Source organism: Haliotis rubra, unplaced genomic scaffold (assembly GCF_003918875.1).
Source record: "Haliotis rubra isolate DU_JTF1 unplaced genomic scaffold, ASM391887v1 Scf123, whole genome shotgun sequence".
Lineage (NCBI taxonomy): Eukaryota > Metazoa > Mollusca > Gastropoda > Lepetellida > Haliotidae > Haliotis > Haliotis rubra.
The window spans coordinates 457,137-572,383 of NW_025765148.1; the positions used below are offsets into that span (position 1 = coordinate 457,137).

The 115,247-nt window shown below is 42.6% G+C and overlaps 5 protein-coding genes across 5 annotated transcripts; all 5 read right to left on the reverse strand.

Annotated features, from left to right (window-relative positions):
• Nucleotides 1–8,123: 8,123 nt before the first annotated feature.
• LOC124266089 (venom protein 164-like) lies at nucleotides 8,124–15,114 on the reverse strand. Its single transcript, XM_046700907.1, has 4 exons — nucleotides 14,958–15,114; nucleotides 13,953–14,091; nucleotides 11,995–12,120; nucleotides 8,124–8,201 (listed from the first exon to the last, which is right to left on the reverse strand). Exons 1-4 carry the CDS (start codon nucleotides 15,000–15,002, stop codon nucleotides 8,185–8,187), a joined length of 327 nt encoding a protein of 108 aa, XP_046556863.1. The 5' UTR covers nucleotides 15,003–15,114; the 3' UTR covers nucleotides 8,124–8,184.
• Nucleotides 15,115–16,659: 1,545 nt separating this feature from the next.
• On the reverse strand, nucleotides 16,660–22,803 carry LOC124266090. The gene is made up of 4 exons (XM_046700908.1): nucleotides 22,737–22,803; nucleotides 19,518–19,746; nucleotides 17,320–17,439; nucleotides 16,660–16,810 (listed from the first exon to the last, which is right to left on the reverse strand). Exons 1-4 carry the CDS (start codon nucleotides 22,773–22,775, stop codon nucleotides 16,794–16,796), a joined length of 405 nt encoding a protein of 134 aa, XP_046556864.1. The 5' UTR covers nucleotides 22,776–22,803; the 3' UTR covers nucleotides 16,660–16,793.
• A 2,763-nt stretch (nucleotides 22,804–25,566) lies between these two features.
• On the reverse strand, nucleotides 25,567–30,309 carry LOC124266070. The gene is made up of 7 exons (XM_046700886.1): nucleotides 30,153–30,309; nucleotides 29,924–30,033; nucleotides 28,487–28,700; nucleotides 28,104–28,229; nucleotides 27,045–27,211; nucleotides 26,528–26,684; nucleotides 25,567–25,772 (listed from the first exon to the last, which is right to left on the reverse strand). The coding sequence occupies exons 1-7, from the start codon at nucleotides 30,196–30,198 to the stop codon at nucleotides 25,687–25,689; spliced, it is 906 nt and encodes a 301-aa protein (XP_046556842.1). The 5' UTR covers nucleotides 30,199–30,309; the 3' UTR covers nucleotides 25,567–25,686.
• Nucleotides 30,310–31,997: 1,688 nt separating this feature from the next.
• LOC124266069 (NACHT and WD repeat domain-containing protein 2-like) lies at nucleotides 31,998–64,534 on the reverse strand. Its single transcript, XM_046700885.1, has 19 exons — nucleotides 64,302–64,534; nucleotides 62,726–62,820; nucleotides 61,680–61,882; nucleotides 60,665–60,780; nucleotides 58,019–58,230; nucleotides 57,374–57,502; nucleotides 45,758–45,886; nucleotides 43,766–43,977; nucleotides 41,727–41,869; nucleotides 40,260–40,365; nucleotides 39,312–39,524; nucleotides 38,262–38,592; nucleotides 37,097–37,399; nucleotides 36,349–36,565; nucleotides 35,722–35,878; nucleotides 34,938–35,106; nucleotides 34,021–34,383; nucleotides 32,947–33,193; nucleotides 31,998–32,085 (listed from the first exon to the last, which is right to left on the reverse strand). Exons 1-18 carry the CDS (start codon nucleotides 64,394–64,396, stop codon nucleotides 32,967–32,969), a joined length of 3,420 nt encoding a protein of 1,139 aa, XP_046556841.1. The 5' UTR covers nucleotides 64,397–64,534; the 3' UTR covers nucleotides 31,998–32,085; nucleotides 32,947–32,966.
• A 3,018-nt stretch (nucleotides 64,535–67,552) lies between these two features.
• Nucleotides 67,553–100,219, reverse strand: LOC124266071 (ABC transporter G family member 22-like). Its single transcript, XM_046700887.1, has 15 exons — nucleotides 99,901–100,219; nucleotides 98,487–98,633; nucleotides 92,366–92,535; nucleotides 91,201–91,306; nucleotides 86,624–86,724; nucleotides 86,058–86,219; nucleotides 84,531–84,624; nucleotides 84,002–84,071; nucleotides 81,890–81,945; nucleotides 81,368–81,660; nucleotides 80,470–80,527; nucleotides 75,771–75,988; nucleotides 72,067–72,157; nucleotides 69,696–69,813; nucleotides 67,553–68,596 (listed from the first exon to the last, which is right to left on the reverse strand). The coding sequence occupies exons 2-15, from the start codon at nucleotides 98,614–98,616 to the stop codon at nucleotides 68,398–68,400; spliced, it is 1,866 nt and encodes a 621-aa protein (XP_046556843.1). The 5' UTR covers nucleotides 98,617–98,633; nucleotides 99,901–100,219; the 3' UTR covers nucleotides 67,553–68,397.
• Nucleotides 100,220–115,247: the final 15,028 nt, after the last annotated feature.

Sequence of the window (115,247 nt, forward strand, 5' to 3'; positions counted from 1 at the left end):
CCGCTTGAGTTTAATCTGGTGACCGCGGGTTCTCGCTGGTGGACAAGTTCGGAGTGACCAGATACACAGCATGACAACCTGTCTCTGGTTTTCGTCGCAATCGTACTCCCTTCAAAATGTCTTGCCCACCTCTATCAAATTATAGCAAGAGCGTCAATGTCAACCCGGAGAGGTTACATGTACAGGGCTAGATGTCAATGTCAACTCGGAGAAGTTACATGTACAGGGCTAGATGTCAATGTCAACCCGGAGAAGTTACCTGTACAGGGCTAGGCGTCAATGTCAACCCGGAGAGGTTACATGTACAGGGCTAGGCGTCAGTATCAACCCGGAGAGGTTACCTGTACAGGGCTAGGCGTCAATGTCAACCCGGAGAGGTTACATGTACAGGGCTAGGCGTCAGTATCAACCCGGAGAGGTTACCTGTACAGGGCTAGGCGTCAATGTCAACCCGGAGAGGTTACATGTACAGGGCTAGGCGTCAATGTAAACCCGGAGAGGTTACCTGTACAGGGCTAGGCGTCAATGTCAACCCGGAGAGGTTACATGTACAGGGCTAGATGTCAATGTAAACTCGAAGAGGTTACATGTACAGGGCTAGGCGTCACTGTCAACCCGGAGAGGTTACATGTAAAGGGCTAGGCGTCAATGCAAACCCGGAGAGGTTACCTGTACAGGGCTAGATGTCAATGTAAACCCGGAGAGGTTACATGTACAGGGCTAGGCGTCAATGTAAACCCGGAGAGGTTACCTGTACAGGGCTAGGCGTCAATGTCAACCCGGAGAGGTTACATGTACAGGGCTAGGCGTCAATGTCAACTCGGAGAGGTTACATGTACAGGGCTAGATGTCAATGTAAACTCGGAGAGGTTACATGTACAGGGCTAGATGTCAATGTCAACCCGGAGAGGTTACATGTACAGGGCTAGGCGTCAATGTAAACCCGGAGAGGTTACATGTACAGGGCTAGATGTCAATGTCAACTCGGAGAGGTTATATGTACAGGGCTAGGCGTCAATGTCAACTCGGAGAGGTTACATGTACAGGGCTAGATGTCAATGTAAACCCGGAGAGGTTACCTGTACAGGGCTAGATGTCAATGTAAACTCGGAGAGGTTACATGTACAGGGCTAGATGTCAATGTCAACTCGGAGAAGTTACATGTACAGGGCTAGATGTCAATGTCAACTCGGAGAGGTTACATGTACAGGGCTAGATGTCAATGTAAACACGGAGAGGTTACATGTACAGGGCTAGATGTCAATGTCAACTCGGAGAGGTTACATGTACAGGGATAGGCGTCAATGTCAACTTGGAGAGGTAACATGTACAGGGCTAGGCGTCAATGTAAACCCGAAGAGGGTACATGTACAGGGCTAGGCGTCAATGTAAACTCGGAGAGGTTACATGTACAGGGTTAGGCGTCAATGTCAACCCGGAGAGGTTACATGTACAGGGCTAGGCGTCAATGTCAACTCGGAGAGGTTACATGTACAGGGCTAGGCGTCAATGTCAACTCGGAGAGGTTACATGTACAGGGCTAGATGTCAATGTAAACCCGGAGAGGTTACCTGTACAGGGCTAGGCGTCAATGTCAACCCGGAGAGGTAACCTGTACAGGGCTAGGCGTCAATGTCAACCCGGAGAGGTTACATGTACAGGGCTAGGCGTCAATGTCAACTCGGAGAGGTTACATGTACAGGGCTAGATGTCAATGTAAACTCGGAGAGGTTACATGTACAGGGCTAGATGTCAATGTCAACCCGGAGAGGTTACATGTACAGGGCTAGGCGTCAATGTAAACCCGGAGAGGTTACATGTACAGGGCTAGATGTCAATGTCAACTCGGAGAGGTTACATGTACAGGGCTAGGCGTCAATGTCAACTCGGAGAGGTTACATGTACAGGGCTAGATGTCAATGTAAACCCGGAGAGGTTACCTGTACAGGGCTAGATGTCAATGTAAACTCGGAGAGGTTACATGTACAGGGCTAGATGTCAATGTCAACTCGGAGAGGTTACATGTACAGGGCTAGGCGTCAATGTCAACTCGGAGATGTTACATGTACAGGGCTAGATGTCAATGTCAACCCGGAGAGGTTACCTGTACAGGGCTAGGCGTCAATGTAAACCCGGAGAGGTTACATGTACAGGGCTAGATGTCAATATCAACCCGGAGAGGTTACATGTACAGGGCTAGATGTCAATGTAAACCCGGAGATGTTACCTGTACAGGGCTAGGCGTCAGTATCAACCCGGAGAGGTTACATGTACAGGGCTAGATGTCAATGTCAACCCGGAGAGGTTACATGTACAGGGCTAGATGTCAATGTCAACTCGGAGAGGTTACATGTACAGGGCTAGATGTCAATGTCAACCCGGAGATGTTACATGTACAGGGCTAGGCGTCAATATCAACCCGGAGAGGTTACCTGTACAGGGCTAGGCGTCAATATCAACCCGGAGAGGTTACATGTACAGGGTTAGGCGTCAATGTCAACCCGGATAGGTTACATGTGCAGGGCTAGGCGTCAATATCAACCCGGAGAGGTTACATGTACAGGGCTAGGCGTCACTGTCAACCCGAAGAGGTTACCTGTACTGGGCTAGATGTCAATGTAAACCCGGAGAGGTTACCTGTACAGGGCTAGATGTCAATGTAAACTCGGAGAGGTTACATGTACAGGGCTAGATGTCAATGTCAACTCGGAGAGGTTACATGTACAGGGCTAGGCGTCAATGTCAACTCGGAGAGGTTACATGTACAGGGCTAGATGTCAATCTAAACCCGGAGAGGTTACATGTACAGTGCTAGGCGTCAATGTCAACCCGGAGAGGTTACATGTACAGGGCTAGGCGTCAATGTCAACCCGGAGAGGTTACATGTACAGGGCTAGATGTCAATATCAACCCGGAGAGGTTACATGTACAGGGCTAGGCGTCAATGTCAACCCGAAGAGGTTACATGTACAGGGCTAGGCGTCACTGTCAACCCGAAGAGGTTACCTGTACAGGGCTAGATGTCAATGTCAACCCGGAGAGGTTACATGTACAGGGCTAGATGTCAATGTCAACCCGAAGAGGTTACATGTACAGGGCTAGATGTCAATGTCAACCGGAGAGGTTACATGTACAGGGCTAGGCGTCAATATCAACCCGGAGAGGTTACATGTACAGGGTTAGGCGTCACTGTCAACCTGGAGAGGGTACATGTACAGGGCTAGGCGTCAATGTCAACCCGAAGAGGTTACATGTACAGGGCTAGGCGTCACTGTCAACCCGAAGAGGTTACCTGTACAGGGCTAGATGTCAATGTCAACCCGGAGAGGTTACATGTACAGGGCTAGATGTCAATGTCAACCCGGAGAGGTTACATGTACAGGGCTAGATGTCAATGTCAACCCGGAGAGGTTACCTGTACAGGGCTAGGCGTCAATGTAAACCCGGAGAGGTTACATGTACAGGGCTAGATGTCAATGTCAACTCGGAGAGGTTATATGTACAGGGCTAGGCGTCAATGTCAACTCGGAGAGGTTACATGTACAGGGCTAGATGTCAATGTAAACCCGGAGAGGTTACCTGTACAGGGCTAGATGTCAATGTCAACTCGGAGAAGTTACATGTACAGGGCTAGATGTCAATGTCAACTCGGAGAGGTTACATGTACAGGGCTAGATGTCAATGTAAACACGGAGAGGTTACATGTACAGGGCTAGATGTCAATGTCAACTCGGAGAGGTTACATGTACAGGGATAGGCGTCAATGTCAACTTGGAGAGGTAACATGTACAGGGCTAGGCGTCAATGTAAACCCGAAGAGGGTACATGTACAGGGCTAGGCGTCAATGTAAACTCGGAGAGGTTACATGTACAGGGTTAGGCGTCAATGTCAACCCGGAGAGGTTACATGTACAGGGCTAGGCGTCAATGTCAACTCGGAGAGGTTACATGTACAGGGCTAGGCGTCAATGTCAACTCGGAGAGGTTACATGTACAGGGCTAGATGTCAATGTAAACCCGGAGAGGTTACCTGTACACGGCTAGGCGTCAATGTCAACCCGGAGAGGTTACCTGTACAGGGCTAGGCGTCAATGTCAACCCGGAGAGGTTACATGTACAGGGCTAGGCGTCAATGTCAACTCGGAGAGGTTACATGTACAGGGCTAGATGTCAATGTAAACTCGGAGAGGTTACATGTACAGGGCTAGATGTCAATGTCAACCCGGAGAGGTTACATGTACAGGGCTAGGCGTCAATGTAAACCCGGAGAGGTTACATGTACAGGGCTAGATGTCAATGTCAACTCGGAGAGGTTACATGTACAGGGCTAGGCGTCAATGTCAACTCGGAGAGGTTACATGTACAGGGCTAGATGTCAATGTAAACCCGGAGAGGTTACCTGTACAGGGCTAGATGTCAATGTAAACTCGGAGAGGTTACATGTACAGGGCTAGATGTCAATGTCAACTCGGAGAGGTTACATGTACAGGGCTAGGCGTCAATGTCAACTCGGAGATGTTACATGTACAGGGCTAGATGTCAATGTCAACCCGGAGAGGTTACCTGTACAGGGCTAGGCGTCAATGTAAACCCGGAGAGGTTACATGTACAGGGCTAGATGTCAATATCAACCCGGAGAGGTTACATGTACAGGGCTAGATGTCAATGTAAACCCGGAGAGGTTACATGTACAGGGCTAGGCGTCCGTGTCAACCCGGAGATGTTACCTGTACAGGGCTAGGCGTCAGTATCAACCCGGAGAGGTTACATGTACAGGGCTAGATGTCAATGTCAACCCGGAGAGGTTACATGTACAGGGCTAGATGTCAATGTCAACTCGGAGAGGTTACATGTACAGGGCTAGATGTCAATGTCAACCCGGAGATGTTACATGTACAGGGCTAGGCGTCAATATCAACCCGGAGAGGTTACCTGTACAGGGCTAGGCGTCAATATCAACCCGGAGAGGTTACATGTACAGGGTTAGGCGTCAATGTCAACCCGGATAGGTTACATGTGCAGGGCTAGGCGTCAATATCAACCCGGAGAGGTTACATGTACAGGGCTAGGCGTCACTGTCAACCCGAAGAGGTTACCTGTACTGGGCTAGATGTCAATGTAAACCCGGAGAGGTTACCTGTACAGGGCTAGATGTCAATGTAAACTCGGAGAGGTTACATGTACAGGGCTAGATGTCAATGTCAACTCGGAGAGGTTACATGTACAGGGCTAGGCGTCAATGTCAACTCGGAGAGGTTACATGTACAGGGCTAGATGTCAATGTAAACCCGGAGAGGTTACATGTACAGTGCTAGGCGTCAATGTCAACCCGGAGAGGTTACATGTACAGGGCTAGGCGTCAATGTCAACCCGGAGAGGTTACATGTACAGGGCTAGATGTCAATATCAACCCGGAGAGGTTACATGTACAGGGCTAGGCGTCAATGTCAACCCGAAGAGGTTACATGTACAGGGCTAGGCGTCACTGTCAACCCGGAGAGGTTACCTGTACAGGGCTAGATGTCAATGTCAACCCGGAGAGGTTACATGTACAGGGCTAGATGTCAATGTCAACCCGGAGAGGTTACATGTACAGGGCTAGATGTCAATGTCAACCGGAGAGGTTACATGTACAGGGCTAGGCGTCAATATCAACCCGGAGACGTTACATGTACAGGGCTAGGCGTCACTGTCAACCTGGAGAGGGTACATGTACAGGGCTAGGCGTCAATGTCAACCCGAAGAGGTTACATGTACAGGGCTAGGCGTCACTGTCAACCCGAAGAGGTTACCTGTACAGGGCTAGATGTCAATGTCAACCCGGAGAGGTTACATGTACAGGGCTAGATGTCAATGTAAACCCGGAGAGGTTACCTGTACAGGGCTAGGCGTCAATGTCAACCCGGAGAGGTTACATGTACAGGGCTAGGCGTCAATGTCAACCCGAAGAGGTTACATGTACAGGACTAGGCGTCACTGTCAACCTGGAGAGGGTACATGTACAGGGCTAGGCGTCAATGTCAACCCGAAGAGTTTACATGTACAGGGCTAGGCGTCACTGTCAACCCGAAGAGGTTACCTGTACAGGGCTAGATGTCAATGTCAACCCGGAGAGGTTACATGTACAGGGCTAGATGTCAATGTCAACCCGAAGAGGTTACATGTACAGGGTTAGGCGTCAATGTCAACCCGGAGAGGTTACATGTACAGGGCTAGGCGTTAATATCAACCCGGAGAGGTTACATGTACAGGGCTAGGCGTCAATGTCAACCCGGAGAGGTTACATGTACAGGGCTAGGCGTCAATGTCAACCCGGAGAGGTTACATGTACAGGACTAGGCGTCAATGTCAACCCGGAGAGGTTACATGTACAGGGCTATGTCCATCATAAGACATTCCCTATATCAGGTTTTATCCACTTTGAATACACAAGCTCGCACTAACTTCCCCATTGGACATGTTCAGTGTCTTCGGCCGATATGTTGTTCAACGGAAACAGACGTTTTATTGTATACTTGTTTGAATGTACTCGTAACCCAATAGTGCAATTCTTCCCCTTGAGCGTCATTTGCAGTTGAATATTTTATCTTATCAGATACTATGGCAGACTATGCACCTGTCATTTCAGTAGGTGCAGTAAGAGGTGCAGTGGCGCACCAAACCCCTACACAGAGAAACACAAGCACGCACACACATACACACGCATAAATGCATGCACACACACCTTTTGCAACAGAGCAAGCATCAGTCTCGAAGGCAACGCGGTTTGACGAACGCGCCATCTACGGATGAACCCGAATCCCGAAGACCGAGGGGAACTTGAACAAACATGGAGGTTACTTCAACCCTTGGCAACCGACGGACCAGTAGACCACTGATTTAAAAATCTTATCGCTCACCTAACTATATAATTGCTGATTTGTCTCATGTGTGCATGCAGTTGTCAGAGTCGATATGAGTACCACAGTTAGGCAGTTGTAAACAAACACGATGTTCCTCCGAAATGATGTATATCATTCGGAAATCCAGAGAATGGAGTCATACATCACTTATGAGATATACAAAGCTGCGACTGGAAGTTGCAAATGGAAGTTCCACTGGTCGCAATTCGTCGGAGAATGTAAGAAATGCACGTAAACCTTAATAACCCCCGGTACACTTGAGCAGGTATAAGCCGGAATGCTGTGGGAATGAAAATTTCTGGAGATTCCTAGAAATTCGAACTGCATCCTAAAACTTCTTACTGCATTCCGAATGCATTCCAACTATTTGGGTCAATTCTTGTAACATGCCCGAATGTTTTGAAACATGTTCAAAACTTTGGAGGTACATTCGGAGTGGAAAAATATAGAACGGTATTTGAAGTGGATTGTAACTACATTCTAAGCACTCTTACTGCATTTTGACTGCATTGTAACTGCATTCTAAATATTCTGTACGTATTCGAGGGAGAATGGTAAAGGCAAAATTCCTATCAGAATGTTCCGAATGCGCCTCGAATGTATCTCGGTTGCAGCTGGAATTCTGGTGGAATATTCTTTAAATGTATCGGAATATTTCGATTGCAGTTGGAATACAGCTCGAATGTACCCCGAATACACCCCGAATACAGTCAGAGCGTCACGAATGCTCTTCAACTGAGCCCTGACTTCATCAGAACACCGCCAAATCGCATAATAGCGTGGTCACCTGTCACTGACACGTCAGATAACATTTGGGAGCCGCCAGTAAAACGGCATTCTTACAAAGCTTGAAAAAAAAAAATTTGTCTCCCGAATGCGGCCCGAATTTTAGTAAAAAAAATTCTTGCTGATTCTCTTTGATTCCTGTCAATTCGCAAAAGTGCACAGGGGCCTTTTTAGCAGCGTACTTTGAACGGTTATAGATTTTGCGTAATGTAAGAATATTTGAATGTTTCACAGGTGCTCAGGGAAATTACCAATGCAAATGGTATTCCATGGGGGTCGGGTATACGAATAGTATAGCCGATATGAGCATTGCACTGTAACAGCCAGCTCACTGGGGCTGTCTTCAGACTATTGATGAAACGTCCTTTGCAACACCAAAACACCACAATGTTTCCTAAATAACTGTATCCTCGCTTCCGAAAATAGAAAACAGAGAACGTTCTATGATCTTTATTTAACAATCGTCCCACGTGGTACCGGTTATGACAAGCGACCTTCACATCGCGCAGTTACCTGCAAGTATAACGTAGTTATCAAAGCTGAGAAAGTACATTATGTGCGGTTTTTCACTGTTTGTCGCACAGTTCCGACTGCAAATACGACTGCTGCTACTACTGCTCCTCCTCCTCCTCCTCCTCCTCCTCCTCCTACTACTACTACTACTACTACTACTACTACTACTACTACTACTGCTAGTAGTGTAATGTGAGATGAGATGCAATATATAGATACCCTTATGCATTATGTACACAATAATAAAATTCTAGAACATTCTACAGTGCTCCCCAGATGGTTCTGGAATCAGCTGCTTGTAGAAGTTTTCAGATCATTCAGTCTAAATCAAGCACATGTCTAAATATAGCATACCACTGCCACTTACTGAATCTACAGGACAATGTACAGTAGATGAAACATTGCTGCATGACGTATAACATAGGATCATGCTACTACAACTGGTACTACTGCTGCTTCTGCCACTACTACTACCAGGGCTACTGATACTGCTGCCTCTACCACCACTACTGCTGCCTCTGCCACTACTACTACCAGGGCTTCTGATACTCCTGCCACTACCACCACTACTGCTGCCTCTGCCACTACTACAACCAGGGCTACTGATACTCCTGCCACTACCACCACTACTGCTGCCTCTGCCACTACTACTACCAGGGCTACTGATACTGCTACCACTACCACCACTACTGCTGCCTCTGCCACTACTACTACCAGGGCTACTGATACTGCTGCCACTACCACCACTACTGCTGCCTCTGCCACTACTACTACCAGGGCTTCTGATCCTGCCACTACCACCACTACTGCTGCCCCTGCCACTACTCACCACCAGGGCTACTGATACTGCCACCACCACCACCACTACTGCTGCCCTGCCACTACTACTACCAGGGCTTCTGATACCCTGCCACTACCACCACTACTGCTGCCTCCGCCACTCACTACCACCAGGGCTTCTGATACCGCCACCACCACCACCACCACCGCTGCTTCGCCCCACCTCCACCACTGCCGCCCCTGCCACTACCACTACCAGGGCCACTGATACTGCCACCACCACCACCACCACTGCTGCCCCTGCCACTACCACCACCAGGGCTTCTGATACCCCCGCCACCACCACCACCACCGCCGCCCTGCCACCACTACCACCAGGGCTCTGATACTGCCACCACCACCACCACCACCGCCGCCCTACCACCACCACTGCTGCCCTGCCACTACTCACCACCAGGGCCACTGATACCTGCTACCACCACCACCACCACTGCTGCCCCTGCCACCACTACCACCAGGGCTTCTGATACCTGCTACCACCACCACCACCACTGCCGCCTCCGCCACCACCACTACCAGGGCTTCTGATACCGCCACCACCACCACCACCACCGCTGCCCTGCCAGTACCACCACCAAGGCCACTGATACCGCCACCACCACCACCACCACTGCTGCCCTGCCACCACTTCACCACCAGGGCCACTGATACCTGCTGCCCCCACCACCACTTCCCCTGCCGCCCCTGCCACCACTTCACTTCACCAGGGCCACCGATACCGCCACCACCACCACCACCACTGCTGCCCTGCCACCACCACCACCAGGGCTACTGGATACCGCCGCCACCACCACCACCTCTGCTGCCCCTGCCACTCACCACTACCAGGGCTCTGATACCCCGCCACCACCACCACCACTGCCGCCCTGCCACCACTACTCACCAGGGCTTCTGATACCGCCACCACCACCACCACCACTGCTGCCCCCACCACCACCACCGCCGCCTCTGCCACCACTCACCACCAGGGCCACCGATACCGCCACCACCACCACCACCACTACCGCTGCCCCTGCCACCACTACTACCAGGGCTTCTGATACCCCGCCACCACCACCACTACTGCCCCGCCACCACCACTACCAGGGCTTCTGATACCGCTACCACCACCACCACCACTGCCGCCCCGCCACCACCACTCACCAGGGCTTCTGATACCGCTACCACTACCACCACTACTGCTGCCCTGCCACTCACTACTACCAGGGCTACTGATACCGCTGCCACTACCACCACCTCTGCTGCCTCTGCCACTACTACTACCAGGGCTTCTGATACTCCCTGCCACCACCACCACTACTGCTGCCCCTGCCACCACTACTACCAGGGCTACTGATACTGCTACCACCACCACCACTACTGCCGCCTCTGCCAGTACTACTACCACATACTGATACCGCTACCACCACCACCACTACTGCCGCCTCTGCCACTACCACTACCAGGGCTACTGATACCGCTGCCCTACCACCACCACTCTGCTGCCTCTGCCACTACTACTACCAGGGCTACTGATACTGCTACCACTTCACCACCACTACTGCTGCCTCTGCCACTACTACTACCAGGGCTACTGATACTGCTACCACTACCACCACTACTGCTGCTTCTACTACCATTTCTACAGAACTTCACTAGAACTATTCATCCAACTGCTACTCACCACTACTACTGCTGCTACTACTACCGCTACTACTACCACTACTATTACTACTACTGCGTCTCTTGCCCTCCTCCTCCCATCATTACCACTGCTACTACTACCATTACTACTCACTACTACCATTACCACTACTATTACTACTTCCACCATTACTACTACCACTACTACTCACTACCATTACTCACTACCACTACCACTACCTACCGCTGCTGCTGCTACTGCTGCCAAGCACGCCACCAGCACCACCACCAGGGCCACTGATACCGCTGCCCCACCACCACCTCTGCCGCCCTGCCACTACCACCACCAGGGCTTCTGATACCGCCACCACCACCACCACCACTGCTGCCCCTGCCAGCACTCACTCACCAGGGCTACTGATACCGCTGCCACCACCACCACTCTGCCGCCTCTGCCACTACCACCACCAGGGCTTCTTGATACCCCTGCCACCACCACCACTACCGCTGCCTCTGCCACTACTACTACCAGGGCCACTGATACTGCTACCACTACCACCACTACTGCTGCCTCTGCCAGTACTACTACCAAGGCTACTGATACTGCTACCACTACCACCACTACTGCTGCCTCTGCCACTACTACTACCAGGGCTACTGATACTGCTACCACTACCACCACTACTGCTGCCTCTGCCACTACTACTACCAGGGCTACTGATACTGCTACCACTACCACCACTACTGCTGCCTCTGCCACTACTACTACCAGGGCTACTGATACTGCTACCACTCACCACCACTACTGCTGCCTCTGCCACTACTACTACCAGGGCTACTGATACTGCTACCACTACCACCACTACTGCTGCTTCTACTACCATTTCTACTAGAACTTCACTAGAACTATTCATCCAACTGCTACTACCACTACTACTGCTGCTACTACTACTGCTACTACTACCACTACTATTACTACTACTGCGTCTCTTGCTCCTCCTCCTCCTATCATTACCACTGCTACTACTACTATTACTACTACTACTACTACTACTACTACTATTACTACTACTATTACTACTTCTACTATTACTACTACTACTACTACTATTACTATTACTACTACTACTACTACTTCTACTGCTGCTGCTGCTACTGCTGCTGCTAATGCTACTAGTACTACTACTGCTACTACTTCAACAACTACTGTTGGTGTTGTTACGTCTACTGCTACTACACCCATTGGTTGTGGTATAAACTACTTTGAGTCCCAAGCGTTCCAGAAGATGGTTTACACGTGAATGAGTGAGTTGTTTGGGTGATGTTTTACCTGCTTCTCCCTGTGGTTGGACGAAGGCCCCCATTCCGACACACCTGAGTCCCGCCTCACACGGGCACATGTCGATCATCTGCATCGGCCGTGTGCCGTCAAGGCCCCTGTTCTTCACCCAGCAGCCTGCAGATAACGTCACAATAGGTCAGTGATGCAACGTTCACGGAGTTCAAGATACACTTCATGAGAGTGTAAGTTTAGTTTTACGCCGCTTTTAGCAATATTCCTGCAATATCAAGGCGGGGGACGCCAGGAATGGGCTTCATGCATTGTACCCATGTTGGAAATCGAGCCCGGATCTTCGGCGTGACGAGAGAACGCTTTAACCACGAGGTTACCACCGCCCTTTTCTTAATGAGGAGAGACGATAGTGTAGGCTTATTGCCTCCCCGACCCAACATTCCACCTACATGTACTTTGTCCCTGTGTTCTCATGGGCCGGCGCTCCCCGAGGGCCCTCATGCCACCCCGACCCAACATTCCACCTACTTTGTCCCTGTGTTCTCAAGGGCCGGCACTCCCCGAGGGCCCTCTTGCCACCCCGACCCAACATTCCACCTACTTTGTCCCTGTGTTCTCATGGGCCGGCACTCCTCAAGGGCCCTCTTGCCACCCCGACCCAACATTCCACCTACTTTGTCCCAGTGTTCTCATGGGCCGGCCCTCCCTGGGGGCCCTCTTGCCACCCTGACCCAACATTCCACCTACTTTGTCCCTGTGTTCTCATGGGCCGGGCACTCCCTGGGGCCCTCTTGCCACCCTGACCCAACATTCAACCTACTTTGTCCCTGTGTTCTCATGGGCCGGCACTCCCCGAGGGCCCTCTTGCCACCCCGACCCAACATTCCACCTACTTTGTCCCTGTGTTCTCTAGGGCCGGCACTCCCCGAGGGCCCTCTTGCCACCCCGACCCAACATTCCACCTACTTTGTCCCTGTGTTCTCATGGGCCGGCACTCCCTGGGGGCCCTCTTGCCACCCTGACCCAACATCCCACCTACTTTGTCCCTGTGTTCTCTAGGGCCGACCGTCCCCGAGGGCCCTCTTGCCACCCCGACCCAACATTCCACCTACTTTGTCCCTGTGTTCTCAAGGGCCGGCACTCCCCGAGGGCCCTCTTGCCACCCCGACCTAACATTCCACCTACTTTGTCCCTGTGTTCTCATGGGCCGGCACTCCCCGAGGGCCCTCTTGCCACCCCCGACCCAACATTCCACCTACTTTGTCCCTGTGTTCTCATGGGGCCGGCACTCCCCGAGGGCCCTCTTGCCACCCCGGACCCAACATTCAACCTACTTTGTCCCTGTGTTCTCATGGGCCGGCACTCCCCGAGGGCCCTCTTGCCACCCCGACCTAACATTCCACCTACTTTGTCCCTGTGTTCTCATGGGCCGGCACTCCCTGGGGCCCTCTTGCCACCCCGACCTAACATTCCACCTACTTTGTCCCAGTGTTCTCATGGGCCGGCACTCCCCGAGGGCCCTCTTGCCACCCCGACCCAACATTCCACCTACTTTGTCCCAGTGTTCTCATGGGCCGGCACTCCCCGAGGGCCCCTCTTGCCACCCCCCGACCCAACATTCCACCTACTTTGTCCCTGTGTTCTCATGGGCCGGCACTCCCCGAGGGCCCTCTTGCCACCCCGACCCAACATTCCACCTACTTTGTCCCTGTGTTCTCATGGGCCGGCACTCCCCGAGGGCCCTCTTGCCACCCTGACCCAACATTCCACCTACTTTGTCCCTGTGTTCTCATGGGCCGGCACTCCCCGAGGGCCCTCTTGCCACCCCGACCCAACATTCCACCTACTTTGTCCCTGTGTTCTCATGGGCCGGCACTCCCCGAGGGCCCTCTTGCCGACCCCGACCCAACATTCCACCTACTTTGTCCCTGTGTTCTCATGGGCCGGCACTCCCCGAGGGCCCTCTTGCCACCCCGACCCAACATTCCACCTACTTTGTCCCTGTGTTCTCATGGGCCGGCACTCCCCGAGGGCCCTCTTTCCAACCTGGGGCCATGTTTTGACTTGCTGGCAGCACTTGAAGGACGGACACTCGGAGGCCACACTGCAGGACGTGGTGTTCTGGCCATACACCTGGAAACAATAAACTGGATTCGAATTTGAACTAGCAACAATTTAAGAGCTGGCCAAAGCCATTTCGTAGAACTGTATCCACGCATCATAAAGGCACCTTTTGCGATATTCTTTTAAGCGGAATTGCTTTTAGCGGAAACCATTTTGAAAGTTTTTCTGTAGCCCCTTAGTGCAAGCTAATACGGACACAATTGTGGATTGTGTACTTCTACACAAACGAAACTCGGGTGTCTTTTTGAAAACAAATAGAGAGAATACTGAAGTTGGACAGGCAGCCTCCAAACTGAAGTTAGAAGCAAGTGGGTGGCAGTGTAAGCAACGTTTCACTATGCTCCTCAATATTCAGTTTACCATGTTTGAATCCCACTCGATGTCTACACGTGGAAACCTGCGCTTAGCACAACTACACTGGTTTAGTACAACCAGGTGTTTCTTATTTAATGCCGTACCTATCGAAAATCATGTCATATGCTGACGGTTGGTATACAACAGAATTTTGACCAGACCACCCGCTTATTGTCATCACGAGCATAAATCTACGTATTTGGAAATTGTTGAGGACCAGCTGGTGGCCGGATCCTAATTGTACTACCCATCTGGTCGCAACAGGAATGAGAATTACACAGTCATTTAACGCCTCAGAGGATCAAATTAAGAAGGGGCGGTGGGGTAGCCTAGTGGTTAAAGCGTTGGCTCGTCACGCCGAAGACCCGGGTTCGATTCCCCACATGGGCACAATGTGTTAAGCCCATTTCTGGTGTCCCCCGCCGTGATATTGCTGGAATATTGCTAAAAGCGGCGTAAAACCAAGTCAGTCAGTCAGTCAAATTAAGAAAAATGCTTATGAAACATACAACAAAACTTACCAGGGCAAGACAGGCGGCAGCTATGAGAAGGAGAAAGGACTTCATGCTGGTGTCGTTCTGTGTCGCCTATCTAGTTGTGCAGCCGCGGAACGTTGTCTGAATGTCCTGATAAGGTTGGGCGAAAATTGTGCAGGCCACAGTAGTCGACTTCTCTGTAGACACCGGTTGACCTTACTTGTGACCTCGGTAGAACGTCTGCTGCCGCCGCGGTATGGCCATTCAATATTCAGGGTCCCGATTCACAAATGGTTCGTAACGTTACGACCTGTTGTAACTCTAAGGTTTATCATAGGCTTATGGATGTCGTAGAGCTACGAACGCTTTGAGGATCGGGGCCCAGCTTCTCGGAGCTTTTGTACACCATTACATGTAGATGTTCAGATTATTGGAGCCCTTGTGCAATGTTAAACGTAAATGCTCAGCCTCTATGAGAAAGTGTTCAGCCATCCTTGGAGCTAGGTTACAATATTAGGCGTAAATGTTCAACCTATTGGCGCTACTGTGCAGTATTAAACAGTAATGTTCAGCCTCTAGTAGATGTGTACAGTATAAGATGCCAATATTCAATATCGTGGAGCTCGTTAACAGCATTCTTGAAACACATGTGCAGTGTTGGGGAGTCCACTAATGGTACCGTGTGCAATTACTAGAAAAGAATATGTTTCGTCTGGGCGCAAAAGGTATCACAGAGGAGAATACTTTTTTAAACAGACCACTAAAACCCAGTGACGATACCAAGTGTTGGTAATGGGTAAGCATGTCCCGCCCCAGAGGTAACACCCACCACTCACAGTTTCAATAAAAGAGTAAGTGTAAGCTACCACTGTCAAGGTAGTAAGCTCGATTTTGACCAAAAGAGCCCGTTTTTATGCATACCATAATCCACTTAGTAAATGAAAGTTATACCAGTTTATGGCAAAAAGGTTGGGTATCCTGTCCCATATGTGATCCTTATCACAAACAATGCAAGGGCACGTGCACGTCAGTAGCTGACATGAGCAAAGGAACACATGCTGCAAGTAAAAATATGGTATTGCATCATACGCCATTTTTGTCAATGAGGATAAATTTGGAAATGTGTTCCACATGTTTACCATAAAACCTTAAAAGCTTTATTCGGGTCTTCAATGTACTAACCTTGATCAACAAACTTTATTGCAAGAATCTTATGAGGCATTTGTTTTTGTGTGCGTGAAAAAATAGACTGGAGCTGCTGCAATATGCTCGGCATAAAGGAAACGTTTTTTGAAAGTCGTAACAGATTCACATGAACACGCACATGTACAGGCCTAAAATATAAAACTCTAACCTCATGAGCACATGAAGCTTTAAAGCATAGATATGAAGAATGGTTTCGAGCATACTGTATATAGCTATCAGTGGGCGTAAGTGTAGCGCACCTCTTAGAATAAGTACGAACGAAAGGTACTGAAGTTCACCTGAAGTACATTGCTCATGCTGCTATTCAGATCCAATGTCAGGGTTAAGCAGATAAGCCAAACTTCCTGAAAAGCCACTCCCAGAGTGCAGTGCGTCATATGTGTAGTTTCACGATGATGTTCGTGCAGCGAATTCGATTTGCGACACTCGTTTCACAAGAGGGACCGACTAGTTGGTATTCTGGGAAAGCCTCTTGATGCATTTTGCAAATATTTAAAAAGCAAGGTTTTGACTTGACTGACTGACTGACTGAAACGTTCCGTCCTAGACCACGACTATTTTATACAATGAACAGGCAATATTATTCCTATTGGACATACATGATACATATGTTTAGGTACTGTGACATAAGGCACTATGTACGGTGTTGCTTGTTTCTGTGCTGTAATTCTTCTTCTAAACGCTGCATACACCTGTAGGAAGGAAACAGAAATGTTCAGATTATAGACTAACAGGCTGTCTGTTATCATAGTTCAGTCAACATAGCTATAAAGGTGGACATTAACACACAACAATCCTCTACTACACAGGTTCCGGTTTACAGCAGCCGTTATTCAGCATAGCACATTGTGCCCTGGCAGTATAGATACTCTGAAGGGCTGAGAATGTATTTTACGAGGAATCTACAATTTTAGCTGCATATGTATTGAAGTAATTTTCTATTTAAAGTGACGTGATCCACATGACCAAAGGAGCCATTACATTTACTACTGATGGCAAGCCATACCGGATATTAGTTTTCATTTGTCTAGACTCTCTGTACGTCAGGTTTGTCATCCGGCGTTTATTCCACGGTAGAACATATATTTCTACCACCTGATCGCCGTACTAACCTATTGGAGTGAGGATCGGTTACAATGTATGAAAAGTCGTTTATATGATACCACATCCGTTCATTCATCCTCCCTATGAAGGTACGTACCCGCTTCTCCCCCTGGAAGGAAGACGCCGTTGGCCACACAGTACAGCCCCCTTTGGCACGGGCAGTCGTCGGTCATGTCGTGTGGGGGAAAGTAGGCAACGTCTGTCTTTGTCCAGCAGACTTGGGAGTGAAGTACAATAGTGTCAATAAAACGGAGGTCACGGGATTGTGTGAATGGATTAGTGATTGTATAGTACAGTATTTCATAGTGTGTCAGCTTGTTGGGTGAGGAAAGGTCGAAGAGATGCAGGTCTCAGTTTACCAGTTTCTTTAGAACTCACGGACACGGAGCTCACAAAACTAGAAACAGGCGAACCGGAAGTCGGTTTCTGTCACACCCAAGGGACGCAACTCTGCACACCAATTGCGGCCCCCTCAGGAAACCTAAGGCCACCAGAATGGTAAGATGATGCTAGTCTGTGCTACACTGATGACTGTGGCTGGTTGTAATTTGAAGCGCTTTGAGCATGCGTGTGGGATGGACTATAGCGCTATATAAATACTCATATTATAATTTAATGTTAAGACCGTTATGAGACGCCCCCTATAATCAGCCTACAACAGGTGTTGGCACCCACGTCACTATCAGGAAATTAGCTCCATTCCTCGATCTTACGCAAACTAGGTCCAATGTTTTCACATTGCTAAATTTTAATACCATTTGTTATTTCTTGAGAAAATAGCCGGCTTACTTAAGCCTGACGCTCTGGGGGCTCGGTAACACGTCGGCAACCATTAAAGAACCATTACACGTCAACTACAGTAACACTTTCACCCTTATACACACCCAGGCACCTACTCTCCGCAACCAACATTGTTCAACTTTGCCTGATCTGTGACCTGTGTGCAGTACTCGGACAACTTGCCACCACCTGGACTTGTAGGACTCGCCCATCCGTCACCCCGTGGTAAATACTGGCTTACAACTCAGACGTATTAGATAATAAATTGCATTAAAACTGGCATCAGGTCAGCATACTAAGTGGCTGAATGTGGCTGATTTGTTCATCTTCAAAATGAACGTTAACGGGCAGTTCTAAATGGAATATAAAATTACATCCTTGTGTCTTGTGTTTTGGCTATTTTGTTTGTCATCTTCGTTAAAATAAGTATCATTTAATATGATCAATCCTAAATCTTATTTTTTCCCCCTTTAACTGGTCAAGCATAAACGGAATGTAAAGTGACCAGCAGGAGCAAACCGAAACATGAGTCTCATTAACCTATTCAGGCAATGACCTACCTTCCAGCCGAAAGTGAAAATAGACATCGCAAACAACTATGGTTACACTGAATTCCAATTTCCTGTTCCATAAGAAAATAGTATTTACAACTGAATTTTTATTTTAAATTTTATTAACATCGTATTTCTATATTTTATGGCGAGGTGTAGGCAGCATGACCTTAACTAAGACGTCACAGACTGCCCCAGTTTGATGAGGTCGTAAAATGATTCACAATGCATCTGGCTCACTGATTACACCTGTTATGTGCTTTTTGAGCTTATTCAGTGTAGTTGTGTAACAGAGTTTTTATCAAATTTGAGAAAACGCATGACAGAATAAACTGAAATCAATACTAAACTCAAAAACCTTAAGTTGTTTCTTTTTATTTAAAAATGCAGTTGAGCAGCTGTTTCAAATTGTCAAACTCAGTTTGAAATTTGAGATTTTGTTTCGAGAAATCAGGGCCGACTTTTTCCAGAGCCTCGTTTTGGATTTCCACGATTTCCAGGTTTCCGTTTGTCAGTGCTCGCTGTACGACAGAGCACGCCACATGTTTGCAAGGATTATAAGGAGCGTAGCGTTGCAATATACAAGTGCTTAGATGTATCAAATAATACCAATTAATATTTATGTATCCAGTTAAAAGAGTTGCTCTCAAAGATTCTGGACTGGTTCTTGTACTAAGTTGCGCAATAGGACGGAACCCAGTCAACAGGAAACGAGACTGTTGTGTAATCAATGTTTTGACTTGAGCACTTCCGGTCACTTTAACTGATATGGAGTGAGTGAGTGAGTTTAGGCTTACGCCGCTTTTAGCAATATTCCAGCAATATCACAACGAGGGGACACCAGAAATGGGAATCTGTGAATCGAACCCGGGTTTTCAGTGTGACGAGTGAACGCTATATTCACTAAGCTACCCCACGCCCCTAACTGATATAGGGAGGGAGGATGTAGTTTAGTCAAACTCACGCTGTCCTTGCGCCTTCATGCTCTGACAAGTACCCCTTACTGCACTCCTACTGCCGTCAACGAGGTCGTTGTTGACGTCATCGACACCACGTCCACCTATCACAACACCAGAGCTGAGCTGCTGTTGGCGGAACTGGTTGTCAACGGAATTCCCCATGGGCTTCACACAACAATATAGGAACGGACAGTCATCAGCGGTCAGACATGCCGCAGCCAGGTTCACAGAGCACTGAAGGTGAAGCAACAGTTATTGAGTCTTTGAATGACATGTAGAGGTGATACACGTCCAGGTGGAAATGTATAGATGCCATCTTACGTTATATGAGCAACACGACATTTAAGAGCATGTTCTTACTCCTTCATCAGGTGAATGAAAAATAGGACCCGTCGTGTTCTTCATATTACAGACGTTGGCATCCATGAATTGTCACTTTGAACAGACTCGATTATTCGAATATAAGACTCGGCACGACACCCCTCAACGCTAGCTTCAATCAATATTACAAGTAATTCACATCTCACAACCTTGCGGTCGTAGTGAACATTATATACAAAATAAGAATACCTTCCGCTTGATTTTGTCGTATGATCAAAGCTAGTCTCTATTTCTGATAATTTCACAAAGTAATATGTTTAAAACTTACCGTTATGGTAACATATGGAGGGACCTTCTATATCCCTGACATAGTCCAAGAGATAAGGTCCATTTATTTACCCCGAGGGGTCCAAAAGGTTTGAACATTGGTTCCTGTAGGAAAATGTCTGCATTTTCAGAATATGTAAGTCTTACGAGTCAAAACTTGACCAAGTTTTCGCTAGAGGGCGCTGAAGTCATGACTCAGCATTTTTTTCACCCACTACTGGAAACGTATGAAATACAAAGAAAGGGTGATATATTATATATCATATGAGAGCCAACACATTTGGCTTTAATAAAATCATAACATTAAGTACATCTTTGAACTCACTACTGTGTCAGTTCACAGAAAAGACAAAAATTACATAAAAAATGGTAAAACGCACATCTTTCGTTTTTCACTATATATACAAATAAACCCTTGAAGAGTATTTGTGTTCTCATTTTGGATTGACAAATATATAGTCAATCATTTGAAACAACAATTATAACTTTCTATCAATTTTTAATGGATCTACACCATGTTTTGTGAGGTAGGCATCAAATTTGAATTTCGGAAAAAGGGAGATAACTCTTGTTTCTCCCATTCTGAGATCCCACTGTTTTTTGTCCTCAACACATAGCTACGGCAACAGTTTGAGTCAACTGTACTTCTACTACTTCTACCACTTAAAGTAATAGTTGACAAACAACATTTAACACTAATAAAAACATGTACATCGTAGGCAACCCATAATGTTGGATCAGATGTTCCAGTTAAGTAAACATTTGTTGTTTTTTGTCTTTCCAGTAAACAAAAGATTTAATACTTTCTAAATTGTTTCCTTGAAGAAATCCTTTAGTTAGTTTAGGTTCAACACATCCTGATCATAAAGAGTGAAATACCTGTAAATATTTGTCTGGTACATATCATATTGGCGGCCATTTTTACTATTGAAACATGTGACAGGCTGATGTTGTGCTGTGATTTTGAAGCTTCTCATAGATGTTTCTGTGGTTATTATGTAAGTATTCCTTTCCTATTTACATTACTAGATGTTCTGGAATGAAATAATGTATAAATGACAGGTAAAAAATGTAAATAAACGGATATGCTCCTGAATCAAACCTACAATTCAAACACTGACCTTGCAAAACTTTTGGCAGCAGATACTATTTTCCTAACGAGTAATCTTATTTCTGTATTTTCTATATGTGTCTGCTGGTCAAATGCTTTGGATTTTAATGTTGGTCTTATTCTTTCAAGTTGGTGATAAATTCTTTGCATAAATGATTTATGCTTTTTTACAACAGATCCAGTGAATGATAATGACCTCAAAATAATATGATGGAATCCTGGATGGATTGCAGTTGGCTCTGTACAGCTGAAGGGAGGCCCGACATATGGACCACATAAGGTTTGTAAATGCCATGTAAATCTGTCAGAAAATTAATAATCTGGATGTACCTAATGTTATGAATTTATTAAAGCCAAATGTGTTGGATCTCATATGATTTTGCAATATGTCACCCTTTCTTTGTATTTCATACGCCAAACATCAACGTGTCCAGTAGTGGGGTAGTGGGTGAAAAAAAAGCTGAGTCATGACTTCAGCGCCCTCTAGCGAAAAATCGGTCAAGTTTTGACTCGTAAGACTTACATATTCTGAAAATGCAGACATTTTCCCATACGTACAAATGTTCAAACCTTTTGGACCTCTGAGGTAATTAAATCAGGCCTTATCTCTTGGACTAACATATGTAGGCACTGAGCCTGTCGGACTGGACCCGAGTGAGGAAAGTGTCAGAATATGTGTATTGTTTTTTAAGGGGGGACCATATACCGTAGGCAGTCAATCAATACATTTGTTATTAAATTGGTGTGTTCACATTAGCCATCCTATAAGTCCTTGACCAGTCAGCTTGGTCCTTGACAGTGTAGCCTTTAGCAGATTTGACTAACCGAGGACCTGAACCGGCCCAATATGAAACCTTCCCTAATGTAAGATAAGAGAATTACTCGTCCTACATTTACAGAATTTGACATTTAATCCAGCCAACGGCGTACAAACAAGGTCAACGTTTGTCTGAAGACTTTCGTCGTCGCAGACACTAGTGATTTCGTTCGTTGACAGTGCTTCCTTGTTGTTAAGTTCAGCAATCATCCATTACACGACGGCGAGGCTGAACCAGGCAATAAATGGAGGGATCATGAGGCCCGATATACACAAGTAGGATACGATGACGTGCAACAAACAAGATAACGAGCCTGACCATCGATCCTTTTATAAAGGAGGCCGCCCTTCTGGTGGAAACATACATGCATCTCGCTATAATCTCACTACTTTCAAAATGTATAGGCGGATGAGATATAAAGCCACGTTAAGTCGGTGCGCCTAGTGGCTGAAAGAGTTGTATGAGATCCCCATGGAGCTGAGGAGCTGAGATTGATAATACGATGTGCCGTTTGAGTTTGACATCCAATGGTCGAGGGAAAAATTTAAGCGCCTTTGTGGAGCTGATCTGTATATTGGCGCTATACAAATGTTAGTATAATAAGTAGTAATAGATATACAATCACAATGTCTCTGTATGCTACTTACTACAAGCCCCACGAGTGCTACACGCGACACTGTCTTCATGCTGGTTGTAGACCTCGAGTGATCAGTATACCGGCTACAAGTAGGTCAGTATGACCTTCTCCACGTGGGTTCATATCCAGCTGAAATATTTACTGTTGGGTATGTCTCAGACCAGTACAATGTGCCATTTAGGTTTTATCTGTTGTCAATGTCCCAGTGCCGTGGCCGAATTGTGGTAGTACCAGTGTTCATTTGATAATTCAAACCATTATGTGTGATTTGGGTTATTGTGTTCATTTAACAGGCTGTATGAGAATTAAAAGCGTTATGTGATGACTGAAGATGTTGTTTAAGGAAACAAAATTTAGAACGACGTTACCGGTCACATTGTCAGTACTTCCGATAGTAGTGACATCTATCTTCAGTGAACCAATGAATGAAGCCCCTCATTACTTAAGGAAGGTCAAAAGAACCCGTCTACTCTGTGCATGCAAATACTTCCTCGACCTCTCATTAAAGTGTGTAAATCTCGGAACTTCCAGAACTAAGCTGGCTCTCGGCTCCCGTTACGCGCGCCAACTTGCGATATGCGAGACGGGATCCAGATTACTTCCGGTGCAAGATTTCCGGTGCCAAGCCAACCAGTTCTGGTTCGAAATTGCGCGACCGCCAAATACTACTTGACTAGACTAGGATGTTGTGTCACAGCTGTTGACAGTCGTAGTTGGCTAATTTGGGGATGGTTAGGTCGGAAATGTGTTATTCCAACAAGGATAATCGGTTCTTTACTGTCAGCTGACAACCATGAACCACTCGAATAGGTATGAAACGTTGTTTGTCACCGGAAATACTAAGGTCTCGCGAAGTGCCGTGACCTGCCTACGGGACCCATGTGCAGAGAAGACAGTCATGAGACAATCTGATCGACCAGACCTTAAAAAAAGCCAGGCAATTATTTTGTTTGTTTGTTTGTTCTTTGACACAGAAACATTCTAGCCATATGGCTGCAGGCAATTAAAATTATTTTCGAAAGACGTGTTTGACATGACACAGAATAATTTCTTTGTTCGAGTACAGCTTGAAAAGTTAAACTTTTTCGCCATCTTCGTAAAAAATATACAAATACTCATTTCTCTATCCACATGGGTACAATGTGTGAAGCCCATTTCTGGTGTCCCCCGCTGTGATATTGCTGGAACAACGCTAAAAGCGGCGTAAAACCATACTCACTCACTCATTTCTCAATCTGGAAAAAGGAATAAGGTCGGGGGTAGATATAAAAACAAGAAGTAATACGTTGTTGTCATACACCAGCGACTTTCTATGAGTGAGTGAGTTTAGTTTTACGCCACACTCAGCAATATTCCAGCTGTATGGTGGCGGTCTGTAAATAATCGAGTCCAAAAAAAGAAACATACAACTTTATTGATGACAACTTCTTCTTAATTGCATAAAACGAGGTTTCGATGTAGATTGTTACACCGTCATGAAGCTAAACGGGGTCGACTAAAACCATTAACGGTTGTAAGAATGATAACAGTATAAGAATCTACATCGAAACGTTGCTCTAGGCAATAAAGAAGCTGTCATCAATAAAGTTGCATGTTTCCTTTTTGACTCAACAACTTCAAGAATGCCGATCAAATAAAGAGTCTGGACCAGACAATCCAGTCACCAATAGCATGAGCATCGATCTACGCAACTGGGATACGATGATAAGCCAAGTCAGCGAGCGTGACCACCCGATCATGTAAGTCGCCTCTTACGACAAGCATGGGTTACTGAAGATCAGTTCTTCACGGGTCGACTTTCTATGAATGTAACATGCAGATTTTGACACAAAGGCATCATATTGGTGTAAACGTTCGGATTTTATTGGATTGAACAAGTACAAAAACACGATTTACAAACAATGTATATATAAACAGAATGTTGCGAATATCACAGGATCACTTTTTTCATTAATATCAGATCTGTGCTGGCCCATGCGAGGTAAGATTCCTAAAGGAACATGTTGGCCTTCAACATCCAATTCCCCACGACTGCAGGTCCCACAAGTGTTACGATAAACGCAGGTAGCTGTTTCGCCATCCGCAATTCTAGGTGTCCGTTGTACAGAGGTAAAGATTGACGCACGACAATACGCACGGTAGTAAACTGGTAAATTACGGCGGAGAACAAGACGGTGACGTTGGTGTACTCGTCACCGCGTCACGTCCCACGAGCACACCTCTGGGTGTCCATGTCTTCAGTGAATGAGTGAGTGAGTATGGTTTTACGCTGCTTTTAGCAATATTCCAGCAATATCACGACGGGGGACACCAGAAATGGGCTTCACACATTGTACCCATGTGGGGAATCGAACCCGGGGCTTTGGCGTGAGGAGCGAACGTTTATGTGTTCGCTAAGCAGTAGACAGTAGAGTCGGGTACCAAAGTAGACCTTGGATGACTGGGCCTAGATCTTCGAAGCTCTCTTAGCGCTAAGATAGTCGTAAGTCCCATACGTTAACATTAACTTACGACTATCTTAGCGCTAAGAGAGCTTCGAAAATCTAGGCCCTGGTCTACAAAAGGTTGTCGGGTGTAAAGTGACGCAGATATCTATATATAGTGTATGGGGGAAGTAAAATATGTTTAAAAAATATATATTTTCTGTAGACATAATTGATGTGCCACCCCACCACCCAATCCGCGAGTCGGTAATAGATAACACATGTCTGTCTGCTACTGGATGAAATGAACCAATGGGAATCGCACTGAGATAACTGTGTTACCTATCACCAATTTCTGAAGAAGGGAGTGAGTTATTAAGAACCACTCTATGTCTTCAACTAAATGTCTTCGACATCTGAGGATTGTAGAGTTTTGATATCACTATGACGATTCATTCTCTTGACGACAGCTTTTGTACATGGAATTGCTTGAGGTATATCCATATTTGGCACAAATGTAAATAGCATCAAGATAGATCACGTGACCACATCTTCATCACTGTCTGGGTCTTCCGGGTCATCTGTCACGTGTTCCCGAGGGCTGCTGAGGTCTGCTTCCATATCTATTTAAAAATAACAAGAGAATTCCTCCAAACCATCGAATAAAGAACATTGGAACACATAATAGTTATAAATCATTACTACGATCTCCAGACGTTCCCTTGGCGTTAGCAGGAGGTTTCGACTACACGGGGGCGGTAGGGATTGCTCGTCACACCGAAGACCTGGGTTCGATTCCCCACATGGATACAAGGTGTGAAGTCCATTTCCGCCGTGCTATTGGTGGCATATTGCTAAAACCGGCGTAAAACTAAATTCACTCATTCGACTACACAGTAACAACAGCAAATCTGAAAACATTACCTTCAAATACAAAATGCCCCTCTTTTAATTTCGCTCGTTACACTTTTACATGTATTGTCTGAAGCTTATCCAGTTACTTCTAATAGATTTCACAAAAATAGAGTGAGTGAGTTTAGTTTTAAGCCGCACACAGCAATAATCAAGCTATGGCGGCGGTCTGTAAATAATCGAGTCTGGAGCAGACAATCCAGTGATGAACAGCATGAGCATTCATCTACACAACTGGGATACGATGACATGTGTCAACCAAGTCAGCGAACATGACCACCCGATCCCGTTAGTCGCCTCTTACGACAAGCATGGGCTACTGAAGATCAATATTCTAACCAGGATCTTCACGGGTCTAAAGGGTAAGCAAAAGCAATGCGTGACAACTGTATCATTCGGGTGGTACGTACCTACGTATACCAACACAACAGGGCAACATTTATTTTTTTAAGGACAATATGCTTACACTCATTTCCATATGGGTTGGGTAGTTGTCCCGTGCCATCTGCCTCACCCCCAGCCGGGATATCCGTACCGTGCAGCGTCCACAACACGGGGTGCGGGGTCGTGTTAAAGTAACCAAGGAGGGTACGGCCGTCACGTGACAAAAATATCTCTCGAGGCTGAAAAAACATATCATGATCATATATACTTGCACAGTTCATTTATAAGGAATCGGATACAGTGTCAGCCATAAGGTACTTCCATGTGTCCACTTGGGAGTGATGACGAGACACTCACTTAGGTTTTCATTAAGAAAACTATCAAGCCACGGGTAGCTTGGTGTGTCCGCAAACCAGATCGAGGAGAATACAGATGCAATTGCATAACAATGTCACATGTATTTTGAAAACATCGTTCCGTTCACATTTCGAGCATGTTATTTAGCGTAGTATGGTTGAAATCAGATTTATACATCCTTGTCTTAGATGAGGTTATTTTATCAATTTGGGCGTCTACGCCAGTATAGAACCACCACCTACCCGTATATCCGGGGTAAATGAAGCCATACATTTTACTGGTGATGTCTGCCAAAGTTTCACAGTATTGTCGTCGATGTCGTTGTTGAAGGTGGTGAAGTAGGGACTGTCGTAGCGGCAACAGATACGTGACGTGCCTTGTCGACTGTGTACAGAGTCTAACTGGTCTCCTGACAATACATAATCAAGTGTCGTGGATCGGCGTTCCTCTTTACTGTAGTGAGTGAGTATGGTTTTACGTCGCTTTTAGCAATATTCCAGCAATATCACGGCGGGGGACACCAGAAATGGGCTTCACACATTGTACCCATGTGGGGAATCGAAGCCTGGTGTTCGACGTGACGTGCGAACGCTTTAACCATTAGGCTACCCCACCGCCTCCTTTACTGTACATTATATTGTAGGCTTTACCATAATCCCTACACGTGCATGCCTTCAGGATCTGAGGTGTGTGATACCGATGTATTAAAGGCACTATTTCATACCACACTTCTCAACAAAAACAAAAATGCTTTCGCTCTATAATACTATCTATCAGCCCCAGGGAAGCTGCCATATAATTTATTCCATTTAAAAAAAAAATACGTAATTAGAATACAATAGTAAATTAAAATGTTCGAATGAATTAATGTAACGTTGCATTAAATCGACTCTCGCGCGCTCTACCGGCCGAAATTTATTGTCCCTTGCAGCGCTCTTTACGAATATCCTACAAGGCAACTTGTGATTGAAACCAGTTCGGCAAACACCGACAACACCGCGTGCGACAGTTTTCGATGTACAGAGCAAATGTTTACATTCCATGTATGGAAAGTGTTCTCTGTTTGGAAGCTGTTCGCCTGAAAGTTTCAATTATCGATTTCAGGCATATGGATAGTAAGCCTAAGTGCCCCAATATATATATAATACAGGCCAAAATATTGCCTTTAAAAGTAGGTGGTATGACCGACTATGTCAACGTCCCTGACAAGCGTCCCTTTCTGTCATCTGCCCACATTACACAGAAGCAACTGACATTCATGTTAAAATGGTGAAAATCCCATGTATGGGCATATGACTTACCTGTAGAAATGCTGAACACGTGTAGGTACGCGTCGGTGACAACGACAGCAGTGTCATCGGCCACAACATCGAATCTCCGCACCGGACCTTCACTCTGTTGAGTGCGCAGACGACAGTGCTCAGTCTCTGAAATATAACCACAGTTCAGTTAAAGGTAACACCGTTTTCTCTTATCTTATTACACATTTTAAACAGTGTGAGCGAATTAGTTTTACGCCGCTTTTAGCAACATTCTAGCAATGTCACGGGACGCCAGAAATAGGCTTCACATATTATCATGCACGTTTATGCAAACAGTATAGCTGATGACAAATTAACACTTGCGTTTCAGACAACACACACACTAAAATATGTCATAATGAGTAAATATCTGGAAAACGTACTTTTTGTCATGTTCCACACAACGACAGAGTGTTTATCTTCTACATCCGGTCTGAACAGCATGAAGTTATCTGACGTCATTCTGGCATCAACCACGTTCTTCAGAGACACAGCGGTTGTGTTGACAGAATACAGGTAACAACACGTCTTTGTGTTGAACACAAGTATCGGGCCTTTAGTTGTGCTGGCAAGTAACGTTTCCTCGTCAGTACTGAGCTGTAACAATCAACACCAAAACCTGACAAAATATCTCTTGGGACAAAATACATAGAGAATTTCACCTGATTTTCTTTTGATATCAAATTTATCATCCAAAACTGTCTTCCACAGGAGATATTGCTTGTGTGAGATCAAATGATATCTCCTAGTAGATATCGCTTTGACAGTAGATTTTGTACAATACCCTGACAATGCTATGACGTCATGTACTTGATGACGCCACAATGCTATGACATCGCTTCACTGCAAGCCTAATGGCAGTACTGTGTTCGGAGATGTTCAGTTTTCATTGAAAACTAATGAAGGGTGATTTTGGATGATAAATAGAATCTCACCCTCGTGTCTTCTGATATCAATGATATCAACACGAGTTGATAAAGTTACAAATATCCGAGGCTTGCCGATATATCCCCACGACTAAATAAAAGTGGGAAAACTCCGAGCACGAGTTGATGAAAGTGGGTTTTTTTATATCAAAAGACACGAGGGTGAGATTCTATTTATCATCCAATATCATACTTAATTTGTCGTTCAAGAGAAATTGAAAACGAAACGTCACTTGTAACAAGTCCATTTGAAGGCGTGCATATGAATGAGTGAGTGAGTTTAGTTTTACGCCGCTTTTAGCAATATTCCAGCAATATCACGGCGGGGGACACCAGAAATGGGCTTCACACATTGTACCCATTTGGGAAAATCGAACCCGGGTCTTCGGCGTAACGAGCGAACGCTTTAACCACTAGGCTACCCCACCACCCAGACGTGCATATGAATACATCCAAGTAAACAAGAGTGAATGGAAAAGGGAACGAGTTACGCCATTGCATCATAAGAAAACAAGCACATAAAAAGTAGTGCTAATATTTACTGCTTTAAATTCTGCAATGCATACATTTCACCATTTCTTGGTGGCATTGTAAGTAAACCTTTATGTCGTTAGAACAAATCATGAACAAAAATAACTGTCAAAAATGAGTTGATTGCGGTGGTCATCTTTGTTTACAGCTAAGAAGATGAAAGTAGTCCAAAAATATTGACCAATCAGCAATTAGCTCAAAACGTACTAAAACGACATATCCGGGGAGATATCTCTTGATCTTCTACAAGCGACATCTACTCTGGAAACCTGTGTTGGATGATAAAGTTCTTTGTATACATTTCTCGAGGGTGTCAGTGTCGCAATTTGGTAAATTGGGCAATGGTCATTTTGGTCACCGTACCTGCAGCCCCGATATTCGCTCTGACTGACCCGCCTTCATCACTGACGTCACACGACCCGTCGCCAAGGAATAAACTTTGATGTTCCGCCGTGCTTTTGTTGGTGTCACAGCTGAAACACAGTCAGTGAGTCCTTCATTTTTGCTTTCATTCCTGCCCTCCTGAAGAAAACTGATTCCTTCTTTAGTTCGTATGACAAGATGTTATGGGTTAACTGGTACTTTCACAAACCTTTGTCATATCCAATCACTCGGATGTCGTTCGGCGAGGTAGCCATTTTTTGGTAAAAAACCTTGTAACTGTTTGGTGAAGGTCAATGTCACAAGGTCAAGGATATTCGTAGTTCTGTCCCATGAGCCAACAAGTATTGTGCGATCGCCGTACGGAACGATCAGCTGATCTGACTTTTGCTGAGGAGAGAAAAAATAAAACATAATGGTTCTTGATTACTTTTTCTGAACTGACAAACGTGTTAAGAATTATAATCTAGCCAGTAAAAATAATTTCAAACCATTATCACCATCACTGTGGACACAGAAAATGGGCGCCACACATTGTAATCGTTTTAGGGATCGATCCCGGGCCTTCGTGGTGACAAGCAAACGCTTTAATCACCAGTCTACTCAAGAACCAATGGTCGTAACACACGTCTGGGTTTTTTTCCACATCCGGTTATAGGTACGCATGCGCAGCGACTTTAATTACAAGGATGGTAACATGGCAATATCCCGGAAGTGTGTCTTTGGTGACACAAATATTCAGACAAAATCGCAAATGAGGCAGCTACTTGATTCCATTTGATACAGAAGACCATGATGATATGTTAAGTGTTGTCCACTAACAGCCTCAAGTCGTTTCTATAGACAGAAGACCAGTCAAAAAAAGTATGCCTACCAGTTTGACCTGTCGAAGAATGGTCGCCGTTGTGACGTCATACACCCGGATGTACTCCTTGGACACGCCCCTTTGTTGGAATGACCCATGAAGCAGGAGGAACCGAGGGCTGTCCATGGTGTACATGGATCTGAAACAAGGGAGATAATACGTCCTATAGTGGCCGTGGTGGTTTAGTGTCGCCATTAACACTTTTTCACTTACATGATGCTGGAAGACAACCAGTGATGTCCGTCTCAGACATTTGCCAGTTTGAGGACCCCAATGAGCACGGGATATCACTGGAATAATTCTGGAACGACCTAAAACCTTACTCATTCACTCATTCTATGATACTTCCCTTAGGGAGGGATCAGTATCAACAATATAATAATGATGCCTTATTCGTGTACGTTCAGAACTTGCCTTTTCAGCTCGTTTGCTAAATAGCACGTGACATATTGAATGAAATTCACAATGCCATGGGACTCAACCCCAAAAAGTACTAGAATCTGTACTTTACAAAGAAAGTGTAATCCCAAATATAACATATGCTACATATTGAATTGGTTCCTAACTTATAAATACCTCAATGGTGTTTGGCTGATTAGAATGTTCCCCTGGCGCTTTTCATGTAAGTGTCCTCAGAAAAGGATCCATTCTTCAGGAATATATTGTAGATCGAAGGCCCAAATTTCCAACAAAACACAGACCACTTAGGTGCTTCGAATACGGTCGGTAGATTCTTTTTTTAAATGAACATTCATAATCTGAATCTAGTAGTGTCGTGTGATTTACGTTTACGCTTCTTTTAGCAATATTCCAGGAACAGAGCAGGGAAGATTAGCCAGAAGTCCCCACGTGGGGAATCGAACCCGTGATTTCGGCGTGACGAGCGAATGCTTTAACCATTAGGTTACTCCACCGCCCTCTGATCGTCGTACCCTACGGAGCGTAAAGACTTACTTCAGGACAAAGTACTCTGATGATGGGGCGCCACTTGTGGCGTCAGTTTTCATGGGCTGTTGTTCTGCTAGCAGAGCTCCCAGGCCCTCAGAGTCCTCTCGGGTCAGGTCCCAGATCCTCAGCATCAGGTCAGTGGTGGCCGTGACGAAGATGCGCATGTCCACCGTCAACGCGTTGACGACTGACCTATGGATATGCTGCAGAACGATATGGCGTTCTGACTTTTGAAGGTCCCAAATGACCACGTTGTTCCAGTTGGAGGAGATTAGGTAGTTGCCGTCGGGGGTGGCGTGGAGGAACGGAGACATACGGTCGTGCTTCACTCCTAAAGGGTCGGGACAATATGTGATGATTACACTTCACGTTCTGACTGCGGACATCTCGTCACATCTCGCGTGTGACAACGAGATTAAGCAAGACATGAGCGTGAATTGAAATATACAAGCTTATGACAGATTTCTTCTTACAGGCACAATTTCAAACCACACGTCTCAAAAAAATAATAATAATATTTTATGCATTTCGCACAATCATACTAACTATCAGCCCTCAGGGAAGCTACCAATTAATTTATTCAGCCAAAAATTACATATTTAGATTACAATATTATATTAAAAAGTTCGAATGAATTAATTCAAAGTTGCATTAAAACGACTCTCGAGCCCTCTACCGGCCGAACATGATTTCAAGCAAACCCCATAGAGTTATGTCCCTTGGAGCGCTCTCTACGAATATCCCGTAACTTCTTTGGAGACAGAACTCAGTCTAGTGAATTCAGCCGCTGAAGCAACACCGGCACTCACCTACACGTGTTCAGCATTTACACAATTAGGTCAGATGCCTATACACTGGATTTCACCAAATGTGGCACCGCTCGTTAATTTCAACATGAATGGCGGACGGGAGAAGCTGACGCTGGTCAGGGACATTGACTTCGCCAGTGAAATTGGTTGACACATGACATCGTATCTCCATTGCGTAAATTGCTGCTCATGATCTTATCTCAGGAATGTCCAGACTCGATTATCTACAGACTGTCGTCATATTGCTGAGTGCGGCGTTAAGCACAACAAAAACTCAAAAACTATAAACTATCAACTTCACCGAATACATTTATGGTTGATGGACGAACAACGTGTATTAATAGAAATTGTTTTAAAACAAAAGAGACGGTGGGTTGACTCACCGGGCAGAGTACGAACTAAATCACCATTGTGGATACCAAAGAACATATGATGACGAGACAGTCCCCCCACCGATAATCACGTGTTTCCGGTCCGCTGAGAACGCTGCACAACTGATAATGTCCTGCATATTCCCCATGGATACTGGTAACGCTATCACTGTTGACAGGAAGGATGAATCCTTGACGTTGAAGATGAACATCTTGTTTCCATGGTTACCTTCAGATACTGCCACAAACTCCTCGCTTCCTGGGAAAATATCAGCGTTTATGTGTCAATCTAAAGTATCTGAATTATACATACTGGATTGCTAAAAATCTGTCACGATATGCAGAAATTCTGTCACCTTCAGGAAAAGTCGGAATTTGACATTCAGAAATTACAGGTTGAAATACATAATGCAAGTTGGCATGTATTTTTTGTCAATTGTCTGTTGTCTTGAATTGTTGTTTTATATACAATTTACACATATCAACAGACTGCATAATTTATTTATTTACACTGTTTCTCTGAGTTGTTCTAACGATGCACATAGTGAAGTCTCATATGACAGCATCAGGAACATCGAGGGCATCCATGGAACTCCACTCAAATTGTTTCATTGCTAAGAAACTTATATATTTGAATGTTAGGTGGTGAATTCACTGATTATCCCATTCCGATGCCTCTGTTATGCGGCAGATGCCCTATTATTCTCAAAGTTTAAGATGATGTTTGGTAATTTATCTATTTCCCGGTATTCTGTAGAATGTTTGCAAATATTTTCTTCAACCTTTAGTCTTGCTCATTAAGCGCTTAATCCCTGTACTAAAATATACCTTCTCTATGCCCCGCTCCTAAAATAGCCTCCGTCAAAGGATCGATGTGCACTCAAAGTATATTCTCAGCTCCCTGGGGTGTACACAACGTAACCTTCTCGTTTGTCGCCCAAAGCTATGCCAAATGCATTTGCATAAAAAGTCCACACTACCCAAGACAAAGGCAAACATAATGGTACACTGAGAAGTGTACATTTGGACACTTATTGTATGCATGATTCAGAAAGACGATAACAGTTGGACTCTTTTGTTACAAACCTGCCACAACAGATGAACTTCCCATGCTCTCATCGTCCTGTACATGCGCATTAGACGATGTTCCCAGAAACGCCCCATCAGCAGCTGAATATGTCTGAACGTTCTTCCCGAGAAACACAAACATGGCGGTCCTGTCCTTTCCAGCAAGACAGAACCCCGAGTTGGCCATGTAGTTGGAGAGAGTGTAAGCTTCCACTCCCGACTGGAGGTCGAATGCCCGGATGTTGTTGCTGGTGACAACGACGACGAGAGTATCCGCACAGGCTGTGAAGACCCTGCTAGACCCAGGGCCTATGTCGTCTATGGAGCGGAGCAGTTTGCCGGTCCTGACATCCCACGTTTTCACGGAGTTGTCCATTCCACCTGTGAGGACAGCGAACAATGGCGCTTTACGGCTTCCCGAGACAAGGGAGATAACTGGTTGTAAAATTCCAAGTTCCATCCGGCGCAAATAGTCCTTTTCAGACCCACAGTCGCCCTAAAACCTACCTACCAGTTCCCCCACTTGCAGCACTAGGTAGGAATTTGGAATTTGGCAGGGACCAACGAGCTGTATACGTGTGAAAATCGCTGACGAGACAAAGATCCGGCTCATAAACATGGCAGCTGACCTTGGGACTCTAGTAGATTCAAGAATTGCAGAGCACGTGTACCATTAACTGAGCGTCTACAGATATTCGTAATATTTTTTCATGTTTTATAAAGATTCTCAAATGACTTGATACACTTCGCGAACTAGGAACCGTTTCATTACTATAAAGATCATCAGATTGTCTTGACTATTCGACACCATCTCATTTGAAGCATGTGCAAGTTATATGAAAGGAGGAATCTGATTGGTCTCTGGAAAAGACATAAAAAGGGACATAACTCATCTCATCCATACACACAAAGCGTTTCAACAAAGCTGCACTTACATGTGACTGCCACTGTACCGTCACTGGTGAGGTCAAGACCGGTGATCTCCTGGGTGTGTTCCGCTGGGGAGTGGAGAAGAGCCCCACCAGTCTGGGTCACTATACGCTTGGATGGGAGCAGGAAGGGTGAGGGTGAGGCGTAGCACTGAGCGACGAAATCCTCCAGACCCTGATAACAATAGAAACGGAGCCTCAGAGCTTGGCGTTATATCGCCATTTCACCAATGTTAAATATGATCCTATAACTCTATCACAAAGAAATACATCTAGTCTAGGAAAGTGCAAGATTGAAAGTATCTCCTGACGTATTTCTTGTCTTCTACCTTCCTATGTAGCCTTTCTGAACAGGCATCATGTATTTTAATGTATTTTCTTCAGAAATGTTCAAGGATCCGGTCACGTGTGTCCCATGCGATAACCGTCCTTAAACCAATGACGATATGTATATTTGCTCATATACTGAGTGGTTGAGTGAGTTTAGTTTTACGCCGCTTTTATCAATATTCCAAAATATCCCAGCTGGGGACAGCAGAAAAGTTGGCTTCACACATTGTGCACACCTTGGGAATCGAACCCAGGTCTTCGGCGTGACGAGCAAATAGGCTACCCTATCGCCCTTGTCCATATACACATGCTGTTTTTGGATGCGTGAATACTTATTTAATCTCTCTCACCAACTCTTACGTCGATCAATGTGTTGGCTCCTGGTTGCATATACAGACACTAACGTTGTATAGTTAGCTGATGTAAAAGTAGGAGTCTCGAATAAAGGAACGCTACTGACGTTTCTGTCCTTGATCCTGCTAATGAGCTGAGCCGGAAGTTCGTCAGGACTGGTGACCAGTGCACTCTGAGACAGGTGTATTGCTTCTGACAGCGTCTTGAGCGGTTGAATATCTGGAAAGCGGGAGGTGGCATCGAGGTAGTCGTCGGTCACTTGCCTGTAACGAACCAAAGAGATCAAACGCTATCAACTAAATCAGTCTGTGGTATTCTACTACAATACAGCCCATATTGAGTCTTTTTGGAAAGTCGTAACGCATTGAAAATCGGCTCTCTGCAGAGTTGTTTCCCATTTTTTGCTGTGAGGATGGTTTTACACAGCGTTTAGCAACATTTTCGCAATATCGAGGCGAAATCAGCTTCCGCAATAGGCTTGTCACTCTGTACCCGTGAGGGGTATCGAACCCGTTTCTCGACGTGACGAGGGAACGCTATAACCAGTATGCTACCCCATCGCCAAATTAAAACAATATATCTATATTTTCAAACATTCAACATTCCAAGACGGACAAAAGAAATGTTGACCAAACAGTCTCCACGCCCCAAAATATAGAAGAATATGAAAAGGAGTTGGACATGCTTACTGACTTGTGTTAAATCGACAAGGCAAAGCAGGAACCGTACTCACCTCAGGCCCTCGGACTTCAACTTGGCCGACACAAACTCCAGATTACACAAACATTCCTCCATGAGTAGCTCGCCCTGACCCGCCCTCTGGTGATGATACGTTAGGTTGTTTAACTTCCGGCGATTAAAATTCGTACCATACTTGACTGGCTGTGAGGTCACATGACGGTCAGCTTTTCCGGACTGACCTTTTGAATCTGTGTATGGTTTAGCGTTTCCTTGAGAAAAAAAACAAAATAATAATGTCTTTCAGGGTACGTAGGTCGTTAACTATTATAGTATTTGTTGTAAAAATATGTCAATTCTTGATTTAACATTAAAACAAACTGCATTTTATGATTGTGAAGCTGAAATTATTGAGTATGGTTTTACGCCGCTTTTAGCAATAGTCCAGTAACTTCCATGCGGTGGACACCAGAAATGGGCTTCACACATTGTTTCCATGTGGGGAATCGAACCTGGGTCTTCAGCGTGGCGAACAGATGCTTTATTAGGCTACCCTACCGCCCCGTGATGTTGAATGCATTACCGGTAAAACAAGACATGCACAAGAAACATCCGTCATCAGCCTGTCTTTAACCAACCGCTCTTCAGCAAATTTCTTCCTTGTAAATATAAAATAAAGGTGCAATAAAGGTGGATTCAAACGGTGCAGCCAGTGCAACCGGTCGTATGTTTATGATCATTTAAAAACTTACTTATACTGTTTGAAGTAAGTTTGGTGCAAAATTATCGCTTATTTGCAGTACCATTTGACCAAATTCCCGAGAAGAACTCTCCCAGAGCGCGATGCCTTTGAGCAACATCTTTAGCGTCTGAGCAATATCTGTCTAATGCCGCCTCGATGAACTGTCTGTGGTACCAGTAGAACACCCTCACGCTATCAGCTCCTCGGTCCACCAAGTACGGCCCAAGTTCGGCCTTGACCCTCACTAGGAGCAGAGGCGGAAGTCGTCTGATTGGCGGAGTCCAGTACATGTACACGTCATTCAGGACATCATCGTCACATGACAGGATGTCCTCCAACTCTGTCTCTGATAGGCCAGATCTGCCTAGGGAGAGGACGGACGTGTGTATAGAAACCGTAATGTATAGATTTATAACGTAATAACACAACAGCAATCAACATGACATACCATCACTATCCATATACGTAGATGACGACTGAAGTAATTCATAATGCCCGCTTGAGCCTATCGTATTCGTGAATAAGTGAGTTTAGTTTTACTCCGCACTCAGCAATATTCCAGCTATAAGGAGGCGGTCTGTAAATAATTGAGTCTAGCCCAGGCAATCCATCAGCATCGATCTACGCAATTGGGATACGATGACATGTGTCAACCAAGTCAGCGAGCCTGACCACCCGATCCCGTTAGTCGCCTTTTACGTCAAGCATGGGTTACTGAAGATCAATTGCCAGTGTACAGTAGGTATTTCACCATATAACTTGCCTACACATTACTACGAAAGTCAACTGATATTTCTTTTGTATAACTCAGCAATATTCCGGCCTTGTGACGGCGACATGTAAATTATCAAGTCTATGACAGATAATCCAGTGACTGATATTATGAGCACCGATCTACACCGGTGGGTTACAAAGATACACTAATGATGCAAATCCCCGAACCAGACACCAATACCACGTCTCGTCCTTACGACCAGCATAGGTTGGTAGGAACCTATTAGTCTCTGAATATATATAATGCTGATAGGGAGATTCAAAACCAGAACCAGGAAATCTAGACTTGCTTCATTTAGGACTTTAGCATTGCAGAAAGGGTTGGGCAGATCGAAAAATGTTGCGTTTCAGGGACTGTGAGACAGACTAGGAATCGTAAATTCTTGGTACAACTTGAACAAGAGACAGTTCTTGCAGTCTTATGAAATAAGGCAAGTCCCTCGTCTACTCACTTAGCGTAAGGTAGCCAAGTGCCCGCTCCACGAGGATCTTCCCATGCAGTTCTTCAATCCTCTGGAACAGAGTGTTGATGCATCCCCTGACGGTGTCCTGCAGGACGGTAGTGTCACTAGGGGAGTAGGACCGCCACTTAAGCGTCTGGTCAAAAGACAGTTTCAGAAACAGCGGCAGCGGGCACCTGTTGAAGGCCTCCTGTACCGTTTGTCTCTGACCAGGGGTCAACCTTCGTCCTGCTTGGTCAAGCCACGTGTCCACTATGCTGGTCACTTCAGGCAGCGCCAGTGTGGGGACTTCAGCATAGTTAGAGCTACTGGGGAACAGGGCCTGAAATATTTCAATAGGATTGTATATAGTTTGAACAATGATATTGACAGCAATCATCACCGAAAACTTTCGTAAATCCAGCATCTCGAAAACTTGTACCACTAAATCCAAAACAACACATAAATTAATGTATGTCTATAACACGCCATATACGGCCAAAAGAATGGTCAATGCGCAAAATTTTATTCATATCAATGGCTTTGTGGGCAGTTGAATGATATTCTCAGCTTCCTTCCGAACAGCTTCGTTAGCCACTAAAAGCAGGAGATGCAATGTTTTGGTTTGCCATAACGATATCGTGGGTAACCGAACCAATTTTAACAAACTGAACGGTGGTAAAACTAAAACAGAATCGGCCAATCAGAGAACAGCTCTGCAACACACACCCATTCGGTGCGGGTCTGATGTCGGCCATTTGTGCAAAGATGATTTCAAAGTGGCGCTATCGGTCAATATTATCAAACAGTGATAAACATTTCATATATATCATTTATTGGAATAGATTGTAAAATCACCCCAGAATAGTTAGATTTGCTAAATATAGAAAAAGCGATGCACGGCGAGTGGAGCTGTACCACGAAGCGTTTGGCTCTGTGTAAAGATATATAGGACAGTGCACTTCTGACACTCGTGAGGTTTTGAGATTTGAAAATCTTTAAGCAATGACACAAACCAGGTTGTATTGTACTCAATAAAAGCATCAAACCCTGTTTACTCACCTTTAATCGTGGTAGAATTTCATATTTTTCATCCGGGAGAGTTGATAAAACAATCTTAACATTAAGCGGAAGTTCTCGTGGTAACCATAGCAACTGCCTGGCATCACCGGAAGGGTCAAGCTGGTCCAGAGAATCCAAGAAGAGGACGAGCGGCGTCTCCGCTGTTTTTCTGGACAAGGCTGCCTTGAAGAACTCTCGCAGCTCCTTAATTGTCTGGTATACAGAGAATGACTGTGTTAGATTCAGACATACACGTGTTACACAGTAGGATGACAGACAATAATATTGTGGTGTACTTAAACTGTAAAAGGGCCCGATTGGGTGGCCTAAAGGTAATAGCATTAGTCGCCACGCTGAAGACCCACGTTCGATTCCTTAATTAGATGTGTGCAGCCAATTTCTGGTGCCACCTGTTTAGTTATTGCTATAGCTGCGCTTACCTCACTCACTGTAATGCAAAATGGATATTAACTAATTTGCTGATTGTTTTCAAGTTATTGGTGGGACACACAATGTCTTCGGATGGACAGAGTTTATAGCTCTAATTATATATTTTAGGTCAGTGGTATAAAAATGAATATTATTTACCTATAGCATCTATAATAATTATTATAATAATCGGAAATTGCATTATTTGTGTCACACATTCGACTTTTAAATATATATTCACCTGTTTCGAATTTGTGGTATCTACAAATGATATTACTGATATGAAACCATAGATTTATGATGTCAAGAGAATTAATATGATGTGTGACAACTAAATATATATTTTATTGATATCGGAATATCGATTTACATATACTAATAGAAGCTTAATCTAAATTCGAATTGCAAAACCAATACATAAAGACATGACTTCATGAATAGTGATTAAAATTATTCCAGAAGTGTAACCCATGCAGAGTCATGTCAAAAGGGACAGGATAGGCTGCTAGCTGTAGTTACCGGAGGCAGATCGGACGTATCGAATGTGTACAATTCCCCGAGCTGTGAGATGAGGCTGATGAGGAGGCTGCCGATGTTGGAGCTGTCCGGGGTCGTGCCGATGAACCTGCAGAAAATTAACTACAACTGCTGCATCCAAGACACATCATTATGCACATGATGTGGTATCTACATGTACAATGTGACCTTGCAGTTCATACCAACCCGTAGCAGCCGAGCTACGTAATCTAGGGATACAGCGTCTTGCCGAAGATCGGTGTCCGATCCCCAGCCACGTCATAGAGAAGCTGTCTGTTGTTTCTCTGCCTTCCGCACGGCATTAAGACGATCCAACAAGGACTTGTTGGCTGTGAGAGGTATATTTGTGATAAACAGAGCATGGTACCCCAGTGATAAGCCACTACTATTACAAGCAGACACACACAAACCGGGCGTATGCACGTACACATTTCGAATAAATTCAAACGCGACGTGAAACCCCATTTCATCGTACACATATAAAACACTGACATACCCCTGTCTGGTCTGTTACAGTGATCGCTTTCTCTTTGTATGACCAAGTAACAACCCTCCTTTTGAAGTCGTATCAGGTGACACATGAAAAACCCATAAGGCAATCGGATCCCGGTTAGATTTGATCTTCAGTAGCTCATGCTTGTCGTAAGAGGCGACTAACGGGATCGGGTGGTCAGGATCGCTCGATCCCAGTTGCGTAGATCGATGCTTATGCTGTTATTTGGTCCAGACTTGACTATTTACGGACCGCTGCTATACAGCAGGAATGTTACTCATTGCGGTTATACAGCCGGAATATTGCTGATTGCGGCTATACAGCAGGAATATTGCTGATTGCGGATGTACAGCAGGAATATTGCTGATTGCGGATGTACAGCAGGAATATTGCTGATTGCGGATGTACAGCAGGAATATTGCTGATTGCGGCTACACAGCAGGAATATTGTTGATTGCGGCTACACAGCAGGAATAATGCTGATTGCGGCTATACAGCAGGAATACTGCTGATTGCGGCTGTAAAGCAGGAATACTGCTGATTGCGGCTGCACAGCAGGAATACTGCTGATTGCGGCTGCACAGCAGGAATACTGCTGATTGCGGCTGTACAGCAGGAATACTGCTGATTGCGGCTGCACAGCAGGAATACTGCTGATTGCGGCTGCACAGCAGGAATACTGATGATTGCGGCTACACAACAGGAATACTGCTGATTGCGGCAACACAGCAGGAATACTGCTGATTGCGGCTACACAGCAGGAATACTGCTGATTGCGGCTGTACAGCAGGAATACTGCTGATTGCGGCTATACAACAAACAAACTAAGTAATGATATGTCACTCTTGGAAATAACTTGGTTTTATTTCCCAACAGCCTCAATTCCGGATATTTCGATGATAATATTTGGTACTATTAATGCACATTTAGACTTCCAGTCTCTTGCCGTGTATTACCTGGTAATAATTGCAGCTTTAGATTTCAGTGTTTCCCATGCACTGGTAGCTGCTGTTGCGATGATGGAGGTTTTGCCGCTACCGGAGGGGCCGTGGAGGATGAAGGGTTGACAACTTGAACCAATCAGATAGCTTCGGATTTCCTAAAATAGCAAAACCTCGTTTAATCGAAATCAACGGAACCCTCCAAAACATGTCCATCTGGTTCGAGTCAGTCTCTGTGCTGATAAAAGTGCCGCAAGTTCGCGGACTATGTCTTCATATTTCACCTGCAGTGATTTCTATCTTGACATGAGAAGGACTGTCTCCCAAGCTGACTCACCTTCATAGTTTAGTGTTCTCTACAGTCACACGCTGTCTCCCAAGCTGACTCACCTTCAGAGTTTAGTGTGCTCTACAGTCATACACTGTCTCCCAAGCTGACTCACCTGTAGAGTTTAGTGTGCTCTACAGTCACACACTGTTACCCTAGCTGACTCACCTTCAGAGTTAAGTGGGCTCTACAGTCACACACTGTTACCCTAGCTGACTCACCTTAAGAGTTTAGTGGGCTCTACAGTCACATACTGTCTCCCAAGCTGACTCACCTGTAGAGTTTAGTGTGCTCTACAGTCACACACTGCTACCCTAGATGACTCACCTTCAGAGTTTAGTGTGCTCTACAGTCACACACTGTCTCCCTAGCTGACTCACCTTCATAGTTTAGTGTGCTCTACAGTCACACACTGTCTCCCTAGCTGACTCACCTTCAGAGTTTAGTGTGCTCTACAGTCACACGCTGTTACCCAAGCTGACTCACCTTCAGAGTTTAGTGTGCTCTACAGTCACACGCTGTTACCCAAGCTGACTCACCTTCAGAGTTTAGTGGGCTCTACAGTCACACACTGTTACCCTAGCTCACTCACCTTCAGAATTTAGTGTGCTCTACAGTCACACACTGTTACCCTTGCTGACTCCCCTTCAGAGTTTAGTGTGCTCTACAGTCACACGCTGTTACCCTAGCTGACTCACCTTCAGAATTTAGTGTGCTCTACAGTCACACACTGTTACCCTAGCTGACTCACCTTCAGAGTTTAGTGTGCTCTACAGTCACACACTGTTACCCTAGCTGACTCACCTTCAGAGTTTAGTGTGTTCTACAGTCACACGCTGTTACCCTAGCTCACTCACCTTCAGAGTTTAGTTTGTTCTACAGTCACACGCTGTTACCCTAGCTCACTCACCTTCAGAGTTTAGTGTGCTCTACAGTCACACACTGTTACCCTAGCTCACTCACCTTCAGAGTTTAGTGTGCTCTACAGTCACACGCTGTTACCCTAGCTGACTCACCTTCAGAGTATATTGTGCTCTACAGTCACACGCTGTTACCCTAGCTGATTCACCTTCAGAGTATATTGTGCTCTACAGTCACACGCTGTTACCCTAGCTCACTCACCCGTAGAGTTTAGTGTGCTCTAAATGTGTGAGCATGTTTTGTGTTACAGTGGTATATTTTATCTTAGTTGGTACTGCTAGTTGAAGATGTATCTGTCTTCATGTACATAATACACATCTGTAAATATTGGTTATTTTAGCATACTTAGATGTGGTTGCCCTCACTAACAATACAACTGAAGCATGCGCCAGCAAAGCATATCAATCAATGTAAACCCAACCTTACAATAGCCAAAGCCCTGACCTGCCTCAGTCTTTTGTCTAGCTTATGTAATTATCACACAGTTTAAACTCAGTGGTTGACCTGCTAATTAAGTCCGTCTTAAGCACTCGAACAGTAAGCAGCCCCACACTACAGTGTAAAGGTTTTTAAAGGTATCTGGATATCAGGTCACCTCTGTATATTTCCAAGGACTGTACAGTACGAGAGACTGTTGGATCTTGCACACTTAGGTCCACACACCTGGGTTTTATGCATAAAAATGACGTTGGTGGAGTCGTCCCAACGTAATAAAGATGCCGTCAACTCTCTTTCTGGGTTTCATTACGGAAGAACCCCAAATTCCATTCTACTACATAAAGCAGTCAGACACTGTAACCCTCACCTGTAGAGTTTCTGCCCTGCCCTGGAACGCCCTACACTTCTCTTGGCAGAACAGCGTGTGCTGCACGACCTCCTCGAACACCGGGTTGCTGAGGTAGGTGTCCTGCCGAGCCTGTATGGCCTGGGTGATCATGCTGGACACCTTGAACTGGAAGTCTTCACACAGGCGGTCGATGTACTCCTCATGCTCCTTGACCACGCCGGGGTCAACACCTGTCCGGGCACAATGCAAACAAACACAATGCTACATCCCAGCCATCCTTGATAATCTCCAGGGTATACGTTACGATCACTCTCCACTATACCCTAGATGCATCCACGGAGCGATGATTTTATTACCTCCCTTTTCTGGCTTTTTATCCAGTCAGGTGCCTACGCTGGGAAGTTGAGCGTACCAATCACTACTCACTTTCGCGTCTTAAATTATCTAACCATTTAAACTTGGCAACACAATTGATGCAGAGGTACTCTGAAAGAAGTAGGAGTTCAAAATATTCTTTTTTTCAAGTTTCAGATCTGTGAATTTGTCTTTATTATTTCCCAAAAAATCTGACTGGCACTGTGAACAAACCTTTGCAACTGCGACCGCAATCTTTGTTGACACTGGCAAGCTCGGTTGTGACGGCGGCTTAGCTGATTGGCTACTGTGAGAATGCGGAGCCAGCCAGGGGAGGTAACAAAATCATCGCCCCAAGCCGTGGATGCATCCAGGGTATAGTGGAGAGTGATCGTAACGTATACCCTGGAGATTATCGAGGATGCATCCTAGCCGGATTGCGAGAACCATGCACGTCACACTGAGCACATCGTTAATAACGCATACACTGCACTACAAATGCGCACTGCGAGGAATAAGGATACTGTATGATGCTACTGTCTTACGAGTGACAATAACACCCCTTCCTGTACATCCGGGAGGACTGAACATTGATACTTTACTTTTGTATTACCCTGATAGCAAGTAATTCAGGTTTACATTCTTATACACCAAAACAGACAGAAAATTGAGTCATTTCATTCCTGTCACCCGGTTGTGAGGAACTGTCACTGTACATTTTAGAATTCCGGAGGGAGGGAATGTCATGTTTTACAACCCTACACAGCAGAATAGTTGACACGCTTTGGGTGTATGAAATTGGGGTCAAAATATTTTAAACGTCAAGACTGCAAGACATGAGCACATTTCGCTCTTATAAACGCCGAAAGATTATTAATATGTGTGTAAAATACAATAGCTGACAGTATATGAAGAAACGCTCATGCGAAAGCAACTGGTGACAGTAATTGTTTAGGAGAGGAGCATGGCTAACAGTATTTGTTTCTACGAGAACATGAGCAAGTTGGCGCAATATAAATGGACTAATTTTTAATTATTAATAATCATGTTTATGTGAGAAAAATGGATTACAGTATATGTTAATTTGAGAAGAGTTGATGACGTGTATGTGGAGAAAATGCGTATACCAAACAATTAGTGACAGTTAATGTTTGTGGAGACATACGTACACTTCAGAGGATGGACATTCCGATTAACGTTTACAGCAAAGGCAAATGTACTTAGGGACCGTTCATAATTTATGGCTTGGGTTGCTTGGGTGGGGTGGGGAGGGGTGTTGAAGATGATTTTTATGGAGAAGCATGTACTATGTGAATGAAGCCCCCTAAGATTTATGTACTAAATAAGTGACTCCCCCTGCATGGCATGTACAAAATCAATGACCCCCCCATCATTTCTAAGCATAAATTTAACATATTTTATTGTACAAATTGCCCCCTCCCCCTTCCCCAAATACGTGTGTACAAAATTACTGACCATCCCTAGCTCCCCAGAACAAAATAGGTGACCCCCCTTAAAATCATCATCACCCCTCTAGCCATAAATTATGAACGGTCCCTTATTGTACAGTTACATGTGACACCTTGTCGCATAGTGCACTTAACGTGGACGTGGACGGCGTCGTATTCAGTGTCGCAATATGACGAGGTAGTTTACCGTTAGGATGCCACGTGATGTTGTAGGAGAGGATGTTCTGGGCCGGCAGTTGTTTGGCTAGAGTTATGTCCCTTAGCTCGGAGAGCCGTTGTCTGGATTCGCGGTCACGTTCCTCGGGGCCAAGGCATTCTGAAACACAAGGGGGAATGGTTCAACGAAGCTGTCAGAGCTATCTACCATGCCCTCATCGTCGTGGACGTTTCGGTAAAACTCACTGGTACGGTATGATGCTTACATTATAGGACGAAAAATCGTATGATATGTACGGAGCTTCCAACCCCAAGAGAGAGAGTGAGTGAGTGTGTTTAGCTTTACGCCGCAATATCAGAGCAATACCACGGCGGGGGACACCAGAAATGGGCTTCACACATTGTACCCATGTGGAGAATCGAACCCGGGTCTTTGGCGTGACGAGCGGACGCTTTACCCTCTAGGCTACCCCACCGCCCCCCAACCCCAAGTGAGAAAGAACTTTAAACCAAAGCATTATTGCAAATTCCCCTCTCAGAAAAGTCACTGAAAAAGATGTACATGTATTCAGACTTATTAGCTTGATTTCAAATGTTAAAAATGTGCATGCTAAAGTTTGGCGTGAGATTTATCAGTTTTGTCGTGAGAGCGTGACATGAGTATTGAAAACGTCTCACGCCTAAGTTGTGGGAGTTGGCATCTTTGTATGTAATTTTATGTAATTATTAATCTGTATCTCCCCACAGAAAGATATAGTCTATTGTTAAATAATTCCCCAATATACACGAATATACCGTATGATCATTGTTCTCACAGCAATAATATTTATGAAATATGAGCTTTTATCTGGCAACATCTCTGGCAATGACTGGTATGTATCAGGGATATTGATATTCTGGGACAACCAGCATGATACGCTGCCCGTTTCACCTATACACTTGACATGAAGGGTATGTATCAGGGATATTGATATTCTGGGACAACCAACATGATACGCTGCACGTTTCGCCTATACAATTGACATGAAGGGTATGTATCAGGGATATTTATATTCTGGGACAACCAGCATGATACGCTGCACGTTTCGCCTACACACTTGACATGCAGGGTATGTATCAGGGATATTTATATTCTGGGACAACCAACATGATACGCTGCACGTTTCGCCTATACAATTGACCTGAAGGGTATGTATCAGGGATATTTATATTCTGGGACAACCAGCATGATACGCTGCCCGTTTCACCTATACACTTGACATGAAGGGTATGTATCAGGGATATTTATATTCTGGGACAACCAGCATGATACGCTGCCCGTTTCACTTATACACTTGACATGAAGGGTATGTATCAGGGATATTTATATTCTGGGACAACCAGCATGATACGCTGCACGTCTCGCCTACACACTTGACATGAAGGGTATGTATCAGGGATATTTATATTCTGGGACAACCAACATGATACGCTGCACGTTTCGCCTATACAATTGACATGAAGGGTATGTATCAGGGATATTTATATTCTGGGACAACCAGCATGATACGCTGTACGTTTCGCCTACACAATTGACATGAAGGGTATGTATCAGGGATATTTATATTCTGGGACAACCAGCATGATACGCTGCACGTTTCGCCTACACACTTGACATGAAGGGTATGTATCAGGGATATTTATATTCTGGGACAACCAGCATGATACGATGCCCGTTTCACCTATACACTTGACATGAAGGGTATGTATCAGGGATATTTATATTCTGGGACAACCAGCATGATACGCTGCACGTTTCGCCTACACACTTGACATGCAGGGTATGTATCAGGGATATTTATATTCTGGGACAACCAACATGATACGCAGCACGTTTCGCCTATACAATTGACATGAAGGGTATGTATCAGGGATATTGATATTCTGGGACAACCAACATGATACGCTGCACGTTTCGCCTACACACTTGACATGAAGGGTATGTATCAGGGATATTGATATTCTGGGACAACCAACATGATACGCTGTTTTCGCCTACACACTTGACATGAAGGGTATGTATCAGGGATATTTATATTCTGGGACAACCAGCATGATACGCTGCACGTTTCGCCTATACACTTGACATGAAGGGTATGTATCAGGGATATTTATATTCTGGGACAACCAACATGATACGCTGCACGTTCGCCTACACACTTGACATGAAGGGTATGTATCAGGGATATTGATATTCTGGGACAACCAGCATGATACGCTGCACGTTTCGCCTATACACTTGACATGAAGGGTATGTATCAGGGATATTTATATTCTGGGACAACCAGCATGATACGCTGCACGTTTCGCCTACACACTTGACATGAAGGGTATGTATCAGGGATATTGATATTCTGGGACAACCAGCATGATACGCTGCACGTTTCGCCTATACACTTGACATGAAGGGTATGTATCAGGGATATTTATATTCTGGGACAACCAGCATGATACGCTGCACGTTTCGCCTATACACTTGACATGCAGGGTATGTATCAGGGATATTTATATTCTGGGACAACCAGCATGATACGCTGCACGTTTCGCCTATACAATTGACATGAAGGGTATGTATCAGGGATATTTATATTCTGGGACAACCAGCATGATACGCTGCCCGTTTCGCCTATACAACTTGACATGAAGGGTATGTATCAGGGATATTTATATTCTGGGACAACCAGCATGATACGCTGCACGTTTCGCCTATACACTTGACATGAAGGGTATGTATCAGGGATATTGATATTCTGGGACAACCAGCATGATACGCTGCACGTTTCGCCTATACACTTGACATGAAGGGTATGTATCAGGGATATTTATATTCTGGGACAACCAACATGATACGCTGCACGTTTCGCCTATACAATTGACATGAAGGGTATGTATCAGGGATATTTATATTCTGGGACAACCAGCATGATACGCTGCACGTTTCGCCTACACACTTGACATGAAGGGTATGTATCAGGGATATTTATATTCTGGGACAACCAACATGATACGCTGCACGTTTCGCCTATACACTTGACATGAAGGGTATGTATCAGGATATTTATATTCTGGGACAACCAGCATGATACGCTGCCCGTTTCACCTATACACTTGACATGAAGGGTATGTATCAGGGATATTTATATTCTGGGACAACCAGCATGATACGCTGCACGTTTCGCCTATACACTTGACATGAAGGGTATGTATCAGGGATATTTATATTCTGGGACAACCAGCATGATACGCTGCACGTTTCGCCTACACACTTGACATGAAGGGTATGTATCAGGGATATTTATATTCTGGGACAACCAACATGATACGCTGCACGTTTCGCCTATACAATTGACCTGAAGGGTATGTATCAGGGATATTTATATTCTGGGACAACCAGCATGATACGCTGCCCGTTTCACCTATACACTTGACATGAAGGGTATGTATCAGGGATATTTATATTCTGGGACAACCAGCATGATACGCTGCCCGTTTCACTTATACACTTGACATGAAGGGGTATGTATCAGGGATATTTATATTCTGGGACAACCAGCATGATACGCTGCACGTCTCGCCTACACACTTGACATGAAGGGTATGTATCAGGGATATTTATATTCTGGGACAACCAGCATGATACGCTGCACGTTTCGCCTATACACTTGACATGAAGGGTATGTATCAGGGATATTTATATTCTGGGACAACCAACATGATACGCAGCACGTTTCGCCTATACAATTGACATGAAGGGTATGTATCAGGGATATTTATATTCTGGGACAACCAACATGATACGCTGCACGTTTCGCCTACACAATTGACATGAAGGGTATGTATCAGGGATATTGATATTCTGGGACAACCAACATGATACGCTGCACGTTTCGCCTACACACTTGACATGAAGGGTATGTATCAGGGATATTTATATTCTGGGACAACCAACATGATACGCTGCACGTTTCGCCTATACAATTGACATGAAGGGTATGTATCAGGGATATTTATATTCTGGGACAACCAGCATGATACGCTGCACGTTTCGCCTACACAATTGACATGAAGGGTATGTATCAGGGATATTGATATTTTGGGACAACCAGCATGATACGCTGCACGTTTCGCCTATACACTTGACATGAAGGGTATGTATCAGGGATATTGATATTCTGGGACAACCAGCATGATACGCTGCACGTTTCGCCTACACACACTTGACATGAAGGGTATGTATCAGGGATATTTATATTCTGGGACAACCAGCATGATACGCTGCACGTTTCGCCTACACACTTGACATGAAGGGTATGTATCAGGGATATTTATATTCTGGGACAACCAACATGATACGCTGCACGTTTCGCCTATACACTTGACATGAAGGGTATGTATCAGGGATATTTATATTCTGGGACAACCAGCATGATACGCTGCACGTTTCGCCTACACACTTGACATGAAGGGTATGTATCAGGGATATTGATATTCTGGGACAACCAGCATGATACGCTGCACGTTTCGCCTATACACTTGACATGAAGGGTATGTATCAGGGATATTGATATTCTGGGACAACCAGCATGATACGCTGCACGTTTCGCCTATACACTTGACATGCAGGGTATGTATCAGGGATATTGATATTCTGGGACAACCAACATGATACGCTGCACGTTTCGCCTATACACTTGACATGAAGGGTATGTATCAGGGATATTTATATTCTGGGACAACCAACATGATACGCTGCACGTTTCGCCTATACAATTGACATGAAGGGTATGTATCAGGGATATTTATATTCTGGGACAACCAACATGATACGCTGCACGTTTCGCCTACACAATTGACATGAAGGGTATGTATCAGGGATATTGATATTCTGGGACAACCAACATGATACGCTGCACGTTTCGCCTACACACTTGACATGAAGGGTATGTATCAGGGATATTTATATTCTGGGACAACCAACATGATACGCTGCACGTTTCGCCTATACAATTGACATGAAGGGTATGTATCAGGGATATTGATATTCTGGGACAACCAACATGATACGCTGCACGTTTCGCCTACACACTTGACATGAAGGGTATGTATCAGGGATATTTATATTCTGGGACAACCAGCATGATACGCTGCACGTTTCGCCTACACACCTTGACATGAAGGGTATGTATCAGGGATATTTATATTCTGGGACAACCAACATGATACGCTGCACGTTTCGCCTATACAATTGACATGAAGGATATGTATCAGGGATATTTATATTCTGGGACAACCAGCATGATACGCTGTACGTTTCGCCTACACACTTGACATGAAGGGTATGTATCAGGGATATTTATATTCTGGGACAACCAGCATGATACGCTGCACGTTTCGCCTACACACTTGACATGCAGGGTATGTATCAGGGATATTTATATTCTGGGACAACCAGCATGATACGCTGCCCGTTTCGCCTATACACTTGACATGAAGGGTATGTATCAGGGATATTGATATTCTGGGACAACCAGCATGATACGCTGCACGTTTCGCCTACACACTTGACATGAAGGGTATGTATCAGGGATATTTATATTCTGGGACAACCAACATGATACGCAGCACGTTTCGCCTATACAATTGACATGAAGGGTATGTATCAGGGATATTTATATTCTGGGACAACCAACATGATACGCTGCACGTTTCGCCTACACAATTGACATGAAGGGTATGTATCAGGGATATTGATATTCTGGGACAACCAACATGATACGCTGCACGTTTCGCCTACACACTTGACATGAAGGGTATGTATCAGGGATATTTATATTCTGGGACAACCAGCATGATACGCTGCACGTTTCGCCTACACACTTGACATGAAGGGTATGTATCAGGGATATTTATATTCTGGGACAACCAGCATGATACGCTGCACGTTTCGCCTACACACTTGACATGAAGGGTATGTATCAGGGATATTTATATTCTGGGACAACCAGCATGATACGCTGCACGTTCTCGCCTACACACTTGACATGAAGGGTATGTATCAGGATATTTATATTCTGGGACAACCAGCATGATACGCTGCACGTTTCGCCTATACACTTGACATGAAGGGTATGTATCAGGGATATTTATATTCTGGGACAACCAGCATGATACGCTGCACGTTTCGCCTACACACTTGACATGAAGGGTATGTATCAGGGATATTTATATTCTGGGACAACCAGCATGATACGCTGCACGTTTCGCCTACACACTTGACATGAAGGGTATGTATCAGGGATATTTATATTCTGGGACAACCAGCATGATACGCTGCACGTTTCACCTATACACTTGACATGAAGGGTATGTATCAGGGATATTTATATTCTGGGACAACCAGCATGATACGCTGCACGTTTCGCCTATACACTTGACATGAAGGGTATGTATCAGGGATATTTATATTCTGGGACAACCAGCATGATACGCACGCACGTTTCGCCTATACAATTGATGATGCATGAATGAAGGGTATGTATCAGGGATATTTATATTCTGGGACAACCAACATGATACGCTGCACGTTTCGCCTACACAATTGACATGAAGGGTATGTATCAGGGATATTGATATTCTGGGACAACCAACATGATACGCTGCACGTTTCGCCTACACACTTGACATGAAGGGTATGTATCAGGGATATTTATATTCTGGGACAACCAACATGATACGCTGCACGTTTCGCGTATACAATTGACATGAAGGGTATGTATCAGGGATATTGATATTCTGGGACAACCAGCATGATACGCTGCACGTTTCGCCTACACAATTGACATGAAGGGTATGTATCAGGGATATTGATATTTTGGGACAACCAGCATGATACGCTGCACGTTTCGCCTATACAATTGACATGAAGGGTATGTATCAGGGATATTTATATTCTGGGACAACCAACATGATACGCTGCACGTTTCGCCTACACAATTGACATGAAGGGTATGTATCAGGGATATTGATATTCTGGGACAACCAACATGATACGCTGCACGTTTCGCCTACACACTTGACATGCAGGGTATGTATCAGGGATATTTATATTCTGGGACAACCAACATGATACGCTGCACGTTTCGCCTATACACTTGACATGAAGGGTATGTATCAGGGATATTGATATTCTGGGACAACCAACATGATACGCTGCACGTTTCGCCTACACACTTGACATGAAGGGTATGTATCAGGGATATTTATATTCTGGGACAACCAGCATGATACGCTGCACGTTTCGCCTACACACTTGACATGAAGGGTATGTATCAGGGATATTTATATTCTGGGACAACCAACATGATACGCTGCACGTTTCGCCTATACAATTAACATGAAGGATATGTATCAGGGATATTTATATTCTGGGACAACCAGCATGATACGCTGTACGTTCGCCGCCTACACACTTGACATGAAGGGTATGTATCAGGGATATTTATATTCTGGGACAACCAGCATGATACGCTGCACGTTTCGCCTACACACTTGACATGAAGGGTATGTATCAGGGATATTTATATTCTGGGACAACCAGCATGATACGCTGCCCGTTTCACCTATACACTTGACATGAAGGGTATGTATCAGGGATATTGATATTCTGGGACAACCAGCATGATACGCTGCACGTTTCGCCTACACACTTGACATGAAGGGTATGTATCAGGGATATTTATATTCTGGGACAACCAACATGATACGCAGCACGTTTCGCCTATACAATTGACATGAAGGGTATGTATCAGGGATATTTATATTCTGGGACAACCAACATGATACGCTGCACGTTTCGCCTACACAATTGACATGAAGGGTATGTATCAGGGATATTGATATTCTGGGACAACCAACATGATACGCTGCACGTTTCGCCTACACACTTGACATGAAGGGTATGTATCAGGGATATTTATATTCTGGGACAACCAGCATGATACGCTGCACGTTTCGCCTATACACTTGACATGAAGGGTATGTATCAGGATATTGATATTCTGGGACAACCAGCATGATACGCTGCACGTTTCGCCTACACACTTGACATGAAGGGTATGTATCAGGGATATTTATATTCTGGGACAACCAGCATGATACGCTGCACGTTTCGCCTACACACTTGACATGAAGGGTATGTATCAGGGATATTTATATTCTGGGACAACCAGCATGATACGCTGCACGTTTCGCCTACACAATTGACATGAAGGGTATGTATCAGGGATATTTATATTCTGGGACAACCAACATGATACGCTGCACGTTTCGCCTACACACTTGACATGAAGGGTATGTATCAGGGATATTTATATTCTGGGACAACCAACATGATACGCTGCACGTTTCGCCTATACAATTGACATGAAGGGTATGTATCAGGGATATTTATATTCTGGGACAACCAGCATGATACGCTGCACGTTTCGCCTACACACTTGACATGAAGGGTATGTATCAGGGATATTTATATTCTGGGACAACCAGCATGATACGCTGCACGTTTCGCCTATACACTTGACATGAAGGGTATGTATCAGGGATATTTATATTCTGGGACAACCAGCATGATACGCTGCACGTTTCGCCTACATGCCACACACTTGACATGAAGGGTATGTATCAGGGATATTTATATTCTGGGACAACCAGCATGATACGCTGCACGTTTCGCCTATACACTTGACATGAAGGGTATGTATCAGGGATATTTATATTCTGGGACAACCAACATGATACGCTGCACGTTTCGCCTATACAATTGACATGAAGGGTATGTATCAGGGATATTGATATTCTGGGACAACCAGCATGATACGCTGCACGTTTCGCCTACACACTTGACATGAAGGGTATGTATCAGGGATATTTATATTCTGGGACAACCAGCATGATACGCTGCACGTTTCGCCTATACAATTGACATGAAGGGTATGTATCAGGGATATTGATATTCTGGGACAACCAGCATGATACGCTGCACGTTTCGCCTATACACTTGACATGAAGGGTATGTATCAGGGATATTTATATTCTGGGACAACCAGCATGATACGCTGCACGTTTCGCCTATACACTTGACATGAAGGGTATGTATCAGGATATTTATATTCTGGGACAACCAGCATGATACGCTGCACGTTTCGCCTACACACTTGACATGAAGGGTATGTATCAGGGATATTTATATTCTGGGACAACCAGCATGATACGCTGCACGTTTCGCCTACACACTTGACATGAAGGGTATGTATCAGGGATATTTATATTCTGGGACAACCAACATGATACGCTGCACGTTTCGCCTATACACTTGACATGAAGGGTATGTATCAGGGATATTTATATTCTGGGACAACCAGCATGATACGCTGCACGTTTCGCCTACAACTTGACATGAAGGGTATGTATCAGGGATATTTATATTCTGGGACAACCAACATGATACGCTGCACGTTTCGCCTACACAATTGACATGAAGGGTATGTATCAGGGATATTGATATTCTGGGACAACCAAGCATGATACGCTGCACGTTTCGCCTACACACTTGACATGAAGGGTATGTATCAGGGATATTTATATTCTGGGACAACCAGCATGATACGCTGCACGTTTCGCCTACACAATTGACATGAAGGGTATGTATCAGGGATATTGATATTCTGGGACAACCAGCATGATACGCTGCACGTTTCGCCTACACACTTGACATGAAGGGTATGTATCAGGGATATTTATATTCTGGGACAACCAGCATGATACGCTGCACGTTTCGCCTACACACTTGACATGAAGGGTATGTATCAGGGATATTTATATTCTGGGACAACCAGCATGATACGCTGCACGTTTCGCCTACACAATTGACATGAAGGGTATGTATCAGGGATATTTATATTCTGGGACAACCAACATGATACGCTGCACGTTTCGCCTACACACTTGACATGAAGGGTATGTATCAGGGATATTTATATTCTTGGGACAACCAGCATGATACGCTGCACGTTTCGCCTATACACTTGACATGAAGGGTATGTATCAGGATATTTATATTCTGGGACAACCAGCATGATACGCTGCACGTTTCGCCTACACACTTGACATGAAGGGTATGTATCAGGATATTTATATTCTGGGACAACCAGCATGATACGCTGCACGTTTCGCCTACACACTTGACATGAAGGGTATGTATCAGGATATTTATATTCTGGGACAACCAGCATGATACGCTGCACGTTTCGCCTACACACTTGACATGAAGGGTATGTATCAGGGATATTTATATTCTGGGACAACCAGCATGATACGCTGCACGTTTCGCCTATACACTTGACATGCAGGGTATGTATCAGGGATATTTATATTCTGGGACAACCAACATGATACGCTGCACGTTTCGCCTATACACTTGACATGAAGGGTATGTATCAGGGATATTTATATTCTGGGACAACCAACATGATACGCTGCACGTTTCACCTATACACTTGACATGCAGGGTATGTATCAGGGATATTTATATTCTGGGACAACCAGCATGATACGCTGCACGTTTCGCCTACACACTTGACATGAAGGGTATGTATCAGGGATATTGATATTCTGGGACAACCAGCATGATACGCTGCACGTTTCGCCTATACACTTGACATGCAGGGTATGTATCAGGGATATTTATATTCTGGGACAACCAACATGATACGCTGCACGTTTCGCCTATACACTTGACATGCAGGGTATGTATCAGGGATATTTATATTCTGGGACAACCAACATGATACGCTGCACGTTTCGCCTACACAATTGACATGAAGGGTATGTATCAGGGATACGCTGGGACAACCAACATGATACGCTGCACGTCGCCGCCTACACTTGACATGCAGGGTATGTATCAGGGATATTTATATTCTGGGACAACCAACATGATACGCTGCACGTTTCGCCTATACAATTGACATGAAGGGTATGTATCAGGGATATTTATATTCTGGGACAACCAACATGATACGCTGCACGTTTCGCCTATACACTTGACATGAAGGGTATGTATCAGGGATATTTATATTCTGGGACAACCAACATGATACGCTGCACGTTTCGCCTACACACTTGACATGAAGGGTATGTATCAGGGATATTTATATTCTGGGACAACCAACATGATACGCTGCACGTTTCGCCTATACAATTGACATGAAGGGTATGTATCAGGGATATTTATATTCTGGGACAACCAGCATGATACGCTGCACGTTTCGCCTACACAATTGACATGAAGGGTATGTATCAGGGATATTTATATTCTGGGACAACCAGCATGATACGCTGCACGTTTCGCCTATACAATTGACATGAAGGGTATGTATCAGGGATATTGATATTCTGGGACAACCAGCATGATACGCTGCACGTTTCGCCTATACAATTGACATGAAGGGTATGTATCAGGGATATTGATATTCTGGGACAACCAGCATGATACGCTGCACGTTTCACCTATACACTTGACATGATGGGTAAGAGCGCTGCATCAGCCTACCTTTGTATCTGCTAAGCAGGTAGCTGGTCTCCTGGCTGTCTATGTCTTGTATTTTCCTGTCAAACCAAATGCACTGTTTGGACACATCCTTGTTGGAATCCATTGCTCGACAGATCTCTGACTCTGTCACTGGTGAAGAAAAGCGAACAACCTGTACACAACCTTTACACAGAGGTGGACTTTTAGCATTACATTTAGTTGGTTTCAGTAGTGCATACTGAGTTTAGGTTTAGATGAGAGTTACCTCTCTTGATCGGGTACTTGCATCCTTGACTTAGGGCTCGCGTCCATCTAAACCTGACCTTTGCTCGAGTAGTCGAGTATCTTACTAATCAGTGGTTATGCCTAAAGCATCTTTTGGGCTTAATGCAGCAGCTTATGGTAGGTCAATGTTCCTGCCGGAGAAGCGTTGTCTTTCGGTGTTACTCAGGTCTATTGGACCAGGGTCCCGATCCACAAAGCGTTCGTAGCGCAACGATATTCGTTAGCCTATAATCTATAGAGTTACGACAGGTCGTAATATAAGAACGCTTTGCGGGTCGGGACCTAAAACTTTGTAAACGAGTAAACGTTTTATGCACATATGGAATGGGAACATCTAGAGGGAGAAGAAAGTTGAAACAAGCTGGTGTTCTGAAGCTGTACCTGACTCCGCGTAAAGATGCGCTCTGTCGGCGTCCACGGCCTGTCTCGCTGCATCGGCTAGAGCTGACTGCATCACCGTGCTCTGTTGAGACCATTCAGACCTGGCGCTGTTCTTACGGCTCTGATCATTGGCTCGGAAGTCTGGGAGCATGGAGCTAATTGGCTGTAGGACATAGATGGGCGGGACCTTATTCTCATCCTTCTGGAACCATCTGTGGGGTAAAATATTATATTTTTACTTTGTTATTCGGTTTATATATCACATAACGAATCAGTGATTAATCTTTTAGGACTTGCTTAATTTTAATTATTCCAGTTTCTGTTCGCATACGTATGGGTACTTTGTTCATAGTAATTTGTTTCTCTATGCAGGCGAATCGGAATTGGTAAATGGCCACGACGGACCTGGAAGAAAAAGCACTAGATACTGCACCCTTCAAACCTACATGTTGGTATCGCAAAGTGGATGATACCTTCGTCATCCTCCAACCTCAGCAAGATCCCACTCAGCTTCTCACCCATCTCAACAACCAACATCCCCGCATCAAGTTTACCATGGAAACCGAGCAAAACCAGCAACTACCTTTCCTTGACGTCCTTGTGTCCCGCACTTCCTGCAACCAACTCCAGACCACTGTATATAGAAAACCTACCCATACGGATCAGTACATCCACTACAACTCCAATCATCCACCTAAAGTTAAGGCCGGCACCATCTCCACATTAACAAGAAGGGCCAAGAACATCTGTTCAACTAAACTACAAGATGAAATTGAACACCTCAAGAAAGTCTTCGTAGAACGTAACCACTTTCCATCCCAAATAGTCAACAAAACCATTGATGCAACCCTGTCACCTCCTTCCAAAAGACCCAAACCAGATTCAGCCCCCATCAAGATATCCATCCCCTACATTGGCAAACCGTCACATCAAATCAGCCGTCTCCTAAAACAACAAGCTGGCACAGATACCACCTTCTCCGCGTCCTCCAGCCTTAACAACATTCTCCATGCCAATGGAAGAAAACCCACCACCATAAAGAACAACAACCCAAAATGTGTCATCTACAAAATAAACTGTGATTGTGGGCAGAGCTACATAGGCGAAAGCCCAACCCATCAACACCCGAGTGAAAGAACATCAGACCTCTGTTACCGATTCCGACAGCAAATCAGCCATTTCCGACCACATCAAAGCAAGCCCCAATCATCAAATAGAGTGGTCTGACATCACCATTCTCTCTAACAAACAAACAGACTTCACTAAACGCAAGCTCACCGAAGCCATCCACATCAAACGCCAAAAGCCCACCATCAACCGAGACCAAGGATACTTCATTCCATCCGCTTATGATGCACTCATCCACCAAGCCCAATCTACTGTATAAACTCTGCTGTATAAACATCTCATTATTATTTGTACATCATTGGCTTCCACGCCTGTCCTTTGTCTACTCTCTGGCTTCATCAGCTTTCTGCCTAGCCAATTATGTTAATAATGTTGTTTTCTTGTTACATTGTTACATCCAGTATATATATACTCCCCCTTCTTCATGTCCCATTATGCTTGACAACGGTACAAGAATCTGTATCGAAGTTGTTATCCATAAAGTTTGTTCTATGTTGAGCTAAAGCCTAGGTATATCGATGTGCCCACTGATTCGCCCATTTGAACCAGAAATAAAGACCTATAAACAGGATATGAAACTCCCAAAAATTTCAGCCAGACCACAGGGCTGGTTAGATGTAAAATTTGCCAGCCCTGACCAAAACTTACCTGCCCGCAAAAAAATTAGGTTTCACAAGCGACGTAGTTTATCATCCAATTATATCCTGAAATATGATGAATATCTTCATGCGCATGTCTAAATTTTAACCCTACCGTCGGGCAGGTGAAGTTGAGAATCTGGCAGTCTGTGTTGAAAATAACCCGTCCCCAGCGGTCGGGCAGGCAGGTATTTCGAACGCTGCTATAAATCATAGTTAGATCTGTGCATGAAGATGCAGAGTAACTTAACACCTTCAGAAGATTGGAGGACAAGAGCGGTGACTTCAGCCTTCCAAAGGTCAACCTTTCTCGTATCTAAAGCAGTATTCCAACAGATCCGGCCGTTGGTGTCTACAGTACACAACTTGAGGTGCAATCGATCTGGCTCAAGCCACCAAACGTCATGCGATACTTTCTCAATAGTGGTTTGATCAGGCTTTCAACAATCAAAACATCAGTATGTCTTCTAAAATCATTTATTGAAGCCGTTTGGAGGACGCGACGTCCAGTGAATTGTTTAAAGGTTTTAACGTGTGTATTTTAAAAAAAATCACAAATATCCGGATTGATGAGTCACAGCTGTCTATAAATCTGAAAATCAAGGGGGAATACAAGGGCCACAGATCGTGACAGATTGGCATCAGCATGACAGTTTCAACAAATTGCTGGTGTCTAGTGAAGGCATGAGTGTGTTTACAGAGCACCTGGTGTCAATAGTATGACCAGTGTTTAATTTTCTGATCTATCCTCGTTACTCGAAGAGCATATGTATCAGGTATGCATGACATGTATGTATGGTTGATGAACAATGAATCCAGAAGTATTTGCAGTGTATCCAAGTGAGACGTCATCACTGTGTTAGGAGTATTGAGTCCTCACCTCTTCAGTAAGGACACCGCCTCGTCAGTGGGAACTTTCGCCAGGAGCTTCTCGAATTCAGTAGCTTCAATCTCCCTAGGGATTTTGCGGTAGCCATATTTGTGGGATAAGAATGTCTGTAAAAGATAAACATATAATGTGAATACCTAGCGTCAGCTAAGCTCCATGTATAAGGTGTCTGCTAGATAAGGTATACCTAGCGTCAGCTAAGCTCCATGTATAAGGTGTCTGCTAGAAGTGGTAACAAGCTGCTTCTGATGCGTCTTATCCTACCTGGTACCCAGCCACAGCTTGGTGAAACAAAACAAAGTGGCTTGCCTCAGGTGTTCTTTGTGCTTCAACCTCGGGAGTTTAGCTGCCGATTACGGCCCAATGTCAAGGGACTCTAGGTGATAGATTTGTGTAACTTTATTAATCTTAACTTTTAACTACAACGAATTCATCCAATGAACAAGCAACATTTGTGATGATAGTTACAATTTCCTTTCTGAGTTTGTGGAACAAAATAACACACTTCCCAAATATGGTCATTCGGCCTTTATAAATTCCTTATTTCTTTTCAAAAGTTGCTTTCATGGAGTACTAAACGCTGAACAGCAAATTGTCTACACATATGCATTTATAATTCAGGACAATGACGAACTTACAAGTATTTTGTTTGTTTGTTATTCAACGCTGCACTCATCACTGTTGGGATACGATGACATGTGTCAACCAAGTGTCCTCTAAGTCGACTCTTACGACAAGCATGGGTTGCTAAAGATCAATTCTAACCCGGATCTTCACGGGTAAGCTTACAAAGTGTGTAATGGTGATGTAAGGTTTAACGTTAACATGGCCTTCGATGTCACTGCACACATGCAGGGAAACACAAGCACCATGTTTTGACGTGTTCTGATGTGATCGGTGTGACAAACCGACAAGAAACAGTTCAATATTTGAATTGTCTGACCCAGCTGCGATATAGCTGGAATATTGCTGTATGCGACGTTCACCAACAAACAAACAAACTTACCACAAAACACGGCCCAGTAGACAGCTTCCGGCACAGGTCCACCTCCTTCAGACAGAGCTCTGGTCCCATATGGTCGTCCGTGGCCTCCTCCCTGACTCCCCATCTCATGTCTACCACCTGGAACTCGTACCCCTGCTGTTGACACATCTCCTTCAGCACCGGGTACACCCTCTCCATCAGGGCGTTCCGCTCGTGACGGGTGTCTAGGGGATGGATCAATGTAGATAGTCAGTGAGTAGGTGAGTGTGGTTTTACGCCGCTTTTAGCAATATTCCAGCAATATCACGGCGGGGGACACCAGAAATGGGCTTCACACATTGTACCCATGTGGAGAATCGAACCTTGGTCTTTGGCGTGACGAGCGGACACTTTAACCACTAGCCTACCCTACTGTCCACAAAGCAGATATACACATGGTCACGGCATGGCGTACAGATGTTCATAGATGACCTCAGAAACATCTATCCCATATTTGATTTCAATACCATTATATTATCATTCTATAATGACACATACTCTGGACCCATTGTCCAGCATAGCTTCTTTGTGTCGGAAGTGACGTCACGGGTGACGTCAGACTTTCTCTGTGATATCATCATAGTATGGACATTAAACACACTGCAAACTCGATACTTGTGTTCAATTTATATGCCATAAAGACATACTTTACGAAACGGAAGTGCTGCTGGTCTAACACGCTAACAAGTTGTTTGGGCGGACCTCCCTGTAAGGTCTTAAGGCCTACCTGTATCGTGTTGGTGTGGACCTCCCTGTAAGGTCTTAAGGCCTACCTGTATCGTGTTGGTGTGGACCTACCTGTAAGGTCTTAAGGCCTACCTGTATCGTGTTGGTGTGGACCTACCTGTAAGGTCTTAAGGCCTACCTGTATCGTGTTGGTGTGGATCTACCTGTAAGGTCTTAAGGCCTACCTGTATCGTGTTGGTGTGGACCTACCTGTAAGGTCTTAAGGCCTACCTGTATCGTCTTGGTGTGGACCTACCTGTAAGGTGTTAAGGCCTACCTGTATCGTCTTGGTGTGGACCTACCTGTAAATGTGCTGCTGGTGAATATGCGGACGATCTTGGCAGTGGAGGGACATTCCAGTGACATGTTCCCCCTCAGCAGCTCTGCCTGGTGCCGCCTGTACAGGGACAGACAGATGGAACAGTTTAGTGTGACTTAATTACACTCACTAAAACACTGACCGCCTCCGTGGTGTAGTGGTTAGAGCGTCCGCCCGGAGTGCGGAAGGTCGCGGATTCGATCCCCGACTGCGTCATACCAAAAGACGTTCAAATAATGGTACTTGTTGGTCCCTGCCTGGCGCTCGGCATTAATGGGTACAATAAGGACTGGTCGGCTCGGAGTCAGTACAATGTGTCTGAGTGGGGTATTCATGCTTCACTGCGGCATGGTATCACAGTGGGCTAGCACTATAAAGCCAGCTTCAGTCTGGGCTAGTACAAGCAGCCGCACATACACATACACACGCATGCACGTCGTTATATGAGCGAAATATTCTCAAGCACGACGTTAAACCCAATTCCACCACCACCACCACTAAAACACTATCTCACCTGTAAGACGGCAGGGGCGGCATGAGCTCATCAAATTGTACCCAATTGATTCAAGCTTTGCCTCTGTCAGGCTGTCTGTGTCTTTGTCTGGCAGTGCCAAAATCAGGGCACAGTTGCATCAGATTTATAAAGTCAAATAATAACTTTAATAAAACCAAATAATCGAATAGGGAAATAGTGTTGTCAATTGTGACATTACAAGAGTTTCTAAAATCGTGGGTAAGTATGGTGTAACTTTGAGTAAACAATGACATTACATTGTGTTGAATTCTATTTTAAGACTTCCACTGCTCAACTGATTGATTGCTTGAATCATTCATTCATTGATTGAATCTTGGATTGGGAGATTTTTCTCATCCAGAATCCCCGCTGAGACACGAAGTCTCTGTTTATATATATATATGCATTTAAGGTTTTCATTCATTCAAAGTAAAAGTTTCACGGTGTCACGTTAGGCGAGAAACAAAAACAGGTTTCCTCGTCACAAACACACACAAAGGCACATCAAATGTTCGTGTACAGATATGAATAACGGCCTGAGCAGGTCACAGTTCATCCCTGCGTGTATTTGTGCCTGTGATCAGAACATTAGTCGGTCTCATATTCCCTGAACCACAGAATGTGATAATTGATAATAACCCCAGCACGCGTACCTAGTGCAGATGTTATTTTATTAGTCTCTCTTCTATCTGATTGAGGCTCCTTTTCGATGTGAATGTATTTACCTGTTTTTATTATTTCCCCGAAAGCCTTGCAGACAAGCTATAGCTCTACACGAAGCAAGTCTAGATTTTCCACAGGTTTATGGGGTGGGGTGGGGTGGGGTGGGGTGGGGTGGGGTGGGGTGGGGTTAGATACATGTATGCATGTCACTTTATCTGATTGTTGTAGGGCGTGAGTTTTTATTTATAATAACTCCATCACGTGTAGCCCCAGTGATGATGTTATTAGACTCTCTCCCATCTCATTGAGACTGCTTTTTGACGTTTTCCTTATTTTTTAAATTTATTCGATGTAAATCTGTAAAGATAATTTAAGTACTTACTGCTTGTGTAGCTGTTTATCAGTACCCCCACGTGTAGGTACTGACCCCCCGGGATTCCTCCGCGAGGGGGGCAGTTGACTGTTGGCACACCCCATGCTGTCACGACCTGTATGTATGAATGTTGTATATCATGTTACCACAATACACATTTCGTCTACAATGTCCGTCCTGAATCAGACCTCAGTTGCCACAAATATTCTGACCGTTTCGCATATATGTCTGTCATAGGTATGGCGGACGCCATGTTTATTATGTTTACACCGCCAACATTCTACCGTAAATGCTTTTGTAAGGGATCGGTAGGCACGCACAAACATAATGTGTTTTCTGAAAGAAAGCAGCTATGATGGTGTCCAGATAAAACTTTACTATTATTTCGTCGAAGATGCACAATGCTCTGTTCATATTTCAGATATATCAGACCGATTACTTTTGTATTCTGCGTGGTATTTCCGTTCAGCTGTGTCACATACGAGTGCACTACGGTAGCTATACCCGTGGCTCCGTTCGATCGATGATCCGATGTCGCCTAGCAACAAGGTAACAACAACGCTTGCTCGTCGCTCGTGAGTGGTTGTTCACTAGTCGTGTAAATAAGGTCAAAGGTCAGTACGGCGTACTCGTTGAGCAGGAGTATGAATGTTGGTAGTCTCAAACAAACCCCTATGAAATAGCAGGGGCGTAGGAACAGGGGGGTGTCCTCCCATTTGTGAGAACCCCCCAGTTGTGGGACACATTAATTAATGGTTCAGTGCACACAGGTGGTGCTTCCCCATCCCTACGATGAAAGTGGGAACAGCCCTGTTGCTGAAGAGTACCCGCAGGAGGTATAGTTCATTGATGAGTTAATCAACACAGAAGACATTGTTCGTTGAAGAGCATTTATTGTTTTCAATAGATACTGAAATACTGAAAAAGATTATCGTGAACTGGTGATATATTCTACTTGTTGAAGGTCTGCCATAATGGTGATCGGAAAGAGCATTCAAAGGTTAATAAATACATTTGGATTAATTATAGTGACAACAGTTATTGCTGGATTTTTCAAACACGTAAATCTGAGTAGGTAAATTAATTTCTCTTTCAAATGATCACGAAATTACCTACACAAAGTGTTTATTTTTTAAAGCCATTTATCTGTGTAGGTTAATTACTTTATCTTTTAGAGTTTTATTACGTTACCTCCACAAGATTCAGTTAAATAGCTAATCCATAATTAGCTGGGGTTAATCCATTCTATCAGATAGGGGAGTAAGGTGTGTTTTATTTGCTAAGTACCTACTCCACTGTCTCACAACTGGGAATTCTCACAAATGGGAGTAGACCAACAGGGGGGACTTTTTTCAAGACGAAACCATCTACCTTACCATAACTACAATTTCATTTTGATTTTCAATACTTTTCATAAATTAGCCCCCCCGCTCTGAAAACCGTTCCTACGCCCCTGAAAAGTAATATAATGCTCATTCAGATCGTGACATCATATTAATCTTTGATGCGAATTTTTAACATTTATCCATCTGAGATTCTCTATTCCCGAACAGTAAAAAACCGCTGTAAAATACACCTAAATTCAGGTGATTTGATTCATCAAAACTTCAAAACAAAATTAATAATTTCAGATCAGTTTGTGGAATATATATATAGAATCAAATCACTTATCAGATAGTCAATCATGGCTGATTCTGGGCTTCACGTAAACTTTTCCATAACTTTACAAAGAACTTTTATTTTATGCAGTTTTATGTTATGCACAGTTACCTTTTTTCCGTTGGTATAGTACACACTGGAGTGAAAGAAACCATTCGGTCTTTTTAAAATGAGGTCCTTTATGTTACAGCCGGTAGTTTAAAATCACAGAGATCTTGGTATTTCTTGTTTCTAATACATGTGTAAGATACACCCTCCTGTGTATTAATCAGAGTACAGATTCATTTAACACGTGTGGATCCGGATTAGAATTTGTCTTCAGTAACCCATGCTTGACGTAGGAGGCGACTAACGGGATCGGGTGGTCAGGCTCGCTGACTGGGTTCGCATGTCATCGTAGCCCGATTGCGTATATCGATGCTCATGCTCTTGATCACTGGATTGTTGGGTCCAGACTCGATTATTTACAGACCGCCACTATACAGCTGGATTATTGCTGAGTGCGGCGTAAAACTATACTCCACTTTTCATGGGTTTGAAGGCAAATGCCGCTTCAGTTATGATCCACGGCCTGTCAACACAAAGGTCTAAAATAAATGATTTTCATAAGATGACACTTGTGTCACTTGACACACAGACATTTGAAACATGTACTGGAGAACGGGGAGGAATACTCGAGTGACTCCGAAACAAGATCTAGCATAAGGACGTACAACATTGTAAATATTGGTAAAACACTAAAATATGTTTGTTAAGATGTTTTGTGATTAACATGTTTACATGTTTACGTTTTAAAATACCTGGAGTTCAGCATGGTAACCACAAAGTCACATACAGGTGACCCACGTGTAGGTCAGTATTTACAACCATATTGTGAACACGTGGTATGGTCCAGACCAGAAAAGCTAACATCTGATTGGCTCATGACCTTATGCCTCCTGCATCCTGTTTGGGGATGCAAATGCCAAGACGTTTTAGTGTCATCAGAGATTTATTGCCTCCCGTCTGATGATGAAAACATGTCGCCTGATGATTTCATCGATGCCGATGCCAACGAAGAAACTTGTGATTCGCTGACTTCAGAGAACATCATAGAGATGGTGACAGCTGCAGATGATCAGATTGAAAGTGAAGAAGAAGCAGAAGACACTGTCACCCTTCCGTCTTTAACAGACATGAGACTGTACCTCGGTAACATCATTACGTACTACGAGTGGCAGGGTGACATTGAAAATGCAGATAAAGCAATGGACATGCTCAATTCTTTAAAACAACCTTTGCAGCAGCCCACCATTAAAGACTACTTTTGTAAGTAAAATGTGTGAGTGAAACAATGTGTAATAAATCCAGTGATTGTCTTTGATTTCTTCACGTATCGATAGTAAGGAAAGATATCAAGGGGAAGTAACTCGGTGCATATACTGTGGTTTCAGCAGTACGAACGTTTCACTATCCGAAGTTTTTTTTAAAAAAACCAAAGTGTTCGTATTAACGAGGTTTGACTGTATTCAGTTGTTTGGTGTGGTTACACGTTCATACCATCAGACCTCACTTACCCCACAACCATGTCACAACCCTCGAACAACAACACATATCCGTGCATCTGTAAATTATTTATTTCATAAAATATAATTTATAATGATCATTGGAATCTATATCACATATGGATATTGCACTATATTCTTATAAATTCAATACTACATTCGTTGTGTAAAGCTAATCACTTAGCATATGGAAACCATTCTAACATAATTAGTGATATTTTGGAGGACTGAACAAACACTTCAAAAGAATAATTGATAAAATAAAACACCGTATACTCTTGGGTACAAAATACATTTTCCACTGAAAAACAGTGAGTGAGTGAGTGAGTTATCTGATTTTAACACTACTTTGAACAGTACTATTGTATGAATAAACAATGAGTCTGGGTTTGAATCCCAGATGCAACTCGACTTAATTAAAGTACTAGATTCTGTACATTCCTGAGAAAGTGTAATCCCAAATATAACATATGTTGTAATATAGCAGTTACATCAGGTGTGTAAGCTTGACCTGGGGTGAAGCCTACATTCATGCAGGACTCAAATGTTCACCAGTTTGGTGAAAACAATGAGCGCAGGTCTAATGGTGACTAACTCACAAACGACTGAGGGATTTGATCACATGAACACATGTTCCTGGTATGTCTAAAGGAGGCAACTCTACACAGTGAATAATGGCACTTAAGACGATTTGGGCCACTTGTGGCCCTCCTGTACAACAATGTATGAATCCACTGGTGGTGTCCCCTGCTGTTACAGAGACCCTCGAAACACCATACTCATTTTTAACTCACTCACATTCTGATGGCATGACTTGTCACACTGGTTTAAGATAAGCTATTCATTAATCACTGGAATGTATGGAAGTACAATAACTCAACAATACAAGGATGGAAGGCATCTCATGATTTTGGTTTTCCACGAACTCTAAAAATTGCATATCCGACAGAAAAATAAACTATGAGAGTTACAGTGTTTGCTATAATGTACATGTACATTGGTAGAACAGTTCCGACCCGTTCCAGAACCACATCTGCTGTGACAAAGTCTGTACCATTACGTCCACACTGGGGATACGAGTCCAGGGTCACGTTCGAACATCTGTAACAGAAAATACAAACTGTTGGTATCAAGGGAGAGACTGATACTGTGAGAAACTAGCCACGCAGTCAGGGTATGATGATAAGCTTCAACCTAGTCAGAACCAAGATTGTTCTGGGCCTTTCTAGTCTTCCCATGAAGATAACCTTCAGTAACCCATGTCCTTAGCTCTCTTCCCAGTCAGGGTCCCATGATGATAAGCTTCAACCCATGTCAGCTGTCTTCCCATGAAGAACCACCAGATTGTTCCCATGAAGGCCTTTCTTCATAACCTGGGTCCTTAGCTGTCTTCCCATGAAGATAACTGGTCTTCAGTAACCCCATGCTTATCATAAGAGATGACTATCTAGCTCTTTTCCCATGAAGATAACTGGTCTTCGTAACCCATGTCCTTAGCTGTCTTCCCATGCAGAAACCTGGTCTTCAGTAACCCATGCTTATCATAAGAGATGACTAGCGTGATCAGGTGGTCAGACTCACTGACTTGGTTGACACATGTCATCATATCCCAACTGTGTAGATCGATGCTCATGCTGTTGGTCACTGGATTGTCCGGTCCAGACTCGCCGCCATATAGCTGGAATATTGCTGAGTGCAGCGCTAAGCAACAAACCAACCAAACTCTCAGGTTTCTGGGGCCTGATCTTGAATTCCCATTAGCTCGAGTGGTAAAAAGGTGACAAATTGTTCAAATGGTTTTAGAGGGTGATGGGGTAGCCTAGTGGTCAAAGCGTTCGCTCGCCACGCTGAAGACCCATGTTTGATTCCCTACATGGGTACAATGTGTGAATATTGCTAAAAGTGGCGTAAAATGGTGATACAACAGAAGTTGTGCCTATACATGCAGATGACTTAAATATTCAAGATGGCCACCATTATTTCTATATGACCACCATTGATAACATTATTTTGTATTTACCTCCTATAACAGATACACTTATCCAATTAAGATCTAAGGTTTGGTGGGGGCTTGGTCATATCAAAGAAAATGGAAGATCTGTATAAAGGAACATTAGCCTATAAATGAATTCTTTTACTTGAAGTCAGCAACAAACACTGACAGTTCCTGGCTGCAAATGCCTACACTGAGCATACTCACGGAATGGGGGTCAGGTCAGCAAACTCCAGGATCAACACGGCACTGAGGGTGTGGCCAAACACCGACAGGTACCGAGACCAGAACAGCCATGGCGGCATCAGAGTGTTGTAAAACCCACCTGGGAAACAGACTGGGTTAGAAACTGGCACAGGTTGTATTTACTACACCTAATTCAACAAACGTAAACCATAGGACTATCCTAGACAATTACACATTATCGAAAGGAATGCCATGAGTTACATATCTATCACCCTCCATTATCCAAAACATGCTTCCATGATGGTTATAGTGCTATGCAACATCTCGTATCTCCTGGAATATGTCTACAATGAACTGCATCACCATGCTTAGAAGACCATCTTTTTCAGGTGATGTCATCAGTTGCCATAACAAACACAATTAGATGACATCACATATCTCCAGGCCAGTAGAGACACAGATCAGTAGAGACACAGGTCAGTAGAGACACAGGTCAGTAGAGACGCAGGCCAGTAGACACAGGTCAGTAGAGACGGAGGTCAGTAGAGACACAGGCCAGTAGAGACACAAGCCAGTAGAGACGCAGGTCAGTAGAGACGAAGGCCAGTAGAGATGCAGGCCAGTAGAGACACAGATCAGTAGAGACACAGGTCAGTAGAGACGCAGGCCAGTAGAGACACAGGGCAGTAGAGACACAGGTCAGTAGAGAAACAGGCCAGACGAGACGCAGGCCAGTAGAGACACAGGCCAGTAGAGACACAAGCCAGTAGAGACGCAGGTCAGTAGAGATGCAGGCCAGTTGAGACACAGATCAGTAGAGACACAGGTCAGTAGAGACACAGGTCAGTAGAGACGCAGGCCAGTAGACACAGGTCAGTAGAGACGGAGGTCAGTAGAGACACAGGCCAGTAGAGACACAAGCCAGTAGAGACGCAGGTCAGTAGAGACGAAGGCCAGTAGAGATGCAGGCCAGTAGAGACACAGATCAGTAGAGACACAGGTCAGTAGAGACGCAGGCCAGTAGAGACGCAGGGCAGTAGAGACACAGGCCAGTAGAGAAACAGGCCAGACGAGACGCAGGCCAGTAGAGACACAGGCCAGTAGAGACACAAGCCAGTAGAGACGCAGGTCAGTAGAGATGCAGGCCAGTAGAGACACAGATCAGTAGAGACACAGGTCAGTAGAGACGCAGGCCAGTAGAGACGCAGGGCAGTAGACACACAGGTCAGTAGAGACACAGGCCAGTAGAGAAACAGGCCAGACGAGACGCAGGCCAGTAGAGACACAGGCCAGTAGAGACACGCAGTAGACACAGGGCCGTAGAGATGCAGGTCAGTAGAGACGCAGGCCAGTAGACACAGGCCAGTAGAGACACAGGTCAGTAGAGACACAGGGCAGTAGACGCAGGTCAGTAGAGACACAGGGCAGTAGATGCAGGTCAGTAGAGAAACAGGCCAGTAGAGACACAGGCCAGTAGAGATGCAGGCCAGTAGAGCCGCAGATACGTAGAGACACACGTCAGTAGAGACGCAGGCCAGTAGAGACACAGGGCAGTAGAGACGCAGGCCAGTAGAGACGCAGGCCAGTAGAGACACAGGTCAGTAGAGACACAGGCCTGTAGAGACACAGGTCAGTAGAGACACAGGCCAGTAGAGACACAGGCCAGTAGAGACACAGGTCAGTAGAGACGCAGGCCAGTAGAGACGCAGGCCAGTAGAGACACAGGTCAGTAGAGACGCAGGCCAGTAGAGACGCAGGCCAGTAGAGACACAGGTCAGTAGAGACGCAGGCCAGTGGAGACGCAGGCCAGTAGAGACGCAGGCCAATAGAGACACAGGTCAGTAGAGACACAGGCCAGTAGAGACACAGGCCAGTAGACACAGGTTACAGTCCGTTTGAGTCAGAAACGGACCGATGAATTGCAAAATTGATCATTGTACAAAATTGCCACAGAAATATAAATAGTACACATGTTTATCATTTACTAATACCCAACAGCTTTCTTATATTTGAAAATTTTCCGGACTCCACCAAAAAAGTTGTTTAAGAAACTATCATCATTGAAAACGCGAAAGTTGTTAGCTGTAACGGAACAGCTTAGGTGAAACCGCTGAAACGGAACAGCCACTATCTCGTCGTGCACGGGATACACATGCCTGATGAAAAATGAAGTTGAATGCTGAAGTGAAACAGTTGATGATTAAAGTGTACGATTTTTTCCGTGCTGAAGCCGAAAGGGGCAAACCATTTTATGCCATTAATAAATTCCATAAGCGGGCAGCAAAAGCTTTAGGAGTATCAGCAAGGGCACTGACAAATGTTCTGGAACACAAACACTTTGTAGTAGAGACACAGGTCAGTATGTATGCACTGATGTAAAACTCATACTCACCAAGCATGAGGAGGGACACCATGGTAGAGCTGGTGACGGTGATGGCCAGCTGAAGTTTCCAGATTCCTGGACCGATCATGAAGCCAATACCCTGCATAACAGTCAATACATATGAAATCATGCAGATAAAGATCAAGACGTTACACCCAAGAGCATATTATCTACATATAGGGGTATAGTACCTACATCTAGGCGTATATTACCTTCATACAGGAGTATATTACCTTCAGTATACTACTTCATACAGGTGTATATTACCTACATCCAGGAGTACATTACCTTCATACAGGAGTATATTACCTTCAGTATACTACTTCATACAGGTGTATATTAACTACATCCAGGAGTACATTACCTACATCCAGCAGGACATTACCTACATCCAGGAGTATATTACCTTCAGTATACTACTTCATACAGGTGTATATTACCTACATCCAGGAGTACATTACCTTCATCCAGGAGTATATTACCTTCATACAGGAGTATATTACCTACATCCAGGAGTACATTACCTTCATACAGGAGTATATTACCTTCAGTATACTACGTCATACAGGTGTATATTACCTACATCCAGGAGTACATTACCTACATCCAGGAGTATATTACCTACATCCAGGAGTATATTACCTACATCCAGGAGTATATTACCTACATCCAGGAGTATATTACCTTCATCCAGGAGTATATTACCTACATCCAGGAGTATATTACCTACATCCAGGAGTATATTACCTTCATCCAGGAGTATATTACCTACATCCAGGAGTATATTACCTACATCCAGGTGTATATTACCTACATCCAGGAGTATATTACCTTCATCCAGGAGTATATTACCTTCATCCAGGTGTATATTACCTACATCCAGGAGTATATTACCTACATCCAGGAGTATATTACCTACATCCAGGAGTATATTACCTTCAGTATACTACTTCATACAGGTGTATATTACCTACATCCAGGAGTACATTACCTTCATCCAGGAGTATATTACCTACATCCAGGAGTATATTACCTTCATCCAGGAGTATATTACCTACATCCAGGAGTATATTACCTTCATCCAGGAGTACATTACCTACATCCAGGTGTATATTACCTACATCCAGGAGTATATTACCTACATCCAGGAGTATATTACCTTCATCCAGGTGTATACCTACCTACCTCATCCAGGTGTACATTACCTACATCCAGGAGTATATTACCTACATCCAGGAGTATATTACCTACATCCAGGAGTATATTACCTACATCCAGGTGTATATTACCTTCAGTATACTACTTCATACAGGTGTATATTACCTACATCCAGGAGTATATTACCTACATCCAGGAGTATATTACCTACATCCAGGTGTATATTACATCCAGAGTATATTCATCCAGGAGTATATTACCTACATCCAGGAGTATATTACCTACATCCAGGAGTATATTACCTTCATCCAGAAGTATACTACCTTCATCCAGGTGTACATTACCTACATCCAGGAGTATATTACCTTCAGTATACTACTTCATACAGGTGTATATTACCTACATCCAGGAGTACATTACCTACATCCAGGAGTATATTACCTACATCCAGGGAGTATATTACCTTATATTACCTTCATCCAGGAGTATATTACCTACATCCAGGAGTATATTACCTTCATCCAGGAGTATATTACCTACATCCAGGAGTATATTACCTACATCCAGGAGTATATTACCTACATCCAGGAGTATATTACCTACATCCAGGAGTATATTACCTACATCCAGGAGTATATTACCTACATCCAGGAGTATATTACCTACATCCATGAGTACATTACCTACATCCAGGTGTATATTACCTTCAGTATACTACTTCATACAGGTGTATATTACCTACATCCAGGAGTACATTACCTACATCCAGGAGTATATTACCTACATCCAGGAGTATATTACCTACATCCAGGTGTATATTACCTACATCCAGGAGTATATTACCTACATCCAGGAGTATATTACCTTCATCCAGGAGTATATTACCTACATCCAGGAGTATATTACCTTCAGTATACTACTTCATACAGGAGTATATTACCTACATCCAGGAGTACATTACCTTCATCCAGGAGTATATTACCTACATCCAGGTGTATATTACCTTCATCCAGGAGTATATTACCTACATCCAGGTGTATATTACCTACATCCAGGAGTATATTACCTTCATCCAGAAGTATACTACCTTCATCCAGGAGTACATTACCTACATCCAGGAGTACATTACCTACATCCAGGAGTATATTACCTACATCCAGGAGTATATTACCTACATCCAGGAGTATATTACCTACATCCAGGAGTATATTACCTACATCCAGGAGTATATTACCTACATCCAGGAGTATATTACCTTCATCCAGGAGTATTACCTACATCCACATTACCTACATCCAGGAGTATATTACCTACATCCAGGTGTATATTACAGTAGGAGTACTACTTCATCCAGGAGTATATTACCTACATCCAGGAGTACATTACCTTCATCCAGGAGTATATTACCTACATCCAGGAGTATATTACCTTCATCCAGGAGTATATTACCTACATCCAGGTGTATATTACCTACATCCAGGAGTATATTACCTTCATCCAGGAGTATATTACCTACATCCTACATTACCCATCCAGGGGTACATTACCTACATCCAGGAGTATATTACCTACATCCAGGAGTATATTACCTACATCCAGGAGTATATTACCTACATCCAGGAGTATATTACCTACATCCAGGAGTATATTACCTTCATCCAGGAGTATATTACCTACATCCAGGAGTATATTACCTACATCCAGGAGTATATTACCTACATCCAGGAGTATATTACCTACATCCAGGAGTATATTACCTACATCCAGGAGTATATTACCTACATCCAGGAGTATATTACCTACATCCATCCAGGGAGTATATTACCTACATCCAGGAGTATATTACCTACATCCAGGAGTATATTACCTACATCCAGGAGTATATTACCTACATCCAGGAGTACATTACCTTCATCCAGGAGTATATTACCTACATCCAGGTGTATATTACCTACATCCAGGTATATTACCTACAGTATATTACCTTCATCCAGGAGTATATTACCTTCATCCAGGTGTATATTACCTACATCCAGGAGTATATTACCTTCATCCAGGAGTATATTACCTACATCCAGGAGTATATTACCTACATCCAGGAGTATATTACCTACATCCAGGAGTATATTACCTACATCCAGGAGTATATTACCTACATCCAGGAGTACATTACCTTCATCCAGGAGTATATTACCTACATCCAGGAGTATATTACCTACATCCAGGAGTATATTACCTTCATCCAGGAGTACATTACCTACATCCAGGAGTATATTACCTACATCCAGAAGTATATTACCTATATCCAAGAGTATATTACCTACATCCAGGAGTATATTACCTTCATCCAGGAGTATATTACCTTCATCCAGGAGTATATTACCTTAATTCAGGTGTATATTACCTACATCCAGGAGTATATTACCTACATCCAGAAGTATATTACCTACATCCAGGAGTATATTACCTTAATTCAGGTGTATATTACCTACATCCAGGAGTATATTACCTTAATTCAGGTGTATATTACCTACATCCAGGAGTATATTACCCACCTTACAGTTGAGGATATGGAGAAACATGACAGCCATCGAGGCGAAGAACACGTCGGCCAAGGGTCTCAGTCCTGCCATCCAGTAGGTTATTGCGAAGTAACACACGGGCAAGAGAAAGGTCAATGGCAGTTCACTTGTAATTTTGGCCAGATATAACGAGGACAGTCGGTACATTCCTGCTCCTCTCTCCTTCAACTGAACTGGGCGTTCTTCAGAGACTGCAATCAGGAGCATTTGGTATTTGCCTCCCCTTGAAGTGCAGTGGCTTAGGGTGAATTATAATAGGGTGGATTATAGCAGAAACCCTTTCACAGCGCTAGGGAACATCATGATAAAACATATTTTTGGGGTGTGCCCAGTTTTATGGGCCCATTTTCCGAAAATTCCAAGATGGCGCCAAGATGAACAACAGAAATCAAAGATTTCCAATTCTGACACTATTGTGACTTTTCCCCGCTGGATTAAAGCAGAAATCCTTGCACAGTGCTAGGGAACATCATGATGTACAGCATATTTTTGGGGTGTGCCCGAATGTTTGGGTCTATTTTCCCAAAAATCCAAGACGGATGCCAAAAATCAAAGAGTGCTGAACTCCACCCAGAATGGTCGCCGACTATAAGAATAATCTTCATTTGTTGCAATATGTGAGATATATTCGCCGTTCAAAGGGCTATTTCTAATACTTTCAAGAAATATAACAAACAGGATTAATGTTTAGTAGCAAAACATATAATTCATTATCCAATTAATGAATACATTACTGTTTTGATCAGTTACGTGACATCATTTTGTCAAACATCGATCTCCGTGATTCTGAGGTCTCCTTTAACAGTTCCCATTGAAGTTACAGAGCGATGTGCATAGAAGCTGAGAAGATTTACAAATACATTTCTTTGAGCATAGAGGTTGAGACTTGCAGTCACATTTGATAATGTTGTTAATAATGGTACCAGCGGGAACCTATTTCAATAGACACTATTTAAAGCACTTCCAAACCTACACTTCCAGACAGTTACTGTATATTTCATGCAGTAGCCTGCATTGTGGAGAGAGTTAATGTGCCTATAACTCATCATCAAGTCGAGGACAAGATCACCAAAGCTAAAGAAGAATCTTGGATCACAGCATTGGCCTTCTTGCTGAAGAACATTTGGAAAAGCATGAGTTGCCTGGTGCATTTCATGCTTCTCGTCAAACCCAGGAACAGGTTGCAGCAGGAATAAGTTCTCTCCTTCCTCTTCTGTAAGGACAAAGCCGCAAGTCTTGCCATGGTTAGGCATGGTATGTCTTTTATCAAGACAGTTACAGAACATTGCAATCCAGGACAACTCCCAGTCATGGCTATAGCCAAACCACATTTTGTGCTAGCAAAATATGTTCAGTGGAGATGGCCTAATGTGTTTGGTGGAAACGTGTGCACTATCATGCTTGGAGGTCTACACACTGAAATAGCCTTATGGAAAATGGTTGGAGGCTTGTTGGAAGATTCTGGGTGGAGGTGTGAGGTCCCATCGCGAAAGAAACATGTCTCTGTACATCCAGGTAATGGAACAACTTGTCACTTGGTTCTTCACATCAGAGATATGAAAGCCTTTCCTGTTGACAGAAGAGAGTCCATTCATAGATGTTTGGTTTTCCCAAAAACATCAAACATATTTGCTGCCATGCTTTTGGATCAAGCTCATGAGCAAAACAGCAAAGTTGTAAAACACTCAGGTGGTGCAGTTGGATTAACAGAAAATGTTGCTTTTACTAGATGAATTCTGCAAGAGTTTCAGAAGCAAGATGACAAGGTGGATACTAGAAGCAATGAACAAGATTTTGCTACACAGCAGACATTTAAGACTCAAGTCAACAACTTATGTGGCACAGTTGCTTCGATGGGAAATCCCTTCCTGGAGTCTCAAGAACTGATGAACCTTGATGATCATCGTAGCTGATCGTGCTGTCGTAGCATCTATGAAATCAGTGGAGAAAACAGGAAAAGACAAATATGAGAAGTTTGTAAAGGACAGAGTCAATTCACAGCCCCATCAAGAAAAATCACCTTTCCCGGGCAACCACAAACAAACCCTCAGTCTAAATCAAGCAACAAACAAATGACATGAAAAATGACTACAGTCTCTTCAGTCAGATGTTCATTGATTGTCAGGTACTGAATCTGCCTTCATGTCAGAGATGCTTTGCAAAAAGGTGCAACAAACATCATGGTTTAGCACTGTCGACACAAATGTTGTTGTCCAAACTGGTCGAACTAAAGTCTGCTGATCAGCTGTGGGTGTCATTAGGAAACAGGAAATTATCACATCACATCAACAGAATATTCCAAGATCTTGGCTGTCGAAGATGAGTGGTGCTTCACTTTTCCACGCATTCACTAGGTCTGACACAACATGACAGTTCAGTGGCAAAGGTAAAAAGGCAACTGCTTTGAAGACTTGGATATCCTATGAGGATGTGACTGAGAGAATTCCTTTCCCTGCACAGCATCCATACCAACCTGTGGACTCAGAAGTGTTTTCATAAGTTGAGCGATTCACATGCATCATGTCTGACAGCACTACATCAGTGAACATAGTCAACGAACTGTGACAAGCAATGTTCTGCCAAGGCCACAAGATCAAGTTTGATCCAGAACCTTCCTCCCACTCAGGATGCTCTGCTACAGCACACAAACAGGACCTTGTACCAGGCCAGCATATGGCTTACTTGTTTACTTCACAGACAGAAACCACCAGAGCCAGATTTGTTTGGTTGGACTGGGACAACAAGGCATGGCTACCGGTGTGGATGACACTGCCAGAAGCTTCACGAAGTTGTTGAAAATTTATCAAATGTGACTACAAGTCTCAACCTCTATGTTCAAAGAAATTAAATCTTCTCAACTTCTATGCACATCGCTCTGTAACTTCAATGGGACTCTTCAGAATCACAGAGATCGGAGTTTGACAAAATGATGTCACGTGACTGATCAAAACAGTAACGTATTCATTAATTGGATAATGAATTATATCTTTTACTACTAAACATAAATCCTGTTTGTTATATTTTTTTGAAAGTATTAGAAATAACCCTTTGAACAGCAAATATATCTCACATATTGCAGCAAATGTAGATTTTTTTATAGTCGGCGACCACTTTTGGTGGACTTCAGCACTCTTTGATTGTTGGTGGCCATCTCAGATTTTGGGGTATATAGGCCTAAATATTTGGGCACACGCCCAAAACATACTGTATCATGATGTTCCCTAGCACTGTGCAAGGGTTTCTGCTTTAATCCAGCGGGGAAAAGTCACAATAGTGTCAGAATTGGAAATCCTTGTTTTTAAGCGGCCCTCTTGGACGCCATCTTGGATATATCGGAAAATGGGCCAAAAAACTCGGGCACACTAAAAAACTATGTTTTAACATGATGTTCCCAAGCTCTTTGCAAGGTTTTCTGCTATAATCCAGCGGGGAAACATCAGATTGTGTTAAAATGGGAAATCCTTGATTTTTGGTGTCCATCTTGGAAGCCATCTTGAATTTTTCAAAAAGGGGGCCCCAAAAATTGGGCACCCCCCAAAAATATGTTTTATCATGACATTCCCCAGCACTATGCAAAGTTTCATGCTTTATTCCGGCATGTAACAATCAACCTCAAAATCGGACCTAAGCCACTGCACTATTGCTTGTAAAGGCCTGAGCTAGCACGAGTGCACGTGTTCTTATTTTTGGATACACAAAGTCAGAAACAGTGTGAAAAATAGTCTCCAAATTTTGCTAGCCAGGCGGGCTAGGTATGCTGGAAAGTTACTAACCCACAAAATAATTCACTAAAGGTAAATCAGATAAAGTGAAATTAAGATTGCAAATCCTCATAACTTTACCTTGCAAATTGAACATTCAAATCTCAGAATTTTATTCATCTTAGGATAAAAGTTGCTTAACAAACGACCATAGTTTCAAATCGCTATTGTTGGTTTGTATTACAAGGGGGTATGCACTTGAAATGAAAAATTGAGAACAAGTAGTGTTGGTTTAAGTTAACGCTCATCACATTCCCCATGTGCTTTTGTTTCACTGTTCCATCTACTGCGCTCACCCCCTTGTAATACAAACCAATAATAGCGATTTGAAATTATGATCGTTTGTTCAACAACTTTTATCCTAAATTTAAATGTTCATTTGGCAAGGTCAAATTATGAGGATTCACAATCTTAATTTCACTTACCTTGATTTACTTTTTTGTTTAAAGTGAAATTAATCGGTACGTTTTCACTGCAAACAGACTATAGCCTGAAATTTGAGTGTAGAAACTAAGCAAAAGATTACAAAAATAGATAAGAATAAGATATTGCCAGCATGACACTGGTTTCATCATTAAACTGCTGATATGATGAACATTTTTATCAGGCCATAATCGTGCAGGATTTAAAAGTGTAATATAACTAAACAAGTCGGAGAGAGTGATATATTTAGAAAATGACCCCATGAAAATTTATTGGCCAGTCGGGCCAGTGACTGTGGAGATTTACTGGCCCGCCTGGACTTTTATTAGCCACAGGCTAGCAGGCCATTGGCTATTTCGCACACTGATGAGAAAGCATTGTCAACCAGCAGTGTGTTATAATGTTTGAAAACAACCATTTGACATCTTTAAAACATAAGTTTACGTTGATTTCTGTTCTTTTTCTCTGGTTACCATGGTTACACTTACAAGAGAGAAGACCATCAAAGATGGTGATGAAGCCCATGTGACCAATACCAAAATACAACTGCAAGTGAAAACAAACATTTGCTGAGTGAAATAATATTTCAGTAAGTAGCAGAGTTTGTAAATCAAAGTGTTAATTGGGTGAGTGAGTGAAACAGAAAATAGTTTTTGCAGCTTTTAGCAATATTTATGCCAAGTAACTGTTGGAGACAGCAGGAATGTGCATGTGGAACCCATGTAGGGAATCAAACTCAGGATTAAAGCATGAGAAGATAGCAGTATAACCACTAGGCTACCCTACTGCTCCTAAATGAGTAAAAGGTGTCGGATTTTGTCAAACATAAAGAGAGTCAAGAGTGGGATAAACAGAGATAGGCAGTGTTGGGGCATTTAATTGAAACATTTGTGTGATTTTCATATAACATGAAATCAGGGTTAAAGAATAAGAAATTGTTAGCTTTGCAGGCAAAGTGGGAAGAAAGTAGTATTTTGTCTTTTATTTTGAGTGAGTGGGTTTGAGTGAGTGAGTGAGTGAGGAACAATATAAAAGATTTGTGGTATGCATGTTGGGGCAGAGGCGGATGCAGCTTTTTGAGAAAGGGGGAGTGGGGGGGCACAGTTCAGAAAGGGGTGGAGTGGGGTGCACAGTTCATTTTCATCCGTTTTCACAAGAGTTCCAATGATCATTTAATAAACTTTCAGGACAAAAGTGGGGGTGCGCACCCCTGCATCCCCTCTCTGGATCCACTCATGTTGGGGGGTTACAAGCTGAGCAAGAGTACAATCATAGTTTGCTCACAAGCCTATGGAGGCAATTCTGTAACCTGACACAAACAGGCCACCCTACGTCACATAAAAAGTATTTTCTGTTGCCAGAACAGCCAGTGTATGTACAACTCACCAACCCCATCCTGTCTCTGACAGTGTCAGCTGTCCTAGGTATTTGAAACCAGATGATTCCGACGATGACAGCTAGCGCCAGTGAGCCAATGACGGAGTGCAAGGACAGGATCCGACCACGTGACTGCTTATATGTCCGCCACATGTGCATCTTGTACTGCATCCAGAAACTGGTAGGATAGCGTCTTCCGTGATGGAGGTCAGGGTAAAGGTCAGGGTCAAGGTCAGGAGTAAATACAAACTTGGCTTCCTGGCCTGTCTTTATGGATACAGGCAGTTTGGGATGAACTTGGTCTGAAAGGTGTTTGAAGCAAGTATCAGAGTGTAATTTAAGCATCATAAATTTATACTTCCACAGATCAATTGATAACAATAAAGTTGAATCTTAATATTGCAGATTCCATTTATCCAATATCAGTGATTGGTCAGTTTCAAGGATTCTACAAGACAGTGACAGGTCCGTGAGATAGCGAGATTCTTAAATTAGTAAAGAAAACAATCTGAGATGACCATCTCATCCTACCTGCTGAAGATACATCTGTTTTTCCAAAAAGACCTGATTTTATGACTTCTGCATTTCTGGGAGGAAAATCAAACCAATATAAAACATTTCAATCAGCACACAAAACATATATTTCTATGCAGCTTTATATATGCATACTGTCGATGGTAGGACTGCGCAATATTCAAATTTAGATATGATTTTGAGGGACTGTATTTTCTTTCTATAAAATGTATTGTTTGTCAATTAATTACAATGGAAAACGTAAGTGTGAATCAAAGTCTGTGTAGATTTGAACTTGAACCATAAAGATAATCACAAAACTTCATATATATTTCATTACGCAATATATCGGTTCTGAGAAAAAGCACTGCAACACGTATCGTTAATTATACCAGTAAATTTCTGTTATCACAACCATTAAGTTTATTTTTGTGGCTTTAGTATGTACAATATTAGCTCTGCATGTATAATCTATGTCACTCACTGTCAAACACTTAATTAGGCTTCAAAATATCGCAATGCGTATGGGAATACGGGTACCAGCCCTAGTTGATGGGTATTTATGCCAGATTGTTTGCCTGGGAACAAGAAGCACTGTTTTGTGTACTGGTATGCTGCAGTGCTTGTAGACACTGTAGAGCTGTGTTATATTTGTATTACATTGTCTCTGTTAACATTCAGTACAAGGATGTTACTATATTCAGACTAAAAGAGACAAGACTGACGGGGAAGTGTCAAGGCCTCCTGGAAAATTCCTGAGTAATCTGAACTTGCGAGTTCTTGAAACTTTTGCTGATATAGAAAGGGGTGTACTCTTGCCTCAGCTATCTCACATTATATAAGATGATAAAAGAAGACCAGCTGTTGTGTTAAGATCTCTTTTCACTGGATACTCAAGCACAACCAACAGCCTCCGTGGTGTAGTGGTTAGAGCGTCCGCCCGGAGAGCGGAAGGTCGCGGGTTCGATCCCCGACCGCGTCATACCAAAAGACGTTAAAATATGGTACTTGTTGGTCCCTGCCTGGCGTTCGGCATTAATGGGTACAACAAGGACTGGTCGGCTCGGAGTCAGTATAATGTGTCTGAGTGGGGTATTCATGCTTCACTGTGACATGGTATCTCAGTGGGCTAGCACTATAAAACCAGCTTCAGTCTGGGGTAGTACAAGCAGCCGCACATACACATACACCCGCATGCACGTCGTCATATGAGCGAAATATTCTCAAGTACAACGTTAAACCCAATTTCACCTCACCTCACCTCAAGCACAAGCCTACGATGGAAGCTTGACCACTCTTGCAGCAAGGTGGAAATGATCATTATTTATTGCTACAACCACTGCTTTTATATCACACTGCCATGTATTTGTACAATTGGTTCTGTACTGCCACTGTAATCACTTTGTAGTGAACCATATTCAACTCGTGAATGAAATGTTTGTTCACCGAAGCCATTTGCAATCATCACCCATTCGTGCGCACACAAAAGGTGACGTCACCTTGTTTCGTGGATAACATAGCCGGTTACAATATATCACTATGTACAACAGCCCATTGAAGTAAGTATTGACACCTAGGAAGCGGACAACAAAATGTGAGAAGGTTGGTGCTAACAGTATCTTTTTTTTCCTTGACATTTTGTAAAAATAAAATTTGGTATTAGCGATATTAGTGATTTTGGGCTATTATTATTATTATTATTAATAAGTGTTTTTGCGTGTAATGCAGAGATTCGGAACATTTTTGTCAGTGAGGTATGGCATTGTGTGTACATCAAAAGTACTGCTTCATACGAAGAAAGACCAAGAAAGTATGAGACTTAATTTATGAGATAGCATGATAATTACCGCGATCCACAAATCAAGGTTATCCACGAATTTAGGTTACGCGTATACATCTTGTGAAAGATTACCAAAAGCAATGCAGATCTCAGACATTTACCATGTTGTTGAGCACAGGTATATTACTGAAACACATAATGAATGTTCACCTCAGATTACAGGATTCTGACACTTCTAAGGGAGGCAACTCTGTACAAGAAAATAAAATACTATTCCCTAGACAACTGGATACCCTACCTTGACCAGTCATTTGCATCAAAGCCCAAACAAGGGGTTGTTTAAAGGGTACCTGGAAGTATTCTCTTGTGTTCGACTAAACAGTCTCTCCACAGCATCACTGTCCTGCTTCAACACCTCCACTGCAACATCAACCACAGCTACAGATAAACTGTGAACTCACATATAATATACAAAATAGTGTCACAATGCTGTTCGTAATTACCAAATGGAGCCTTTATATCTTAAGTATATGTCCTTACTTACTGATAAACTTCAGGAATGACCTCTACTGTGAATATTACACCGAAGTGCATCCTCGGTAATCCAGTGTATCTATATCTCCATTCTGCAGGGAAATACATTCTGATACAATCCACTACCAAACTTTCCTTTTGAACCACATTGAAGAGGCATGATACTGAAACAATTTCCATTTGTAAATGAGAGAAATCTGTGAAAGGTTGATCAAAAAGTGACACAGTGATGGTGATGTCATTTCTGAAAAAATGTTTGGTGGCAAGCAGGACCAAGGTACTTGTCACACTGAAACGGAGATAAAATACCCTTGACAACCGAGGATGATTTCAAGGAAGACTCACACATGAAGTCTGCTGGGTTGCAGTGTGGGGTACAAGGCAGCCCAGCATCAGCAAAGAAATCCAGGGCTTGATCAGCTTGGCCGAAGTAGGCAACCTGTGGTACAGTGCAGTACAGTGCACATGCGTGCATGATGTCTCTACACAACACACGTGAATATCACACCTCCTGAGTCTACACAGTTTATCATCTATGATTTATGGACTTAATACATTACTCAAAAAATATTATTTACCAAATGAATTGCCTTGTTCTAAATATTTGTAAATAAGAATGCACTCCACGACCTAGATTTTCGAAGCTCTCTTAGCACTAAGATGGTCGTAGGTGCTATATATTAACATTAACTTACGACTATCTTAGCGCTAAGAGAGCTTCGAGAATCTAGGCCCTGGTATTCGACAATCTGAAATATGCTGAAGCTGGTCACGATGTAAAGACCTGTCTCAAAGTCCATAAATCAAGGTCCCTAAGTCCCTATTATTTTCCCTTCAACCAATAGCTGTTTCTGTAACAAGTCTTGATATTTCTCAGGTTCACATGTGCACCGTTCACAGACTTAGTGTAAGTCTCACACTATATATACTGAGAGAAACAAATAAAGGATCACAGGAAAATGCAAGCGTTCCTTTAATATTTTCGAGTAACGCTGTGGTGATGAAAACTGGAAAATAATAAAGGAACGCTTGACTTTTCCTGTGATCCTTTATTTGTTTCTCACAGTATATATAAACTATGAAGCCTCCACCTGATGAAGTATGTCACCATCTGATAGAATAATCTGGCATGAGTGAGTAAGTGAGTTTAGTTTTACGCTGCACTCAGCAATATTCCAGCTATATGGCAGCGGTCTGTAAATAATCGAGTCTGGACCAGACAATCCAGTGATCAACAGCATGAGCATCGATCTGCGCAATTGGGAACCGATGACATGTGTCAACCAAGCCAGCAAGCCTGACCACCCGATCCCGTTAGTCGCCTCTTACGACAAGCATGGGTTACTGAAGGCTCATTCTAACCCGGACCTTCACGGGTTAATCTGGCATGAAGGCCAAAAGGATTATCAGTGAAATTGAAACATGAAGAAACAATATCCTGTCACACATACAACTGTAATTTACAATGATGTGAAATAGATGCAGTAGCTTCATCAACTACCCTCGCAATGTTAAGATTTGTTTGTTTTTTGTTGTTCAATGCAGCACTCAGCAATATTCTAGCAATATGGTGGCGGTGGTCTGTGATCTAGTCTGGACCAGACAATCCAGTGATATACACAATTGGGAAACAATGACATGTGTCAACCAAGTCAGTGAGCCTAATCACCCGATCCTGTAAGTCGCCTCTTACGACAAGCATGGGTTGCTGAAGACCAATTCTAACCCGGATCTTCACAGTTCTATGTTAAGAGGACACACAGGTAATGGTCTGTTTGTGGATAAGACTCCCAGCCCTGCTTGTACGGGTATGTTCTCTTACTTCATAACAACCATGTTCTCCAACTAAGGCAGCTCTGTTGGTGGACTGACCTTGCCCTTGGTCAGCAGCATCAACCTGGTGAACATGTAGTACATGCGACTGGACGGCTGGTGGATGGTGACGAGGACGGTCTTGTTGTAGTTGCAGGTGTAACGCTTCAGGAGGGACATCAGGTCACAGGCCAGGCTGGCATCTAAACCTGTGGTGGGCTCCTGAAGCAGTGGGGAAACAGATGTAGTTGTCAGAAAAGTCAGTTGAACAGGCGTGTTACTCAGAAAACAGGAGTGCATTGGTGCCATAGTCAGAGTGAGTGAGTGAGTATGGTTTTACCCCACTTTTAGCAATATTCCAGCAATATCACGGTGGGGGACTCCAGAAATTGGCTTCACAAATAGTACCCATTTCGGGAATCGACATATACAGAAAACCCAGGTGAATAGTGTGAAAACCATTTGTATAATTTAAGAAGCCGAAAAACCTTGAGGTACTGATACTGGTGAATCCATTTGATCCCTAGTCAATTCATCTGCTCAATGTAAAAACTTGGCCAAACTAACATCTACATTTAAATTAATTGTGAACTGGATTTATTCAGTCAGTGTGGCTGATGGCTTACATCCAACAGCATGACATCTGGATCCATCAGCAGCTCACAGCCGATGCTGGCCCTCTTCTTCTCACCGCCAGACAAACCGCGCTTCACTGCACTACCCATAACTGAAACACAATCAGCAGCATCAGTCTCTACATCCTGTCCCAGTAAACTCCAGTCTCCGCGTCCCATCCCAGTAAACTCCAGTGTCCACATCCCATCCGAGTAAACTCCAGTGTCAACATCCCATCCCAGTAAACTCCAGTCTCCACATCCCATCCCAGTAAACTCCAGTGTCCACATCCCATCCCAGTAAACTCCAGTGTCAACATCCGTCCCAGTAAACTCCAGTGTCTACATCCTGTCCCAGTAAACTCCAGTGTCCACGTCCCGTCCAAGTAGACTCCAGTGTCCACGTCCCGTCCAAGTAAACTCCAGTGTCCACGTCCCGTCCAAGTAAACTCCAGTGTCCACGTCCCGTCCAAGTTAACTCCAGTCTCCGCGTCCCATCCCAGTAAACTCCAGTGTCCACATCCCGTCCCAGTAAACTCCAGTCTCCACATCCCATCCCAGTAAACTCCATTGTCAACATCCGTCTCAGTAAACTCCAGTCTCTACATCCTGTCCCAGTAAACCCCAGTGTCAACATCCGTCCCAGTAAACTCCAGTGTCAACATCCGTCCCAGTAAACTCCAGTGTCCACATCCCGTCCCAGTAAATTCCAGTGTCTACATCCCGTCTCAATAAAATCCAGTCCCCACATCCCGTCTCAGGAAACTCCAGTCCCCACATCCCGTCCCAGGAAACTCCAGTCCCCACGTCCCATCCCAGTAAACTCCAGTCACCACATTCTATCCCAGTAAACTCCAGTGTCCACGTCCCGTCCAAGTAAACTCAGTCTCTCAGCGTCCGTCCCAGTAAACTCCAGTGTCTACATCCCGTCTCAATAAACTCCAGTCCCCACATCCCGTCCCAGGAAACTCCAGTCCCCACATCCCGTCCAAGGAAACTCCAGTCCCCACGTCCCATCCCAGGAAACTCCAGTCCCCACATCCCGTCCGAGGAAACTCCAGTCCCCACATCCCGTCCAAGGAAACTCCAGTCTCCACGTCCCATCCCAGTAAACTCCAGTCACCACATTCTATCCCAGTAAACTCCAGTGTCCACGTCCCGTCCAAGTAAACTCCAGTCTCCACATCCCATCCCAGTAAACTCCATTGTCAACATCCGTCTCAGTAAACTCCAGTCTCTACATCCTGTCCCAGTAAACCCCAGTGTCAACATCCGTCCCAGTAAACTCCAGTGTCAACATCCGTCCCAGTAAACTCCAGTGTCCACATCCCGTCCCAGTAAATTCCAGTGTCTACATCCCGTCTCAATAAAATCCAGTCCCCACATCCCGTCTCAGGAAACTCCAGTCCCCACATCCCGTCCCAGGAAACTCCAGTCCCCACGTCCCATCCCAGTAAACTCCAGTCACCACATTCTATCCCAGTAAACTCCAGTGTCCACGTCCCGTCCAAGTAAACTCCAGTCTCCACGTCCCGTCCCAGTAAACTCCAGTGTCTACATCCCGTCTCAATAAACTCCAGTCCCCACATCCCGTCCCAGGAAACTCCAGTCCCCACATCCCGTCCAAGGAAACTCCAGTCCCCACGTCCCATCCCAGGAAACTCCAGTCCCCACATCCCGTCCGAGGAAACTCCAGTCCCCACATCCCGTCCAAGGAAACTCCAGTCTCCACGTCCCATCCCAGTAAACTCCAGTCACCACATTCTATCCCAGTAAACTCCAGTGTCCACGTCCCGTCCAAGTAAACTCCAGTGTCCACGTCCCGTCCCAGTAAACTCCAGTGTCCACATCCCGTCTCAATAAACTCCAGTCCCCACATCCCGTCCCAGTAAACTCCAGTCCCCACGTCCCGTCCCAGTAAACTCGTGTGTCCACATCCCATCCCAGTAAACTCCAGTCTCCACATCCCGTCCCAGTAAACTCCAGTAGCGACATCCCGTCCCAGTAATCTCCCATGTCCTTGGCTAACTCGAGTCTGTGACTCACCATCCTTGATTGAAAATTTGTGGGTCATTCTCAAAAAAAGGCCAAATTCGTGATATGAAAAATATGAAAATACAAAGCATCATACTGAATTATCTCATTATTGTTTTGAATGGTCAACACATTAAAAAATGCGGTCATGATAATTTGCACACAGGAAAGTAATAAAATATTTTTAAAATAAACTTTTTTAAAGTATCCACTGAAAAACCCCGTCATCGGTGTAACAAGCATAAAGGTATTCTTTTTCAAACTTTGATGTCAGATAAGGAATTTTTCACATTTGTCATTATTTACAAACTTTTTCTATTTTCAAATATAAATGAAATCGTTTCATTATTCTCACATATTTAATTGTAAATTTGGCAAAAAGGGCTTGGTGTGAGAAGAAAGTAATGGTAACATATGATATTTTTTTCTGAAATAACTTGTATACTTAAGACTGAACACGTTTTATGTATACAGTGGTATTAAAGCTGTTTTCAGTTATCATAAAATATCAGTCTAACTGTTAAATTATTTTTTTGAAATAATTAAATGTTAGCAAATATGCATGTTACACCACTGATATTTTTTTATATCCTGCCTGTTACACCACTGAACTTTCTGCAACTTACTGGAACAGTAAACCAAATCAACAGCCATATGATGCTTTGGATTACTTAATAATCATCATTGGAGGACGGCTTTCCAACATGTGGCATTGGAAAACAAATGATATCAACAGTTAAGATTAAAATGTACAAATTCAAAGAATACTGTGACACCAATGACATGTTGTGTTACACCACTGATTTTTCTTTACCTCACTCTAAATATATATCCAAATTAATTGCCTTGAATTGATAATTAACAGATTTAAACAGCTCAACAGCAAATTCTGAACACTCAGATTTTAAAAGGTTTTTAAAAAATAATATACAAAAGCAATAAAATGAACAAATTGTAGTAATATGGTTACACCAATGACATTTTTGTTACACCACTGATTTTTATTGAATTAACTTCAAGGATAAATTCAAATTAATTGCCTTTAATTGATCACTAACAGAATTGAACAGCTCAATAGCAAATTCTGAACACTCAGATTTTAAAAGGTTTTCAAAATAATGTACAAAAGCAATAAAATGTACATATTGTTGTAATATGGTTACACCAATGACATTTTTGTTACACCACTGATTTTTATTGAATTAACTTCAAAGATAAATTCAAATTAATTGCCTTTAATTGATCATTAACAGAATTGAACAGCTCAATAGCAACTTTTGAACACTCAGATTTTTAAAGGTTTTCAAAATGATATTAAAACAATAAAATGAACATATTGTAACAACTGTTACACCAATGACATTTCTTGTTACACCACTGATTTTTCTGAACTTTATATACTAATATACCAGAACAAATTACCTTCACAGACTTTACATGAGTTAATGGTCATAAAATATACTGGATAAATACAATGCAAAGCAGTTGAGTTTTGTGAACAAGTGACTTAAATGAACATTTTGTCAGTGGTGTAACAAAAACTGTCAGTGGCGTAACATTTTCCCATGTTATACCACTGACAGTTACACCACTGACCTATTCCCACTTTTATGAACTTTATAACAATTGATGCTCCCTAACCACAGACCACCTGGCATAAATGTTGATGTTTTAGCAACTTTGATGTACTTTAAATAAACATCGTTATGAAAAAGAAATCAACGTTACACCACTGACTCGATAAAAAGTTATGATATAAAGTAGACTCACCAACTGCATTAAACTTCACCATCAAAATAAAATTTGGCCTCCACAAAACTTCTGCCATGAGAAGAAAGTCATCAGCAAAGGGATCATTTAGTGTTTCATACTTTTTACTCAAACGAGATAATTATTAATGTCACAAGTTTATATTCGTTACACCACTGACTGTGACATTTTGGACAGTCATTGTTTTCATTGTAATTATGTGATTTTCATTTTGTTTTCAATATTTCATGCAGGAATGTGTTTTTAATATTGGTGTTTCATTCTAAATCTTTAAAAAATATGTATAAATACCCTGGAATTTAAACTTTATGGTACTGCAAAGTAATGTCGCTGTCCACTGAGAGTAGTTTTTCTTTCAAAATGTCCCAAAAATAACAAACAGGTACACTATTTTACATCATTATGAGGAACAAAATACATTTTTCTTTCATAATATGATTTTTGAAAAAAAATTGAAACAATATTTTCAGAGCAATGGGTTACTGACCAAAAGTTGGGCAAATTTTGAGAATGACCCTTGTACATTTTGTAGCTAAAGAAAACAGTACAAAGACAATAATCTTTCATTCAGAAACTGAACGAGGTATCAGCAACTAAATCATATGGAACAAAAAAAAAACAAGCTTGCAACAAAATGACATTTACAGGTGGATGATAATGAATGGTTGAAACACTCCAATTCCAAAGGGCACACCCAAAAATCTTTATGTTGCGCAATTGACTGAAATGCATTCTATCCCTGTATTTTCCTTTAAATCACACACTAACCATGGCCTTCTACTCACTTGTGTCTTTACAGTCATTCAGATCCAGTGCGTCCAGAATATCCTGTAGACGAGACATCTTCTCTTGGTGGCACATCTTCTCTGGGAGCTGTATCATGGCTGCAAACTAGACAGTGGCCTTCAATTGAAACTCCTTTTTCTGGTAATCAGAATTCAGTTTTTCTGCACCAATTTGACGATACTTATTGATTCTTTGGTGACACCAATTAGCACAGTGGTGCAGACAGACGAGGTTGGTTTGTTGTTTCATGCCGCACTCAGCAATATTCCAGCAACCTTGTGATTGTCTGTAAATACTTGTGACCAGGCAATCCAGTGATCAACAGCATGACAGTCGATATACACAATTGGGATACAATGATATGTGTCAACCAAGTCAGTGTGTCTGGCCACCCATTCCTGTTAGTCGCCTCTTACGACAAGCATAGGTTACAGAAGATCAATTCTAAACCGGATCTTCACGGGTAACTCAGGAAGGATAACAATGTATGGATGAACAACATCTTTATTACAACATGAGTGTTGTTTTGTCGTTAATACACCATTATCACATCACTTGCTGAATAACAGTGCTAGAACCTACCCTGAAACGTTGTTGGTGTTATAGTAAACAAGTTGTTTATTCATACATTAGTGTTCTTTATTAAACCACCATTAAGTCCAGCACAGGTTGTGGAGACTGATCTTAGAGAACTGGCCACATCAAATATGGTTTGAAAGTTGGCTGAATCAAGGAAGGTGGGCAAGAAGCATGATTGAGTGATTGAGTGATTGAGTGAGTGAGTGAGTGAGTGAGTGAGTGAGTGAGTGAGTGAGTGAGTGAGTGAGTGAGTGAGTGAGTGAGTGAGTGAGTGAAGCATGATTGAGTGAGTGAGTGAGTGAGTGAGAGTGAGTGAAGCATGATTGAGTGAGTGAGTGAGTGAGTGAGTGAGTGAGAGCGAGCAAGGGAAAGAGGCAGGGAGTGAATGAAATGAAGTGGGCAAGATGGCTAAATCAAATAAGTAAAAGAAGGACGTATTGAAGAAGGTGACAAAACTAAGGGATATTGCTTTAACTAGTTTGTCCAAAATCTATAATTTGTTATTGTTTGGGACAACCCTGTCAGCTATCTGTAAATATTTATTTGTCAGCCAATGCATACAAGAGGAGAGTGTTATTTACTTACATACAAAGTTTCTCTGAGTGTAAGATTACAAAAAAAGGCATCTTCTTGCGTCACATAGCACATTCTCTTCCGTAATCTACGAGTTAACTTGTCACCATTTAGAGTTATCTCCCCTGATGTCTTCACAATTCTGCCCGCAACAGAATTCAAAAGAGTTGTCTTGCCTGAGCCTGAAAATGAATAACAGAAATTTGTGATTCAAGTATGAAAAGTTCCCTTGTCTGTTATCTTTTCAGACATAAACTACTGATGAATACCAATACAGAGGTCCTTCTATAAACTACTGATGAATACCAATACAGAGGTCCTTCTATAAACTGCTGATGAATACCAATACAGAGGTCCTTCTATAAACTACTGATCAATACCAATACAGAACTACTGATGAATACCAATACAGAGGTCCTTCTATAAACTACTGATGAATACCAATACAGAGGTCCTTCTATAAATTACTGATGAATACCTGCTGATGAATACCAATACAGAGGTCCTTCTATAAACTACTGATGAATACCAATACAGAGGTCCTTCTATAAACTGCTGATGAATACCAATACAGAGGTCCTTCTATAAACTGCTGATGAATACCAATACAGAGGTCCTTCTATAAACTACTGATGAATACCAATACAGAGGTCCTTCTATCCTGATGAATACCAATACAGAGGTCCTTCTATAAACTACTGATGAATACCAATACAGAGGTCCTTCTATAAACTACTGATGAATACCAATACAGAGGTCCTACTATAAACTACTGATGAATACCAATACAGAGGTCCTTCTATAAACTACTGATGAATACCAATACAGAGGTCCTTCTATAAACTACTGATGAATACCAATACAGAGGTCCTTCTATAAACTACTGATGAATACCAATACAGAGGTCCTTCTATAAACTACTGATGAATACCAATACAGAGGTCCTTCTATAAACACTGATGAATACCAATACAGACTATAAACTACTGATGAATACCAATACAGAGGTCCTTCTATAAACTACTGATGAATACCAATACAGAGGTCCTTCTATAAACTACTGATGAATACCAATACAGAGGTCCTACTATAAACTACTGATGAATACCAATACAGAGGTCCTTCTATAAACTACTGATGAATACCAATACAGAGGTCCTTCTATAAACTACTGATGAATACCAATACAGAGGTCCTTACTATAAACTACTGATGAATACCAATACAGAGGTCCTTCTATAAACTACTGATGAATACCAATACAGAGGTCCTTCTATAAACTACTGATGAATACCAATACAGAGGTCCTTCTATAAACTACTGATGAATACCAATACAGAGGTCCTTCTATAAACTACTGATGAATACCAATACAGAGGTCCTACTATAAACTGCTGATGAATACCAATACAGAGGTCCTTCTATAAACTACTGATGAATACCAATACAGAGGTCCTTCTATAAACTACTGATGAATACCAATACAGAGGTCCTTCTATAAACTACTGATGAATACCAATACAGAGGTCCTTCTATAAACTACTGATGAATACCAATACAGAGGTCCTTCTATAAACTACTGATGAATACCAATACAGAGGTCCTTCTATAAACTACTGATGAATACCAATACAGAGGTCCTACTATAAACTACTGATGAATACCAATACAGAGGTCCTTCTATAAACTACTGATGAATACCAATACAGAGGTCCTACTATAAACTACTGATGAATACCAATACAGAGGTCCTTCTATAAACTACTGATGAATACCAATACAGAGGTCCTTCTATAAACTACTGATGAATACCAATACAGAGGTCCTTCTATAAACTGCTGATGTATACCAATACAGAGGTCCTTCTATAAACTACTGACTGACTGAGTTTTGGTTTTACGCCGCTTTTAGCAATATTCCAGCAATATCACGGCTGGGGGCACCAGAAATGGGCTTCACTCATTGTACCCATGTGGGGATTCGAACCCGGGTCTTCGGCCTGGCGAGCCAACGCTTTAACCACTAGACTACCCCACCGCCCCTTTAAACTACTGATGAATACCAATACAGAGGTCCTTCTATAAACTACTGATGAATACCAATACAGAGGTCCTTCTATAAACTGCTGATGAATACCAATACAGTGGTCCTACTATAAACTACTGATGAATACCAATACAGAGGTCCTACTATAAACTACTGATGAATACCAATACAGAGGTCCTTCTATAAACTACTGATGAATACCAATACAGAGGTCCTTCTATAAACTGCCGATGAATACCAATACAGAGGTCCTACTATTATAAACTACTGATGAATACCAATACAGAGGTCCTACTATAAACTACTGATGAATACCAATACAGAGGTCCTTCTATATAAACTACTGATGAATACCAATACAGAGGTCCTTCTATAAACTACTGATGAATACCAATACAGAGGTCCTTCTATAAACTGCTGATGAATACCAATACAGAGGTCCTTCTATAAACTACTGATCAATACCAATACAGAGGTCCTTCTATAAACTACTGATGAATACACCAATACAGAGGTCCTTCTATAAACTACTGATGAATACCAATACAGATGGTACAGAGGTCCTTCTATAAACTACTGATGAATACCAATACAGAGGTCCTTCTATAAACTACTGATGAATACCAATACAGAGGTCCTTCTATAAACTACTGATGAATACCAATACAGAGGTCCTTCTATAAACTACTGATGAATACCAATACAGAGGTCCTACTATAAACTACTGATGAATACCAATACAGAGGTCCTTCTATAAACTACTGATGAATACCAATACAGAGGTCCTTCTATAAACTACTGATGAATACCAATACAGAGGTCCTTCTATAAACTACTGATGAATACCAATACAGTCCTACTATACAGAGGTCCTACTGATGAATACCAATACAGAGGTCTACTGATGAATACCTATAAACTACTGATGAATACCAATACAGAGGTCCTATAAACTACTATAAACTAAACTGACTGAATACCAATACAGAGGTCCTTCTATAAACTACTGATGAATACCAATACAGAGGTCCTACTATAAACTACTGATGAATACCAATACAGAGGTCTTCTATAAACTACTGATGAATACCAATACAGAGGTCCTTCTATAAACTACTGATGAATACCAATACAGAGGTCCTTCTATAAACTACTGATGAATACCAATACAGAGGTCCTTCTATAAACTACTGATGAATACCAATACAGAGGTCCTTCTATAAACTACTGATGAATACCAATACAGAGGTCCTTCTATAAAACTACTGATGAATACCAATACAGAGGTCCTTCTATAAAACTACTGATGAATACCAATACAGAGGTCCTTCTATAAACTACTGATGAATACCAATACAGAGGTCCTTCTATAAACTACTGATGAATACCAATACAGAGGTCCTTCTATAAACTACTGATGAATACCAATACAGAGGTCCTTCTATAAACTACTGATGAATACCAATACAGAGGTCCTTCTATAAACTATAAACTACTGATGAATACCAATACAGAGGTCCTTCTATAAACTACTGATGAATACCAATACAGAGGTCCTTCTATAAACTACTGATGAATACCAATACAGAGGTCCTACTATAAACTACTGATGAATACCAATACAGAGGTCCTTCTATAAACTACTGATGTATACCAATACAGAGGTCCTTCTATAAACTACTGATGAATACCAATACAGAGGTCCTTCTATAAACTACTGATGTATACCAATACAGAGGTCCTTCTATAAACTACTGATGTATACCAATACAGAGGTCCTTCTATAAACTACTGATGTATACCAATACAGAGGTCCTTCTATAAACTACTGATGTATACCAATACAGAGGTCCTTCTATAAACTACTGATGTATACCAATACAGAGGTCCTTCTATAAACTACTGATGAATACCAATACAGAGGTCCTTCTATAAACTACTGATGTATACCAATACAGAGGTCCTTCTATAAACTACTGATGTATACCAATACAGAGGTCCTTCTATAAACTACTGATGAATACCAATACAGAGGTCCTTCTATAAACTACTGATGAATACCAATACAGAGGTCCTTCTATTTAACATATATTATCTCCTCGTACACATTAAATGTTACTGTTATAACTGAGGGAATTATTAAATGAATTGTAAAGCAAATTCATAAAACTACATCAAAAGAAATTATATGTAAATTTTTTTCACTATTTCTTCTTAAATTAATTAGTTTTTTCTGTAAATATACTAACTTCTAATTTAACTTTAATAGGAAAAATCAAGTCAAATATCAAATGATTCAATGATTTCACGACATTTGATTGGTTAACTCAGCGACCTTTTTGCATATAAGTTGCCATACTGCTTGTGTGTATGCGCAGGGCCTGTGTGTATAGGCAGGGCTTCTGAATGTGGGCAGGGCTTGTGTGTATGGGCAGGGCTTGTGTGTATGCGCAGGGCTTGTGTGTATGCGCAGGGCTTGTGTGTATGGGCAGGGCTTCTGAATGTGGGCAGGGCTTGTGTGTGAATGGGCAGGGCTTCTGAATGTGGGCAGGGACTGTGTGTGTGGGCAGGACTAGTGTATGTGGGCAGAATGTGTATGGGCAGAACTTGTCTATATGGGCAGAACTTGTGTGTGAGGGCAGAACGTGTGTGGGCAGGACTTGTGTGTGAATGGGCAGGGCTTCTGAATGTGGGCAGGGACTGTGTGTGTGGGCAGGACTAGTGTATGTGGGCAGAATGTGTATGGGCGGAACTTGTCTATATGGGCAGAACTTGTGTGTGAGGGCAGAACGTGTGTGGGCAGGACTTGTGTGTGTGAGCAGTGTATGCTTGGGCTGAACTTGTGTATGTGGGCAGAACATGTGTGGAAACTTGTGTGTTGTCTGGACTTGTGTGTGGACACTGGGTTTGCCTGGGCTGGACTTGATTATATGGGCAGAATGTGTGTGGGCAGGACTTGTGTGTGTGGGCTGGACTTGTGTGTGTGGGCTGGACTTGTGTGTGTGGGCAGAATGTGTGTGGGCACGACTTGTGTGTTAGGGCAGGACTTGCTAGACAACGACATTAGAATCTATGTCGAAACGTCGCCTATACAGAATAAAGAAGTTGTATATCCATAAAAATAGTCCTCATCCTTTCATCTACCCAACTTCTAGAAAGCAAATCAAAGATGCCTGTAAATAATTGAGTCTGGACCAGTCAATCCAGTGATCAACAGCATGAGCATCAATCTATGCCATTGGGATACGATGGCATGTGTCAACCAAGTCAGCGAGTCTGACCACTCGATCCCATTAGTTGCCTCTTACGACAAGCATGGGTTACTGGAGACCAATTCTAACCTGGATCTTCACGGGTCTCCATAATTTGTACATATATCGTGACCTATATTGTACATATATCGTGACCTATATTGTACATATATCGTGACCTATATTGTACATATATCGTGACCTATATTGTACATATATCGTGACCTATATTGTACATATATCGTGACCTATATCGACTACTGGTATGCCACTGCCATAGTGAGTGAGGTTAGTTTACGCCACTTTTTGCAATATTCCAGAAATATCATGACGGGGAACACCAGAAATTGGCTTCACACATTGTACCCATGTGGGGAATCTAACCCCGGTCTTCGACATGACCAGTGAACACTTTAACCACTAGGCTACTCCACCACCCCTCTTAGAAGATGAAACCCAATGTAGCAACTAAAGCCAGGCTAGTAAGTTGAGCGAGTTTAAATTTGACATCAGATCAGCAGAATTTCAAATTTCAAATCTACAAACTCAGGTTGTGTAGAATGTCTTGAGTGAGTGAGTGAGTTTTACACCGCACTCAGCAATATTCAAGCTATATGGTGGTGGTCTGTAAATAATCGAGTCTGGACCAGACAATCAAGGGATCAACAGCATGCACATTGATTTGCGCAATGACATGTGTCAACCAAGCCAGTGAGTCTGACCACCTGCTCCTGTTAGTCGCCTCTTACGACAAGCATGCGTTACTGAAGATCAATTCTAACCCGGACCTTCACGGGTCCTTGTACAATGTCTTGACATGTAGTTAGTTATCATACCACTTGGGCCCATAACGGCAAGTATCTCTCCACTGTGGACTTTCCCAGTAACACCAGTGAGAATTTCCTTGGCATCAATTGTCACGTAAATGTCCTTAAAAGATAACTCCACTTGTGGTGAGGTCTTCATTTTAATACCACGGTCTCCTGGAAACAAAACAATTTATAAAAAAAAATACATTTTAGCTTTGAAACTTATCCAACAATACACAAAGAAATTCCAACCAAAGAAACTAAATATTACAACAAATGAAAAATATACTGTATTTACTCTATCAAGCATTATCTGTTGACGTGGTTCCTAATATCATTCCTAAGGAGTCCCTGGTGTCTATAATTAGCACCAGGTGTGAAATAAGCACTTAGTTCCCCGACAACTTCACATCTGTAGGAATGGTGAAGAGATTTTTTCCTCTATGAGATAATAAACTTCCTCTATGAGATAATAGACTTCCTCTATGAGATAATAGACTTCCTGTCATATGCTCTGTCCAAAACATGGAAACCAAGCTTCTCAATGATCTAATTAATATTATGGGATTTAGTACTTACTTACTGTTTCGGCATCAAAGGGGCATAATTTATGGCTGGGGGATGAATTTTATGGAGGCACATGTACAATGTGAATGACATCCACACACACACACACACACACACACACACCCAAAAAAAAAAAAAATAAATTATGTACAAAGTGTAACACATGCACGCACGCACACACACACACACACACACACACACACACACACACACACACCCCTTCTCCTGTATCCTTGTCTTTCCCATAATTTTTAGCATTGTTTTAAAATATTTTAATGTGCAAATAGCTGACCCCCCCTAGTCTATGTATACAAAATTGATGACCCCCCACCCCCACACACGTACCCAGATTACATCAACTTATTTTGTTTACTGGATATAGACTAAAACCCAAAACCATTATAGAATTCAACAAAGGCGAATTATATTTTGGACTTGAAAGTGAGTGAGTACTGGTTTTAGCAATATTCCAGCTATATCACGGTGGGTCAGACACCAGATCTGGGTTTCACACATTGCACTCATGTGGGAAATCGAACCCGGGACTTCAGCATAACAAGCGAGCGCTTTACCACTAGGCTACCCTGCGATTGAAAAAGAATAAATGTGCATATGAGTTTATCAGCTTTTTAGAACATATAAAAATAAAATTTTAAAAAACAACCAGAAAACGAACAAACAAACACCAACACAACGTATTTTAATTGCATGCTGTAGCAAGTTAGGTTGATGCACATCCAGGTTTGTTTCCCATGTATCTACACCTGCAGATATGCATTAAATATCGTCCCAAACAGTGAATAAATGAGATTTATCAACTGCTTACGTCACAGTCTGTTACAGCACTATCTGTGAAACATACACCTTAAATTACCTGATATCCTAGTGACCGTGTGCCGTCCACACTATTACGTCAGCGAGACTATCGATTCTTCTGTGTTGGATAACATAAATAGATCCAGTTTCCAATCGACTAAATTAGTCTGCAGAACTCATTAAACTGAACTTCGGATCTTATGTGACAGTGCTTTAGCGTCACCTGTCACGTGATTGAACAGAAACTGTTTCCGTGAGTGTTGAAATTATTGAGACACGTGAGTTGAATATTCAAAGTGTCATTTCCTATTTATCAGTTAATTGGGAGAACCAATGCTGTGACATTTTCAGCCGGTCCCAGCTGACATTTCACAGGCGTGGTGCAATTTGACCTTAAAATCCGGACATAACGGCATACCTGAAAAGAGCACATTGAAATTACTTCTATGCATTCCAGCAATCAAGAACAGATCATCAGATCAACAGACATCCAGACTCCGCTGGTGCTAAAAGAGAAAGTAAGTATGTTCTCATGCAGAGAGAAGTTGTTGTTGCTTTTAAATGTCAGTGTACTAGCTCAGTACTAGTGTCAGTAGACTTGTCGGGAGATTTGTCCTCGTAGTCCTTTCTACTACGAACCAAACACTCAATTTAAACACGGTCGAAGCCGTTGGCATGGGTTTTTTTTTTTTTAAAAATCAAATGAAATTCAAGCCCAATATATATGTGGACTGTCATCTTAAAACAGAATTAAAATATGACAATCAAAATGCGCACATCAGGCGATAAACTACACTAGCATTACGTCACACCAGGGAGACTATAACTAGGAGATGAGGATGGATTGTATTAAAGGCTGAAGGGAAATCAACGAATAAGATACGGGCATAATATTTGGGAGTTTCCAGATGTTTGTATAATTTATCTAACATCGTTAGAGTAGCATCTTCCACCCCACACTTTGCACGGTAGGCAAACTATGATGGATCCAAACTATGATTTATATCTTGGGAAAGGGGAAAGGGAAACAGTTTCCGACGTAAGTGAGACGTACGGGTGTATGTTCATTTCATTCTTTTGGTCTAGATCGTTTTGGAACTGGTATCAATATGGATTCTTTCCATACCTTTGGTAATTTAAGGGCGTAAAGAGAGGCCTGGTAAAGCTTGGAAGAGTTGATCAGCACATGACTTAAGAACTACTCCTTTTAAATTATCTGGTCCAGAAACTTTCCGAATAATAATTTTGCAAAACATGATTTTACACTGTCTACACTAACTTTTAGGTCATTTATGGTATTGCTGATGATTGAAGAATTGAGTTCATTTTGTAGATCCTGTGGAAAAATCTCTATTATCAAATCTCGAATAAAATGAATCTAAACTTGTATTGGAGCTATATAAATGCGACGTTCATATTACCCACATTTAATTAAAATAATACAGAGAAGATATATAATGTAAATGTTAACTGTTTCGCGTTTGTTTTCTTTGTTATTCTGGCTTACATTCGTGAATAGGACGGCACGTCAGTCAGCCCCGATCGAGGATAGTTAATTTAGGTCATCCACACAGTCCTTTTTCTATTTGTTTTCTGCATTGGATCAATCATCAGAAAGTATTCCATTTGACATTTTAGAAAAGAAATACAGTTCGCTCTACCCCCATGTAAAGTGTAATAAAGTACACTTTTGCCCTGAACTATTATAGCGTTCACGTACGTACGCAAGCGTCCTCGTACGTTATTTATTTTAAAGCATCTTCGTACTTAAGCTATAATGATTCAGGGCAAAAGTGCTCTTTATTACACTATACACGGGGCAGAGCAAACTGTATTTCTTAAGTAATTTATCTGTTTGTAAAAGACAGGATGATGATGATGATGACGATGACAACGACGACGACGATAATGATGATGATGATGATGATGATGATGATGATGATGATGTTGTCGTTGCGTATTCGCACAAAAAGAAACACTGGTCAGACACAACACATCAAATATATATGAGTACTAAGTTTAAAAGTTATATTTGACCTGAAACTGAATGTAGTGTAATTATCTGGACAAGCGTAGTACGTTTTTCAGGTTTATTGCATGATTCATTAATTCAAAACGTACGATTAGTTAAAAAGGTTAGTCAATAAAGCTCAACACCGCAATAATTAATGAGACCATAAAAAGAGATTCTACTTCACTGTGAATTCCACACCGTGCTGGGAATTTGAATTTGGGAAACAATTATGAAACGAGACATATTTTCTCGCCATGCCTGCACGGCCTTGAAATACCAGAATCGCTAAACGATGTAACCGCTTGTTGAATAATGTCATGTGTTACAGGTAATCGTTTACAGACTTTTCAACGACCTCTTTTGTAACATTTATTTACAAATAAATGGATGCAGCAAATAGACTTCTGTTGATTCTGGCACAGTCAGTCAGGTTAAGCTCATCATCAGCTCAGTGCCCCTGTTCCGTCCACGCAGCCCAGACAGCGAATGGGGCTTCTCCCGATATGCGCTGCCTAGTCGAACTCAACAGAATCCGGTAACTTTGCCCAAAGGAAATCTGCCCATTAAGAACTCTCCACCACAGTTTTTACAGGGGAGGACCTTTGACCACAATATATATTTATGCCCACCACAGAAATTTTCCTGTATATGAGAGAAACCTGTTAAAAGGTTCAGTTTAGTATAGTTTAAAATCGATCAAACATTAATTGCACTTCACCGAAGCTTCTCTGCTGCTTTGTATTTCTTTTCTAATTACAATTAATACTCACATTACTACTCACTACTAAATAGTTAAAGTGCTATTTAGAGTGGTTTTACATGTATTAGACTGAACTATATAAAAAAAATCTTTTATTTTTTTTATCGTGACACTGCTAAAGTGCTATTCATTTTTTACTCATATTTATATAATATCGACTATATTATGTGCTGTTTCTGTGTAGTTCTGTGTAATATGTACTTACTTATTTTATATAATATTGTGTTATGGTGTTCAAAATATTAATATTGTGGACATAGTTCGTCCCCTGTATAAATAATGGTGGGCAGAGTTCCTAGTGAGCAGCGTTCCTGTGGGAAAAGCTCGGTACACCAAACCAACAAGACCTTGTCGGAGAATGTGTAGACACCCCAACACTTTTAGCCTTCTGCATTACCAGAATATGGTAAAAACACTATACCATAAAAGGATTCTCTATTTATCTCGCAAGAGGCGACTGATCGGGTGGTCAGGCTCGCTGACTTGGTTGACACATGTCATCGTATCCCAATTGCGTAGATCGATGCTCATGCTGTTGATCAGTGGATTGTCTGGTCCAGACTCGATTATTTACAGACCGAGGCGATATAGCTGGAATTGAGTGTGGCGTAGAAATAAACTCACTCACAAACTCTATTTATCTCCATAATGAGTATTAAGCATGAGTGAATGAAATGTGATTTTCTTAAACTGTTGCAAATTTATTGGTTCTTGTTCCAGGCATTTTTGAAATATTTTAGGTATATTAATGCTAAAGTCACATTCATAAACCTACCGTGCACTCTAAAATTTGCAGAATCCTTCAAATGACTTGTTTCTCTTCAGTTCAGTTGAATCTTTTCATGTTTAGTTGTAATGTTGCTTTCATTGTGCAAGGAGTTCTGGTACAGTGTGTATTAACTACACGCCTTCCAGTGAATGCTATTTAAAGGCACTTTTATTAAATGTCATCCTTCAGTGCTAATCTTTCAACAAGGTACTCAGGGAAAGTAAAATAAACCTGGTTCATTTTTATGACGTGTTCAGGGAGAAACCTCTGCTGTTTCTGTTTTAATGTTGATACTTTGACAAATATATAATGTTCTTTAAAGATGCCCTTGTTTTGTCTTTGAAAAAGGTGGTTTGTTTAAAACAGAAGGCCTACTACCACAATGTACTTGATGGGCTGATCGGTTCCTTGGAATACAGAGACCCTATTTTATGTACAACCAATTCCTCCCCGCAAAATTAGAATGATGTGTCGTCCACCAGGTCACACACTCATTCCAGGCTTTGTCAAACTAATTAAAATCTAGAAATAACACGTATATCGATCGTCAGACGATGAACTGTTTCATGGACCGTATGAAAGCGTGATGCAGCTGTAACCAGATTTATTGTTCCCGTCTTCAGCTGAAGAGTGAAGTTGATCAGAACACAGGTAATTTAACATCTGAGTAAGTACTAATTGACTGACTGACTGTCTGAGTTTGGTTTTACGCCGCTTTTAGCAATATTCCAGCAATATCACGGCGGGGACACCAGAAATGGGCAACGCCCATTGGGAATCGAACTGACGAGCCAACGCTTTAACCACTAACCCCACCGCCCCGTACTAACAACGACTGGAACTGTAAACGGTGCTCTGGGAACTTTCGCACGTTTTGATATTCACGCAATGCTGGAGGTGAGTTGAAGTGAAATTGGGTTTGACGTCGTGCTTGAGAATATTTCGCTCATATGACGACGTGCATGCTTGTGTATGTGTATGTGCGGCTGCTTGTACTAGCCCAGACTGAAGCTGGTTTTATAGTGCTAGCTCACTGAGATACCATGTCACAGTGAAGCATGAATACCCCACTCAGACACATTATACTGACTCCGAGCCGACCAGTCCTTGTTGTACCCATTAATGCCGAACGCCAGGCAGGGACCAACAAGTACCATATTTTAACGTCTTTTGGTATGACGCGGTCGGGGATCGAACCCGCGACCTTCCGCTCTCCGGGCGGACGCTCTAACCACTACACCACGGAGGCGGCCCGCAATGCTGGACCTCGCATCGCTCTCAATGTTTCTATTTCCTTATTACCATTTTATATAATGTGACTCCTCTAATTTAGAGGGACACTGATCCAGAGCAATTCCCCGGGACTGGTTGTTGCTGCAGTTAATGACACATACACACCACACCCACCCACACCACACACACGCGCACACACGCACGCCCACACGCACACACACTACCTCCACCACACTCCCACCTTGACTAAGTTGCGATCTCTGCTGCTCCACCAGCAAGCGCAACTGGTAGTATAAATAGAGAATCTCACCCAAATGTCTTCTGATATCAATTATATTAACACGAGTTGATAAAGTTACAAATTTCCGAGGCTTGCCGAGATTCTATTTATCATCCAAAATCACTCTTCATTAATTTTCAATGAAAAATGTACATCTCTGAACCTGGTACTGCCATTACACTTGCAGTGCAGCGATGTCATAGCATTGTGACGTTATCAAGTACATGACGTCATAGCATTGTCAGGGCATTGTACAAAATCTACTGTCAAAACGATATCTCCTAGGAGATATCGTTTGATCTCACACAAGCGATATCTCCTGTGGAACACAGTTTGGGATGATAAGGGCGTATTCTTACATTGATCAAGAAAGACGAAATACAGTTTCGTCTTGATATTTATTTAAAAATGTAGTAATCTTTTAGTCCAATTATGGCTCCATCTTGAAGTTCAACTTTGAAGTTTAACTTCATATTTAAAATGTTAGGATTGAAAGATTACGAAGTCAATGTATGTCGTTATATTTTTGCCTTTACAACCTTTTCATTGTTGCATAACAAATACAGCATTTGCTGTGTATAAGTTAAACACTGCATATACCTGTTTACCTATGTCATCCTATGTACCCAACATTATCTCATGATTCATGAAATATCTATATCACCATATTCTAAACTTGGAGTGAGTGTGGGCATGGTTTTACGCCGCTTTTAGCAATATTCCAGCAATATTTCAGCGGGGGGACACGAGAAATGGGCTTCACACATTGTACCCATGTGGGGAATCGAACCCACCGCTCCTCTAACTTGGAAAACTGCATCAAGGACGACGTCATTACATTTTTAAATCATTTTATTAGAATATCAAAGATTATGAGGTCAGTTTAATTCTTGGAAAGGTGAACGGGGAATTCTGTAGCAGTTCATATGAAAATATAATGATAATTGAACCCGTGAAGATCCGGGTTAGAATTGGTCTTCAGTAACCCTTAAAGGTCACATAAACCCAAGGGGGTACAAATACATAAATCACTAACTGGCATCGTTATAAATGAAACCCCGTCATTAAAACTACTCATTTCGACCTTTAATTGACTTAAATCGACCTTTTTGACAACAGTGCACAATTCTCACCCGCGAACGAAATTTCAACCAATCAGAGCGGCGCGACTCTGTGACGTCATATGAGGAATAGCTTTGAGGGCCGATGCAGAATTCATCTACATTTTAGGGGGTAAATTATCTTGTTTACAGGCTTGTATAAACCTGAAATCGTGACAATTGTTGTGGAAAATGAAAGCTATATGTTCTCACAATCTACTGGCATTTAATTTTGTCTCCTGCTTTGCCTAGTTTCCGAGTTACAACTTGTTTTCATAGACGCTTCTGTCACAATTGATTGGTGTCGTTAGGCCCTATTTGTTTAATGACTGATCCAAATTGATCCCATTTCTGTGTTTTTACCTCGATATTTAATCATGTCATGTAAAATCTGTTTGTATTCTCAAAACAGTGTCGGCCCATATGTTTTCACATGCAATACAGCAATTAATACTCCCTTGTTGTAACCCGTGTTAGGTGGTATAAACCTACACATGTTATTTGTCATCATTCACTTGATGGTCAGTTAATGAATTTATAACAGGTATAATTAGTGGTAACACACTTAGATTACCCGACAAAGGTTCCCATTTGGCATTTCTTGTGTCTGGAGTAAATATTCAACATTATGAACATCGATCAAAGGATTAACCGATAACACGCTGATTGATTAATTACTTTTATCTTACACAGCGGAATTGTCAAAAGGTAGTGTTTATGTATGTAGATTTACTAATCTATACTGACTGCACTCTGCCGTGTCGGTGTCTGCGTAAAAACAACGTCCTTCTTTCAAAGGATTAACCGGCAATACATTGATTGATTGCCCATTATTGGCTAACTAAATTACTGTTTTTAATGAAAGGCGGACATTATGCAATTAGTTGACAGGTGTGCTATCTTGGGTGACCAATGAGACTATACACCAATACCTGAAAAGATTTATGACTTTTTCGTATATTAAACTGTTAAAAGACACATCATTTGGAACAGTTTCGTGGATATTGATGGATACATTCCTCAAACAAGGCAATGGCCTGATATTGTTCCTATAACTTTAATCTGTTTTAATTTTAATATTTGCATTTTGTTTTTTAATCATTTGTCGTAGCATTCAACAGAATCATTGTTTTCGCCGTGAAGTGTAATGAGACAGACAACATACACTAGGGTGTGTGTGCGAATTATGATTCACATTGGCAAACTATAAAATGTCTAGATATTACAGTTCTGTTATAAATTCACTATAAGTATCAGCAGATCGTCAGCTTTTATTTAGTTTCAAAATGCATAAAAGTATGATAATAAACTAATTAGGATTATAAGACCAAATATAAAGACGCACATTGACTAGTATCTACATACTGGTGAGTGGACATTAACCATGTGAATGTAGCAAGAAATTTATCGCGCAGTATTGTGACTTCGACCCCCACCTCGCTTCCGTGGAAGAAATCGTTATGTTATAAGTTGCGTCATGCAAAATCCTTTTGGTTATGATTCCAATACATATTTAACTACGAGTAGAAAGTAGTTTTGATTTTCTAACTTGATGAAAACAAACTATAATCTCATTAATTCTAACAGACTTTACGATTTTCAAAAATGGCGGCGCCCTGTCGGGAACATCCGCCAGTCTGTGGATAAATGCTATTTAGGTTTGTTTTCACCGAGTTAAAATCAAAACTACTTTTTTACTGGTAGTAAAATATTTATTTTATTGATGGCCAATAGGATTTGGCATGACATAGCGTATATCATAACAATTTCTCTCCTGGCAGCGAGGTGGGTGTCAATATAATACTACTTACAATATTATTGTTACTTCGACCACAACCTCACTTCCGAGGAAGAAATCGTTATGTTACAAGTTGTGTCATGGAAAATCTTTATGGTCATCAATCATATACATATTTTACTACAACTAGTAAGTAGTTTTGATTCTTTAACTTCCGTGAAGCGATCTGAACACAAGTAAGATATCGTTTCAGGCTTCCACAACGCTCGCTTCGCACTCACAAACATAACCCATTTAGCACGAACTGCGGGGTCCTGTGGAAATCTGTGCATGGTGACACCATCGCCCGACCCCTAGGAGCAATTGACGACAAAGCAACGATTCGGCATGTCGTCGTTGATGTCGAGAAATCATCAAAATGATGAGCATGCTACACACTTTCTATACAACTAACTGAAACTCGTTCCTCATATGACGTCACTGCAGTGCTCTGGCGACAGAGTTACGTAACCTGTCTGTGGTTTCGTTGGCGGGCGAGAGGTAAGCAGGCGACTTTTTTGGCCACTTTTAATCGCTCGGTATTAATTAACCACAAGTTTTTAAAGAATAAATTTGGTGTTCCGCATAAGACTAACCACAAATCTTTCATATGTAATGGTTAAAAGAGTAACAAAAAAACAAAGTTTAGTGGTTCTTTAATAATGTTGGAGGCGACTAACGGGATCGGGTGGTCAGGCTCGCTGACTTGGTTGACACATGTCATCGTCTCCCAATTGCGTAGATCGATGCTCATGCTGTTGATCACTGGACTGTCAGGTCCAGACTCGATTATTTACAGACCGCCGCGATATAGCTGGAATATTGCTGAGTGTGGCGTAAAACTCACTCACTCACTAATAATAGTTGCAACAACACTATTAACTGAAAAGATTCAGGAAAAACCTTCCAAATATGCGACCTCGCTTAGGAAATGTCACGCTTGTTGTCCGACTCCCAGTTGTTCCTGGTGCCTAAGTTTTGTACATCCCAGTCTCTTGACTGACAGTTGGAGCGTACCGGGGTTAGCTGCCAGGAAAACAACCCTTCTGATACTCTTGGTAAAGCAGAAGGACGCTGTGTTGGGGAGTCTACACATTCTCCGAAACGTCTTGGTGGGTTCGACAAGGTAGCGCTTCTTGGGAGCACCCTTGGAAACCGTGGTTCGCAGTCTGAGCTTGGGGTAACGGGGTCAAGGGCACTGAGTTGATGATGAGAATAACCAGCCTTACTGCACCAGGATCAGCCGAGCCCCCTTTGCAGCATTTATACATTTTTTTCATCTGTGAATAATAGTGAAGAAGTATTGCATATACCATCTGCTTTAATTTATGGACATTTACTTTGATGTCTTTTAGCGGCATTTTGAAGTTGTCACTGATCAACTTTACCTGATGAAGGGACCTGTAATTATCCCGAAACGTTGTGTGGGAAATAATACAGAAGCTTAAATCCATAAAATATCGTGGACATTTACTTTGTTTATGAATATCCAAATATACCATTCAATTTCATAGATGTAAAACCAACATTATGGAAATCTGTCAATCATATGTATATTTATATATATCTCATGCAAAACTCTGTGTGACCGAAACGTCATCTGAATCTGTTAATTTTGGTTGTGTATTGGCAATTGTTCTACCATTTAAATCTGATATTTGAAAGGTTTACATTCTGTAACTTATTCTGTAGTTGTTTTTGTTGCTGGAGCGATGTAAGCAAGATTTGCTTATTTACCAATCCAAGTGTGTCTTGAATATATATACAGTACAACCAGAAATTATTGAGAATTTAAGATTGTAATTACTCATTACTCACGTATGAAATGTGAATATTAGCAGAACATAACTCCAGATTCAAACACAGGTGAACAGTAAGGATTTTGTCAAGTCACCATGGGCAGCAATGCAGGCTTCAATGCGGCGGGGCATACTACTGATCAAAGAAGTTAGAAAGTCGTGGTCCATGCTGTCCCAATATCGGACCACCTCTTCTTTCATTTCAGCAATATTTGTCAGATTTTTCTTATTGACACTTTCCTTCATAAGTCCCCAAACATTTTCTATTGGATTTAGGTCAGGGCTATGCTTGGCCAATCTAATAATGTCATATTTTGGGTCCGAAACCAGGCCTGTGAATGCTTTAAAGGATGTTTTGGGTCGTTGTCCTGCTGGAAAATCCAAAACTTTCCACAGAAGACGTGAGCAGATGGAAGTAAATGTCCCTCGAGAATATCTGTGTACCGCTCACTGTTCATATTCCCTTCAAATACACAGATATGCCACCCCACATGTTAAATTTCGGACTGTACTTTGGGCGCTGATACAAAGGTTTTTCAGTTGTTTGTTTGGTCCAGAATTTCAGTGTATTAGGAAACAGCCACACAGAACTGTCATCTGAGAAAATCACATTGTCCCAGTTAAAATTTCTATGCTGTAAGCACCAGTTCAACCTTCGCTCCTTTTGTTCAGGTTTCATGATCGGTGATGGAATTCCTCGACTTTCCTGCCAACCCATTGGATGCAGCTCAGTTCTAATTGTCTCCTTAAGACAGTCCCTCTATCAATCATATCCAGCCTTAAGTTTTCTAAAGCTCCTTCGTTTCTTGTAGAAACAAGGATACCAAGCCGCCTCCTGTCACCGACAGTCAATTTTCTGGGCCTACCTGCGCCTCCCCTGGTGCTCAATGCCATATCCATTTGCAATATTTTTTTCAAAACACGATAAACAGTGGACAAAGTGATGCCTGTCCTACTTGAAATCACTTTAGCTGATCTGATGTCCTTGTTATAATACTCTAAAATCAACTTCCTCTTCTCTAAAATCAACTTCCTCTTCTCTAAATCATCCATACTGAGGATCACTGAAAATGTCGTCTGCTAGCAAGTAAAAAAAGGGGGATAACTCTTCACAAACTAACAAAAAAGGATTAACGGAGTTTTCTCTCTTGAATCAAACCAAACACTTGATAGCTTGTCAAGGTTGTTTATACTAGAAATCCAATTAAACATAGTCCTAAAATTCTCAATAATTTCTGGTCATATATATATACTTATTTGTTCTCTGTTGTTCTTCTTACCAATCATAGTTGCCCCAGAAATACACGTGCAATCTGTAAATTGTACATGTAGAATCGTCTTGGCAATATATTCACTCGCCCTTTTATGACACTGTCACGTAAACTATACGTAGTTAGTTCCCTTAGTTGGGCCAGTATCCGGTGATCCGTGGGGCCTACCTTTAGAATACAGCACCACAAACTTTAAAAATACGTCATAATACCCTCTTTTACGTAATGTAATGTGATTTTGTTCGAAAGCACGTTCTCGAAACAATGCCTTATGACGCCTGCATGGCAACACGGTTGTCTGGCTCAGCGAGTGCGTATAAGCTCCGCTCACTGGTGTTTCATCTCTACGAACTATGTCATTGCATAAGCCCAACGATGTTGAGAGTTTCCAGTAGTTGTATACCGGCGGATGCGCAACATTTTGCAAGCACCAGTTTGAAATATTTTTCTTTTTTCACAAATACGCTCATATTTATTTGTATTACGGGCTGCTGAGGTGTTATGTTTTGTGTATTTTGTATTTTTTAATTCAGTAATTTGCACCATTACATAGAAAAGTGTTTTATTAGTATTTTATTATTACAACCGATCAATCATCGAAAATAATTGGTTAGCGTCATTTATCAAATGTTCCTGTTATCTTTGTTAATGCACACAAAAAATAAAGAAAAATTGCATTAAGTCCATTTGCAAATTTCGCATATTTAAATGATGATTAGTATGTTAGGAACACAGATTTCCTGGATTCTTTAAGATAAATTCAATCATGACTTGGAACAAGCTTGTAGTGCTTATGAAATGTAAATTTAATGACACAGACAAAACCATCCTTGTGAAATATATTGTTAATGCAAGTGTTCCAAGATTGGTTGCATTCAATTATGAGAAAACATGTTCGATTGCTTGGTCGTTTAGTCACTGCGACCAATCCTTGATTATTTCAATTAATCGGACCACCACTAACTGAAACTCATGTAAGAATTCTTGTATTACCTTGTTTTACCATGTAATGGAGGGTGTCATCGGTGCAATAAAGCAATCTGATAAACTTGGTATCCAAATGTGATAAATGTGCAAATTAGATCAATGCACCCACTACTTTCACAAAACTCCATATACTCCATGCAAGTCCTAAAACGTTAACATTTCATTGATGACCCCAAAGGCTCGCATAATACAATTTTTATTCCTAATATATATAATATTACCAGTAATCATACGGAAACACGCTCGGTTAATAATCTCTGTCTCCTTGTTCAAGGATTCTGACGCTCAGTTTTAAAAATCAATATGATACACATGCTCAAATAATAATCTCTGTGTATCACGTTTTAGAACCAAATATTTCATCTGAATAAAGTGAGTGAATTGAACTGTACCTAAAAATTCAGAAAATATACAAAAATGTCTATAGACTCTATTAAATACAGTTTAAATGTTTGGAACTCGAGGATATATGACCGCGATTCCTAAGGACTCTCTACATGCTCAGAACATCGCTGTCATTCATTGAACACTTACCCTGCATAGTCTCTCCTTGTCCACGATGTTATGGCCAAGAGCTTTAACGCACATCCCATGGACTTTATTGTAATTGTCATCATGCTCATGTTAATAAGAGCTAAGTATTTAATAAAATATTCAATACATGTAATTGCAATACACACAACCTAATAATGCCATGCTAAATCAAAACAAACAATGTTTATTAGCTTGTGTGTGGGAATCGACAGGCTTGATGTTGTTACCAGAATTCAGTTAACTGTTAATCGTTGTATAACAGTACTATAAAGTAATATTATATGTTATCATGATTGTAGCGACAGAAAATTGTTAGGAATTCATTTTTTGAATTTTTTGATAAAATTTTGTCCTCAAATTTCAGTGAAACATTGTCATGATCAGCTGCGGTGTAGTACTTAAAAAATTATTGAATTTTTTTTTAATTTAATATTGTCAGTATAATATGTTTGACTATTCACTATCATCTTCAGTGAGATATCGGTATCAATACACTTATTAATTTCCCCAACCATACAACTCATCATACTTTAATTTAATTCAAACTATAAAAATATATCCTCCTCAATTGCTAATATGTTGAAAATTTTCAATTTTGAATATGTTTCTAAAACATGATATTGATTTTCTTTACAGTGCATTCAGTGGAATGTATTTCCTTCAGGATAGCGTGCATTAATATGTGCGTGCCGATGTGCGTACACTCCATTTGATTAGCTGAAACAGTGTTGTGGACGCGTACAGGGTATTATGTAAAATTTAACATACACGGCTAATGCAAGCACAGCTGACATGTATTCTCAATGATCCAATATCAACCTCATGAGTTGTTGTCAGATGTTGAAAAAACAGCTCTGCATTTTGATTTAACACACATTTTGATTAGCATGAACTGTAAATTACAGTCTGTTTGGGTCAGAATGATACAGATGAATCACAATCTAACTCCAAGCTGGTACATGATGAAAACATTCATTTCAAAGCCGAATGTAATGAAAACATCAGACCAACTCTGAAAATAAAGTTTCATAATGTTTGTCTCCAAATAAAAAGTTACTTAACTATCATCATTTTGATTTGATTTCCATGTGAAGTTTTACGAGGGTGAAGTAACAGTAAACTGTTGCAGGAACAGCCCCAAGGGCGGGGAGCACATGCAGCTTAGGATGTCAACATTTAGGGCTTGTATCAAAACTCTTCCGGTTTGGAATCTGAGGAAATTCCCGATTCACTTTCACTATTCTTAGATTGGACACCTATGATCACTGGTTGCATGGTCACATCATCTAAAGTAACTATCCAGTGCTGATTCCCTATTTCAGTTTCAACTGTCTGTACACAATTATTTGCTTGATTGCTGGTGTTATTTTTTTTATGGCTTTGTGTACTTAGTTTTGAACGTAGGAAAAGTTTGAACGAGGTATTGTTGTGACCCACATCAGATTCTATGATACCCCAGATAAGTTCTGTTGTATTGAGATCGCAATAGTAAGTCGGTAAACGTAAAGTTCCATGGCCATGAGCTTTGAGATATTGATCTACCTTCCAGATTGGAGTTGGTTTGTTGGCTTTATAATGTCACACAAAAGTCGCTTTAGTTGCTTTTGATGGAAACGAATCTTAGCCATGGTACCGTATCACTTTTCCTGCTGTTTGATGTTGGAGCTTTTGCAACTGGATCCTGTATGCTATGATGTGGTGCGCTGTCCATAACATTTAAACTGTTCTGAGGAAGTGCTGGTACCAGCTTTTTTTTTCACCCAATTTAGGAGAATTTCCCCAATCATTTCAGTGCGGTAATCTCTGTTGTCTTTGGATTTTGCCCATTTTGACCCAAACATGCTATAAGTCTGATAGTGACTTCAATTGGGGTTCAATTTCCAAATATACCTTTGAGTCTCTTTTCATGGTATAACAAGCAAACAACAACTTTTATGTTAGCATTGAAGCCAAGACACAACAGCTGCAGTCGTGGCCGACAATCACGACATGCATCCCTCGGTCAGGCCTACAGATATAGCTCCCCGTTGTATGATGATTGTGTATGTTTCGTCCGACAAAAAATTGATTGAGTGATCAAACAAATGTTTGACAGAAATAAATGATATATTTAAAAACACGGCTTGCACCTCTCTCTCTTCCTTCGACACTCAGTGGAACAACTGTAAACTTTTTTCCTTGGCCTCTCTTGTTCACTCGCCCATGTATCTCGTACCGCTCTCGTTAATGGACAACTTACCACAATCCATGCGAGGCATGTGACACGCTCCTCAGCTACCCACGTGACTACTGCTCACTCATCATTCTCTTTCTCGTCGCGTCCCAGGTTGGACGTACTTGTAAACGTTGAACACTTCATTTGTCTTCAAGTTCCCTTCCTGATTGTTTTTCCACTCTGGGGAAATCACAAGATAATCGTAAGCGCAACTTTTGCGCTCAATGTAAGAAGACGTTTTCGAGATTGGATCCACACAGTTCGTGCGTGGACTGTGTAGGGTTATGTGAGGCTGATAATCGATGCAAACTATGTTACCGGCTGTCAGATGAAGATTTTAAAGCATACCAACGGGTATGTTCATGTCGTTTAGCCGACCCGGCAAGAAATGCTTCCTCTGAATGTTGCCCATTGTCTGCAAAGAAAATTCGCATTCAGTGACCAACTTTAACCCCGAAGCGGTTACTATCGCCTCCCTCGGGAGTGGAAGATTTCTTGTACTTATCTGAAGACTTGAAGAAGTTGCTTGGCTCACATTCGTCTCCTCCGGAGTCTGTGTCCTCTAGAGTGGTGGTGATTGATTGACCGAATCTGCCTGAAACTATTACCAACCCTACGGATCTTCGGATGACACTTTCTGCGTCTCGCTTGCCTACTGTATCGTTA

Coding starts and splice junctions, on each gene's coding strand:
- LOC124266089 (XM_046700907.1), bottom strand. CDS start 15,002: ATGAAGTCCTTTCTCCTTCTCATAGCTGCCGCCTGTCTTGCCCTG. Junction 14,092..14,957: donor CTGCCGCCTGTCTTGCCCTG/GTAAGTTTTGTT, acceptor TATTGTTTCCAG/GTGTATGGCCAGAACACCAC. Junction 12,121..13,952: donor CATGAGAACACAGGGACAAA/GTAGGTGGAATG, acceptor CGTTATCTGCAG/GCTGCTGGGTGAAGAACAGG.
- LOC124266090 (XM_046700908.1), bottom strand. CDS start 22,775: ATGAAGACAGTGTCGCGTGTAGCACTCGTGGGGCTTGTA. Junction 19,747..22,736: donor TAGCACTCGTGGGGCTTGTA/GTAAGTAGCATA, acceptor CTTCACCTTCAG/TGCTCTGTGAACCTGGCTGC. Junction 17,440..19,517: donor CATGAAGGCGCAAGGACAGC/GTGAGTTTGACT, acceptor TTCACTCCCAAG/TCTGCTGGACAAAGACAGAC.
- LOC124266070 (XM_046700886.1), bottom strand. CDS start 30,198: ATGGCTACCTCGCCGAACGACATCCGAGTGATTGGATATGACAAAG. Junction 28,701..29,923: donor AGCGAATATCGGGGCTGCAG/GTACGGTGACCA, acceptor TGATTGTTACAG/CTCAGTACTGACGAGGAAAC. Junction 26,685..27,044: donor CATTTACCCCGGATATACGG/GTAGGTGGTGGT, acceptor ATGTTTTTTCAG/CCTCGAGAGATATTTTTGTC.
- LOC124266069 (XM_046700885.1), bottom strand. CDS start 64,396: ATGGGGTGTGCCAACAGTCAACTGCCCCCCTCGCGGAGGAATCCCGGG. Junction 62,821..64,301: donor GATAAACAGCTACACAAGCA/GTAAGTACTTAA, acceptor GTCCCTGTACAG/GCGGCACCAGGCAGAGCTGC. Junction 41,870..43,765: donor GCAGGGCAGAAACTCTACAG/GTGAGGGTTACA, acceptor TTGCTATTTTAG/GAAATCCGAAGCTATCTGAT.
- LOC124266071 (XM_046700887.1), bottom strand. CDS start 98,616: ATGAAGACCTCACCACAAGTGGAGTTATCTTTTAAGGACATTTACGTG. Junction 81,661..81,889: donor AACAGATGTATCTTCAGCAG/GTAGGATGAGAT, acceptor AACACCTTTCAG/ACCAAGTTCATCCCAAACTG. Junction 69,814..72,066: donor GGTGTCCCTCCTCATGCTTG/GTGAGTATGAGT, acceptor TCTGTTTCCCAG/GTGGGTTTTACAACACTCTG.